Raw genomic sequence first — 144179 nt, 5'->3', positions numbered from 1 at the left:
ATATAATGCCCCATTGACACCATATAACTGTAGCATATTGAATAGCTTCTCTCTTGGCACCGTGTCGTATGCCTTTTCCAGATCTACAAAACTCAGAGGTCTTTGTTATATTCTCATGATTTCTTCACTATTTGTCGTAAAGTGAAAATCTGATCCTGACAGCCTCTATTTGACTGAATCCAGATTGTTCTTCACCAACTTTTCTTCTACAATTCTTCTCAACCATTTCTCAAGTATACTTGCATATATCTTACCAGGAACACTCAGTAGGGAAATACCTCTGTAATTCTCACATTCAGTTTTATTTCCCTTTTTATATATGGGTACTATGAGAGTGCTACTCCAATCACCAGGAACACATTTCTATGTTGGAACATGGTGTTAGTAATAACCAGTCCATGTCCTGAGCAGAAATCCAACAAATATTTGCCATAATTATTAGCTTTGCTCTTTTCTCCAAATTTTCCCAATATATTTTTGTATGTCTGACAATCATTTCCTACTCTGTTATTTAGATCCCCTTTTGTAAATTCGCCTTATGTAAATATATAAATGTTTTTTTTTTTTATTTACAATTTTAATACATGTATTATCCATTTACTAGATAAAAACAATTATTCTTAAAAAATCTAACATATAATAATATATATGTAATAAACAAAATTTTTATAAATTTCATTAATCTTTTTTTCAAATCTTTATCTTCACTCTCAAAATTTTAAGTGAGATCATAGCGCAGAATTCAGTTAAAGATAGGTATTGTGGAGGAAGTCTAACAAAAAAGCAACTTCAAATCAAAGTATGAAGGCATCACTTGGAATAATACAAACAATAAAGATAACATTTAATGTTTTGCGTAAAATCTAGAGAAAGAATGTGTTTTGAAACAATAGCATTTTACTGCCTCTTTTTCACTGTGAAGCTACTATAGATGTAACACAGACATGAAAGTAAGATCACTGTCATGGTCTCTTGAATTTTTGATTGTTCACATTGTGTGTTATAGTATATTGACAGAAATTCTTCAATTTTAGTCCTTAGTGACAATTTATGTTCCAGCAGAAGTTAACAAAGTTAAAGGCTTGAATAGCATGACATTGACACTGAGCACAGCATCCTTTGGAAAGAAAGATACATGCCCAGTTTACAGAAGTATTTTTAAACATAAACATCTCTTCAAAATGAGCTCGAACCATTGAAATGATGATGTGCCCACTCGTCAAAGTGTGGGAAATTCTCATCCTTAGCATATATAATATATATATATATAAAAGAATGCATACAGTTTTGTTTGTTTTAACAATTATTCCTATTTCCACTGTGTGATGTCCTCTTTCTTCTAGTGTGGCACTTGCTTTACCAGTTAACCAATTGTTGTATTCTGCTTAGTTTGAATTTATTTTTTATCTACACTGGTATATTATTTTCAATACAAAACATGTGTGTTTTGTATTGAAAAAAAAAAAAAAAAAAGATCTAACTCCTTTTTATTCCCGTATATGGGGAGTAGGCGAGGCCATTTAGCCCTATCTAACTTTTGGAGACTGAGTGGGCAGTTCAGTCTCCACTGGTACCAATCAGAGATAGATGGCCCAAGGCTATCACTAATTAAGCGGTGCGCAGTGAAGAGAGACGGCTCAAATGTGCCGTCATCTCGTGGTCCCTAATCCTAACACAATATATTTAATGTCTGAAATAATGTGGGTTCTACGGTCGATTTTCTTGAGTTTGCGGGACGAGAAACCCGAGTTTCCGGGAGGAAAAACCCGCTTGCCCGTGCCAGAGATCGACTAACTCGGGAACCGGTCGAAAAAAGGCTTAGAAAAATTTCCTCTAGTCGCCGACTAGACTCGAAACCAAGTCTTCCTTCGTGCGGCCAAGCGCTGTGGTGTGTAAACGCCACATCCACTGAGCTACACAGGCTCTTGTATTGAAAATAGTAGACACATATTCTATATGTGTCTACTACATGTTTTTAACCTTTATTTATAAAATCTTTTTTTCTGGCAATGTTGGCCATACGAGATTTGGCAGTATGAGCAACTTTTGTGCTGCTTGTGTTGCAGAATCCAAGAAAACGAAACACAATGGATTTTTACAAGGTGATCCGAATTTTGATAACTTTTTGAGAAGTATTAAGGTTTTACCAAACCTGTATTACATGGTCTTACAAATTGAAACTTGTCAAATTGGATTTACATTTGAATATCTTACTCTGCCTAAGAGTGTTATGATAATTTAAAAGATGTTTCTGAGTTGTGTAAGCATTTTTCACAAACCTGATGTATTTTTTGACAAATTTTGCTGCCTCTTTTTCCGTGACTGGGTCTGGCACAAGGGCCTATTAAGTAAGCTTCCATCATTTGGTCTCTCCCATAACTTCTGCAACTAGATCACCGGTTTTCTCACTGGGTGCACATTACCTGTGATGGTTGACAGTTCCCTATCTTCTAACTATCCAACTGATGCTGAGGTTCCACGAGGTCCCATCTTCTCATCCACTCTGTCAATGACCTGCTCCAGTTGATCACCAATCCAATACGCAGTTTTGCCAACAACGGTACACTACATTCATCCTTTTCACTTGATAAACCTTGCACCAAACAAACCATCATAACTCGCAGAGCAACAACCTCTACAAGCCTAAATTCTGATCTCCAAGTTGGTGGTGCTTGGATAACTTTGTCAATTTCAATTCCTGCAAAACACAGTTCTGCCTTATTTCCCACAAAAAAGAACCATATTATCCCAGGATTACCTGGGATAATATGGACAACACCAAAATCTCTAGACAAGAGAAGATCTCTCTTCTTCAGATTACCTTGTCATCACAACTCTCTTGGCATAAATACGTTACAACTTTTGCTGCCTCGACATCCAAAAAATTAGGATTCCTCTTTCGTTCAAAGCATTACTTTACCTCCAAACAGCTATTAATTCTATATAAATCACAAATCCACCCTTTTATCAAGTATTGCTCGCACATCTGGGAAGGTATCCCTAAGAGCTTCCTAAAAATATTTAACACAATACAGTATCTACTGCATGTATCCTCAATAAATATTTCCATGTTAAATGCTCATCAGAACTATCATCAATAATTTCCCCCTCTCTCTACCAAATTTATTGAAACATGCAGCTACCACCCATCATCCCTTCATAATCAAATTCAATATTTGTAGATCAAGTTGCTCTTCATCCCTACTACTGCTGCTGTATTCTAGAACAGTCTTCCATCCCAAGGAATACAAGGCATAGGGCTTCATATTCAATATGAACAAGCTTCTCGTTTCCCAGTTCTCTTCCCATATATGGTACAAACATACTATTAGGTTGACCGACCAACCAACCAACCTCTTGTGTATGGGTCCAACATTAAAAAAAAAAAAAATCCAATTTAAAAAAGGTACTTTCTAAAATCTGTGGAACTATTTTCAGTGATAGAGTGTCCCATTTTTATTTATCCAACTAGGTTACAGAGATGCTAAATAAAGGAGATTATATGAAATCAAGATTATTAATTTCACATTCCTATGTGCATTTTTTGAAGTTAAGGATACTGTAGTACTTTGGCCAAGACTCTTTAAGGCTGAACCCTAAAACACACCCCAACTCAATATCACCAGAGTTGAAAATCGGTACTATCAACATAAGAAGCCTGAATGGCAAAGAAATGGAGCTAGCTGAGGAATTAGATAAGTACCAGATCGACATAATAGGGGTGACTGAAATGAAAAAGACAAAAACTGGTGAGGTCTTTCTGAGCAATAAATACTAAATGTTATATTCAGGCAATGCCAATCAAGGAAAAGAAGGAGTAGCCATAGTATTCAACACAAAATATGAGGCTAATCTTGAATGGCAGGCAGTCTCAAGTAGAGTGATATGGGCAAATATCAGAATGGGAAACTGGACAATGAGATTTATTTGTGCCTATGATCCAACAGAAGGCTCTACTAAGGTAGAAGTGGAAGAATTTTTTGAGGCTCTAGAGAAAGCTACTGACACAATGAAAAAGGAAAAGTTGGTCCTTGTTGGGGATCTAAATAGCAGAGCAGGAAGTGATTGTCAGGCATACAAAAATATTTTGGAAAAATTTGGAGTAAAGAGCAAAACTAATAATAATGGCAAATACCTGTTGGATTTCTGATCAGGACATGGACTGGTTATTACTAACACCATGTTCCAACATAAAAATGTGCACAAATTCACATGGAGAGAAGAGGCTAGGAATAAGAAAAGTCTCATTGACTATGTTATTGTTGATAGTGATGTTTTCTCCCTGGTGCAGGACACCAGAGTGTACAGAGGATTTGAAATCGGAAGTGATCACTATTTAGTCTTGAGCAGGATAAAATTGAATTTCATATTGAAAAGAATAACATGTAAGAAAGTTTTAAAGCGAATAAAAGTTGAGCAGCTCTCAGATGTGAGCTGTAGACTAAAATACACAAAGATTATTGAAGAAAAAATGAAAGGGTTTGAGAACAGGAATCAAACCTTGGAGATTCGATGGCAAACTCTGAAGAAAACATTGATTGAGTCTGCCAGAGAGGCATGTGGTGAGGTTGTGTGCAAGGATAAAAAAAATCAGAACTCCCTTATGGACACAGGAAGTTAAAGAGGCAGTGAAGGAAAAGAAGAAAGCACATCAAAAGTTCCTGTCAAATAAGTCAGCTTGTGCTCTTGGAGAATACAGAGACAAATGCAAGATTGCTAAACACTGTGTAAAACTAGCTAAACAAAAGTCATGGGAGGACTTTGGCAAGAATATAGAAAATAAATATCAAGAAGGTGGCAAAATATTCTGGAGGTTGTTGAAGAAGCTTAGGAATGGAGGAAAGAGTGCTGTAAAAGGAGTTAGAGATGATAAAGGTGATATGAAAACGGGAGAAAAAGTTATCCTTGAAGTATGGAGTAATTACTTTGAAAAACTGCTAAATGAAACAAGCAGTGATGACAGCACAGTGGTAAAAAACACTGACCAGGCATGCAGTCAGGAATACATATCCATACTTGAAGTAGAAAAAGCCATCAAAGGCTTGAAATGTGGAAAGGCTGCATGAGTAGATGATATTGGACCAGAAATGCTGAAGTATGGTGGTATAAGAGTCTTACAGTGGCTGCATTGCATAGTTCAGAAAGCCTGGACAGAGGGACGAATTCTCGATGATTGGAGTAGAACTCTCATAGTACCCATATACAAAAAGGGAAATAAAACTGAAGGTGAGAATTACAGAGGTATTTCCCTACTTTGTGTTCCTGGTAAGATCTATGCAAGTATACTTGAGAAACGGTTGAGAAGAATTGTGGAAGAAAAGCTTGGTGAAGAACATGCTGGATTCAGACCAAATAGAAGCTGCCAGAATCAGATCTTCACCTTACGACAAATAGTTGAAAAATCATGGGAATATAACAAAGATCTCTATTTAAGTTTTGTCGATTCTGGAAAAGGCATATGACAAGGTGCCAAGAGAGAAGCTATTCAATACGCTACAGTTATATGGTGTCAATGGGGCATTATATCAAGCAATACTTAGTCTTTATTTGAGTTGTAAGTCAGCAGTTAGAATTGAAGGTATTACAGGAAGATCGTTTAATGTTAAATCTAGTGTGAGACAAGGCTGTACATTATCCCCTCTGTTATTCATTATCTATATGGATCACATTATGAAGGAAAGCGCTATTAAAAAAGATATCAAAATTGGAGATGTTAATGTCAGCTCTTTGCTTTATGCGGATGGTGTTATACTTCTAAATAAATCCGCTACAAGTCTGCAAGATTCTCTGACTAAATTGAATAGCTGTTGTAATAGATTTGGTATGAAGGTCAGCAATAAAAAGACAAAGACAATGAAAATAGGCAGAATCATTGAAAATGTCAACTGTGTTGTGAATGGAGAACCTGTGGAACAAGTGAAACATTTCAGCTACTTAGGCACGATTTTTACTGAAGATGGTAAATTAAATATAGAAATAAACAACAGAATCAGCAAAGCTGCTATGGTAGGAAGTCGATTGAATAAATTCATATGGAATAAGAGAGAAATTAGTTGGAACACTAAATTAGCTGTATACAAGGCAGCGTTCAAACCAGTTTTAACTTATGGATCTGAGAGCTGGGTCAGAAGTAAAACACTTGACAAAAGACTAGAGACCGCAGATATGAGAGTCCTGAGAAAGATTATAAGCATGAACAGATGGCATCAATGGCAATATCATATTAAAAATGAGGATATTAGGAAAGAACTTGACATTGTCAACATCCAGGAATGCGTTAGCAGAGCTAATCTCAGGTGGTATGGTCACTAAACAGAATGGGCGAAGAAAGATTAGCAAAAGAAGTGTTCTCTGCCAGGTTAGCAGCAAAATGACCCAGAGGAAGACCAAGATATAGGTGGATTGATACGGTACAAAGTGCCTTAGACAATAGAAATATAACACATGATAATGTTGGAGTCTTGACAAGTAACAGACTGATTTGGAGGAAAATTGTAGATAGAAAGTTAGTAATGATGTAATTTTTTTCATATAGTACTATCATATCCTGTACACCCCTTGAGGGCACATGGCAGGAATTGATGATGATGAAAAATCCATTTCCTTCCCTCTCTATTCCATGTGTTTACAGGTTGTTTGTTCTTGCAGATTATCATATTATGGTCAGACTGGGAGATCTGCCTAGAAGAACACAAAAAAATACATCCAATGCCACAATTATGATCAATCAGGTCTAGCAGACCATGTCTTGGATACCTTACACTGAATCATATGGAAGAAACCAATCGTGCTCCATTGCAACAAATACAAACTTGAAGGACGACTCCTTTAAAATCTGCAGCAGACTTAAAAAACCAGCCTAATCTTAATAAATACAATTCTATTAAACTTCCCAAAAGGGCTCCTGCTCTAACATCATCTAAGACTAGCCAAAAGCATCCATGGAGGGCACCCTCAAATAGGACTTTAGTCTTTATTTATTCTACTTTCTTCCATGTATTTTCTTGTACGTTATTACAATTTTAACATTGCATTTCTGATGATGTCTCTGTGACTGAGATGAAATATTGAAATCGATTAAACTTGTTGTTTAATTATTTTTATTTGTGCTGTAAATCATTCCATTAAAGTGCAACATGGAGAATAAACTGTTTTTTTTTTTTTTTCCTAAAAAAAAAAAGGAATGATTACTCTTTAGTTTTGAGCAGTATAAAAATGAAATTCTTATGGAGAAGAGAAATATGTTTAAAAAGAATTAAGCAGCTTTCAGAAGATGAACAGTTGACTCATACATACGAATATTTTTCAAGAAAACAAATGAAAGGGTTTGAAAACAAGAATCATACCTTGAAGACTCAGTGAAGACCCTGAAGAAAACACTGATTAAGTCTGAAAGGCATGGTGAAGTTATCTGCTAGGAGAAAAAAATTAGAACTCCTTAGTAGACTTAAGAAGTTAAAGAGACAGTCCTAGAAAAGAAGAAAACATATTGAAAGTTCTAGCAAATAATTTAGCATGTGCTATGAAAGAATACAGAAAAAAATGTAAGAAAGCAAAGTAATGTGTGAAAGTAGATAACAAAAGTGATGTTAAGGCTTTGGTAAAAATATAGAATATAAATATCAAGCAGGTGGCAATATGTTTTTGGAAGATATTGAAAAAACTCAGATATAGAGGGAAAAGTACTGAAAAAGAAAATAAAGTTGCATGAAAATGAAGATAAAGATATTCTGGATATCTGGACTTTGAAAGATTATTAAACGATACAAGAAAAATTGACTGAACAGTGGTCTCTTACTCTTGACATCTTTTTTCAAGTATCAAGTATGCTTGCATAATTCTTACCTGGAATATAGGGATATTCCGCTGTAATTCTTGCATTATTGAGTTTGATTTCCTTTTTAATATAGTTCGCCCACCGATTGGAAATCCTTCGACACTTCTGCGCATTTCAGAAAAAGGAGAATCCATTCCAATAATAGGGTAATCAATCTGTCTTCTGGGATGAGTTTGTTTATTATTACAGTTCGGAAAATTTAGCTTTTCTTTTACAAACATTGCTGTTTTAAAGTGTAACTATTTTGCTTGTATAACAGTTGGAAAAATGTATGTAGAGTATTAACAAAATTAAAAAAGGTATAGCATAAAACAAAAATTTAACTAAGTTTATTTTTAAGAAAGTTTTCTATAAAATAAAAATAATTATACAGAAAAATAGAAATTTTTTCAAATGAACTTGGATATTCTAAACTTACAGTTAAGAGAACTGAGAAAACCGATTAATTATTTATGACTTGTTGTGAGTCTTTTAACAAACCCATGCAAAATAAATGTTGGAAAAAAATACCATTATCAAATCCTTTTAATCTTCAGAGTCATCTGAATCGGTGTCCGAATTGCCATCACTTAAACTGATCACCAAAGGTTCGCATAATTCTTCGATAATTCTGTCTCTGTCCCAATACATATTTTCCAATGAGGTGACATGAGAGCAATATTTTCTCCAGTTTTGAACTGTAATACTTTCAATCGCCTGTTCTGAAAGCTTAAAAAGTTTCAACATGTCAATATTCCCAGTTACGTTGCGGTAGCGAATGAAACTTTTCACTTCTGCCCAAACATACTCAATAGCATTAATATCGCAATGATATGGTGGTAGCCTCAAAGCTAGAAATCCATGCCCTTTGAGCATCATGTCGGATTTAAATAGTTTAGTTGTTTCTTTTGACCAAATTAAGCAATTCAATTTTTTGCATATCTGGGGAATGAGAAATGTTATTTGCAGAGAGCCAATCCATAAGAACTTGCTTCTTATTAGACCAATTTGGAACTTTGTTTAATTGAATAGTGTGATATGAAGCGTTATCAATTATAACAACAGCATTTTTAGGAAGGTTTGGAATCAGTTTTTCTTCTGTCCACTTTTCGAAGATCTTAGAATTCATTTGCCCATGGTAATCTCCGGTAGTTGAATTGACTTTGTATAGTAAGTTTGAATTCGGTAAAAAAACCCATTTCTCCACCCGCACACAAAATTATTATGCGCTGCGAGGTATTTCCAGTTTGTAGCACTCGACATTGTTCTTTGGACTGCCAACATTTTCCATAAGTTAAATTACTATCAATCCAAGTTTCATCTAGACACACAATCGGTCTTTTCTCCTCCCTGAAACATCTTATTGCTCTCAAATACTGCATTCTAGATAAAACAGTGTCACTTCGCTCCATGATAAGTTTCCTTTTTTTCTGGTACTTTTTAAAACAAAACCCGATTTCATGAAGTATTTTCCTTAAAGTTTCTCTTTTCCGAGGAAAATTAATTTTTTCTTTAAGCACAGGAATCAGTTTCGGAACAGTTGGCACTCTTTTCTCGACCATGTAAAATTCGTGAATAGTTCTTAAAATCATTCAAAGCTACGGTTTCGATGGTTTTCTTTACTCTGGCACTTTTTTTTTTTTTAGGAGATTTAAATTTCGGCTTACCTTCACCTTTTGATTCCCTATGAATTCTTTTAACAGTCGACCCCGATATGCCTGCAATTGCACTTGCATGTTTTATGACTTGAGAAAGGGGAACAAGGAGACTGCCTTCTGACGATTCTTTTTCGCAGAATGTCAGCACATTATTCAATATTTTTTTGCAAGAGCTACTGAAACATTTAACAACAGAACTTGTTGACTGTACTGGATCCATCATACAAATTAATAATAAAAAAATAATGCAAAAAAGTGACAACAAAAATCAAGTTACTACTAGTACAGTGACAGACAAGAAAGCACGTGATTTCGCATGTTGGCAACCAATTTGTACATCCTTCATTTCTTTCTCCCCTTCAGCATGAATCGACTATTCTTGGCAAAATGCCAAGGAGAGACCTACAAACGGTGGGCATACAATAGATGGCTTTACTCCAGTCATCTGGAATTGACCTTCTCAGCGGGCCATCTGAATTATGCACTGCCACTGCTATAAAACATAGCATAGAGTATAGAGGTATAAAACTTTTATACTTCTATACGTTTTATAGAGGTATAAAACTTTTATACCTCTATACTTGAATATTTCTGTTTGAATATCAGCTACTCTAATTTTCCACATTTCAGGTTTTTAAGGCTTTTTTTTTTTAATCTCAGATATTGACATGTACTCCTAAATACATTAATGAGGAATGTACTTAGGAGAACTGGTTAAAAAGATGTGAAGAGTTAGGATTATCGTTCTTAAGTCAAACCTTGTTTCATTTGTCTTTCCAAGTCCAGATATTTAGAATATCTTCATTTTCATGTCAGCTTCATCATTTCTGATTGCTTTTTTCAGTATACTCTTTCCTCCATATCTGCTATCAAAGTCTTCCCATTACTTTTGTTTATCTACTTTTATATGGGGCTTTGCTTTCGTACATTTTCTCTTAATGAGTCTGAGAGTGATGAATTTTGATCAAAACCTCCAAACTTGTGGAAAAGACCTGTGCAACCTTACTATATTTGCTTCCAGTGACTTTATTCCAAAATCCTAATATGGTTGTGCCTTATAATAAAATTCATGCTATATCAACTGTTGCACAGAATAATCAGAGTCGCATTCAAGCTTAAGCAAAGGGTCCTGTTCAAGAACTATATTACAGTCTCCAACACAAGTTAGTGTTACTGTGAATGAGAAATACCGAAGACAAAGAATGAACCTAAAAGGTGAACTTTACATAGCTACATGAAATGCACAGGAGCCAGGTGGGCACTCTTGATACTGTCTATAAAGAGATGGAGAGGTATAGAATTGACATCCTGGGAATTACAGAGACGACAAAATGGAGAAGGTCATTTCAGAAGACCGGATGGTGAGCTAGTTATTTATTCAGGGGATGATTCAAAGCATCCCAGAGAAGCTGTGGCATTGGGGGAAATATCAGGCAAAAGCTCTTCTCAGTTATAATCTCAGTAATGACAGGATACTTTTTAGTAGACTTAAGGCTCACCCTACCAATGTGTCAATTGTGGTTGTTTATGCACCCCACATAGATAGGCCTGATAAAGAGAGTGTGGAATTCTGTGAATTCCACAGTTCAGAATGTTTTGGACTGCCTACCAAGAGAGATATATCATACTTTTCATCTTATGGGACTTCAGTGCAAAAGTGGGAAAGAGTGTGTCATTTAGGTCAGTGTGTGGTAGGTTTTGTCTCGGAGAATGCAACACTAGTGGTGAAAGTCTGTTGGAATTTGTCCATACTAACAGATTAGTCTATCAATATCTGCTTCCAGAAGCACTTGTGGTGCACCTATACTTGGATGTCTAACATTAATAGGTCAAGGCACCAGATTGATTACATCCAGGCACTACAGTGGTGGATGATGAGCATCTTTGATGTGTATACTTGTCTTAGAGCAGACTGTTGTACAGACCAGATAGTAAGAGCCAAAGTAAGACATGCTCTGAAACCTTCCAAGTGAGACCCATCCCACTAGGAATTACTTAATGTCAGAGTAATCTCTAGTGGGCTCACATAAGACACATCAACATGGCTGGATGCTCTTTTGGAGACTAGTGAAGAACACACCTGAAATGCTCTGGGAAGGAGTCAAGGTCATAATACAGGATGCAGATAAGAAGTATCTAGGCCCAATTAGAAGACCAAGAGACCTATGGATATCAAATTCGGTGTGGAATCTGATCAAAGGGAGGTATATGGAGAGACAAAGAGACATAGGGATTGAAGAATATAAGAGATTACATTTTAAAAAATAGAGCACTACAGAAATACAACATTAAGGCAACTTTCAAACCTCCTGCAAAATTAAAGTGTATACTCAGCTCATCCAAAGATCCTCTTCCTTACCTTGTACACCTGGGGGTTTACAAAATCCAGTGCACCTGGATTTTGTAAAATCCATCACCCTAATCTCAACAAGAATGATGGATTAGACATTCCATGTAGCCTTGAAAGAAAGGATTAACATGAGTTTGTTGAGCTATTTTATTCTCCTGTTCTCTGGATCCCAACTTTTTGTTAGTTTTCTCCAAATTTGGTATAATAGCTGGCACAGTATCCAGACTAATTCGGAATGTTGGATACAGGATAATGAAATGGTTACATACCAGGTCTTCCTTCTCCTTGCTCTGTCTATAACAGTCTGAAATGACTGTGCTTTCCTAATGCAGACTGCTAGAATTTATTGGCAATCTAGGAAAACTTTTGCACCAAGGAACACTGGTGTAGACAACTATAGACTGAGGAAGTTTTTTTTTTTTTTTCAAGACAGAAATTTGCAGGCTAATGAATGGTGAAGTTCTATTGTGGTTATTTTGAATTAACTATCATAATTCAAAGTCCAGTGGAGAACAGACCACAGAGATGTGTATACAATATATATATATATATATATATATATATATATATATATATATATTTTTTTTTTTTTTTTAATTAGATTTAAGATGCTTATGATATAAAATAATATGTACATTTAACAGACTGTTACTGAGTATTGATAAATGAACTAATTATATACCTAAACAGAAAAGTTACCTTATAAATTTTTTTAAATTAGATTTAAGATGCTTATGATATCAAATAATATGTACATTTTAACAGACTTTTACTGAGCCTATTAATAAATGAACTAATTATATACCTAAACAGAAAAGTTACCTTATAAAAATTAAATGCATAATTTTGAACTACTCTATTCCATGATACTAAAGTTTTATTGCATTTCATAGGCACTGTACCAACAGATGTGCAAAATGAGCTGAAACAGCTGTATGTAGCCCTTTCTGAAATATTACGTCACTTCTGGTCTTGTTTTCCTGCTACTACTCCACAGCTAGAAGATAAGGTGTGTGCATGTGTCTTTATACATTTCAATTTAAATAGCGTAACAATTCTGTGTTCTCTTGAATAAATTTTATGTGCTTGAAATTATTGCACACTAAAATGTATATTACAATTTTAAAACACCCATTTTTTACCTTTTTAAATTAATCTTTTGTTTCCTTTTTTAAAAAAAGTTTGAATATGTTAGTATTCATATAATGCTACTTACTTATTTCAGGTAATGAGAATGCAAAGTACGTTAGAAAGATTTCAGTGTGCAAAACTTCAGCCATTCCATGATAGGCTTCTCAGGGATCACCTAAGCACTGAGGTATATTATTTTCATCATTACTTTGCATTTTAAGAACTTGATTACATTTTATTGCAACATTTTTTGTATCATTAAATAATACTGGTCAACAAATTGAAATTAAAGTTTATTTTGAAAGTGAAATTAATTTAGATATTTCCAATGTATTTTGAGCTACTATAAACCTAGGGTTACTTAAGAGCCAAAACTAGATAACTGTGATGAGACTTGAATAAAACATGTAAGGAATGCAGAGAATCAATCAGGGCTTCTTATCTAATATCCAATCTTTATCTTTCTGTGGCATATCCCATTATTATGTACACTCTGGATAATGAACAAATGAGATTCTGCTGGCAGTTTGGATTTGGCTGACTAAATTATTATCTTCATTGGCTTAAGAAAAACACAAATATGATACTACAACATTATCAGATGTTGTGCTTGACTAGCTGGGATGTTGGCCACTTTAAAAAAAGAAAAAGGTCCCTTCCCCCAGCCCATTCTTTTCATCAGAGAACTCAGGTGAATAGTGAAAGGTCAGTTACTGGAACCATTTAGAACAACAAAATTGAAAATTTGGATAAGAAACTAGTAATAATAATGATTGGCAAGTAAAAAAAAAAATTGTCCTTTAGAATGTCTATGTTTACATGTTGCAAGTCTATGTTTGCAATTGCTCTTTCATAGGTTTTTGAAATTTTATCATGGTTTACTCAATAATGATAATAATAAAATGTTACATTATTATCACTTAATTGACCTCCAACAGTAGCTATTGTGACTATAAAGATACTGGTTTAAAAATGAATGGGACATGGTTTGCATATGTTGGAACACTTCTGAAGATAAACTCACTCAGAGTTCACTTGCACTCAGAAAAGTTAGAGGTTGTAAAACAGGTGCAAGCAGCTGCTTTTGTTGTATGTTTATTTGCAAGTGTTAAGCAGCAACATGTCATTGCTTGCACACTAGAATTGTACACATAAATTACTTTGAATTAAATAGAAGACAAGATGAAAAAAGGTTAGTCTGTATGGTCAACAGTTTTGAGATGCTGATGATCTAGCAGAGAGAAAAACAAAATCATGTAAAAATCCTTAATCTGAGAAACAAGCATTTGGTTATCTTAACTTGGAATTTGCAAGATATTGCAAGTGATGAATGTTCTTTTCCACTGTGGACAAGATTCTATCATCACATGAAAGCATTTATGAAATTAATGACAAACAGAAGGAACTAAATGATGTTATTAAAAATTTGCATTTATCTGAACAACAATCTTGATTGCATAAATCTTGTTTTCAAAATGGAACTTACTAGCTCCGAGAGCAGAAATGTGTTTTTTATAATAGGAACAGTATCCTAACTTCATATATTGAAATGAATAATATAATTTATTGTGGATTACATTTTTTTTTAAAGAAATAAATGATGTTTATGAATTGAACGTTGGTGCCTGTTTGTGGATTCCTCTAAAATGAGCTTAAAAGCAGTTTTGCTTCATAATCATAAAGTATGCTTTCCATAACTTTCCCACATGCACTTAGTATGAAAAGTTTTGAAATGTGTCCAGTTGCCTCTGGGGCAGTTTAATTTTGGCATCACATTGTATCTTATTAATTAATAATTAATATAATATGGAAAAATTTGAACTAATTTTACTCAATATCTGTTTGAAAGATAGCTGAATACTTATTTTATAAAATAGTATTCAGACATGCATTAATATACTATCTCAATATTTTTGTTTAAATAATTGTAAATAAAGACTTCAAAAAGAACATGTTAAGATCACTCCACCAGACTGTGGAGTCAAAGCTATATAACTGAGAGGAGACTTCTACATAGCCTTCAAAGCAATGGGGAGAACTGACTAGGGCTTCTGACCTAATGTCCATTCTTCATCTTCTCGTGGTGCACCCTGTTAGGTATCTACATGAACAACTGACCAAATTGTATTCTTATTGACTTAAACCTAAATTTCAAATGATGGTACAACATGACAGAATTTCATGCTGGCTGGGGCATCGCCTGGTTAATCAAGGCCCCTGTTGTTTTTGCCAGGGAACCAGGACAAACAGCAAAAAGTCAGCTATTGGAACAAATTGAAAACACATTCCAACTCAACATCACCAGAGTTAAAGATCGGCACTATCAACATAAGAAGTTTGAATGGCAAAGGAATGAAGCTAACTGAGGAATTGGATAAGTACCAGATCGACATAATAGGGATGACTGAAACAAAAAGACAAAAACTGGTGAGATCTTTCTGATCAATAAATACAAAGTGTTATATTCAGCCAATGAAAATCAAGAGTAGCCATAGTATTCAACACTAAATATGAGGCTAATCTTCTTGAATGGCAGGCAATATCAAGTAGAGTGATGTGGAAGTATTTAGTAGAAGGTTCTACTAAAGTAGAAGTGGAGGAATTTTTTGAGGCTTTAGAGAAAGCAACTGACACATTGAAAAAGGAAAAGTTGGTCCTTGTTGGGGATCTAAATAGCAGAGTAGGAAATGATTGTCAGACATACAAAAATATTTTGGGAAAATTTGGAGAAAACAGCAAAGCTAATAATGATGGCAAATACCTGTTGGATTTCTGCTCAGGACATGGACTGGTTATTACTAATGCAATGTTCCAACATAAAAATGTGCACAAATTCACATGGAGAGAAGAGGCAAGGAATAACAAAAGCTCATTGACTATGTTATTGGTGATAGTGATGTTTTCCCACTGGTGGAGGACACCAGCGTGTACAGAGGATTTGAAATTGGAAGTGATCACCATTTAATCTTGTGCAGGATAAAATTGAATTTCATATTGAAAAGAAGAACATGTAAGAAAGTTTTAAAGAGAATAAAAGTTGAGCAGCTCTCAGGTGTGAACTGTACACTAAAATACACAAATATTATTGAAGAAAAAATGAAAGAGTTTGAGAACAGGAACCGAACTTTAGAAATTCAGCCAGAGAGGCATGTGGTGAGGTTGGGTGCAAGGATAAAAAAATCAGAACTCCATGGTGGACACAGGAAGTTAAAGAAAAAGAAAGTGAAGGAAAAGAAGAAAGCATATCAAAAGTTCCTGGCAAATAAGTCAGCTTGTGCTCTTAGAGAATACAGAGACAAATGCAAGAAAACTAAACACTGTGTAAAACTAGCTAAACACAAAAGTCATGGGAGGACTTTGGCAAGAACATAGAAAATAAATATCAAGAAGGTGGCAAAATATTCTGGAGGTTGTTGAAGAAGCTCATAAATTGAAGAAAGAATGTTTTAAAAGGAATTAGAGATGATAAAGATGACATGAAAACAGGAGAAAAAGATATACTTTACGTATGGAGTAATTACTTTGAAAAACTGCTAAATGAAACAAGCAGTGATGACAGCACAGTGGTAAAAAACACTGACCAGGCATGCAGTCCAGAATACATATCCATACTTGAAGTAGAAAAAGCCATCAAAGGCTTGAAATATGGAAAGACAGCAGGAGTAGATGATATTTGACCAGAAATATTCACGTATGGAGTTATAAAAGCCATACAGTGGCTGCACTACATAGTTCAGAAGGCCTGGACAGAGGGACGATCCCAGATGATTGGGGTAGAGCTCTCATAGTTTCCATATATATATAAAGGGAAATAAAACTGAATGTGAGAATTACAGAGGTATTTCATTACTGTGTGTTTCTGGTAAGATATATGCAAGTATACTTGAGAAATGGTTCAGAAGGATTGCGGAAGAGAATCTTAGTGAAGAACAACTTGAATTCAGGCCAAATATAGAGGCTGTCAGGATCAGATTTTCACTTTACGACAGACAGTTGAGAAATCATGGGAATAACATAGATCTGTATTTAAGTTTTGTAGATCTGGAAAAGGCATATGTCAAGGTGCCAAGAGAGAAGCTATTACAAATGCTACAGTTATATGGTGTTAATGGGGCATTATATCAAGCAGTACTTAGTCTTTATTTGAATTGTAAGTCAGCAGTTAGAATTGATGGAAGTACAGGAAGATGGTTTAATGTTAAATGTGGTGTGAGACAAGGATGTACATTATCCCATCTGTTATTCATTATCTATATGGATCACATTATGAAGGAAAGTGGTTTTAAACATGATATCAAAACTGGAGATGTTAATCTCAGGTCTTTGCTTTATGCAGATGATGTTATACTTCTAAATAAATCTGCTACAAGTCTGCAAGATTCCCTGACTAAATTGAATAACTGTTGTAATAGACAATGAAAATAGGCAGAAACAGTTAAAATATCAACTGCATTGTGAATAGAGAACCTATAGAATACGTAAACAATTCAGCTACTTAGGCACGATTTTTAGTAAAGATGGTAAATTAAATATGAAAATAGACAACAGAATCAATAAAGCTGGTATGGTAGGAAGTGAATTGAATAAATTTATATGGAATAAGAGAGAAATTAGCCAAAACACTAAATTAGCTGTACAAGACAGTATTCAAGCCAATTTTAACTTATGGATCTGAGAGCTGGGTCAGAAGTAAAACGCTTAATAAGACTAGAGACCGCAGATATGAGAGTCCTGAGAAAGATTAGGGGCATGAACAGATGGCATCAATGGAAATATCATATTAAAAATGAGGATATTAGGAAAGAACTTGATATTGTCAGTATCAAGGAATGCTTAGTACAGCTAATCTCAGGTGGTATGGTCACTTAAGCATAATGGGAGAGAAAAGATTAGTAAAGCAAGTGTTCTCTGCCAGGTTGGCAGGAAAAAGACCCATAGGAAGACCAAGATATAGGTGGATTGATACAGTAAAAAGTGCCTTGAAGATAGGAATATAAGACTTGATAATATTGGAGTCTTGACATTTAACAGACTGATTTGGAGGAAAATTGTAGATTGGAAGTTTTTAATGATGTAAATTTTTCATGTATTACTATCGTATCCTGTACACCCATTGAGGATATATATCAGGAATTTGATGATGATGATATCATCCAGTATGAGACTACTATCCTGCTTATTAGTGGTCTTTTGTGACTTGAAAAAGTTCCTGTGTTAAGTTCTCAGTGCAGGGGTGATCAGATGATCTAATGTTTAGTTCATCCACAGTAGTAATGGACAAGAGGTTTACAACCTCTTGTAGGTTGATTACTCATTTTAAAAAAAAAATTCTTTGACTTTACGAATAAAAAATTATTATGAAGAAAACCTTTTGTATTGCAGAAGGCTTGCTTCATGTGGATACCGTTTATTCCTTGAAATATTTCTTGTTTGCTATTGATGGTTGGATACACTTGTAGATAATGTAGATTTATATAGGAAAGTACACAAGAATAGAGTAAAAATAAAAAAAGGGGGGGGGGGGGGAGAAACCTCACACAACATAAAACCCCAAGACAAAGGAACATGCTCAAATTTTTGCCCTAAAGAGATATCATTTGACACCTGAATAGGTTTCATCTTTTCCGTGAAACATTTCTACACGTTGAATTTAGTTTGCTTTCTTCACTCACTATATTTTTGTCATTTTTACCTTGTATTTGTATTCTTGTGTGCTTTTTTTTCTTCTATTTTCTTCGTCAGTGCATATCAATTCTCACTCTCTTGTAGTGCACCTTTTTAGTAAGTATCCAACTGTATGTTGATTACATAACGATGGATTGACAATTTCGGACTTAATTGATCAAATTATATTCTCAAGTGGCTTTTTTTTCTCCCCTTTTTTGTATAAATATATATACATTCCACACATAGTTGTAGAACGCATAACACAGTGGTGCTATGTGTAAGCAATAATTAAGCAAGAACAACATACTGTTTTTTTTTTTGTATTGAAAAGTTGTAAGTAGTAGGAAACACTTAAGAAAGGAAGAAAAAGAGAAGGAAGTTGAATAAGTTTGTTGAAGTTGACTGTAAAAGGATGTTGGGCTGTTGCTTTCATGTTTTAACAAGCTTTATGGTAAGAGGAGAAGTGATGGCTGCCAGTTTGGTGGAGCAAATGGGGAGGAGATGAAAAGGGAGTAGAGAAAAAATGTGATCAGAGCAAAAATGTGATCAGATGAGCCAATATTTAGCTCATCCATAGTAGTAGTGGATAAGAGATTTACAACCTCTCGTAGGTTGGTTGCCCATTTAAAAAAAATTCTTTGGCTTACCAGTAAAAAATTACGAAGAAAACTTTTTGTATTGCAGAAGTCTTCTTGTTTCATGTGGATACCGTTCATTTCTTAGAATATTTCTTGTTGCTATTGATGGTTGGATACACTTATAGATACTGTACATTTCTATTACCTGTATAAAAGGAGGAGGGGAAGAAACCTCAAACATCATAAAACCTCAAGACGAAGGAACAAGCTCAAATTTTTGCCCTAAATGTATTAGTATTTTGTGTCCTTATTTTTTTTTTACTTCATTTGTGCTTCATTGGTGCATATGAATTCTCACTTTCTTGTAGTGTACCTTGTTTTATATACATTTCTACAAAAAGGAAGGAGAAAAAGTCATGTTAGAATATAATTTGATCAGTTATGTCCCAAACTGACAATTCATCCTTACAGGTGGATACCTACTGTAAGGATGGATTGACAGTTTGGGATTTAACTGATCAAATTATATTCTAACATGGCTTTTTTCCCCTCCCTTTTTGTAGAAATGTATATAAATCCCACACATGGTTGTAGAATTTATAGCACAGTGGTGCTATGTGTAAGCAATAATTAAGAGAGAATGTACTGTTTTTTGTTGTTGTTGTTGAAAAGTTCGAGGTTGTAAGTAGTAGAAAACGCTTAAGAAAGGAAGAAAAGGAGAAGGAAGTGACTTTAAGTTTGAAGTTGGCTGTAAAAAGATGTTGGGCTGTTGCTGTTCATGTTTCAACAGGCTTTGGTGGGAATCTAAAGAGAGGAAGCTGTTCATCATGATGTACAGTAATCAACCAGAGAGAAAACTAGTTCTTCAGTTCTATGTAACATAGAATAGAAGGTAAATTAGAAAAGCTGTGATTCTTGACCTGATCAAATGCTGAGCATCTGTATAAGTGACTCCAAATGTTTCCATGATATGCATCAAGAGATGGTTGATTGTAGGCTAGCAGATTTAGATAGACAGAATCGATACTGGTGGACCTCTAGATACTGAACGAGCTCACTATTAATGACTTTCTCCATTTCAGAGAAGACTGAGATGAGGGTAATAGCTTATTCAATATAAGAGTGTAGAGATGATGTAGGATGTGTGTTAGTTCTGAGCATAACTTTCCAGAACACCAAGATGTTATCAGGACAGGCTTTTTTGGTCCCTGTGTTATTTAAGATTCTTTTGATGTCCTGGAAAAAGCTAAGCACCATGTATAAACAAAAGTCATGGGAAGACTTTGGCAAGAACATAGAAAATAAATATCAGGAAGGTGGCAAAATATTCTGGCGGCTGTTGAAAAAGTTCAGAAATGGAGGAAAGAGTTCTAAAGAATTGGAGATGATAAAGGGTAACATGCAAACCGGAGAAAAAGTTATCCTGATGTCCTTGATGTATGAAGTAATTTTTTTTTTTTTTTTTTTTTTTTTTTTTTTTTTTTTTTTTTTTTTTATGTTGGGCCTATATATGAGAGGTTGGCTGGTCAACCTATAGTACTTTAGTATTGTATATGGGTAGGAGGAACTTCTTAACATTCAATTTGAAAGCCTGTATATATTGTATTCTTTGGGAAATACCTCAGGGGGAAGACTGTTCCACAGTACAGCAGTAGCAGGGATGAAGGAGGAGGAAAAGAAACTTGTTCTGTGGGTTTCAAGGTGTATTGTGAAGGGATGTTGGGAGGTGGTTGTACGTGTTCCAATGAGTTTAGTACAGAGTGGGGGAATTATTGATGTTGTTTCAGATGAGCATTTTCCATGAAAATATTTGTAGAATATACAAATTGCAGAGTCTATGTGAAAGTGGGGGGAGTGAGTCAGTAAGAGATTTATCAGTCTAATTGCTCTACTCTGTATTGAGTCAAGCATTTTGATGGAGCTTTTAGGAGCCCCACTCCAAATGTAAGAAAAGTATTCGATAGTTGGGCGGATTTGCGATTTGTATAAGGTTAACAGCTGTTTTGAAGTGAAGTAATGTCTTGAGCAAAAGAGAAAGCCTAGTTTTTTTGGAAGCTGAGGATGCAATGGTTGTGATGTGTTTATGCCAGGAGAGGCCTGATGTCATGGTAATTCCAAGAAGAGAAATTTCATCTTGTCTGGGGATTTGAGTGTTATCAAAAATAATACTAAGGGAAAATTGTTCTTTTTTGTGGGAAATAAGACAGAACTGGGTTTTACTAGCATTGAAGTTGACAAGGTTATCTGAGCCCCATCGTAGGATGTTTTGGAGGTCTGTGTTAAGGGAAGTTGTCGTTTATGTTCTGTGGGTTGAAGTGAGTTGTGTAGAGTAAGGTTTATCAAATGAAAGGGAGAAGTGCAATGTGCTGTCATCTGCAAAACTGTATATTGGGTTGGAGGTCAACTGAAGTAGGTCATTGATGTATAGAAGGAAGAAGGTCAGTGAGAGAACTGAACCTTGTGGGACCCCAGCATTAGTTGGATAGTGAGAGGATAGGGAGCCATCTATCATTACACATAGTGTGCGTCCAGACAGGAAGCTGGTAATCCATCTGCAGAAGTCCTGAGACAGTTCAAATGATGGAAGTTTGCTTAGTAATCCTTTCTGTCAGACCCGGTCAAAGGCTTTAGAGATAGAGTACAACTACGTGGGATTCATCAAATTTTTCCATGGTATATGTGCAGAGATGGGTGATATATGAGAGCAGGTCACCTGTTGATCGGCATCAGCAGAATCCGTACTGGTGGTCGCTTAATAGCTGGGTACCTTCAAGGTAGAGTAGTAGTTGAGAATTGATGATTTTCTCCATCACTTTAGATAGGATTGAGGTGACTAAGATAGGGCTGTAGTTAGATGGCAGCGATTTGTCTCCCTTGTTGGAATGGGTTGAATATAGGTTTTTTCCTCATGGACTGCCTTTGCACACCTGTTGTTAAACCATTGCTTTGCTAATGGACAGGAATTTTGAGTACAGTGAAGAATAGTCTTTCATTCCAATGATATTAATTTTGCTAATCATGGAAAGAAAGTAGAAATCCAGGAAGCAATTCTATTTTGGAACACTTGTATTGCCAAAGAACACAATGTTGTGGATGTCTTACATTAGTGGAATTGAAAAAATGAAAAAACCAGTTAGAAATTGAGAATGTTGAAGTTGTCTGGGAAGATGACATCACTGTTTGAGTAGTTAGACTGAGAAAGGAGAAGAGAGCAGAATAATTTTCATAATTTGGAGAGTTCTAGAAACAGTGGATGAATGTAATAATGGAGAAAAGAAACCAGAGTAGGTCAAAAACAGGGAACTCTGTTTTTGACCTACTCTGGTTTCTTTTTTGGTTTCCTCAGGTCTACATTTGGTATTCTCTGGCACATGGCAGCATATCTCACAAAGGCACAAGTACCACTGTTATGGTGGAAGGAATCATACAGTGTGGAATTTGTTTTGTACAGTTCCTTAGACTAATATTTAAAATAGGAGTTCCTTTAGAAATAGGAAATTAGACATGTGTCTGTTTTTCAATGAATCACCAATATGAACATGAACATAATATCAAACAATTATGGTGTCCATATTGGTGATTCATTGAAAAACAGCAGAGATACGAAAGGTTTAATATATTCTTTGACATGCTATCCAATAAAGAGTAGCTAATCTCCTTGCCATAATGTATGCATTATGATGCTGCAGCATAATCAGATGTCATGCTCTGGAGAATTTCCTTGTTAAACGAGGATCCTGGCATTTTTGTTTGGAACAAGTCAACTTACTGGAAGAGCATCAACAGAGCTAAAAATCACTGTTGATGGAAGAGAGATAAACACTACTAGAAGAAGGAAGGGAATAGCTTTATCATTCATTTGTAAGTAATTATGATTGCTACACACAAAGATAAATTTCTTGAATGTGAGGCATTAAGTTGATAATAGGCATACTGTCCCTGAATGAAATAAAAAATAGAAATGATCTGAGAAACATAAAGTTGCATTTTGTGATTCTTCTGTGGTAATCATTCATTGCATCAGTTGATGATGAATCTAGAATCGTTTTTAGTTTATATGTGCCATAAACTGTTAATTTATGATCGTGTTCAACATTTTGTCATTTTGCATTATCTCAATTTTGGTTCCAAACTGAAATTGAGATAATTCAGCAAAGCTGAATAGCAATCATTAATGCCATTCAGTCAGATTTGAGTTATCACTTTATATCATTTCAGTTGTTTTGTTTGCCCTTAAAATCAGTCCAATTTAAATTAGTTCAAAAGGCCTGGACAGAGGGGTGAATTCCAGATGATTGGAGTAGAGCTCTCATAGTACCCATGTATAAAAGGAGAAATAAAACTTAATGTGTGAATTACAGAGGTATTTCATTCCTGAGTGTTCCTGGTAAGATATATGCAAGTATACTTGAGAAACGGTTGAGAAGGATTGTGGAAGAGAAGTTTGTGAAGAACAACTTGAATTCAGGCCAAATAGAGGTTGTCAGGATCAGATTTTCACTTTATGACAGACAGTTCAGAAATCATGGGAATATAACAAAGATCTGGAAAAGGCATATGACAAGGTGCCAAGAGAGAAGCTATTCAAAATGCTGCAGTTATATGGTGTTAATGGGGCATTATATCAAGCAATACTTAGTCTTTATTTGAAATTTTGTAAGTCAGCAGTTAGAATTGAAAGAAGTACAGGAAGATGGTTTAATGTTAAATCTGGTGTCAGACAAAGATGTGCATTATCCCCTGTCTTATTCATTATCTATATATGGATCACATTATGATGGAAAGTAGTATTAAACCTGATATCAAAATTTGAGGGGGGAGGGGTGCTTAAGGGTCAAAGCTGTATAACTGAGAGGAGACCTCCACATAACCTTTAAAGGAATGTGAAGAACTGACCAGGGCTTCTGACCTAATGTACAATCCTCACCTTCTCGTGGTGCACCCTGTTGGGTATCTACCTGAATACTGAACAAACGAGGATGGGCTGACAATTTGGGATTTAGCCGACCAAATTGTATTCCTATTGGCTTAAACCAATATAGAAAATGATGGTACAACATGACAAAATTTCCTGCCAGCTGGGGTGTCGCCCAGTTAAACAAAGCCCTCATTGTTTATGCCAGGGAAACAGGGCGAACAGCGAAAAGTCAGCTACTGGAACAAATCTGAAAACACACCCCAACTCAACATCACCAGAGTTAAAGATCGGTACTATCAACATAAGAAGCCTGAATGGCAAAGAAATGTAGCTAGCTGAGGAATTAGATAAGTACCGGATCGGTACTTATCTAATCCCTAATGAGACATAATAGGGGCGACTGAAACAAAAAAAAAACAAAAACTGATGAGATCTTTCTGAGCAATAAATACAAAATTTTATATTCAGGCAATGATAATCAAGGAAAAGAAGGAGTAGCCATAGTATTCAACACAAAATATGAGGCTAATCTTCTTGAATGGCAGGCAGTCTCAAGTAGAGTTATGTGGGCAAATATCAGAATGGGGAATTGAACAATGAGACTTATTTGTGCCTATGGTCCCACAGAAGGTTCTACTGAGGTAGAAGTAAAGGAATTTTTGATGCTATAGAAAAAGCAACTGACACAATGAAAAAGGAAAAGTTGGTCCTTGTTGGGGATCTAAATAGCAGAGTAGGAAATGATTGTCAGACAGATATCGTCTAAGTGACTTAGACGATAGAAATATAAGATCTGATAATGTTGATGTCTTGACAAGTAGCAGACTGATTTGGAGGAAAATTGTAGATAGGAAGTTAGTAATGATGTAAATTTTTCATGTAGTACTATCATATCCTGTACACCCCTTGAGGGTACATGTCAGGAATTTGATGAAGGTGATCAAAATTGGAGATGTTAATGTCTGCTCTTTGCTTTATGCTGATGATGTTATACTTCTAAATAAATCTGCTACAAGTCTGCAAGATTCCCTGACTATATTGAATTACTGTTGTAATAGATATGGTATGAAGGTCAGCATTAAAAAGAAAAAGGCAACGAAAATTGGCAGAAACAGTGAAAATATCAGCTGCATTGTGAATGGAGAACCTATAGAACAAGTAAAACATTTCAGTTACTTAGGCACGATTTTTAGTGAAGATGGCAAATTAAATGTGGAAATAGACAACAGAATCAACAAAGCTGGTACAGTAGGAAGTCAATTGAATAAATTTATATCGAATAAGAGAGAAATTAGTTGAAACACAGATTAGCTGTATACAAGACTGTTCAAACCAATTTTGACTTATGGATCTGAGAGCTGGGTGTTAGAAGTAATACACTTGACCAAAGACTAGAGACGCAGGTATGAGAGTCCTGAGGAAGATTAGTGGCATGAACAGATGGCATCAATGGCAATATCATATTAAAAACGAGGATATTAGGAAAGAACTTGATATATTGTCAGCATCCAGGAATGCATTAGCAGAGCTAATCTCAGGTGGTATGGTCACTTAAGCAGAATGGGAGAGGAAAGATTAGCAAAAAAAAGTGTTCTCTGCCAGGTTGGCAGGAAAAAGACCTAGAAGAAGACCAAAGATTTAGGTGGATTGATACAGTTGAGAGTGCCTTAGAGCAGTGCTTCCCAAACTTCTGGATGTCAGGGCCCCTTTTCAAAAATTAAAATATTTCCCGCCCCCCCCCCCCCCTCTAAAAAAAATCGTAATAGAGAGATCATCATCATCATCATCAAATTCCTGCCATGTACCCTCAAGGGGTGTACAGGATATGATAGTACTACATGAAAAAAATTACATCATTATTAATTTCCTGTCTACAATTTTCCTCCAAATCAGTCTGTTACTTGTCAACACTCCAATATTATCAGATCTTATATTTCTATCGTCTAAAGCACTTTGTACTGTATCAATCCACCTATATCTTGGTCTTCCTCTCGGTCGTTTTCCTGCCAACCTGGCAGAGAACACTTGTTTTACTAATCTTTCCTCGCCCATTCTGTTTAAGTGACCATACCACCTGAGATTAGCTCTGCTAACGCATTCCTGGATGCTGACAATGTCAAGTTCTTTCCTAATATCCTCGTTTTTAATATGATAATGCCATTGATGCCATCTGTTCACGCCTATAATTTTTCTCAGGACTCTCATATCTGCAGTCTCTAGTCTTTGGTCAAGTGTTTTACTTCTGACCCAGCTCTCAGATCCATAAGTTAAAACTGGTTTGAACACTGTCTTGTATACAGCTAATTTAGTGTTCCGACTAATTTCTCTCTTATTCCATATGAATTTATTCAATTGACTTCCCACCAGCTTTGCTGATTCTGTTGTCTATTTCTATATTTAATTTACCATCTTCAGTAAAAATCATGCCTAAATAGCTGAAATGTTTTACTTGTTCCACAGGTTCTCCATTCACAACACAGTTGACATTTTCAATGATTCTGCCTATTTTCATTGTCTTTGTCTTTTTATTGCTGACCTTCATACCATATCTATTACAAGAGCTATTCAATTTAGTCAGAGAATCTTGCAGACTTGTAGCGGATTTATTTAGAAGTATAACATCATCCGCATAAAGCAAAGAGCTGACATTAACATCTCCAATTTTGATATCATGTTTAATACCACTTTCCTTCATAATGTGATCCATATAGATAATGAATAACAGAGGGGATAATGTACATCCTTGTCTCACACCAGATTTAACATTAAACCATCTTCCTGTACTTCCTTCAATTCGAACTGCTGACTTACAACTCAAATAAAGACTAAGTATTGCTTGATATAATGTCCCATTGACACCATATAACTGCAGCGTATTGAATAGCTTCTCTCTTGGCACCTTGTCATATGCCTTTTCCAGATCGACAAAACTTAAATACAGATCTTTGTTATATTCCCATGCTTTCTCGACTATTTGTCGTAAAGTGAAGATCTGATCCTGACAGCCTCTATTTGGCCTGAATCCAACATGTTCTTCACCAAGCTTTTCTTCCACAATTCTTCTCAACCGTTTCTCGAGTATACTTGCATAGATCTTGCCAGGAACACTCAGTCGGGAAATACCTCTGTAATTCTCACATGCAGTTTTATTTCCCTTTTTATATATGGGTACTATGAGAGCTCTACTCCAATCATCGGGAATTCGTCCCTCTGTCCAGGCTTTCTGAACTATGCAGTGCAGCCACTGTAAGACTCTTATACCACCATACTTCAGCATTTCTGGTCGAATATCATCTACTCCTGCTGCCTTTCCACATTTCAATCAAGTATGGATATGTATTCCTGACTGCATGCCTGGTCAGTGTTTTTTACCACTGTGCTGTTATTACTGCTTGTTTCATTTAGCAGTTTTTCAAAGTAATTACTCCATACTTCAAGGATATATTTTTCTCCCGTTTTCATGTCACCTTTATCATCTCTAAATCCTTTTATAGCACTCTTTCCTCCATTCTTAAGCTTCTTCAACAACCTCCAGATTATTTTGCCACCTTCTTGATATTTATTTTCTATATTCTTGCCAAAGTCCTCCCATGACTTTTGTTTAGCTAGTTTTACAGTGTGTTTAGCATTCTTGCATTTATCTCTATATTCTCTAAGAGCACAAGCTGACTTATTTGGCAGGAACTTTTGGTATGCTTTCTTCTTTTCCTTCACTGCCTCTTTAACCTCCTGTGTCCACCAAGGAGTTCTGATTTTTTTATCCTTACAAACAACCTCACCACATGCCTCTCTGGCAGAATCAATCAATGTTTTCTTCAGAGTTTGCCACTGAATCTCCAAGGTTTGATTCCTGGTCTCAAACTCTTTCATTTTTCCTTCAATAATCTTTGTGTATTTTAGTCTACAGCTCACATCTGAGAGCTGCTCAACTTTTATTCGCTTTAAAACTTTCTTACATGTTATTCTTTTCAATATGAAATTCAATTTTATCCTGCTCAAGACTAAATAGTGATCACTTCCACTTTCAAATCCTCTGTACAATCTGGTGTCCTGCACTAGGGAGAAAACATCACTATCAACAATAACATAGTCAATGAGACTTTTCTTATTCCTAGCCTCTTCTCTCCATGTGAATTTGTGCACATTTTTATGTTGGAACATGGTGTTAGTAATAACTAGTCCATGTCCTGAGCAGAAATCCAACAGATATTTGCCATTATTATTAGGTTTGCTCTTTTCTCCAAATTTTCCCAAAATATTTTTGTATGTCTCACAATCATTTCCTACTCTGCTATTTAGATCCCCAACAAGGACCAACTTTTCATTTTTCATTGTGTCAGTTGCTTTTTCTAAAGCCTCAAAAAATTCCTCCACTTCTACCTTAGTAGAACCTTCTGTGGGACCATAGGCACAAATAAGTCTCATTGTCCAGTTCCCCATTCTCATATTTGCCCACATTACTCTACTTGAGACTGACTGCCATTCAAGAAGATTAGCCTCGTGTTTTGTGTTGAATACTATGGCTACTCCTTCTTTTCCTTGATTGTCATTGCCTGAATATAACATTTTGTATTTATTGCTCAGAAAGATCTCACCAGTTTTGGTCTTTTTTGTTTCAGTCACCCCTATTATGTCGATCTGGTACTTATCTAATTCCTCAGCTAGCTCCATTTCTTTGCCATTCAGGCTTCTTACGTTGATTGTACCGATCTTTAACTCTGGTGATGTTGAGTTGGGGTTTATTTTCAGATTTGTTCCAGTAGCTGACTTTTCGCTGTTCGCCCTGGTTCCCTGGCGAAAACAACGGGGGCCTTGTTTAACCGGGCGACGCCCCAGCCGGCATGAAATTTTGTCATGTTGTACCATCATTCTATATTTTGGTTTAACGAATAAGAATACAATTTGGTCGGCTAAATCCCAAATTGCCAGCCCATCCTCGTCCGTTCAGTATCCAAGTAGATACCCAACAGGGTGCACCACGAGAAGGTGAGGATTGGACATTAGGTCAGAAGCCCTGATCGGTTCTCTGCATTCCTTTAAAGGCTATGTGGAGGTCTCCTCTCAATTATACAGCTTTGACCCTTAAGCATCCCTAATAGAGAGATATATTATTATAATATTTATTGTATTTATATTCAATACAAAACATACACAGCAAATAATGCAAAAATCAAATGCATATATTACATTTTTTGCCTGTTACCGTTTGGTTCTGAAGACGGTGTGGCTGTTCTATTAAAATATGAAATACTCTCCTTTTTTATTAGTCTGTTTCTGATTGTTCGCGGGAATTTTTTTTATTTTTTATCAGCCACTTATCCATCTTAGGGTAAATTTTTTAACGTAGAATAGATCAAATAATATCACCATTACCGATACTGGCACACCACAGACTGATAACATGAAATTAGTGAATATTACCTGAATAAGGGAATCCCCGGACCAGGAACATTTTTCTCTTTTGTGACTTTTCTCCCTTTATATATATATATATATATATATATATATTAATTAGTTTTAACACTTTTTTGAATTTTAACACGTTCGGTTGAATTTTATTACTGCCTTGGGAAATCGAACTCACACACATCTAATTAATAGCAATAGTTTTTAGTTAGATACTGTGTTTGCCCATGCAACATATGGTTTTGTTTCAGTCTATACAGCATAGTTTCTGTATGAGGGGACATGTGATTCATTAATTAGTGTGTTTTTATCCCAGTTGTCTGTAATTGCACTGTTTGTTGAGAAATATATTACACAGACTCCTCATACCTTATTCACTGGCATAATAAAAGTACTTGTTTTTATTGCCTCTGCAGTCTAGTGGCTGTTAGGGAGGACGTGTTGTTTACCACTGCAAGCGAATTACTATCTCCCCACATGAACTTGTTTAAGCTTTTTTTCATGTGTGAAGTATATGCGAAACTTTTATTGGTAACAGAAAACTAGCTTGGATATAAAACGAGTTTTGATATGGATATAAAGTCAATATCAACAGTCCCTGATTACGAACGTGTGATGAAAGGGACAGGAAGATTTGGAGCTTCCCTGGAGAGCATTCGAAGTAAATACAATTAACCACTGCTTTGAAATGAAACTTATATGAATAAGCAATATTTACTAATATTCATTAAGCGCCGAAATATGCAGGAAGCAAAGTTTGTGAACCAACACCAATGTGTGAATTTTTCTATTAAAATATAAAAAATAACAAAAAAGAAATAATAAATAATAAAAGTTAAATACGTTTCTTTTAAAATAAAAAAAATCTATTTACTCTTAAAACATTTTAAATTTGTTTTCTTCATTATTTCACGGCCCCCCTCAACAAAACCTACGGCCCCAAGGGTGCCGCGGCTCACAGTTTGGGAAACGCTGCCTTAGAGGACAGAAATATAAGACCTGATAATATTGGAGTCTTGACAGGTAACAGACTCATTTGGAGAAAAATTGTAGATAAGAAGTTAGTAATGATGTAAATTTTTCATGTAATACTATCATATAAATATACATCCCTTGCGGGTATATATCAGGAATTTGATGATGATGATGATGCTCAACTCAACAAATTTTAATAAAGTTCTCAAATACCAAATTTAAATAAAATATGTCTAGCCATTGTAGTTATTATATTCATAGGGATAAATAGATGAACAAAATATGTTGTTGATAATGCACTTGAAAACTGATGATTTCTCAAGATCCAGGCAGCAGATTAAGAAATGAATCATGCACTGAAAGAATGTTTTGGGAGAATTTATAGAAAGAAAGCAGGGTTAATGATAAATATTCACTCACTTGATATTTTCTTAATCATTACCAGCATCAGTAGATGTATAGTCACTCTGCACCTTGGTAATGTGCCACAGAAATTCTCCAAGGGTTCTCTTGTAGGCTTTTTTACAGCTTTAAAGTTCTACTGATCCTTTCTAAGACCTGCAGAGTCGACATTCAATACGTTTTATATACATTGTTTCCATTTGTCTACCTTTCAGTGTATGTGTGATCTTCAACCGTCTCCTGTAACACCACATTTCAAAAGTAGATACTTTTCCTATCAATCTTCTTTAGGTTCAAGTTTCACATCCATAAGTAACTATTGAAAAAGGAGCTGCATTCAGGATCTTCAGCTTTGTTCTAGTAGTTATAGATTTGTCCTTACTTTAGATGAATCTCTATTGTTCTATCTATTCCTAATACCTTTCTAATGTCTTCTGAACAGCAATTCTTCTAATTGATAATGCATGCCAGGTATACAGATTTGTTGACTGACTTATTTCTCTATTAATGTACACTCGTTTCTCAGAGCCTTCCTTTGTCTATATTTCATTCTGAAACATCTGCCACCTATCCTAATTCTGTTTAAGCTTATCCAGTATTACACACATTATGCCTCAACATGATACTGAACAGGTGAGGAGAAAGTAGTCATTCTCACCTACCTTAATCTACTCAGTTAATCCAACACCTGTTCTTACTGTGGCTTCTTGTTCACTGTAAAAATCAACCATCAACCTGATAATCTGCTATGGAAAATCCATTACTTTCATTACCTCCCACAATTTCACCTGCTGTATGAAGTTAGACTCTGTACTTCTCAGTGATCTGCTTAAGACAAAGGAGCTGATCTCTGGTACCCTTGCCCTTCTTGAAACTTACCTGTTCCTCAAGTATCTCGGCCTCGACTTTGGCCGCAATCCTATATAGAATAATCTTTAGTAGTTCTTGTAGTTCTTCATATCTGCATTCTTGTATAATGATATGAATGCTGACTTCTTTCAATCTCACATTATACATAGTCCATGAAATACTCTTACTCCTCCATTGCCTGTAGCCTTAATTTATACTGCCTGGATTCAATTGCACCTAGGGCCTTATTGTTATTAAGCTTCTTACATGCTCTTTCAACAACATGCCTAATTGGAGGTAGTTCTAGCTCAAGATTTCCCCCTGGGAAGAGGGAATCTCCAAAATTTTCCTTCTCATCTCTCTCTCTCTCTCTCTCTCTCTTCCCCCCCCCCCCCCAGGTCTCTTGGTCTTCTAATTGGGCCTAGATGTTTCTTTGTTGCATCCTTTGTTTTTACCTTGACTCTTTCGCAGAGCATTTCATGTGTATTCTCCTCATCCTTCTCCAGGATGTAATCAGTCTAGCACTTTGACCTATCAGTGTTTGATGTTCAAGTATAGGTATGTTGCAGACACTTCTGAAAACAGGTTTTAGTAATAACTTATCTTTTAGCATGGGCAAATTCCAACAGTCTTTGCAACACAGGCATTGCATTATTCCAGACCAAACCTACTATACCCAGGCCTAACTGTCATACTCTTTCTCACTTTTGCATTGACGTCTCCTAGAATGAAGAGAATACATCTTGTCAGCAGGTACTCCAAAAATGAGGAGTTCTATGCAGGTTTCATAGAACTCCTCACTCTCTTCACCACCATGATTTATACATTGGTGGCAGGATGAGTCTTAAATCTATCTTGCCTGATCTTTCCTCCTTACTACAGTTACCCTGTGGTACTTTGAATCTCTCTCTCTCTGAATAAACAACTAGTTCACCATCCTGCCTTCTGAAAAGATTCTCTCCATTCTATCTGGTGTCTTTAACCCCCATCTCTCTACCTCTCCATCTCATTACAGGCAATGTTGAGTGCCTATCTGTAGTCCTCACCTCTAAGATTAATCCTGCCCAGTAACACTGACCTATATTGGAAAATGTAATAGACTTCTTAAACGGGATCTTCTGTCCAAGCCCAAACATGGCTTTGATTATTCTGTGCAACAATCAATACACCATCATATTAGGATTTTCTAGCATGATATTCCACTATAAAAATATGCAAGAATTTGGGATAGGAAAACGCGTATTTTGTAGAGATTTTTTTTTTAACTTGAATTCTAAGTTCTGTGTGCAGGTTTCATAGAACTCCTCACTCTCTTCACCACCATGATTTATACATTGGTGGCAGGATGAGTCTTAAATCTATCTTGCCTGATCTTTCCTCCTTACTACAGTTACCCTGTGGTACTTTGAATCTCTCTCTCTGAATAAACAACTAGCTCACCATCCTGCCTTCTGAAAAGATTCTCTCCATCCTATCTGGTGTCTTTAACCCCCAGGATGTCAATTCTCTACCTCTCCATCTCACCAGACCTACAAAGATACTAAGGTTGAATTGTAATACAGAAGTGTTATATTTCTCATATATAAATAGTAAAGAGATGTATCACTTTATTATTAATACTCTGGATCAAAGACAATTGTAGAAATATATGACTTCTGGGTCTGGTTCCCATTGATGAGACCTCAATATATGCATAGTATTATGCACTTTCAAAAGGAAATGTGCTTTGCATTATGGGATACTAAGACAATTGATGCAGAATCATGAACCCCTGTATACAAGTCGTGAAGATAATTCACTCACAAACTTTGTTTGCTTACACTTGTTTAATCCTTGGATAAAGGATTAAACAAGAATATAACTTCTTGCAAGCATAATTAAAAAAAGTCTTATTAAGTGTCTTATTAATTCCATAATTATAAAATTATAATTTTAGAATTATAAAATATTGCTGTACATATTTGTGCTTGTCTTCTGAATTTGAGACCATGTGCTATAATTGCAGCAAAAGATGGCTCAGCTCACCATTACTCTAATACTACGGTTGAATTATAAATTCAACCGTAGTATTAGAGTAATGAAATAATAACAAAATTTCAGTGATGCATTTGGTAGGTTTCGGTTTTTGTTGTATGCACTGTCTTTCTGTAAAGAACATATTTCCTTCACTTTTTTAATGCATATGATCATCTTTACAATTGACTCTCAGTATAGCAAACACTATTATAGCAAGCCCATAGGTACAATGTTGTGCTAAAAGAAAATTACTATAGCAAACTATCTGCTATAACAAACTATTCCTATGATCTCTACAAGTTTGTTATAACGTTTTTGTACAGTGTACTGTTTCATTATTTTTTCTTCTTTTAATGAATAAAAATGTGTGTGCGTGCATGTGTAGAATGGTAGAAGAAATATTTTATTTGGCTCAGTGACTGAATAATTACACTTTGTTTTTATATATAGATAATATCTTACCACTGAAATATGTTAATGTGTTTATTAAAGGCAATGATGTAATATTTATGGTTATCAGTAGTTACAGTAATCTTATTATTTGTTTATTACAGCTAATTCAGCATTTAAATAGCCTTCTTCAAGCAGCATATAACAAATATAGTATGTGGCATTCAAGAAGGATGTCTCAAGGAAAGAAATAAGAAAATATACCACCAGCTGTATATCAATTAAAGTTACACTAGACATTCCTTGTAAGCTCAAAAATGCTGCACTGGTAATGTCTTTTAAGTGGTGTGAATATCACTGCTCACCTGCCTTTCTTGTAAATATGAAAATTCATTGTTCTTCCTCATCCAATACTGCGAGAGTGTATGGATGAAACTGGAATCATTCTATATAGCTGCTGTGATGCGGTTCTCGAGTGATAGTCAATATCATGTCTTGTTCTCATGGATTCTATCTTAAATTTGTAGAACTACTCACCTTGCCTATGTATGGCATCAGCCTTGTTTTTACCACACTTTCAGTGCCTACAGTGAGGGAACAGCCTGTAAGGGAGCTTTATTCTCAACATTCTAAATGGTTTTAAGGCCACTGCCATCTTTTATCATCACTACTTTGATGCTCTGTTTTTGGAGGAAATCAAACTGTATTTTGAACTTGATAAAACACGGATGCCAGCATTGGGCACTGACCAATAGTTTCTTATGTGAACAGTTCATCTTGATTCGTATGTACAGTTACCTAAGGAAGAAGAACTGTTCTGTATTTTAACAATGTGCTTTCTGCATATGAATGACTGTGAGTCTCTTAGAATAGCGACAATCCTAATGTGATAGTGGTAATGCATTGCCACAGAAAGCCGATACTTATGATGTGATTGATACGTCGTTATATTTGTTCACTTCCCTAAATTCCCCAACAGGTAGTTAAGTATGACCTAAATATTTGCTACCCCCACTTTATATAAAGTCATAATCGTGTAAAAAGTGAAGAAAATAGAGAAAGAATAGTAAAATGTATTGTAAAGTATGTTTAGCCTTTTGCTATAGAAGATGTTTACACTGGCAACTACTTCGTACTGGTATGTATGTTATTGTACGAGGTTCACCTGATTGTTACTGCTGTGAATGTTGAAAGCAAAAAGCTAAATTTTCTTGTATAATAAATAGTATATATATAAGTTATTTTGTGTTCTTTCTTCCATTGTATATTTCTTCAGAGCAGAGAAAACTCAGTATTTTATCATACAGACACACAAAATAATTACAGATCAATCTAAAGTTTGAAATCTATGTCTATAATAAATCAGCTTATTTTTTTTCTTTTAATTAAGATACACATCACCGAATTATTCATATAACATTCTCTCTCTTTGCACTTATGTAAAGTTATGATCAGTGGGTTTGAACTGTATGGGTCCACTTATATGCAGATTTTTTATTTTTTTTTTGAATAAATATATTTATTGGAAAATTTTTTGGAGATTTGTGACAATTTAAAAATACTTACAGACAAACTGCGTATCCTAGAAATATCAAAAAATTAAGAAAAAGTTAAGTATGTCATGAATGCATAAGATATATGTAGATACTAGTCTTATTTTATCATTTACTACCAGAAAGTATACGCAAATCTATTATAAAAAGTTAAAATTTATCAAAACTTACGCACACAAACACTTACAGACCGTACATGAGCATTGGCAGTCATGAAAAATGTAAACAAACGTAAAGATTTAAAAGTATTAAATCATAATTCATAAAATTAATTGTTGTTAATTAGTTTAATTAGCATAAAATAAAAATTTTATAATGATTCGTTCATTAGTGTATAGGCTAGGCTACCATACAGTAAGAAATCAAATTGCTGCTGCTTTGTTATCAATGTATGAATTGTTATACCTGTAAATAAATATGAATTTCTTTTTCACATTATTACTAACACTAGACATTTTTGATGTCTAGTGTTAGTAATACATATAACATCTACAGTGTTTTATACCATATAAGACAGTATTGATGCAGGTAGACAGTATTTGATGCATTAGTGACAGACAGACGATTCATCTTGTAAACAGACAACGTAAACTTATGGTATCGATAAATACAGTACATTTACAGTAACTGTACAGTGAAAATACATTTACAGTACTGTAAATGTATTTTCACTTCCTTATGATTTCTTTAATGACATTTTCTTTTCTCTAGCTTACTTTATTGTAAGAATATAGTATATAATACATATATACATACCATTCATAATATGTGTTAATTGACTGTTTATGTTATCGGTAAGGCTTCTGGTCAACAGTAGGCTATTAGTTGTTTATTATTTTAACGGTATAATAGAACACAGAAACTAAGTAAATAATTGATTTATTAACTTGATGCTGATATTTCGCTGGTATTATAACCAGCATCTTCAGAGCACAAAAACACTGTTTGTCACAATACGCGAGACTAAAACAACATGGTGTACATTAACAAAATTGTAGCAGCAACACAAAGACTAGAGTCCTGATTTTGGCGCCCTCTATCTGAAAAAAAAAAAAAAAAAAAAAAAACTATCATATATTGCTAGAGTCCTAGAAAAGTGCTAGTTTTTCCTTAATATGACTGTCTCCCAGATCTTCGGCAAGTTAATACAGCCATATTTGTTGAGATTTGGAGTGTGTTTTAGGGCTTCTGTCGCCTCTAAGAACAATCTCTCTGATTTATATGGGTTTCTGTGTAGTGATAACATATACAGATTTCACAGTGTTGTTACATAGATATTTATGTAATCGTATGGTTATTTACTAAGCAGTTTATAATAAACTAATAATGTAGTTGAATTCTGCAAGATCTGTTTGGTTGAATCTGTATTAAACAACATGTTCGACGAACACATAAGTCTGTCCACACGTACAAGTAGGCTATTAGTAGTTGTTTTTGGGAAGTCAAGTTATATGCGGATTTTTGAACAATGCGAGAGGTCGGAGCCCCTAACTCCAACATTGTTCAAGGACCAACTGTATGTTGTCTAGTATGCAGCTACTCATCAGCTAAATCCACTCATGACAAGCAAGTGGGCAAGCATATTTGTTGAGCCTTGGTTATGATTTAAAGAACAGAAAAAGTGAATGTAGAATGAGATAGAGAAGTGTGAGGAGTTTGAAAAGAAATGTGAGGGTGATAACATATACAGATTTCACAGTGTTGTTACATAGATATTTATGTAATCGTATGGTTATTTACTAAGCAGTTTATAATAAACTAATAATGTAGTTGAATTCTGCAAGATCTGTTTGGTTGAATCTGTATTAAATGATTATTTCTTATCATAATGCACATGTTCCTCTTTTATGCTGTGTTTTATGGAGCAATCTTTAGTTGTGGAGTGTCTGTTTGAGTTAGTTTCTTCTTCTGAATAGTCATTCCTAGTTTTCTTTAACCACTTTAACTGAAAACTTGCATGCATAATCTCAAAAAATAATTAGTGGAAAATTATTTTATTTTTATATACAAAGAAATATATATATTTTTTATTTTTTATATACAGTAAACAAAATATTGCCTCACTGATTCTTACTGAACTCTGATTTGAGGGCACTCCACACTTATATATTTTCTGTTGTGAAAAGGCAGCTGAGGTTTATTTGTTGGATGTGCTGTGATTCAAGTTGGCAATGACTTTTAATTTTTTAATTTTATTATTTATTTATTTATTTTTTTTTTTTATAAGCAAAACCCATTTGAACTGTAAAAATTTAGAAGATAAATATTTGGAAAGTAGAAAGATGTTTGAGGCTATTGAAGAAGCTTAGAAATGAAGTAAAGAATACTCTAAAAGGAATCAGATGATAAAAATGACAAGAAAACCAAAGATGTTTGGAGTAATTACTTTGATAGATTACTAAATAAAGCAGGGAGAGACAGAACAGTGATAAAAAAATAGTCAAGAGAAATGCAATCACTACTAGAGGTAGAAAAAGCATCAAAAAATGGAAACACGGAAAGTCAGTTGCAGTAGATCGTATTCAACCAGAAATGCTCAGATATGGAGGTATAAAAGTTTTACAGTGGCTGTGCTGCATAATTCAGATGGCGTGGTCACAGGGTTAAATTCCAGATTATTGGAGCAGTTTTTATAGTGCCCAGTAAAAAGGGAAATAGTGTGAGAATTAGAGAGGAATTTCTTACCGTGTTTCAGGTAGAGGCTAAGAAAAATTGTGGAAGGAAACTTGGAAAACAACAAGGTAGGTTTTGGCCAAATAGAGGTTGTTAGGATCAGATTTTACTTTAAGACAAATAGTTGAGAAATCATGGTAATATAACAAGGATATGTATTTGAGTTCTGTAGATATGGGAAAGGCATATGATAAGGTACAAAGGTGTAAATGGTACATTATATTGATCACTACATAGTCTACATTTGAGTCAGAAGTAAGCAGTTAGAACTGAAGAAGGTATAGGAAGATGGTTTGGTGTTAAATCAGGCACGTAGAGACAATGACCTATGTTATTATCTCAATTGTTATTCATCATCTATATATGATATATATGCTGTCAGCTGAATAAATTTACATAGAATGGAGAGAAATTAGTCAAAACATTAACTATTTTCTCTCTCTTACTCTCAAGAAGACAGTGTTGAAACTGATTTCAGCTTATTGTATAAGATTGAAGTATAGGATGTGATATTTGATTCCTGATAGGTAAATTTGTAGGAAAATTGCTGATAGGAATTTGGTAATGATATAAACTTTTCATGTAGTACTGTCATAATATCCTGAACATCTCCTGATGGTACATGTCAGGAATTTGATGAAGATGGTTAAAATGGTCTTGTAGCTCATTCAGTACTGATTTCCTTTGGTTGGAAAGACTTTTGTGCAAATCCCATCTGGGATATAAAAGTCCTTTATAAGCACTTTTCAGCTGAAAGCCAGTTAGCTTCATATTGGTGACAGGGCTATTAGAGTATTAATTAGATTTCTGTGGTGCCAACTTTCTTGCTCATGACCACTTGAGCCCATCACATTGTGAAGATGAGATGGGATAAGAATTATTTAAACAACCTAGCATATACCTAATCAGGATGATGGTCTGAAGTGAAACAAAGATTTGTTCTTTGACCAAATCTTCTTGTTATAGCTAACCAATGTATTCTGTAACGGCTAGGATGTATCATATGCTAATGATAGCTATCATAATTTGTTCTGTATTATTATGCAGTTTTAATTATACAGAGCTACTGTTTTGTTAGTTATTTAGATAACCATACTACCTGAGATCTGTTCTGCTTACGCATTCATGAAAATATTAATAATTCTAAGTTCTCTTTGTCTTCATTTATTTCTGCTTTTAACATTTCAGATCATAGAGTTTTTATAATGTCTATATGACTATTTATGGTTACATATTCATTCTTAATTTGGTCAAAATTCTGACTTTATGTAGAATTGCAACAAAAATCAGCACTGCAATGAAACCTGCACTTGATATTCTTTCAGCATAGAACTGAAATCTTTAAGGAGAGGTGATCCAGTCCTATCCCCTTCTATGCATACTGCCAAGTTGTTATAATATTGTTTCAGGTGTCACCTGTTTTATAAGAGCAAGGTATCATTACAAAATGACTACAAAAGATTTAATATTTTTGCATGGTTATAAGCTAACCATAGATTCTTTCCTGTGTGCTTCTTTTTTAAAAGAATATTTTTGCTTTCTGTAATAAAACTATTCTCTGCCAGCTTGTCCTTAACAGACTTTCCACCATTCATTATAGGGATTTTCCATCACATATATTGGAAATCATTCAAGATTTTGATTGTACTTAACAGCCATAATCCAAGTAACTTACAAATCTATCCAAACTGTGAGTGGCCTCCCTAGACCTCCGAAGGCCATATCCCCCCCCCCCCCCACACACACGCATCCAGGTGTTTATAGAATTCCATATTCTTCTGGTCTACCTTATATAGATCGACAGAAGTTTCAAATAAGAAAGGAGGATTATCTCGGCTACATGACATACAAAAGGACAGAAAAATATGATCCTGTACATAATTTATCTTGCACATATCAATATGCCATCAATTGAGACAGCCACCATGTCCCATTTAGGACAACTTACTTTCATTTCAAATCAAATTTGAAATGAAATTAAATCCGATTAATGATATGTGGAATCGGATCTCTTCGTGTACTTGAATTCTTTTTGATGTTGAAAGTTTTTTTTACAAGATGGTCACACTATAAATTAAAGATGCTAAGAAATTATATTCTTGGTTTCATCCTTTATCCAAGTGTAAGCAAACAAGGATGAAGTAATGCAGAAGTCATATTTCCATATACAAGTGGTTCAAAAGTTATCACACCTCTTTACTAAAGATACTCTGGATTCGAGATAGATGTTGAAAGTTTTTTCACTTAGTTATACTATAAATTAAAGATGCCGAGAAATTATATTTCCCTTCCCATAATGCATAGCATTATACTTCTCCGTAAGGATATGCACGTTGCATATCCTTACGGAGAAGGATATGCACGTTGCATTATGAGATACTAAGGCAATTGATGCGAAGTCATTAGCATCTGTATATAAGTTGCCCAGTCATGCAAACTTTGTTTGCTTATGCTTGGATAATGGATGAAACCAGGAATATAATTTCTTGGCATCTTTAATTTATGTACTTGAAATCATATTTTCCCACACCAATCTCCAGACAATCCTAAAAGAGGCAGATGACACATGCCTCATTTCGATTGTTACTGTTGCAGTTTGAGTTTCATTTTTAATTTGTAAGACTTTCTTAATCCACCACCATAAAGAAGATACTGGTACTTGATGCATTAAACTAATCAGTGTGTAATCTAAGTGACTGTTAAACCCATTTTATTTTTGCATTTCACTTAAATACATGTTGAGGTTGTCTAATCTTCTCCCATTATTATTTCCTATTATGGTGCTGCTGCTAAATGCTAGCCAGCTATGATTCTTTAATGTTCTAGGAAAAATTATTCCCGTGGTTGAACTAATTTGACTCTCTTTTAGAATTAAAAACAGGTTTTAAATTTATGTAAGAATTCTCTGGCTCTCTTGTTTATTTACTCACTTTTACTAATTATTTGATAAATATATATAGAATCAGCACTGAAATGTTTAATTACATGCACGCTACTTAAAATGAAAACTGAATAGGTAGCCTTTGTCTAAAAGGCTAGGTTGGAAAACATAAACATATTTTCAGTATATCCCTGGTTTTGAAAAATCATCAGTAATATTGTAGATAAAACAAATCATTTCATGCAAACAGATATACTGTACATTGCTCCAACATAATCCTGAAAAGTTTTGGTAAATCTTGTCAAAAATATTATGCGGTACTATGCAAAATGAATGTATGCTCATTTATCTTCAAGAATTAGAGACCATTGGTAATCAGGAAAAATTTTGCCAACTGTTTCTCCATTTTGTATAGACCTCAAAAAATAGGGGAGGTACTGAATAAAATATATGAAACTATAATTATGATGTTTTACTAATTATAAAGCCTGTGTAGTCATTCAATCCACAGTGCCCTTTGGATTGAATGACTGAGTCCAAATTCTATCTGGGATGTGCCAAACCTATAAGTTCCATGTTTTATCTCTAGAACAGGGTTTCTGGACTATGTAAAAATAAGTAAATATATATATAAAATCAGTACAAAAAAATCCTTAGCCTATCCACAAGTACAAATGTACCATAGATGTGAACATTTTGTGGATGGAAGCCAACTGAAGAAAAGTTCCCTAAATACTGATCTCCACACCAACCTGCAATGGCGCAGCAACAAGCTAGTCACCTTCAATGTTTCAAAAAGAGTTTTGTTTTCTCACAAAGAAGACCCTAGTTCTTTTCTGCTTGCTTTTGATAATACTCAATGGACCAGAGATCTCTTTTTAGACTGATACCTATTTTTTTTCTTGGTATAATCACATTACTTTGACAGTATCTTAAGCTTCCAGAAAACCTGGCATCCTCTTTCATTCAAGGTGTTACTTCTTTTCTGTCCAGTTGCTTAATCTGTACAAATCTCAAATCCACCTGACCTTCGAATAATGGTCAGACATTTGGGGTGGTGTACATAAGCCTTCCCTTAAAATTTTGTGCCAGGAATTGATCGATGACTCCTCTATAACAGATTCTAAACCACTATCTTATAGATGATCAGTTTTTGCATTCTCTCTCTCTTCTATAGATATTTCTCTTGGCATTTCAGCAGAACTAGCATCCATTATGTGTCCCCCATCCTCCTCCTTTTTTTTTTTTTTTCTAATAAACCTACAGGAACATGAGAAGCTGCTCCGGCCTCTTTTACAGGTTGAACTGCAGACTCACTGAACATATTACTCTTAGTTATCATTTATTCCTTATACATCAGTGCTGTAAAACACCATCATCATCATCATCAAATTCCTGACATGTACCCTCAAGGGGTGTACAGGATATGATAGTACTATATGAAAAATTTATCATTACTAACTTACAATTTTCCTCCAAATCAGTCTGTTACTTGTCAAGACTCCAATATTATCAGGTCTTATATTTCTGTCCTCTAAGGCACTACTGTATCAATCCACCTAAATCTTGGTCTTCTTCTAGGTCTTTTTCCTGCCAACCTGGCAGAGAACACTTTTTTTTTGCTAATCTTTCCTCTCCCATTCTGCTTAAGTGACCATAAAACCTGAGATTAGCTCGCTAACGCATTCCTGGATGCTGACCATATCTGCGGTCTCTAGTCTGGTCAAGTGTTTTACTTCTGACCCAGCTCTCAGATCCATAAGTTAAAACTGGTTTGAACCCTGTCTTGTATACAGCTAATTTAGTGTTCTGACTAATTTCTCTCTTATTCCATATGAATTTATTCATTTGACTTCCTACCATACCAGCTTTTGTTGATTCTGTTGTCTATTTCCATATTTAATTTACCATCTTCACTGAAAATCGTGCCTAAGTAGCTGAAATGTTTTAGTTGTTCCACAGGTTCTCCATTCACAGCACAGTTGACATTTTCAATGATTCTGCCTATTTTCATTGTCTTTGTCTTTTTATTGCTGACTTTCATACCAAATCTATTACAACAGATATTCAATTTAGTCAGAGAATCTTGCAGACTTGTAGCAGATTTATTTAGAAGTATAACATCATCCGCATAAAGCAAAGAGCTGACATTAACATCTCCAATTTTGATATCATTTTTAATACCACTTTCCTTCATAATGTGATCCATATAGATAATGAATAACAGAGGGGATAATGTACATCCTTGTCTCACACCAGATTTAACATTAAACCATCTTCCTGTACTTCAATTCTAACTGCTGACTTATAACTCAAATAAAGACTAAGTATTGCTTGATAAAATGCTCCATTGACACCATATAACTGTAGCGTATTGAACAGCTTCTCTCTTGGTACCTTGTCATATGCCTTTTCCAGATCGACAAAACTTAAATACAGATCTTTGTTATACTTTCATGCTTTCTCAACTATTTGTCATAAAGTGAAGATCTAATCCTGACAGCCTCTATTTGGCCTGAATCCAACTTGTTCTTCACCAAGTTTTTCTTCCATAATTCTTCTCAACCGTTTCTCAAGTGTACTTGCATAGATCTTGCCAGGAACACTCAGTATGGAAATACCTCTGTAATTCTCACATTCAGTTTTATTTCCCTTTTTGTATATGGGTACTATTAGAGCTCTACTCCAATCATTAGGAATTCGTCCCTCTGTCCAGGCTTTCTGAACTATGCAGTGCAGCCACTGTAAGACTTTTATACCACCATACTTCAGCATTTCTGGTCGAATATCATCTACTCCTGCTGCCTTTCCACATTTCAAGCCTTTGATGGCTTTTTCTACTTCAAGTATGTATATATATTCCTGACTATATGCCTGTTGAGTGTTTTTACCACAGTGCTATCATTGCTTGTTTCATTTAGCAATTTTTTGAAGTAATTACTCCATACTTCAAGGACATCTTTTTCTCCCGTTTGCATGTCAGCTTTATCATCTCTAACACCTTTTACAGCACTCTTTCCTCCATTTCTAAGCTTCTTCAACAACCCCAGAATATTTTACTACCTTCTTGATATTTATTTTCTATGTTCTTGCCAAAGTCCTTCCATTTCTTTTGTTTAGCTTTCTTACATTTGTCTCTGTATTCTCTAAGAGCACAGCTGACTTATTTACCAAGAACTTTTGATATGCTTTCTTCTTTTCCTTCACTGCCGCTTTAACTTCCTGTGTCCACCATGGAGTGATTTTTGTCCTTACAGACAACCTCACCACATGCCTCTCTGGCTGAATCAATCCGGGTTTTCTTCAGGACTTGCCACTGAATCTCCGAGATTTGGTTCCTGTTCTCAAACTCTTTCATTGTTTCTTCAATAATCTTTGTGTATTTTAGTCTACAGTTCACATCTGAGAGCTGCTCAACTTTTATTCGCTTTAAAACTTTCTTACATGTTATTCTTTTAAATATGAAATTCAATTTTATCCTGCTCAAGACTAAATAGTGATCACTTCCAATTTCAAATCCTCTGTACACGCTGGTGTCCTCCACCAGTGGGAAAACATCACTATCACCAATAACATAGTCAATGAACTTTTGTTATTCCTTGCCTCTTCTCTCCATGTGAATTTGTGCACATTTTTATGTTATAACATGGTGTTAGTAATAACCAGTCAATGTCCTGGGCAGAAATCCAACAGATTTTTGCCGTTATTATTAGCTTTGCTCTTTTCTCCAAATTTTCCCAAAATATTTTTGTATGTCTGATAATCATTTCCTACTCTGCTATTTAGATCCCCAACAAGCACCAACTTTTCTTTTTTCATTGTGTCAGTTGCTTTCTCTAAAGCATCAAAAAATTCCTCCATTTCTACCTTAGTAGAACCTTCTGTGGAACCATAGGCACAAATAAGTCTCATTGTCCAATTCTCCATTCTGATATTTGCCCATATCACTCTACTTGAGACTGACTGCCATTCAAGAAGATTAGCCTCGTATTTCATGTTGAATACTATGGCTACTCCTTCTTTTCCTTGATTGTCATTGCCTGAATATAATATTTTGTATTTATTGCTCAGAAAGATCTCACCAGTTTTTGTCTTTTTTGTTTCAGTCACCACTATTATGTCAATCTGGTACTTATCTAATTCCTCAGCTAGCTCCATTTCTTTGCCATTGAGGCTTCTTATGTTGATAGTATTGATCTTTAACTCTGGTGATGTTGAGTTTGGGTGTGCTTTCAGGTTTGTTCCAGTAGCTGACTTTTCACTGTTTGCCCTGGTTACCTGGCGTAAACAACGGGGGCCTTGTTTAACCGGGCGACGCCCCAAAAGGCATGAAATTTTGTCATGTTGCACCATCATTTTGTATATTGGTTTAAGCCAGTAAGTATACAATTTGGTCGGCTAAATCCCACATTGCCAGCCCATCCTTGTTCGTTCATTATCCAGGTAGATACCCAACAGGGTGCACCACGAGAAAGTGAGGATTGGACATTAGGTCACAAGCCCTGGTCGGTTCTCCGCATTCCTTTAAATGCTATGTGGAGGTCTCCTCTCAGTTATACAGCTTTGACCCTTATGTACCTTCCTCCATGAATTATTACCCAATGACTACAACCTCCATCTCTTTTAAGAGGTATATATATATAAAAAGATTGCTTTGCTCTTGATTGCAGCCCATACATGGTTTTTACTTGCTTATAGGCATTGCAGCCTCTGTTGTGTTTTAATAAAAAAGTTAATAAAATAATTCATCAGTGCTACATTCTAACATTGAAATGGATAGGAATCCATCCTGTCATTTCAGTGGCCTCTCAAATATTCCCTAGTTGCACTCTCTTTCATTTTGCAAACTGGTTTACATAATTATTTCAATAAAAGGTGTGAGAATAAATTCATACTTTTACTGAAAGACATTTATTTTTAAAATAATTTAGTAAATTCCTCTCTCACTTACACAATGTTTACATGTCTTTATATGCACCAAAATTTTAATCAAGTTCATAAATACCAGATTTCATTAAATTTCATCTAAAAAGACCAAAATTGCCATGTTGTATTTTTCCAAAAAGATTGTATTACAACTGGTTCATTTTAAACCAAAATCAATATATATAAATTCTAAAGATCCCAAATTTCAATATAATTCTAGATAGAGTACATGTTATATTTGTACAGTTGCACTCGAGGACAGAACAGATTAATGGGTGTTGAGACATTTTGTAAAATATGTGTGTATATGTACTGTGTGTGTGTATATAGACACACACAAGGTGTTGCCTAAAAGCTCAGGGAATTTGAATAGCACATACAAAGTGGTTATACTGCCTTCTTGCTACTACTATAAGGAGTGAGCAAATACTAAATGGGTTACATGCATTTTTGATGTCATGTTTAGTGGCTTGGTGATTTTCTTCTCCAACTGAAATGGCAGATTTTAAAAAGGAAAGAATCTACATCAAATTTTGCTTCAGCATCTAAAAAAAACTGCTGCAGAAACAACCCATTGAATACTAATTGGAATTTTGGACCATTCATCCTGTAGGCATGTCATGGACACTGCTGTCTGGTGGACGTCCCTTGACCTCACCCAATGCTCCTGTTCATCCTACAGATGTTCAATAGCGTTGAAATCAGGGCTCTGTGGAGGCCAGTCAAATGTAGTTATAGTCATGTCCACAAACCATGCAGTTACAGCAGCAGCCTTATGACATGGTGCATTGTCTTGCTAAAAGAGACAATGGTCAGTTATGTAGAAATGCAACATACTATCATACTGCCCACTCCAAATTTCATAGTTTGGATTACACACACTGATAAGAGACGTTCTCCGTGTATCTGCCACAGCCGTCATTTGCTCAGTAGAGGGTAGCGTGATTCGTCGCTTCATAACACAGCTTTCCAAGCACCACTGCATATGACATGTACAATAATGGTACATGTTGATTTGGATAGTGCAGGGCTTGCATATTGCTGTCCTACCATATAGGACCACATGTTCTGAATGTTTTGGGGAAGTTTCATGTTCCAGTTGTTGCCCAGAATTCCGCTTTCAATGTATCGGCAGATGAATTGCTGTTTTTACATATTATCCTTAGTGGCATCCATGTTTGGTGATTGTGGTGGGTCGTACCCTGTGGGTAGCACTTGCAGTTGACTCCCTGTGCTTCCATCTCAGTATGCTTTCATAGATTGTTGACCTGGGATGACTCAATTTTTCAATAATTTGCCTGCAACATGACAAACTTCTGGCTTGCACTTTATATTGCTCATAAGCTGATGATCACATTTTCTTTAAATTTAAATTTCCTCCACAAAATTTTCTTTTTTGCGGTTCTTGCTTAATGATGCTACTCATTTATTTAATTTCTACCTGATTTATCCTCCTTAGTCTATGGAGTCTATTTTCTAATTTTTTTTATTTTTTTATTTATATTTATTCAGGTTTGTAGCCTCTCAAACACATTGTCATAGTTGGCTGTCAAAATATCTTCTTCTTATTCTGCAATTGAGCAGGTTCTTTTAGTAGCAGAAACTTTCCTTCCACTCTCTTCTGTTCTGAGCCTTCTCTTTCAAGGTCGTGTACCTGTCTCCATTGAGCATGTCATCTAGCATTGTTTTCCTTACTCTTCCTCTGGTTCTTTTTCCGTCTATTTTTCCTTCGATGGCCTCTCAGAATATGTCCGATCCAATTTCCCTTGCTTCTTTTTATCCTCCTTAACAGATTTCTTTCTTCTTCTACCTCTTTTTAAGACCTCTTCATTAGTTATTTTATCTGTTCATTTGATTTTTTCCATCCTTTTCCTTTCCAAAATCTTAATTTCTTCTTTCTTCAATGTCCAAGTTTCAGATGCATAGAGAGCAACACTCCACACATAACATTTTATTAGTCTTTTCTTTAGGTTTCTATCCATTTTACTTCTGAATAAATTCCATTTTCTATTAAAGGCATCTCTTCCCATCGCTATTCTTGCTTTTATGTCACTTTTACATCTTCCATCACTGCTAATAACACTTCCTAGATATTTAAATGTCTTTACGCATTCGGAATGCACAGTGATCTGAATGCATTTCAAAAATGCATTCGGATCACCGTGTAAGCTTAAAAAAAAGGATTTAAATGTCTTTACTTGATTCAATTTTTCCCCATTTATTCTGATAACCATATTTGCCTCTTTCCTTGCTATTTTCATCACCTTTGCTTTTCTGATGTTAATTTTCATTCCATAATTGATACAGTATTCCAGTAATCTGTTCAACAGATGTTGTAGTCCTGTTTCAGCGTTTGATAGTAATTCCTTGTCATCTGCATATCTTATTGCAAATATCTGTCTACCTCCAATCTTTATTCCTTCTTCCGAATTCTCCAGTGCTTCTTTTAACATTGCTTTGGAATACATGTTGAACAAAATTGGTGACAGAGAACAGCCTTGTCTTACTCCTCGTCCAATGATACCTGGTTCTGTTGTACCATATATGTCTCTCACCATGGCAGTTTGTTCCATATATAGTGAGATAATTAGTCTTCTGTCTTTCCAATCTATACTAATCTTTTCCATTACTTCCACCATCTTATCCCATTTTACATAGTCAAAAGCTTTCTCAAAATCTATATAACAGATGTTAACTTCTTTATTCACTTCCAGACTTCTTTCACTTACTATTCTTAACAGTCCAATTGCATCTCTTGTTCTCCTGCCTTCCTGAAACCAAACTGATCTTCTCCAAGAAATTCTTCCACTTTAGATGCAATTCTTTGTGTTAAGATTCTCATAAGTATTTTTGATATATGGGAAATGAGGATTATTGTTCTAAAATCCTTGCAGTTCACTGCATTACTTTTCTTTGGTATAGGTATAAATATTAAGGTCATAAAATCTTTTGGTAGTTCTCCTTTGTTATAAACTAAATTTATTATTTTGGTTATTTCTTCAGTTCCTTTCTTCTAAAGTTGTTTCAGAAATTCTTCTGGTATTTCATCTATTCCTTCTGCCTTTCCACATTTTAGTTCTTTAATGGCCATTTCTACTTCTGTCTTCAAAATCTCTGGGCCTAGATCATCTTCATTTACCTTATTTATATCTTCTAATGGCAACTCATTTGGTTTATTTTCCTTGTCACATAGATCTTCAATGTATTCCTTCCATCTCATTAGGATTTTATCTTCTTCAGTTATGAATTCTCCATTCTTATTTTCTATGCCTCTAGCTTGAATTCCATTTCTCTTCTGATTCATGCTTCTTGCTTTTTCATATAAAAGATCATACCTTCCCACTTTCTCATAATTTTCCATTTCTTCACATTGTTTTTTAGCCAATCTTCTCTACTTCTTTCTGCTTCCCTTCTCAATTTATCATTCAAGGTTCTATATTGTATTTTACCTTCTGGGGTGTCTTTATGTTTCCATTTTCTTCTTTCTTCCATTAGAGAAATCATCTCATTAGTTATCCAAGGTTTTTTTTTTTATTCTTTTAGCTCTTACATATCCAATTTCTTCTTCTGCAATCTTCTTTATTTTCTCTTTAGCTTGTTCCCATTTCTTTTCTGGATCTTCAGTTTGACAAAACTTGTTTCCTCTAATTCTTTCTCCAATCTATTTCCAAATTCCTTGGTATTTTTTAATTTCTCTAAGTTCCATTTTTTCCTTTTCATAGCTTCTTTTATTTTCTTTAGTTTCACATTTATTTCTATGAATAGTAGGTTGTGGTCAGAGTAAATATCAGCTCCAGGATATGTGCATGCATTTTTTACACTATTCTTGTATCTTTGCTTTACTATAATGTAATCAATTTGATACCTTTCTGTATCTCCTGGTTTTTTCCATGTGTATAGTCTTCTCTTAGATTTTTTAAACCAAGTATTTGTAACAATTAGCTTATTTTCTTTACAGAATTCCACTAACCTTTCCCCTCTCTCATTTCTATTATTTAGTCTCTATCTTCCTACTACACTCCCATCCTCTTCTTCTCCTACAACTCCATTCCAATCTCCCATTATAATCACAGTCTTTTTTCCTTCTTTAATTATTTCTTGTAACTGTTCGTACATTTCCTCTATTTCCTCATCTGAATGGTCACTTGTTAGCATATATATACCTGCATTATTGTTATGTCCACTGGTTCAGCCTTCAATTTTACCACCATTATCCTGTCATTCAGACAGTTTATGCTAATGATGCTCTTTACTGTTCTTTTATTAAAAACTAGTGCAACCCCTTTTTCCTTTTTATCTCCACCTGAGTAAATTACTCTTACTTCATCACTATAAAAATCACCTATTCCTTCCCATCTGACACAGCCCTAAATATCAAAATATCTACAAAATACGAAATTATCACAAAAATATGACAAAGGAGTGGGCGACTGTAGTTTTAATATTAATAAGTGCAAGCCGTTGCATTTTGCAGTGCACAAATATATGGCTTTGCACTATATTGGTGGTACTGTGCTGTGCTGCATGAATGGACAAGATTCGAGATTTTGAATGGATGGCTGACAGTATATTGAAGTTTAGAGGACTTATTGCAAGTGTTGCAAAGGCTGAACATCATAGTGCTGCTATGATAAGAAGTACTGTAACATGTAGGGATTAGGAAAATTGTGCCACTATAAAGCACTGGTCAGACCACACTTGGATTATTGTGCTCAGATTTGGTCACTTGGTTTTCATTGTGATGCAGAGACATTGGAGGGGGTAACAGAGATGAGTAACTAAGACAATATCAGGACTCTGGAATAGTGGCTATGGAGAGTGGCTGAAGTCATGTGGATTGCAGAGTTTGGTAGATAGGAGGAAAAGAGGGTGATATGAGTTAAGTTAGTGAGGGCATTTTATCGGAGTAATCCAGAGGGGATTATAAAAAGAGTAGAAGGCGAGAGAGGAAGAACCAGAGACCATTCCTGGAAGTTATGTAAGAGTGGTGAGGAGTAGATTTTTTATGTGGAGAATTGTCGATGAATGGAATGCAATGTATTGTTAATACAAGGAATGTAAAGGATTTTAAAATTCGGTACGATAAATATGTTGTCAGTTGAATGAACCTCCCACGATAGGTCTGCCAATTCCATGGAGGGTATTAATAATAAATAATACTTTTGGTTGCTAAAATGGCAGGAGCTCTGAAAATACATTGGTAGGGTACTGAGACATGTATTTGTTGACATGTATCTCACGAAACTTGTGTATTGTGTGTTGGATGTATTAATTTCTGGTTACGTGTTCCAAACCACTCTTCTCAAAAGCTGAGAAACTCGAGTAGAAAAAATATTTGGATAAGAATTTTTCACAAGAAATCTTTATATACAAAACTGAACCGAGTACTGAGAAAACGGGAAGTGGACTGCAATTTAGAATAGGCTGGATTACTGACATTTTTTTTTAATTAGTGGAACTCAGTAGCCTGTGTAGCGCAGTAAAAGTGGCGTTTGCACTCTACAGCACTTGATCTCATGACGAAAGATTAGTTCGAATCTAGTTGCTGACTAGAGGAACTTTTTCTAAGCCTTTTCTCGACCGGTTCCTGAGTTAGTCGATCTCTGGCACAGGCAAGCGGGTTTTTTTCTCCCAGAAACTCGGGTTTTTCGTCCCATAAACTCAAAAAATAAAAAAATAAAAATCGGTCGTCGAACCCACATTATTTTCCCACCTAATCCTAACGCAATAAATATATGGTGTTAGGGTTAGGGATCACGAGATGGCGACACTTGCTAGCCGTCTTCACTGCGTACCGATTAATTAGTGATAGCCTTGGGCCAGCTATCTCCGATTGGCTACCAATGAAGATTGAACTGCCCACTCAGTCTTCAAAAGTTAGATAGGGCTAAAACGGTCTCACCTACTTCCTATACAGGAACAAAAAGGCGTTAGCTGATTTTTTTTTTAGTGGAACTATTGTTACTGATGTTGGGATACTGCTCAAATTTCAGGGAGGAATTAACATTCTCTACAATTAATTTGATTCGGACCGGGTAGGTGCTTTTTTAGATGTTCCCGATATTGCTTTTGCTCTTCAACCAATAGTCTAGAGGTTCGAACATCACTGTGGGTGTAGAGATCTTTGAATGGTAAAGTCATTAATTTGTCCAGTGTGAGACCACCATTCTGCTTACTGGAATGGTGGGAAAAGTTTCATATTCGGTGTTTAGTGTAGACTGTCTGGATTAGCTAATTCTCAGCACATCCATGGTAATGATGAATATGTTTATGGGTAGGATATGCATAAATAAGAAGGTAGCCCCCCCACACACACACTCCAAACAATACTACCTTCCATTTCAGACAGATTGGACTGAATTTCTCAGGTGATCTAGAGCAAATTAAGAAACAATTTTCCAAATCGGCTAGAAAAAGATGACTAAATGATACGATTACCGTTGTCTGTGGAACGAGTCTATTTCGATTTCCCAGTACTACGGTTTTTTCATTATGCATTTAACACTTCAAATTCAGCTTGTTTTATTACTTTTATCGGATACAATGGGTAAAACCGATAATGTTCAACGTTAAGCAGAAGTTACATTCAGATCGAATTTTGGCTTTAGATTATTCGTAATAAAAGTAGTCATGGACTCGCTGTTGCTTTATTAAATTTTGATGTGGGTGTGTGTGTGCGAGCATTTTTTGTATATTATTTATATATTTTATGGTAATCGTATACACGAGGATTTATTATTTGTTTCAATTCTTTTTAGTAGCGTGCCTGGACAGAAAGTTGAGTACTTTCTACACAGGCTGTTTTGAAAGAACACTTTGAAAAAGACTTTTGATCATTTCTTGAAAATTCGAATGGGACAGCGAATGTTAGGTGTTTGTAATGGCAGGATGATATTCACCAAGATCATACATGCAAGAATTTGTAGAAAATTAAGAAGCCAGGAAAATAGATTTTCTGCTAATGAATGCAGTAGAACCATTCGGATGCAAAAGAGGTAGAAGCAGTGCTAGAAGTTACGAACGGACAGCTGTGTAAGCAAACCATTAAGCATGACTGCCATTTTGATGTGAAAGTTTCATGCTTTTTGCCCTTTCAAAATCAGTCTTAGAAGACCAGAAAAAAACGAAGAGAGAGAGAGAGAGATCGCAATGAAAGTCAGACTAGTTAAAAGAACTAATCATACACATCAATCTATGTCGGGAAGTCGCCGCTAGATGAATTCGTAATGTGTAGTGTTCGTGCAAGCTCCAGATAAGATAAGTATCATTTTCAGTTATCGATACAAATTACTTAATATTGTGTAGTTTTGTTTTGTTTGCCTTGCGTATTTTAGTGCGTCTATTTTTGGTGTGTTATAACGTATAATTTGACAAAACACGTTACAGATAAGTATGGCACCTGTGCGAAGGAAAATGGCGGACAGTAATGAAGGTTCGCCATCGTTATCAAAGAACGGTAGCATAAAAGAAATGAGTCAGTGTACTAGCTGTGAAATGTACGCTTTGCGGAGTGCGGTCGGAGTGTGGTTAGATGATAATAAAGGATTGAATGTGTGTAGAAAATGTAGGGAGAATGCGGAATTGAAGTGTATTTCGGATCGTGAGTGTGATATTTTTGTCAACCTTCAGAATGAAGGAAATAGGGATATGACAAGAAACGGCAAGGTTGTACATGAAACTTGTGAGAGTGTGAATGATAGTATAAATGGTTTCTCAGAGAACAAAAAAGATGAGATAGATGCATTGAGTGAGATCGCGTTGTTGAATAGTGCGATAGAAAGAGCAAAACAGCAGCTAGAGTGCATGAACAAAAGTAGACTGAATGAACCAACCAATAATAAAAGGTATGACAGGAAAAATAGACGTATGAATGTGAACATGAACAAAATGAAGGATAGAGTGCTGTATGGAGACTCGTTAGTACGAGGTGTGTTAGTAGAGGATTTGACAAAATCGTACCAACCTGGTGCGACCATAAAGGACGTAACTGCGTCTATTAGAGAGCAAAAGGAAAGGGTGAAAGAAATGATTGTTGTGGCAGGTACGAATGATTTGAAAGGAGATAAAATGGAAATGATAGAAGACCTGAATGAATTGTTTGAGGTAGCAAAAGAAAAGAGTGAGAGAGTTAGAATGATTAGTCTTTTGCCACGGTATGACAGTGAAATGTTTAAAAGGAGGGCTATAATTGCAAATGACTTTATGCGTGGGTTATGTATAACGAGTGGTGTGGAATTTGTGGATGTGTGGAGTGAGTTTGATGGGCGAAAGGATCTATATAAGATGGATGGCTTGCATTTGAATGGTTACGGTGTAAGAAGACTTGAGAAAGTGTTGCTGAATGTAGTGGATGTGCAAATTCAGGGAAACTAGATTTGTTAGGGGGGGGGAGTAGAGATACGGTCCTTATGGAGGCAGTTGAATGTAAGAATGAATATAATATGCCAGAGCAAATAAGGACAACAAATCTGAGTGGGATATTTAATATAAGGCATCAAGGTAGGGTTGGGGCTAATGGGGGTCTTAAATTCATGTACTCTAATACTAGGAGTATTAGGAACAAGAAGGAAGAGTTTTTGGCCATGGTTGGCACTTCCAGACCACAGGTTATAGGTATTAGTGAAACATGGCTGACTGTAGATGATATAACTAGTGGGATTGAATGTGATGGGTATAGTGTGTTCAGGAATGACAGAGAGAATAAAATGGGGGGAGGAGTATTGTTGATGATAGCTGATGAGCTCCAGCCAAGGAGAATAGAAGTTGAATTGCAGGATAGAGAAAAGAGCACATTTGAGGCCATTTGGTGTGAGATTGTGGCTAGCAGAACTAAATATACAATTGGGTGCTGCTATAGACCAGGTGATGGAAAAGATGGTGGTGACAGTATGCACAAGCAAATAGAAGAAATGGGTGGAAGGAGGGTGATTATTATGGGAGATTTCAACTATGGTCGCATTGATTGGAGTGAGGAGAGGACACACGGGAGGAAGGAACTGGATTTTATGCGGTTATTAAGGGATAACTATCTGCGACAGCATGTAATGGAAAATACTAGGGGTCAGAGAGTGCTTGACCTAGTAATTACATCTGAGGATTTAACAAATATGACCACATTGCCACCAATCGGTGAGAGTGATCATAGGGTCTTAACTTGGGAGGTGGCTAAAGGTGTAGAATTTTCAATTAAGACAGGGTACATGTGGAATTATCGGGCTGGAAAGTATGACAAGCTTAGGAGTTTGATTGGTTCAGTGCCATGGCATGTACAACTGCAAGGACTAGAAGTTGATAGTGCATGGGAGGTAGTTAAGAAGTGCTTGCATGAAGCAATGGCTGACTGTATACCTAGAGTCCGAATAATAAATCAAGTAGGGGTTAAACGGATGAATAACACCATTAAGCTTGAGTTACAAAAAAATAAACAACTATGGAGGGAATTTAAGGAGAAGGGTGACCGGCAGGCACATGAACGGTATAAAGCGCGGGCCAGAAGGGTGACGAGTGTGGTAAGAAAAGCAAAAAAGGATTACGAAAGAACATTGGCCATGCAGGCTAAAGAGAATCCTAAACAGTTTTTTAGATATGTAGCAAGTAAAAGGAAAAATGTACATGGCAGATTGATTTTAAAGAATGCCGATGGTAGGGAGGTAACTGAATCAGTTGAGATAGTTGAGTTACTGAGTGAGCACTTTGCAAAAGTATATCATCCAGGTGGTGACATTGCAGAAAAGAATAAACCAGTAGATTATACGGGAATTGTGGTGAATGAAGTGGAGGTGAGTAGTCTATTGCATAACCTCAATGTCAATACATCTGTGGGATTGGATGGTATACCAGCTCGTGTTGTACGAGAAGCAGCTAAAGAATTGTCAGTACCCTTGACCATTTTGTTTAATTTGAGTCTCGGGTCTGGGTTAGTCCCAAGGGGATGGAAAGAGGGGAAAATAGTTCCACTGCATACAGGTGGTTCCAAGACTGCTGTTGTAAATTACGGACCGATTAGCATATCAGGAATCATTGTCAAGGTCTTAGAGAAAATAGTCAAGAGGAAAATACAAGATTGGATAGAAGAAAATGGGATTCTGTATCGGGGACAGCATGGTTTTGTGAAGGGTAGGTCATGCCTCAGTAACTTGCTCACGTATTATAACACAGTGACGGCTGAACTGGATAAGGGTAATGGGTTTACGGTGATTCTACTGGACCTTGCCAAGGCCTTTGACAGGATCCACATGGAATTCTAATCAGTAAATTGCAGCATATGGGAATGGACATAGGGTTGGTGAGATGGATAGGAGGGTGGTTGACGGAGAGATATCAGAGAGTGGTTTACTCGGGAGTAGAGTCCACAAGACGGCCTGTGACTAGTGGTGTGCCACAAGGATCTGTTCTTGGACCACTGCTGTTTAATTTGTTCATAAATGATATAGGAAATGTCTGAGAGGAACAGTTCATTTGTTTGCAGATGATGCGAAGTTGGGTAGGGCAATAGTGAATGCAGATGACGTCAAAATTTTGCAGGATGATTTGGATAGATTGGAGGTCTGGGCTAAGGAGAATGGATGTCAGTTTAATGTGGCAAAATGTAAGGTTATGCATTTTGGGGTGAAAAGATTGGCGGCAGTTTACTGCATTGGTGGAACCGTGCTCCAGGAAATTGATGAGGCACGAGATTTAGGAGTGTTGGTAGATAAAGAATTGAAATTTAGGGGACACATTGCAAAAGTGACCAAAACAGCTCATGAAATCACTTGGTTGCTGAAGAATACTTTGACAAGCAGAGACAAGCAGGTTATTGTTCCTCTGTATCGAGCCTTGATAAGACCCCATCTAGACTACTGTGCTCAGATTTGGTCACCTGGGTTTCTTCTTGATGGGGAGGAGGTGGAGAGGATCCAGAGGCGAGTGACCAAGATGATAGCAGGTCTGTGGAATGAACCGTATGAGAACAGGTTGAGGATGTGTGGGTTGCAAAAATTGGTTGATAGGCGGAGGAGTGGAGATATGATTGAGACATTCAAATTACTGAAGGGTTTCTATAAAATTAATTCAGAAGATATTTTTGAGAACAGGGCTGGTTGTGGGAGGACTAGGGGACATCCATGGAAACTTGGCAAAAGTGTGGTTAGTAAAGGTGTTAGAGCTGGGTTCTTTACTTTTAGAGTAGTGAATGAGTGGAATGCGCTCCCTGAGTCTGTGGTGGATGCTGTGACAGTGAATGAGTTTAAGGCGAGGTATGATAGATACTGTATGAATGTCAAATAGTTGTGATGAATATGATTTGGGGCCTCCCTCGATGAGTCCAATGACTCCCTGGAGTTGCCCGTAATAATAGTAATAATAATAGTAATATCAATTCTCATAATTGAGCTATCTTATTCTTTTCAGCCATTTTCTGTCCACTGCTGGACGATGACCTCCTCCAGTTCCTTCCACCTTTCTCTGTTCTTGGCGATGGTTGACCAATTTTCCCCTACAAAATGTGACAGCTCATCACTCCACCTTCTTTTACGGCGTCCTCGGGCCACGTTTCCCTTCTTTTGGAATCGAGTTCGTTAGTATGGTGGTCCATCACTCATCTTCTCTTCTGGATAGATGTCTGACCCATTTCCATTTTAGTCGTTTATGGTGAAGAATGATCAGTGATGTGAGTTTGGTTTCTTATCCAGGTGTTTCGCTTCTTATCTTTTAATGTGATGCCTAGCATCAACCTCTCCATTTTTCTTTGAATTGTTGTTAGTTTATTTGCCAGTGATTTTGTTAGCGACCAAGTTTCACAACCATATGTGATGATGGGAAGTATACACTGGTTAAATATCTTCCTTTTTAAACAGAGTTGGACAGCATTGTTTTGAAAAATGCTTTTCAGTTTTCTGAATGCACTCCAGGCAAGTTGAACTCTCCTATTTATTTCTTTTTGGAGTCCACAGTTTAGATCAATGAGATGACCTAAGTATGTATTTGAACAGACTGTTCCAAAAAATTGTTTTCTATTATTATGTTTTTTGGTATTACATAATGTTTAAACACTATTTTAGTTTTTTCTCTGTTTATTTTTAGACCGACTTTTCAGCTTTCATGATATAGGTCTTCTATCATTATACTAAGGGCTTCTGGAGTGTTTGCAAAAATTATGATATCATCTGCATGTCTTAGGTGTGTTAAGTTTCTGTTATCAATTTTTATGCCAAGGTTTGTCCAGTTTATATTATTAAATATTTCTTGAAGGACTGCTGTAAAAATTTTGGGTGATTAGAGAGTCTCCTTGTCGGATACCTCTTTCAATTGGCATTTTATTGCTTCTGGTGTGAAGCTCGATTGTTGCTGTTGCAGTGTGATATATTTCCTGGAGAAGGTCCATATATTCTCCAGTAACTTCCTGATTGTGGAGTGCTTTGATTATTGCATTAGTTTTTTCTGCTTTTTCTATTATTTGTTTTACTGCATGAATATGATCAATTGTGTTAAAGCCTTTACGGAATCCTGCTTGTTCTGCTGGTTCTGCTGGGTCTAGATGAGTTAACCTGTTTGTTATTAATGTTGTGAGAATTTTGTACAGATTGGAGAGAATACTAATTGCTATATAGTTCTTTACTCCTTTGTCCCCTTTTTTAAATAACAGTATCAGAGTAGCATTTTTCCGGTTTTCTGGTATCCTCCCCTCTTCTAGGCATAGATTAGTAGGCTTGTGACATATAGTTTCCTCCCCATTTAATTAATTCTATTTGAATTTGGTCTTCACCAGGACATTTTTTACTTCTCATTTGTTTTAATGCTTGTTTTATTTCATCTGAAGTGAATGAGGGGATGAATTCTATATGCAGTGGAGAAGAGTTATTTATATTTGATTTATCTATTCACTATAGAGTTCTTTATAAAATTCTTCTAGCCTGCTTAGGATATGTTCTTGGTTCCTTATTGTAGTTCCATTCTTATCTTTTATTGCACTTATTTCACTTTTGCCAACTGCTAAATGTTTTGTTAGTATTTTCATATTTTTATTGTTTTCAATTGTTTCTTTTATTTATTTATTTTTAGTGTTATAAGATCTCATTTCATTTCTCATCTTTTTCTTTGTTGTTTTGCATAGTTCAGCGTATTCTATTTTAGAAATTAAGCTATATTGAGCTATTTTGCTATATACTTGCTTTGCTATACTAATTGAGCTATACTGATTTAGATTTTGGAAATGGTCTTCATTTGTTTCCTAAGCCCAGATTTTTCCAAAATATCATTTTGTTTTTGTTTTTTTTTATGCGAGTCGTTTTTAGGCACAATATCCAACATAATCAACCATCGGTCAACGTGATCAGTGGCTGATTATGGTAACGTTTCTCCATTTCCACGATGGGAAAATGGTCTCCCTGTTCTTTGTCAACACCCATACGATTTTCAGAGAAATACTCAAAATGTGAGTACTACGTTGAACAGATTTTATATATGGAAAACAACAACCACAAAAGCTTGTCGGATTCATCTTTTGATGAAATTTGATTAAAATAAATAAACAAATAAATAAATCCACTAAAGCTTTTTATTTCCCAAATTTTTGATGTACTGTTCTTATTAAATTCTCTTCACCTTTTTTTATATATATGTATAATTACAATCACAATATCACTATTACATAAAATAGTTGGTTTATACAAATCTGTGCTATCATTATTGTGTTCCTGCCTGCCTGTTGGCATACATCTAGAGTGAAAATAGGTACTACGTGGAGCATATTTCATATGCAATTATATATAGCATATGAAACAACTACATGAATTTTATTATTATGAAATGAATAACAGTTAACATATGTAAAATATATAGATTTACTTGCTCCTATACATTTCGTCCTTGTTACAAGGACATCGTTCAGGAAAGCATAAAAGAGATTTGTAAAATAACCTTCAAAATTGACGTCCACACAGCATGCGTTTACTACTTGAACCTCTAACAAAGACAAGTGAACAGTAGATTATTATTATTATTATTATTATTATTATTATTATTATTATTATTCGTGACACCTCCAAGGAGTCCGAAGACTCATCGCGGGAGGACACCCGATTTGCGTGCTTATTAGAATTCCAATGTGTGTGTGTGTGTGTGTGTGTGTGTGTGTGTGTGTGTGTGTGTGTGTGTGTGTGTGTGTGTGTGTGTGTGATTTATCGACAAATCACACACTCTTCCTTCGTCATAGGTTGTGAAAGAGTTTATGAACTACTGTAGAACTACTAGTTTCAAGATACCCTTGACCGACCCTTCCTTAATAGGCTTAACTTCTTTCTTGAATTTTTTTTTTTTTTTCATAATTAACGAAATTAATAGCATGGTTTGCCTCTGAATATCTCTGACATTATAACAAAGGCGATGGTGACTTAAATGGAAGATGATGCTATCCTTGCAGTTCGATACTGTTTTAGACAGTCTCCTACCCGCCACTGTTATTAAAAAATCTCTGAAAGCGTTTAAAGGTGAACCGTCGACCAAAGTCACTTGTGATTTAAGTTGCAAGATAGCGCATTGAGAGAAAAGGTGAAGAAAAAGGTACAGGAATATCAGAATTTATTCATATGGGATCAGTGGCATTATTGCTTTTTCAAGAAATGTAATCTGCTTTTTTTTTAATTTAATTTCATGATTAGCCGCCATATTGATTGGCTCTATATACGTCTGCTAAACAAGAGCCCGCCATATGAGCGAATTTCTCATCACTTAGAAATTCGATCTATACTTCAACAAGTGTGAGCCACTGAAGAATATTAAAACAAATCAGCTAACACATTTTATTCCCTTATAGGGAGTAGACGAGGCCTTTAAACTCTATCAAGCTTTTGGAGACTGCATGGGCAGTTCAATCTCCACCGGTAGCCAATCAGAGATAGCTGGCCCATGTCTATCATAGGTGGCACCGATGAAGAGAGGGGAAAACAAGTGCTGCCATCTCTTGGTACTCTCTGAAATAATGTGGGTTCTACAGTCGATTTTCTTGAGTTTACCGGACGAAAAACCTTACTTGTCAGAAATCGACTAACTCAGGAACAGATCGAAGAAAAGGTTAGAAAAAGTTCTTCTAGTGGTTGACTAGACTTGAACTTAAGTCTGCCTTTGGATAACCTAGTGCAGAGGACAAAAGTGCTGCTTCCACTGAGCTCATGTAAATTTCAAATTAGAGAAGCACTTTTTTGCAATGCTTACCACTGACAATAATTTCAAATATACAGGTTATTTCAAAAAGAATGTCCCGATTTGAAAATTGTATATCAATTGTAAATTGTACCATGTGAACGGCCTTGGCCCAGAGTTTGATATGATGACCGCTAGATGCCACTACTAGCGCCCAAATAGCCGCTACGCTTAGTTAACGAACCACATTTTCATTATTAAATATAATTATTTGAAATCGGGTCATTCTTTTTGAAACACCTTGTATTTCAGTTGCTAACATGCGATATTTTACTCCTAAAATCCACATATCACGTTTTGCGATGATGTCAACATGCTCGAATAAAATTATCAACAAATGGATGGGATCCATGTTTGTAGATCGTTGAATAATTTTTCCAATTAACTAAAAAAAAAGATGCCTACTATTAAAGCGGATGAATCAACAACAACAAAAAAAAAATCTCAAAATAATTATTTAGATTAGAAAAAGTATGTGGATTATTTAACAGTGCTTATAAAGATACGCTTCATCACTGGAAAGTGCAAGTTCGACATATTATGCAAAAACCACAGGTGTTTATATCTGACAACAGATTACAACTCTTCCGTATTGGAACTAAGAGTTGTGGTTGTTATTTATAAGGAATCTGAATAAATGTAGCGGTTTATTGAAAGATCTACTGTTACAGGAACGAAAGTTCACAGCCAGTCGATGTCATATAATCACGTGCGTGATTGTCATGCAATAACTTATTTTTCTTTGAGCACTACCTATACATACAAGCATTCAGTTTAATATCAAGCCACCTGCGGTTTATAGTGCTTCTGTAACTGGCTACTGTCGCTCGGAATTTGCTTAAATGGTAAATACAAGTGTCTTATTGTATGACTTGGAGCTGCTTTATGTAAGTATATGAACTTGTAAAACTATGTTGTAACGAAGAATAGTTCAACCATGCTACTAATATAGATATTAGTAGTTTAATCAATTAAACTAGATTAGTCTTAGTTCATGTAATAGGAACTACTCCGCAAAATATTATATAGTTGAATGGGATTTCCGTTTTTTAAAAAAGTGGGGGCGGCGATATTAACATCAATGTACATACCAATGGTTTTACATAACCGAATAGACTGAGAATGATCTTCCGTTGTGTAGGTAGAAATGCTTTGACATTTTAAACAAATTAGAAACATTTTAAACAAACGAACCTTTGGGACAATAGTGAAGCCTGTATTCTGTAACACATTGAAATTGAATGTACAAGAAGTGCGTGAATTAGCTGTCATTTAGACCATTTTATTTTTTAATCAGTTTGAGGCTGTACCACTATTAGTTTCCGATGAGTAAAAAAAATAAATAAAAAAAAAAAACCTGCTTCAATTTTTTTTCACGTAAATGCCCTTTATTTAGATTATTTGTACTTAACAAAAATAAAAATCCATTTTCTTTTACCAAGGGATTTTTCATAAATCAAATATATAATTAGAAAACAATGTCTATTATAGATCAAATACTCCGAAAATTATACATTCGCTTTGACGTTATTACTATCAGAAAAGAGATCAACCTAAGTTTTGTTTTTTATATTTTTTAAGTTATGATTGCTCCACTATCGCTCATGTTTGGGATACTTGTATTGTATTAATAAATGTACGGTTACATAAAAAAGAAATGTCGTAAGACGAAACAAATTACGTATTTTCATAAACATTGCAGTAATGATAATGTATCCTATCAAAAATAAAGCACAGTTAAGTCTCTTGTGTGTGCCTGACAGCTGCACCATTTTCGTGCGCCATCTGTAAAAATATAGTCACTGGGAGGGTGAAGGGGGCGTCATTAGTCGTTCTTCGTAAGAGTCAGCTGCTTTAGTTCACTTCATGTACATTGGAAATGCACTAAGTTATCTGCTAATGAGAAACAATAGCTGGAAGATCCCCAATAATACTGAAGATCATGAATAGCCATAAAGATTATTATCATAAGGTAATACAATACATCTTTGTGTGAACCGGTCACGACGTCCAGCTAAATCTGGATACGATTCTGTAACACCCATTGAATAACATGGATAAGAAGTGCAATTTGGTCTCACTATTTCATCCACATCGGCCGGTAGGGAGGCTTACAACAAAACATCAGTGTTTGAGTGGGACTTTTTGCTGGCTTTATCCTATACTAGTTAGTTCGCATAAATACAGTTTCTGGCTACTTTATTTAGGAACATTGCCTGGATGAATGTTGACTGCTTCATGATATTTCATTGCCACGCGGCTATCACAAAGTGATATGTAATGTTATGCATTCAAGTTGGTTTGAGTCGGATGAGTGGATTTGTTTCTTTCTTTGGACTTATAAGCTGAAGAAGCTAAGAACGCAATACAGTATGCTGTCAACTGCGTATGTTCTCAGGCTGGCTTGTCTGTTTCGCCGTGGAAAGATAAAAACTATTCTAGTCCCTTAAGACGTTAACTCACCTTCAGCTGAAAAGTCCTTACAAACGTTCAGGACGGGATTCGAATCTAGGCCTTTTCGCTATTCATAGACGCAAAACAAGTATCCGCAAATATCAGCTAATGTTTTTTTTTTTCGATGGGAAGCACATATTAGCCGATATTTGAGGCCAACAACTACAGTCGAACAGATGTCACAGAGTTCATATCCGATCTACAAGGCAACACCTGTGTATCGTATTCTCGTTTGTCTGAAGCACAGCAGCAGACAGTCCCGCTGTGCTCCATTTTCTCTAAACAGACGACTGCACCCTATGTAGAATAAAGAAAATTCGAAGCTGAATAGAAATCTTATGGAACCGTCCTGTGTAGTGGGGAAAGGGTATTGCTGGCCAGGAGAGATGATTGGTGTGCGATATTTTTATTCTGGAAATGGTAAAAAAAAAAAAAAAAAAAAAAAAAAGCACTGTAAAAATGCTTAAGATTTATCTCCAACTACACATCATAGAGAAAAATAAATCATTGACAGGGACAATGCCGTAGTTGTGAAAATAAAAACAAATGTTGTCATCTAATGGTAATAGTCACAAATGCGGTGGTAGCAATAAATTTTGAATTGTATCCATGACATCGTTTTCGTAAAAAGCAGTGTGGTCAATGAGAAAACCTACGACAACACTAACAGGTGAAAAATATGACGGTACAGTGGGGAACGGATCTCATACATATTTTTAATATAGATATTAACTACGCAAACCCAAGGTTACAAAACCTGTAACACTAATGCTACGCGTGGACACGTAATCAGGGAGAAAGGTTATGAGCGTCTTAAAGATGTGGAGGTTGTGGTCGTCATCGGGAGAAATGGTATTGGGGAAGGTTGCTCCAAAGAACAGAGGGTGATAGTATGAAAGAAAAGGATGAAAAGTTGCCACGATCAATTTAATAAATCCATTAAACGAATTGCTATTTTTTGCATAATAAGAGTATTAAGGACTCGGTATCCCCCCCCCCCTAACTTAAGAATGATGAAGAAATGCGACATTGGTTTTGGAGTTTTAATCAGCTTAATTTTAAATGCGGTTTTTTTTTTTTTTTTCCCAACTTAAATTCGGTCGGCAGTATCCTTTCTCAAAATATCGCAGGCTGTTGTCTCATTCCCTCTTTGAACTCCCCTTTGTTTCGCACAGTGCAGTGTAGAGTTTGTCACGTACGACAAACACGCACCTGCACGGCTTGCATCATCAAATAGAATCCATTGACACTGATGGACTTCGCTTTGTTAATTCAAGTGCATTGACTACTCACCGTTAGTGTAACAGCGACAAGAAGGGTAAACGATCTCTCAAAATTTTAATATTTTGAAATTGTCCTGTTTTTTAATATTACATCTGATTACCATGATAATATTTATATGATAATTAAAAAAACCTAATAAAATACTTCATTATAGGCTCTCATTAGTTTCTATTGATGTTTTGGTTTACATTCTATTTAAAAAATAATAATAATAAAGAAGATACCAAGGAAATTAAGCCAGATTATTTGAAATCCAAGTAGTGGATTTAAAAATAATAATAGGAATAAATTAGCGAGCTTGGGTGAAGATTCTTGGCTGTTATTTTCTTCTCCGCATATCGTCTGGTGTTTTGGAATAAGCATCCCCCCCCCCCCAGAATTTAATTTTGTTCTGTGAACGTAGTCGAAACTACATCCACACTATTTAATCGTTTTGATAACATACAATAACAACAATAACATACAATAAAATCATCCCTGTTGATTTCCCCACGTTTATAGAAACGCGTGATAATATTCAAAACAGCTTCCAGTTCTTAATTCATATTGTACACATACATGAAGTTTTATTATTATTTTGACGCTAAACACAATGAGGAAAGGCTGATCAATGCACATTCCATTGGAGATTCAATTGTTAGAACTCGTGATTCTTGGGTAACAACCACGTTAAGTTGTTGATTATTTAATGACGTCATCGTTGAATACTCGATATGGATTTGTGTTTCATTTTTAGAACAATGTTCGATGGAAACAGCCTTACTTCAACACCAAAGCTGTAAATCTAAAGTAAGAATTTGATTAATTTATTTATAGAATAAAGAATTAATTTATACACGATATTTGCACTAGTAGTTTATATTAACAATTGCCTCCCCCTCCAAAAATGCTAAACTGAGAATGAAAACGGTAATTAAATAATACCTAATCTGTAAATAAAGTACACTTAACGTGCACCTAATGCCTTTTAATAATTGTAATAAATTCTTTGTTTATTTTATTGCATTTTTGTTAGAAATTCCTATGCATATGATCTGTGAAATTTGAGACGCCCAATCATTATGAAGAATCAAACCTGCAGAAGTCCCGATCTGGATGATACGGTGGGTTACAATTAATAAGAAAACATGACTTTGATAACAGTAATACAGCAGTAAACGTCTTGGTGTTAGCTATCTATGATGGGAGCTATGTCTATAGGCATTCTAAATGGCACGGTATTTCACTAGTTACTTACATTCTATTTCATGCAGAAAGGGAAGCATGTTGTCTAGAACGGTCATCATCGAATGCAAGTTATGAGAGGGGGGGGGAGTTCCCCTTCCATGAACTACATTACGGGATAGTCATGCTTTTAATTTCGACATTGAGCTACATTCATAATATCTCGTAAAGCTGGAAATCTGCAAAATCATCCTTCATATCCATTTCATCATTGAGAGGTGGGGGGGGGGGAACTCAAACGCTTCATGAAATCAAGGATATCAAACTAAAATGAACTGTTCATAAACTGAACAGCCAGTTGCTGACACACACGTCTATATTATACAGAATAATATCGATACTAGTGGTTATATACAAGGGAGTCTTGTTTTGTGAGATACCATTTGGATCGTTGATCAAAGACGTATAATCATTCTTTATAGAAAGATCCCTGTTGTTTTGACATTGGTAAACATTTGATCAAATTACTGTACTATTTTTTTATTTTGATAACTGAGTAATGATTAATGGCATTTATAGCTCTTCATTTTTATACTACGTTATTCTATTTGATATTACCACTGATAGCATGGAACGTTGAAAACATTGTGATCATGCATTCAAAAGGCTGCAAATACTTGAACAATATTTGTACCAAATTCAATATATGGGGGGGGGGGATACGTTGTATAACCGAGGTTTACTGTATAAAAGAATGCAGCGTAAAATAATGTCAAATTTTGATAGTGGAAATATTAACCATCTATTGACTTTTTTTTTTTTTTCAAAATAAGACCTAATTTTAACTCTGTGAACATTTTTTTTTTTCAACCAATGGGTGGAAAACATCGAAGATGCCGACTATTAATGACAACTTTTACTGATTTTAAGTAGGGAGAAGAGCCAAATAATCTAATTGTTATCCAAACTAGCCAGTCTTCCTAAAGGGGCACGAACCATTAAGGGCAGTGCCGTGATCATTTAATGGTATTAAATGCGAATCACTTGCACTATCTTTGTGACCTTTATTCGTGAATGCCATTTTAAATGGAACATTTAAGTTATTTCTGTTTACGAATAAGAACTAAAACCTTCATTCCTAAAACATAAGCCTATAATTTAAGTATTAAAAATTGCGAGTTGCAAAATATCTTTCAGAATGTAGCTTTTATACAGTGACAGTGCACACTATCCGATAAATGTTAACTACCTTTACACTAAGATAATGTTTATAGTTGTGGATACATTATTATTATTCAGTTATTTCTCTTTAGCTAGTTAGATAAAGCTGTTTGTGTTATATTAAACTTTTGTCGATCCCTTTTAGGTGAATGTGGAGGTGTGTTCCAACGGTGGTGGTGGAATGTCCAAATATGAAAACCTCAAGGAGGAAAATGACATCGAGATGCCTTCCAAAAAAACTGAATCCATTTCTCAAGTAGCAGAGGATGCGCTGAATTTCAAGTAAGTATTTAGAAATGACCTGAAAGGTACATTCTCAGATGAATGTTGCCAAATATCATATTGGACCATATTTTGCGAGTACAGCTGTACCTGCCGTGCCACACGAGTTATTTAAAGTATGTTTGTTTGTGGGTAACCGTGATATCTGCAAGCATCCCACAGTTGCCGAAAAGGGTGTGCAGTATTTCCACTTTTCAGCACAAGAACATTCTACAAATGTACTGCGGTAATAAGATCCAGGATGATATCCTCCTTGTTTCTTTACCAATTCCTTACTGAGTTGAATCCCGTGATAGATGCGTTTTCGTCCTGATAGACTTTCTCTTCTTGTGAGAAGAGATGTCGCACTGCAGAGTAAACGTAGTTGGCTCTTATATATTAAATTATATCTTATATTAAATCCGCTGTTGGCCAATTATACATTAGTCAACAGCGGATTTAATTCTGACCAATAAGATGGGGGGGGGGGATACCACTTCCATTGGCCAAAACGAGCGATAGGAGCCATGCACGAGGAATCCATCCATACTGATTGTTTGACGCCGTATCTGTAGCTGTCCATCTACAGTTTTATAGGCGGGAAGAGGTTTTCTGCACCATGGCTTGTATCCCAGAGGAAAGCGATCATGCTATTTCTGATTGAAAAGATCAGAGTTCAGTCCAATCTAGGATGCAAGCAACCATTCTAAGGGTTTCTTATGTTAAGAGAAGTTAGCCGATCACATAAGGGCAGTAAAAATTTTACTTTCGGGAAGTTTAGGTGTCCATCTCCTCCAAGAAAGGTAAACTGCGGAACACACACCCTTACCAATGCTGACCTCCCGGTGTCGACCAATTCGACGCAATCCTCTGCCAGCTGAAACTTATTTAATACACGTAGAATGTCTGTATTTTTTTTTTTTTCGGCTGCCAAAGTTACAAGTTAGAAGGGAGACTTGAATCTTGTCCTGTATCTCCTTGCGTGTATAATCTTTTGAGTGTAATCTTTCCTGTTTTTTTTTTTTTACACACAACTCGTATGTATTCCTGTGTGTGCGCACGCTCCGTCGATTTATATCGAGTTGTGCGATTTAACTCTTCCTGGTGGAGACGCCCTACGCCTTCGCAATAAAATGACAAAGTCTGCATTTGGTTGTAAACTGATCTAGAAAAGAATTCCTCGGCTGGTGATAAAAATCGAACCTACAATGGTCTTTCTTTTGTAGACCTAGCGTTATGGAAGTTACCACGAGGATACGCAGGCCTTTTTTATCTTGAATATGATTATTACTGAAAATATTTTTAAATGGAGGCTGTAAGGATGTGAATTACTTTAAAAAGAAATAGAAATCACATTCACCAAAAGTTGACTTTATAACAAATCATGCTTATAATGGTGAGTCAGATCATCCCCAAGAATATTGCTCTTGAAACTAAATAACCTTTGAAGTCAGTTATCTCAGAAATGGTCACAAAACCATTTTTTCCCCATTCCATTGAAGTTATGGTAGTATAGTACGCCCACAGATACGAGACCCTTCGACACTTCTGGGGATGTCGAAAGATTGAGAATCCATTCAGATAATAGGGTAATCAATCCATATTGTGGGATGAGTTGTTTATTATTACACTTCGGAAAATTAACTTCTCTTTTGTGATCATTGTAGTTTTTAAAGTGGTAACTATTTTGTATAACAGTTGGAAATCACGTATAAAACACGTGATTTCGCGTGTTAGTGACTAATTCATACATCGTCTTATTCTTTCTCCCCTTCTCCCCTGCCAAGAAGAGTCAATATGAATTGACTCTTCTTGGCAGTCTGCCAACGAGAGCTCACCTCTGTGGTCGGACTATATCACAGTGGTTGATGAAAGAAACATTTGGAAACATCCGAGGATTGAAACCATCAGCTTTGTGACAAAATAGACTTAAGCCATTCGACAATAAGACCAGCTATTTTCTGTATCCACACACACAATTGCGGTAACAAAACCTACTGCTCACTTGTACCTTTGGAAAAATGATTACGAAGAGAAAGAACCTGTTAATGTTTCCTTATATGGAGTTTACAGTCCTTGGAGATTGTAGCAAACGAAATTTTCATTTTCCTTTAAGTCTAAGGGTGAACTATTAGTCTATTTGGATGTTGACCAGTAACTGCTCTTTTTACATGTTTAACAAAAGTGTGTGGTGGGGGATGAGACTGACACTTTCCTCTAAGCTATGCTCGTGAAAATACCTGTAGAAAAAATAAAAATCAGAAACCGTGATTGCATTAAGAATGAGTCGGTGAGTTTCCATCTATTGAGATGACCGCATTCGATATATATCAAGCCTTTTTGATACGCCACTCCAAATGCGAGAACAGAGTTCTAAGATTAGGTGAATTTTTAATTTATAATAATAGGAGCTGCTGTGAAGGTAGGAAGTGTCTTTTAAACGGAGGAGGATACCAAGGTTTATTAGAGGCTTAGTTGCCACGAATATTTTGTGTTAGTGAAGGATAGTGCATTCAATCCCAGGAAAAGAAATCTAATATTCACTGATCTGAGTATTATTAAAGTTAAAAGGAAATGGTGAAATCTTTCTTGCGACAAATAAGACCGGAACTACCGGTAACACTGTAGTTCACTAAGTTGTCTTCCCTCTATTGTAATATGGCAAGGAGATTTTGACAATATTGGAAGATGTTGAAACTGGAATTGTTTTGAATACTACGAAGTAATCTGCATACTAGGTAAATTCTTTATTTACATTTTATAAGTATTTATTTTTTATAAAATACAGTACATTGTTTAAAAAAATTCTCTTCACATTTAAGTAAACCAATCAGTGAATTGATATCTTTCGTTACGTCAGTAACAAAATATAAGCTGTGCGTGCTACGAATATCAACAGAAATCATGATTATTCAGATGGCCACAGTGGGAATCACAATTTGAAATCACAGTTCGAAGTTGGCTACAAATATCAACTACAAATTTTGCTTCCTATTCTTAGACAACATAAAATGACATTTCTGTCATTGATTAATATTTAAATTTATTAGCCTTATTTAAATTAACATTTAAATTTATTTGTTTAGAAGAGCACACATAATTAAGTCATGATATACCCGTCCTCATAGCCCCTTAATTGTTCGTTAATTATAAATCCTTTCCTCGAGATGCTTTGCGTTTCAATAATGTGGCTATCGAGAAGTTAATGTACACTGAGTAGTCATTTTATTAGGAACACCTCCATTTTCCTGAATGGAGAGATGTTACTAATCAAATGTCCACTCAGACGCTTTCTAGATTATTTCAATATACACTAAAACTCCCATCTATTATTTATATAGAGATGGCTTTTTGTGTGCGGGGGAGAAAACTTGCGTGTTCTTGACATCAGAATTTTTTTTCTTAGTCTGTGTTGTAAGTAAATACCAAGATGATTCGAAGAATATCAACGATAGGTCTAACAACCAGCATCTTTTTGCCTTAAAAAAAATATATGCATCCCGCCCAAGAAAGGCTGTTACTCTACTATACATATAACTTAGTAGTACCATGGACTAAGTTATATGCATTTTCCATATTAGTGGAAGAAATTATCTTGATCTAATAAGTTAATGTTAAACTTTCGCAGAAGCCTATTCTTTGCGTGAATTATTAAGAAAGGAGTATTATTTTGCGGTATTTGTATAAATATTTATTTATTCATGTGTATTTTGATGTCAGATTCGAGGATATTTTGGAAGATGACGATGATTTGTTCACTTCATACCGCTTTAGATATTGTGAAAGCCCAAGTAAATCGAAGCCATCTGGGTGGTTATCTTCAAAACTTCGTAAAGTTAAACAATTTTTTAAAATTGAAGAGATAGTGGAACTGGAAGAAAATGAAGAAAAGACTCATCCCACTTCTGCAACTCCCAGACTTGAATTTATGTAAGTTTTTTTTTCTATTGCATTGAAATTAAAAATAAGTCTTTATTCTTTAAAAAAAATGTCTCAAGTTATTTAATTTCGTCATTGTTTTGATGCTTTGTTTAAATGAATAGTATAATAGTGGAAAAAGTTAATTCTTTCTTAGGAATAATACAATGAAGAGGCATAACTTAATATTGTATAAAGCCAATAATACATGTTTTAAAAAAATTCTTTTTACGAAAATTTCACTATCAAAATTGATGAGAAAGAAAATATTGTCGGTTTTTGTAGTACAAAAGATAAAATATTCCAAATGATCTTATACAAAAAGATGATCTGTCCAAAAACAGTCCAGATACGCCACCTGTTGTAATTTTTGTTGTCAAAAGCCGCAACCTTCATTAGTGTTGTGTGAACTGTTTATGACATTTGTTTCATTAGAAGCCGAGTTATAGGGCCAAGAGTGACAGTGTGTTTTGACGGACGAACGGTCGGTCGTCACGATATTCATATAGTACGCGACGAATTCTCGCTATCAATTGCTTCAAAACTTCAAGATAAAACTCACCATTGACCGTTTGGCCAGGTGAAACGAATTCTTTGTGGATAATGCCCTTGGAATCGTAGAAACAAATCAGCATTGTTTTACTTTTGACTTCTCCAAGCAACGTTTCTTTCGTATGCCCCTCTTCTGGTGATCAGCACTCTGGCACTTTGTTTCGGGTTCATACTCAAAACACCACGTTTCGTCACCAGTAACGATAGTTTCAAGGAAGTTTGAGTCCTTACGAGCGGTTTTAATGAGGTCCTTGCAGTGTTCAATTCGAATACATTTTTGCTCATCGGTTAACTTGTGGAGAACAAATCGCGAATTCAATTTATGAAGGCCCAAACTCTCGGTCAAAATGTTATGCACAGTTGATTTTGGAATCCCCAATTCATCTTCAATCAATCTCACGGACGATTTCGTGTTTTCTTTGATGAAATCACGCACTTTTTGGGGTGTTAACATCGCTCAGTCCAGTTTTTGAACGGCTCGTATTTTCATCGTCCTCAAGCGTCTCACGACCACTTTGAAATCGCTTAAACCCCTCGTAAACTTGAGTACGGATAAGCATTCATCACCGTATGCTTTTTGAAGCATTTGATGCGTTTCGGTAAAACTTTTACCAAGTTTAACACAAAAGTCGATCGCAGCTCTCTGTTTGAAACTCATTTACCGAACGTTCGTCAAAACACACTGTCACTCTTGGCACTATAACTCGGCTTCTAATGAAACAAATGTCATAAACAGTTGGCACAACACTAATGAAGGTTGTCGCTTTCGACAACAAAAATACAACAGGTGGCGCCATTAGTTTCCTCTATTTTCGAAAAGTTCGGTTTCCTTTTGGACAGAGGGTGTAGATGGGTTTCCCAACAATAAAATTAAGAGCAGTCTTTCATATTTTTTTAAATCTATCATATCGTAAAGTTATGATTAGTAGGATTTTAATATTTTCAGTTAGCTCATATTCATGATTATGATTAAAATGGCATTCAATTGAATACGCAGATTATGACACGATTCTCCAATCTTTCTGAACATACACCATTTCTGTGCCTCATCCTGAATGGTTACTTTCTTAATTTAGATTCCAGATTATCAGTACTGTTTGAAATTACGACTGAAACAGCTAAAGTTAGAGATTACTATATCATGTCTCAACTTCGCGTGTCCCAGGTTTGTTTAAATATAAAGGTAGCAGGAAAATCCTTCTATCTCCATATGAGACCGATTAACTTGCCTTTAGCTGAAAAGCCTTTATAAAGTTCCTCGCATCCTAGGTCATTTACAGCCAATGCTAAATGACTCGTCTTCATGAATACACTACAGCGGCACCAGTCCCAGATGAGTGTGTGTTTTTTCTCTTAAATATAGACAAGTTTAATCGCTATAATATTTTTGATAATTTCCAATCCTTTTGTGATATTTAAATGTCAGTGTTTCCAAATGAATAAGTTCATAAATTTATATTTTACAATGGCCAACATGTTATGCAAAGCTTAAGTTCGCATCCTTCAAAATTTTAAGGTCTTTCGTGGGTTAGTCAGTAGCAGTATATTCCCTAATATTAAGTGGAAGAGTCCAGGCCGTTCTTCAGTAATTAGGATTATTTTACACCCACTTTAGTGGGTCTCGGTAGAGGTATTAGTTTCAAAAGAAGCAGTTCTTTGATAGGATGTGCAATTTGTAAACACAAGGGATGGTATTGTGGATTTAATTTCCTTTTTTTGCAGATATGAATGAGTCAGAAATTTCCCTAAATGGCACTCCTGTTTCAGTAGTACTATTAAGTTTCATATGAAGAAAAATAAACATTTTTCATTCTGTTTTTGGTCAGTTGTGTTTTATTAGATGCACTTTTCCAAATGCGCACTTGTTGTGTTTTGCCGTGTAGGAATAACAGCTTTGTTTCACTATAATAATTTGATTTTTATGAGATTATTTACTAAACAAACACACGCAATAATCACAATAATAAATATTTCATCCCAAGTATCTTGGGACATCCTCAGTAAAGTAATTCAAACAATACTAGGAATAACATACAGTTAGGGCGCGTGATTACAATGGAATCCCAATATGAGTGAGTGCAGTAGCGTGTTATAGAATTAAGTTAAAAATATATCCGGAGGGGGGAAAAAAGATTATTTTACATGAATTTTGTAAAATACGGTTTAGATTTGGTCTGTGAAGTAGAGCTTCAGCACTTTCTTTATATAAACATTCATGTTTATATAAAGATCTATGTAGAAGTTTGGTCTTTTCCCCAATGGATCCTATGGTTTGGGCTTTCAACTCCGTGTTGAGTGAGGCCAGATTTCTGCAGTTTGATAAGACGGATATGGTCTTGATGTTCCGAAATGCGTTTGCTAATGGATCTACCTGTCTGTCCATAGTAAGACAATTTACAGGAGCATGGGACCTCGTACACGCCAGGTAACATCAGAGGCGAGAGTTTGTCTTTAGGAGAAGGTAACAAGTTATAGATCTGGTTGATTGGTTTGTAGGTACTAGCAAAGTTGGTATTTCTTCATAATTTTTGAAAGACGTTCTGAGATGCCTTTTGACATAAGGTATGTGAATCCTATGGGCTTGTTCTTGTTAGGTTGATGTGTGGGGAAGTGACTGATTTTTTGAGTTGTTTTTAAGATTGTATCCATTTAGTATGGCTGTATTTTTATTATTTTCAATTCTTGGTTTGGAAATTCTTCAGAGGAGCAGAATTCATTGTATAATAAATTACTAAACTTTTGTCGAGCAATTTCAATTATGATTGTAATTATCGTATGTCGTTGCAAAATAAGAAACCTTCATAATGACAGCAAATTCTATATTAGAAAAGGGTAAGAACTCTGTGTGTGTGTGTGTGTGTGTGTGTGTGTGTGTGTGTGTGTGTGAGAGAGAGAGAGAAATGGTTTCATCATACAAGAATGTGAGTGCCAAACAACTTTATGGTTTCCTCGGATTATTTCCATATTTGTTTTAACATTTAGGTTTGAAGATGAAGAAAATGACAAGAAAAAAACAGAAAAGGTGGAAGAAGGCAGTGCACCTTGTTCTTCTTCAGAAAGTCCAGGTGATTTAAACGTCAGTACCTTGTCTCCTGTTCCGAAATCCTTGGATGATGATGAAACGCTTAATGAAAAGTTGCGTGAGCGAACCTTCAGTATGCGAACAAAATTAACCCTTGGAACACATACAAAGTGACGAATTTTGTTAACTCATTTTCTGTACAGAAACTGTGTAAATTTATTGTCTTTATATATATATAATCCGTAAATTGTGCAAATAGTGACACTACCCATTTTTTCTTGGCATGTTTAAAGGTTAAAACGAATAAAATTAATGAATATACTGTTGTATTATTTATGTATGTGAAAAGCAATACATATCCACCAATACGAACTAACGCTTTCGGAGCAACAGGTGCCCTTTGATTGGAAATACCTGGATCCAGATGCTATCAAGGAAAGAAAGAAAAAAAAAAGATGAATTTATTAATCCCACAAAATCAAGAAGCTCCAAAAAACTGATAAAGCTGCCTTTGAACATCTGTAACTAAGATATTTGCCTCACGGATTTACTTACTTTATGTTAATCCTAAAACCCAGCATGATCAATGTCTAGGTTTTCGGTGGATCAAATGATAGGGTTCGATATCCTACCGCTTCTTTTTTTTTTTTTCTGTTTTGTTTTACGATCGTATGCTGTTATACCAAATACTATGTACTTCTCCGTTGCGCGGTCGATCTAAATTTAACTAAAATTTAGATCGACTATAATTCAATGCATAGAATATTCATTGAAATTTGACACGCTGTAAAAATGCAATAAAAATATATTAACCACTTGTAAATCCGATTTTAAAAATAGTATCGAATCAAAGCAGTGTAAACAAAGGCTTGCACTTCAGTTACATGCAACACAAGAATGTCCGAGCTACATACATCACAATAGTAATAGTGATTTTTGCTTCATTGACTTTGTCAGTATCCACTGTCACATTCGGCGAATAGACAGGAACTACATGTACTTCTGTACAAGATGCTGTCAAGTGAAAATATAACCACCGTCTTAATAGTTCATATGGGTCCCAGTACGAGATGGAAGTGGTCTGTCATGTTCAAAAGTGTGTAAGAGACCGTTGAAAGACGTACTGAGTATTCTGAAAGTTGCTGTTTGCAAAAATACCTTCGAAAGGCAACGTGGTATGGCAGCGTATTTTCCTGCTCGATCATATCTATCCCGTCTGCAAAGATTCACTAAGAACGAGGCATATCTGATCAACCATAATGGATAGGTATATCTTGATAACGTTCCGGTTTTCGCCCAATCCTCCACCTTTTTCTGGATACTACCACTCTTCAAATGATCCCCTAATCATGAATTTAAAAAAAAAAGACAAGTTTTTCAGATCACGTCCCTTGCTCATGTCGATCATTAACATTGACTGGACCTTACGTCACTTACCTCCAATATCAGACATCCTAACTTTCCCTGTGATACAACGGATATGTGTGATTGTTGTTAGCTGGGAAATGACTGTATAATTAATTAATAATTATATTAATTAATAAAAACGAAATGATCCTTAGCCCACCTACTTTACTGCCCTATACGTGACTGCGTGGTTTGTCGACTTGAACACCACACTTGATTGACCTCCACAGAGCCTTTTATCTTATCGTATTGACAGCTGTGGGATGATCTGGAGCATCTGGTGAGGTGAAGGGACGTCCGCCCCACAACAGTCCAGGACCGTATTACATGGCCACAGGAAGAATGGTACAAAATTCCCATTGATTCATTTTAAGGTCAATCTTCAACTGAAAAGCCATGATAAAGTTTCTACGCCCAGACCTTTTGTAACCTAAAGGTTTCGTCGAAGTCGACTGATCTACCGAGACTAATCTTAAAAACAATTGTTGTCACGACCCTTACCTGATAAATAATCACAAGATTGCTTCGAGAACTCTTTACAGTTAAATACCGATATTGGTCTTCGACCAGTTCTATATATATATATATGACCTTTGTTCCAATGTTTGCTCTTGATTGGCGAACATCATCCATTTATTGTATTGCAATTGGAACACATTACTATGACCTATAAAATATTTACTTTTATGTAAATATCTGGAGTTTAGGTCTCCACGGTGTGGAAACATTAGGCGAGATATCTGCCGTCAGTCTCGAGATACCATAGGTTCGGTTATTTGCTATGTCAGTAGATGTGCGTTTTCCGGTGGTTTATGTTCTGCTCGATGAAACGCCGGTTTCCGGGGGGGGGGGAATGTCTGCCACCTTTGAGATCGACTAATTCGTGTTCAACTGAAAAGCTTCAAAAAATTCCTGGCAACATCGAAGTCTTACCTATTATTATTATTTTATAATAAGTAAAAATTTTTTACTTATAAAACATTTTGAACTTTTTGTTATACTTGTCACCATCTTCACGTTGATTAGAATAGGACTGGCACGCATGTACAAAACTGAGTAGGTAAACAAGTATCTTACCTTAGGCAACTATAAATAATTTGAATTGAAAAAAAAAGGTTGAATTTAAATTAATGACAAACGTCTTGAAGTGATGGATGCTCAGTTCACCGGAAGAGCGTCCTTGCACTACTCATTATCAGGGTATTCGGTAGAAGAAATGTTTTGTGAACTGGAAGTTGGAGTAATTCCCCGAGTGGGTGGAAACCTCGATTAAGTGGGCTGTCCCCTTATTGGTCAACGAGCTGCCGCACGCAGTTTGCAAAAAGAAGAAATCAAAGGGTCTGTGGCGCAGTCTCTAAAAATGCAGAGCAGGGCCTGGATAAAAATAGGTGTGTGAGGATAACTGGTTAACCAAATCATTTTAAAAACAGAGCCGTGGAATTTCAAGGATATATATATATATATATATATATATATATATATATATATATATATATATAGAACTGCAAGTTTAAGTCAATAAAAAAGAATTTCACTCCAATTTTATTATAATAAGATTTTATTGCTTTTTCTGAGATTTCTGTCCACAAATATTACACAAGTTGGGTTATACACAGAAGCATTAACAAAAAAACATTAACAGACTTAAAGTTCGCCAAATTGCAGCTGCTCGCTTTATTCCTCTTCGTCTTTCTTTTTACCTCCTTCTTTTCCTAGAGCCCATTCTGGTCTCTATTATTAAGGAGATAAAGTTAATGATGTTTAATATAATAAAAATATTGACATGAAAAGTCAAAAATGGCTTCTCAAAAACAAAGTTTCTCAAAAAATTGCTTTCACATATATTCAGCAAAGGGTTTTATTAAGTAGTTAATGGAATGCCAAATGGAAGTGATTACAATACTTAGATTAATAAAACGAGAACTCTGTATAGGGAGAATTATTAATAACCAGTTTTATTTCATAATTACGTAAGATATTTAAATATATTGATTTTAGCGATTGTAGAATTCAGAATGGTTCAAAATGACAATGCTACTTTTTATAACTGTCCCAATACTTTATAACTGTTAAGATCTGTGTATTAATATTATGCACTAAAGGCTATGGACAGTTCCTGATTGCGCATTGAATTACGGCTTTCCAGTTCGGAGCTCTCAACTGTCATAATATGATATTATATATTCTGAAGAGCCTTTATAGCTCAGTCAGTTTAGATGAAGCTCTATGGCTGAAAATCCCTGGGTTCAAACCCCGTCTGGGATGATAAGAACCTTTCTCTGGAAACTTTTCAATGAAAGGTGATTTAGCCAGTTCTCGTACGGACTTGGAAACATTTCTTAACTCCCAAAATTTGGGTTTTTTCTTTCGCAGGCAGGCAAACTGTCCAGGTGAACACACAAAAATATATATCTGGGCATACGACTAACTACCTTATCATGAAATTATGACTTCGGTATTTAGGTCAAGGGATTTAAAAGTTTGTATGTATAGTTGATTATTAATACGTCCTAATGTTATTAAAAATGTAATAACTTTTTAAATTTTAAAAATTGTAATTTGGTCATTCCTATTTTTAAGCGACGATTGAATCTTTCATGTTAATCGTCGACATTTGAATTAATATTTGAATTCTCAAATTCAAATACTTCAATTGGTAAAATACAATGGCAAAATGATTTTAAAATATTCAATTTAATAATTAATTACAAGAAATCTGAGGGGAAAAAGCATTTTATAATACTCAAGATGAAGTAATTTTTTTAAGTTCTTGTCTTCACTTTCGATGGATCAACCATGTTTTATTTATTTAAAACATTGGTTACAAACCATTGAATTCGCATTTTTGACCTTAAAACGGAGTGTTATATATCTCTCATTGGAACATTTTCCTTGTAAAGTTATTAATTTATCGCTTTTTATTGCAATAAACGTTTTGGTCATTCCTATTAGATCATTCTGTTGTACTTAATAAAACCATCTGATGAATAAGGAAAGGATTGAAAAATAATCTCGATCAGGACAAAAAAAAAAATTCAAAATATACAAAAATTACAAAAAATCTAATTGACAAAAAAAAAAAAAAAAAATCTTATTTTCTTCCGGGATCATTTACCACTTCAAATATGTGAAACTGTGTGAATGTGAAGTTTTTTACGTCTGTTCAGTGTCAAACTAGTTACTAAGGTGAGTTATCTGATTCAGTGTTCAGAGACATACATGTAACAAGAGCGATCCCATAAGTATATATATGCCCCACATTATGATTCTAAGAAAAATCAATCTACAAATCCCATAACCTAAAAATTCCTACATTCTAATATTTGTTAAAATAGATTACTCTGTTACTTTAACATTTGTCTCTTCGCTATACCACCGACGCCAATCTTATCTCGATTAGTTTGGATGAAATGTTTTAATTTTTGATGTGGATCGTTTTTCTGGATGCAAATTGAATTGGGTTATTATGGGCAACGCCGAAATTATTCTGTGATGAGAGAAAAATACTCTCCTAAGCAGTAAAACGTATTAAATATGATTATGTAGCGTTAGTGATTCTATATAGTGATCTTTTTGTATACAAAAGAAGAACTCATCTTGACCACCATCCCGTGCAGCATAGTTGCCGTCAGTGTTTGTCGTTTTAAGGGTTATTAACATTAATTATCTGTAAATAAACACTGTTTATGTAGCCACTGCATGTGCGAGGTCTTCTGAAGGTGGGTTCTATTTGTGAATATCAGTTAAAAAGCGGTCAAAATTTGGTCAGGCCACAGCAAGAAACTTCTACCCAGAAAGTGGTGATGGGGGCAACTCCCCTACATCTCTTAATAATAACTAATTCTCGTGTATTAATTTCTGTTTTGAATCTTTCATAGTCTGCTAGTAAAGTGAAGGTTTAAGTAATTTGATTACTTAAACCTTCACGAATTTTGAATGGCTAATTTTATCCGTAAACATGCCGATTTTTATATGCTAGATATAAAAAGAATGCTAGATTTTTATATGCATATAATCTTAATATAAAGTCTTATTTTTTTCCTATAGATGGCGCTGTATGTTAGGTCTACCTTCCTCTTGAATTTTACGATTTTTTTTATCTGTTTTGACGTGACGATGAACATGAACGATATAAACTAATTTCATCACAACGAAATCAAAGGAATTATTTGTTTATTGTTCAGTTATAATTTTCTGTAGAAAAATGGATATTTAAACTGTGTTCTATTATTTAAATTCGAAGGGCTCATACTGAATAATTGAATTTAAAAAAAGGTAAGAATAAATAATATTGCAAAATATTCTTAGATTCAACTCTGCCTTTCTGTCTTTTTAATTAAAAAGGGATATATTTTAAATTAGTATTCATTATGCTAAATATCATGGATTGCGTGTGAGAGCGTGTGTTTTTCTATCGGCGAATATTTAAAAATATTACATATTGACCCATTCAAACAATGTGGTTTCATATCCATCGCATGAGTGTATGCCATTAAGATATTTATTCCAAGAAATTGGACATAGAAGCAAAAGCCTTTAATAAATGTCACTGCTCTAATTGCAGTCTGTTACATAATAAATTCAAATAAACCATTTACTTTTTTTTTTTTTGTTACAAATCCCTGTTTCGGGCATATTCCATTTAAGGGGTAAGAACTGTCGACAGATTTCCTCCACGTAACATTCACGATAGGAAAGGGGACAAAAGTAAGAGGGGGGAAAAAACACAATCATAGAAGTTAAAGTCCACAACACATATGGAAGGACATCACAAAACGAAGGTGGTACCAGCTTGAAAGCTCACTTGTTCGCCCATTCTGGTGCCTGCTTTTTGGTCTGCAGATAACGAAGAGAATAACACATTAAAACAATTGATTCCTTTTATTAACAGTTTCATTTTAAAATTTTAAGAAAGAAAGACACGTATAAAGGGAAGAAAGGAAAGAACACGTGAATATGTTATTAAGATAGATAACAACAAAAAAGATTTGAGGGATAGGGTAAATCAGAACGTAACAGAAGTCTAGAAAGTCGCTGAGATTACGAAGACTAACACTACTGAATAATTAAGACTGTAGACAGATTTCTGGGATAGTTTAGTATCATCTTACTTATAACTTATATTAATCATGCATTTATTTCATTCGTTTGTATTTTTTTTTATTTGTATCACCTTCTGAAAGTTATAAACTTAACGAACCCATATATTTGTTTTGTAGAATATTCTAGAAATCCTCGTATTGGGTGTACGATAAATTTCTTGTTATAATTAAAGCTATAGAAATATAACACTCCATAGGACACAAGAAAGAAAATGATCTGGGAATCATAAAATATTGATTGAAAAACCGTTTTGTTTTCACTTGAACTAGTTCGACAACTGAGATAGCAAATACCATCGTCGTGTGTTTATATACTTAGAACGTATACACGAATAAATTTTTTATGAGCCTACAAGTGTCCAGAATGGTGACTTTCAGTTGTGGAGGCTGGTGTAAATTTTGTTCTAATATTTGTGTTAAAAAGAAATATCTTGCAATTGATATCACTGTTTTTTTGCGGGAATAAAGAAAATAGTCCAAATTAACCAAAAAGAACATTTCTTGGAATCAGAAAATTTACGATAATGAATACTTCAAATTTATATTAACGATCGCTTGACTCTTAAGAGTATATTTATTATAAGAACCGGTATGAAAATTAAATGTCGTTTGTCCCTCTGTGACAGTTCATCCTGAGTCACTTTTGACTCTATTAGAAGGCTAAATTTCTAGTTTTTATAGAAAGTGTTCTCATTGACGAAAGGAGGTTAAAGAGCGCAAGTATCAAAGTCTTGGAATAAGGCCCATTGCTCGCGAAATACTCCATCAATGCTTACGATGACCCTTTTGGAATTACTTTTTGGCATCAGTCCATTATTTCTTTTGCGATGTTCCAGGTGGACTTCAGGGGTAGTCTGGAGAGAAACCAGAATAGTGGGACAGCGTCAAATTCATAAACTTCGGCTGTCACCTCGATCCCTTTATTTGACCTTATTAACGCCTATTGGTGAATAGCGTTTATATAAACACGTAAATGGTCCTCTGCTAACCTTACAAGTGTGCGTTTAGATTCTCTACAAATATTGAGAGCTGCATGCAAGTTACACAGTATACAGAATAATGTTTAATGAAAATATTTCTTTTGAATCTTTGAGTTTCTTATTCGGTTTTAAAACAATGTGGATTTTATATCCCCTTAATTTAAAATATTGTTTATATCGCCGAAATGAAGCTTATTAGCTCTTTATATTTAAGTATCTTAATGGTTGCACCTCTTTGGAAACTCGTATAGTAGAGTATATAAGTTCTTTTCGCTATACACTTTGGTATTATTGGTCTAGCTACTCACTGATGAAGCCTCAAAAAAAGGCTGAAACCGGTCTGGGTAGTGACCTCCCTCCATAATGTAATAACAGCATACATTTCCTAGGAAATGTGTTTTTACATTATGGAAAATACCTAAGAATAGCTATCTGAACTTTCCCCACCTTTGCAACGAGTTGTCCGGTATTGTACTACGTACTAGGGTCACTTGCATCAGCTCACGCTAGTGATCGCCGATACTTTATAGTTTACTATATTCGGCATGAAACTCTCTGATTCCAATCTTTGAGTTTCTTATTCGGTTTTAAAACAATGTGGATTTTATATCCCCTTAATTTAAAATATTTCTTTTGAAGTTTAAGAAGCGGAGATAAGAAGCGAAGTTGTGTATGAAGGTTATCATCGAGAGAAATAAATGCCCACTTTGGTAGAATTGTGATGATGTATAAACAAAAATAAGCCAATTTTTACAAATACTGGAGATTTTAAGAGATTTCGAAATTTAATTTAGTTGCAGATTCTTTGGGGTGAAAGTTTATGAAAGGCGACCCCTTGGTACGAGGAAAAAACATCCCAATTTCAGATCTGTCACACCAATAATAAAAATAAGTAAAGGGGACAGAAATGAAAGACGCACGATAGGATCCACTCGATTGAACGATAAAATTGCAGAAATATGTAAAAACTTGTGTTTCTGCAATGCAACAAACAACTGGGAAATGATCACGTGAATAAAAAGTCCAAAACAACAAACTTATCAGGAAGGAAAATAGATATGTCTAATAGATATATATCGAATCCAGAAACTAAGAATTTTTCCTAAACCGATCATCTTTTAAGCTATATCTATAGAACATTCGTTTATTTACTTGAATTCACTTAAGTTAGCATGCTAACTCGTGGACGCGAAGGTGATACTAACACAAACGTTAAATAAATGCAAACAATAAAATATCAGAATGATTCTACAAAGTGAAGATAGTAAAATTATCTAACGCAGTAGTTGTAAAATTATATCAACCTAAAAAACACGGGGTTTAATTTAAAGCATTTGCATTTACTGAATTAATTGGTGAGCTTTTGAAAAGAAAAATGTCATCTTGATGAAAAGCTTTTTTTTTTAAATTCATAAATTGCATTTTTTGAAAGCTTAAAGAAAATTAACTTTTAAATTTTTATTCAAAACACAATTATTTCATTGTATTTTGAATAAAAATTATTCGCTTCAATATATTTTGCACCACTAATATGAGAAAAGAAAACATTTAATAAAGACAGTTAAAAAAAAAAAAAACGCGGGAAAAAAAACCGTATCCCCGTTTAACACGACATTCACTTTACGTTGATTTTTTGGAACGCATCTCCCGCGTAAAATGGGGTTATCTGTGTGCAGCAATACAAAATGCGCGGGATGAAATTCTGTCGCTAAATAGGAATTAGACTGAAACTGAGGCTAGTGTGGGATCCTTAAAGAGAACCAGATCAATCGAGATGGAATATATTTGGAGTGTGCATAATCGGAGACATATGAAAGGTGATATGCAAATAATGGTTGCACATTGCTCTTGGTTAAAACATTTCAAGACTTCTACAACTAACGCTCATAAATTTAAATATGGTAGACCAGGTATTGATTAATGCTTTCGAAATGGACCTCCCGTGATGAGCTGTGCATGGACTCCATGGAGTACGTACACAACACTATTATGTATTGCGTGAGTGAACTGGAGAATTTTTTTTCTTTGAAATCTTGTCCATCACGACGTAGATATAAAAGGTCCGATTTCAGTATTCAAGACTAACTAAATGAATTTAGGAAACCAATTTAGCCGTTTTCTATACGATAAACATCAACATGGTTGAACTATAATATTTATAATTCCATGTCATCCCATACGATATTCCCCTTGGAACTAAGTTTTAGTTTGACAATGGCTGCCATAGTTCCATTATTTTTTCCTCCAAATATTTTCATTTTCTGATTTTTCTTGTGACGTTTAAGGATCCAGGCGAAACATCAGTTTAGTTCGTACACTCCGGATTGCGAATACGGAAAAACGAAGAATAGGAAATTGAATAAGAAAGCGAAAGAAGTAAACATATGAAAATAATCAATACAATTTAAATAAATTACATTTGTTCGCAATTTTAAGCGTAAGCAACTTACAATAGACATGCTATTCTAACCTCAATAAGTAGTATAGTATAGAATCATCTGAAAAAAAAAAGAGGGGGGGAATTATTGGAAATCTTTCTCTCTTTACACACACAAACTTACCTCCTTTTCTTCTTCCTCTAACTTGAACTTATTAGTTTTTACAGATTTAAGATTGGCTCTAAAATCTAACTCGGTATTCTTGGCTATCATTTTTAGCTTCTCGAATCTGCAAAAGGCATAACAGAAGAGTTGACGTTATTTTGAAAACATTGATTTATTATTGAGTTGACGTTGAGCGGGGAACATAAATGACAAAGCAATATGCAGATCTCTCATGCAAATTAAGGAATGGGACCATACTATTAGGATAACTCAATTTCTTTTCTGATTTTTTTGTTTTATGACTGACACATGGAAAATTTTTAAATCCATTATTGGCATTTGTTGGAGCAGTAGGCCTAGCAAATCTGCTATCGAACAACTATGCAAATAAAACATGTTGAAACAGGTTTAACAGTAGTGATTAGTATTAAAAATGATATTGGAAAGGCGGGGTATATTAAATTCATGACTCCATTAAAGATTGTGAAAAGCTGTGGTATTAAATGGCTTGTGTATCAGCTATATTCAAAATTAGTACTCACCTTCCTTCATATTTCGATACTTTCTTGAGAGTTGGTTTAACACTGCAATAAACAGAAAAAATATATATACAATATAGCCTTTTTTTAAATTATTTCTAATAACTTTGTTAAATTTATGAAAATACTAATTAGCGACTTTTATAATGGCATGTACGAACATTTCTAATATCTGGAATATTCAATCACATTCAGTTTTTGCCTACGTCACTACTATTTTTATGGACATCCATCTGCCGAGCTTTTTTTCCATTCTTTCACTTTTCTCTGTTCTGTTTAAATGTTTTCTGTTTTTTAATGTTCATTTAAATACCTTTGGTATCACTGGCTAATAACATTAATTAGTAACTTCGATATTTTTAATTATTTTTTCTTAATTTTGTTACTTTGCGAAATGTTCTTGAAAAAATGCAACTGAATTAACTCTGGTGTGGTCGGATAAGAATTCCCCATTTTTGTGTGCTGCAGTAAATACTAATAAGGAAATACTTATATTGGATAACTGCATGTATCATTGACTGATTTGTTTGTCACACTGCGAGAGTGATCTGAGTTTCGTGGAAAGAACTCTGACACTTTGCATGAAAGTGACTCGCCCATCTTCAAATGAAAAGCCCTCACGAAGGTTCCTTCACGTCTTGAACAGGATTGAAATTCAAATCATCCTAAACATATTTCACCGTCATGAAAACGACTTGAAACGGGATTGAGTCTGTCAGAAACAGTAGAAGCAATTAAGCCTATCAGCCAATGTATTAGGTCAGTTAGCTGAGTGCGTTCTCTGTCCGATTTTTCCAAGGGGAACTCGACTACCATCTTATGAGACCTTGGGCTCAGCCAAAGATCCTTCATAAATGTTTCTCGCTTGCTTAAAAGGATTAGAACCTAGATGCTTCCAAACGTGGTTCTTATTGTCGCCATATCCCTAATTAACCTGTCAGAATTCTAGTTCTTAACAGATGTAATACACCCATTTCATAACTTAGTTACTTTGGCGAAATGCGAAATCTAAAATAATTCGCAAAACACATTTATGTTAACTATCATAAGAAATCGCAAAAATTAAGAAAAAAAAAACAATGGAATTCGATACTTACAACTTTCCTCGAAGATCATTCACCTGGATGGTAAGTTCGTTAATCTGTAAAGAAATTAAGTATGCAAACGTTATCTACTTATTCCTTACTCTACAGCCAAACCACCTTTTTTATACCTATTAAGATACTTAAATTCTTCATAATTTGTTTAAATGTTTCGCGTTGTTTCTTTAAAAATTACAATAGAGTAATCTATAATTCAAAACTAAAGTCTTATGGCTCCAAAAGAGGTGAAAATGGAAGAAGGATTAAATCTTGACACTAAATTACAGTACATATATTAAAAATGTTTTCTTTCATTTCATATGAATATATATATTTTTTCTAAAACCCCTTATCTATCTTAGCTTTCTATAAAATACGGCTAATCAGTTCTAGTTTTAGACCAGTTCAGAATCTCTAGGTAAGGGGTGAATTTGGCCTGAATTATAATACTAAAAAAAATTTAATAAAAAAATATTAAATAAATTGGATTATCAGCATATTATGAAGCTATTTTTAGGACACCTAAACTAATGACAGGTTATTACAACGTAAGGACTTTTATTCTTCAGGAAGAGTGGAAGAGGATCTAGACTAGTTTTTTGTGGGTGAATTAAGATTTTAGAAGATTGACATCTTCTTAGCACTCTTTTATTAATGTAGTTTACTACAATTTTTTTCGATTAATATTTATTTTATATTTCAATGTTATAAGTGACAATATGTGCAGTATATTTGCTTCTTTTTTTTTAATAAAAATTCAGAATATTTCTTTGCTGTTATGATTTTTAGAGGGAATCCTTCGCTACTAGTTTATCACTGCAGTAAAATCCGGGAAGATAATGTAGGGTTTAGATTTTAAGATGATTAGGTAATGTAGGGTTTTAATTGAAAATGTTCCACATTTTCAACTCGGTTCGGTAATCCTCGGGATGATAGTTTTTAATTGAAAATGGAACACTTACTGTAATATAACAACATTTTGTTGTTCTGTTGAGATCAAGCTAGCACTAAGTATTAGCTCTGACATGTGTATTCATTTAAAATACGTCCTCTGGTATTCAAATATGTATCTTAGATTTTTTTTTTTTTTTTTAAATCGCGATTGAGCTGAAAAGAGTTCTAACAAACAATTGGCATTTTCAATTGAATTAAAATATGGACTTTATTACTTTTGATAAGCTAACTTTATACTTTCGACTTAATATTTGCATTTTACGTTTAAATTTTAATTGTTTCTTTTTCTCCCGTAGTCCTCAATGGACCGTTGGGTCACTCATGGCTGGTAGGTGATATTCTTTGTTAGCCTCCGCCAATCATCTCGGTCTCTTGTTCTTGATGTCAGTTGAGAAAGAGAGAATTTGTCCATTTTTTTATGTTATCAGTCCATTTTAATCGAGGTCGGCCCTAACCCTTGATCCCGGAACAATTACTTCTAGGGTTTGCTTTGGAATGCCATTAGCCCTCTCCACATGTCCGAACCATTTCATCTGTCTTCTTCTGATGACTGTCAGAATAGTTTCGCTTTTTCTCCCATCTATTGAGTCAATCAGTTTTTGGACATTTTCATTAGTTTTATTATTATTATTATTATTATTATTCCTGATACCTCCAAGGAGTCCGAAGACTCATCGCGGGAGGACATCTTCAACTGTCTCTACATCTTACCTCTACTACGAATCAACGCCATCTACCGCCCACCTCCAACACCACCACAACTAGTAATTTTTGTCTGTAAATTGCGTGTGTTCTGAAGGGCCGATTTGTATGTATGCGGGATGAAAAACCCGAGCTTCCGGGAGAAAAAACCCTGCTACCTCCGTATGAGATCGGCTAACTCACCATCGATTGAAATCGACCAGATAAAGATCCCTCCCGTCGCGACGAGAATCGAACTTAGGCCTATTCCAATCGAAGGGCGCAATGTACCGTCGTTCTTCCAATTGCGCTACGGAGGCGCTATTGGAAGAACGCTTTTGTGAGCGGTATAGGGAATTCTCAAAAGTCTTCTGTAAGTTTTCATTTCTAAAGACAGGAGGCTCCTCTCATCTTCCCTCAATAAAGTGCAGGCCTCATAACCATACAAGTGGATAGAATTCACCAAGGTGTCAACTAGTCTTAATCTAGTTGTGATTACTATTCTGCTATCTCCCCACAATGGTTTTAACTTCTGTAGGGCCACAGTTGCCTTAGCAATTCGGTATTTAATGTCGGTTTTTGAGCGGCCATCTTGACTCAACGTGCTTCCTAGATAAGTGAACTTGTTTACATTCTCAATTTGTTTATTGCCAATTTGTATCTTTAAGAGTTAAATGTCTGATTTTGAGATTATCATTGTTTTTGTTTTTTGTAGGTTTATGTATAATCCATTTTTTTTAATGTTCCGAAAACGCGACTGGTTATCTCTTGTAATTCTTCACGTTCTGACAGAAGATCGATATCGTCTGCAAAATGTAAGTTATTTATTCTCAGTCCACCAACTACTATTCCAGTGTCATATTCATGAAGAGCTTCATCTATGACATATTCCAGAAAACAATTAAAAAGAAGAGGGGACAAGATGCATCCCTGTCTTACCCCCCCCCGTTCTTCCCGGAATGGTTCACTGCTGTAATTTTTAATTTCAATTCTCATATCAGATGAGGAATAAAGTGATTTAATAATCCTAATGATTTTGTGGTCAATACTATAATGGTCTAGAATCTTCCACAATGCCTCGTGCCATATTGAGTCAAAAGCTTTTTGAAGGTCTAAAAAGTTGTGACAGATTATTTTGCTATGTTCTATGTATTTTTCGCCTTGTTCTATGTATTTTTACAATACACATACTATTTTTACAATAGTATGTGTATTGTAAAAATATGGTTGATTGTACTTCTGGACTTCCGGAAATCTGCTTGTTCATCTGATAGTCTGCTTTCTCTTTTCTTTTCGATTCTTGGCAATAGTATTTTTAACAGGATTTTGCTTGGATGACTAATAAGGCTTATTGTTCTGTAGTTGCTACATTTATTGCTGTTTCCCTTTTTAGGGATAGGTACAAGGACAGAAGTCCGCCAATCAGAAGGCCAAGTCTCTGTGTTCCATACATCCTGGAATAAATTTAGAAAGGTGTCTGTGATGATGTCACCTCCTTCACGTATCAGTTCCATTGTAACACCATCAATTCCCGGTGATTTTCCTATTTTTGAGGAGCTAACTGTTGCAATGACTTCTTCTTTTAATATCGGGTAATCTCTTTCCTCCGAACCTCCTGGCAAAATTCCATCCAAAACATCGTCAGTCAGTTGAGGGTCCTTTTTGAAAAAGCTTGGTTGCGTAACATTTCCATCTATCAATTATTTTTTGGTTATCCGTGATAGGAGTTCCATCTTCATCTTCTATGCTCCAATTAATTGCAGTAAAAGGTTTAGTTAACTTATTGATAATTTGAAAATCACTTTTAGGATTATTTTTATTAAGTCTTCTATATTTTTGCATTCATCTAATATCCATAAGTTTCTAACATGTTTGATTGCTTTTTTAATAATCTTAGTAATATTTTTATATTGTTCTGCATTATCACCGTTATTGGTTTTAATTACATTGAATAAATGAATGTATCGCATATTTTGAATGCGGTAATTGAAAATTGTACAATGATTAGTGTGTAGAAGACAGAATTTGAAATTAAAGACGAACAGCAACATAAATGAAAATATATGTATATTTACTGACATCTTTCGGACGAGAATTCAAACATCAATTATGGTATGACGTCACACCAGCCTTAAACGACAACTAACAAATGACTGTATCTTATTATACAGGGAAATTGTAATACTGTTTACTTAAAAATAAGCATGAAATTTGTAATCAAAAACATCACACAAAAAATCTAGGTTTGTTCGTTGGGTAAAGTAAAATATTTATTTTTAAATAACAAAATATTCAAATTAGTAGCTGTTTTCACTTAACACGAAGATACATCAGGATCATGCAAGCAAATTTGTATCGTTTCAAGATCTTATAGGATTATTATTATCTAAGATTGGTCATCGTTTACTTGTTATTGACCACTGGTTATATATATATATATATATATATATATATATATATATATATTACTAAAATATGCATGTACTAAACTGAAAACTTAACATGCTTAAGCCTCGTGCGCTAATTTGGATTAAAAAGCTATGAATAACTGAAGGAAATGCGAGTTGCTGTACTGACCTCATAATCCTTATGCCTCACTTCATATTCCATATCATATTTGACGCTCTCCAGGCAAACTATACGTTCGTGCAGCTCTTTGCAGATGGCCTGCAGGGTAGCTAAAAATATCGGCGGGTTAAAGCGATAAAACGAAAGGCAGCCATACACACAGCCCACCAACTGTGGTTAATCAATCTAAAAAGCAGCAAAACTACATTAGTAATAAATAATTCAATATAATGCAGTTAATCTAGTGTTGTTTCTATATTATCTCAGCGGCTATCACCCAACATGCTTGTTATAAAAGAATGAAAGCACGTAACCCAATCCATTGCCATACCAAGAAGTCCTTCTGTCTGACTTCGTATTCCAGATCGTACTTGGCGTCTTCTAGACTTGATATCCGGTTTTGGTATTCTTTACAGATTGCTTGCAGTGTTGCTGTGAAAAATGGGATTTGTTAACATAGAAAAAAAAAAATCCTTACTGTGTATTTCATCAAGAATATCTTTTAAAAAAATCCAAATAGATATCTGTGGCGCACTGTATAAAATAGGCGAGACTTGTTATAAAATTTACACTTAACACAAGCAATTTGATCAGTATTTGTTTTAAAAAATGTAAAAAAAAATCCAAACATTTATCTCCTTATTTTCTGATTATAGGCGTATTGCAACTTGTAGTTACAATAAGAGTGGATGATCAAAAAATATGCATAGAATTTTTGTAGGGAAATTAAATGGGCGCGCGCCCACGCCCACTTACTTTCTTCAAAGCGCAACCTCTTGATTATATGTAGCGATCCAACTATTATTAAGTCGTAAATCATAATCAGTAGCATATTTTGAAACTTTCGTTTTGATGGAGGAACACTCAATCTGGTAAGAATAAATGCCATGTGATATCAAAGTGTTGAAGAATTCCTGAACATTAAGGTTATATGGCCCTTCTGAATGCTGTGGTATAGAAGTCAACAATCTGAGGAACAATTTGTGGAACATTTTCTATATAAACGGCATCTCGAAAGTGTCGGAGAATGAATTCTTGGCTTTCTTTGACCACTTGAATGTCTTTTTAAGAATTGAGGGAGAGTAGACATCTTGGGGGAACTAGTTCAGGAGATTGTATACATGAGTCAACCCTACGATGTGAAATCTGATCAAAATCTTTATTGGTGAATCATTCGCGATGATCTAGCACGTTATTCATCGTTCAAACTTGCTTTTTAAAATCCATTAAATCGTTTTCTGTAGTACGTATGTTCAGAAACATTTTCCATCAAGTTGGTACTCACTCTGTCTACTTAAAGAGATATTTTCACTGAATATTTTCATGCTATAAAATATTTCAGCTAAATGGGTCATCATTGTGTACGTCTTTTCAACCTTCTTTTTTTAATCTCCGAAATTGTTCAAAGGTTTAGACATGATCTACACATCATCTCTATACCATAAGCTGTATTAGTACTAATGTTTACAATCTCAGTAAAAAAAAATAGACATGAAAAATATACGTAGTTTATATGAGTGCTGAAATTGCTTAATTTCTACGCACTCGTGAAAATGAAAATTTTTACATGGGTTTGTAAGCTTTTCCCTACCAAAAGAGACCGAATTATAATATTATTTAACATATGAACATTAAATGAGAGTGAATATAAATTCGTTTCCAACATTTTTATTTAAAAAAACACATGGCTTATTATTAGAACCATTCAGAGTATTCAAACGAAAAAGAAATTCTTAATATTTTTCAACATAATCTATAAAGTTTCCATCATAACGTATCCATCTTTTAAAGACATATCCTAACGTATCTATCTTAACGTATCCTTTCTTTTAAGGCAATTCTATGTTTTATTCACCCGCTAGAGCAGTATATTGTCCAAAATCAAAGAAATAACACGAAGTATATTCAAAGGCAGGTTTTACTTAAGTCAAAATTTACCTTCATTAGCCGAATCTACTGGTTTTGGTGGACCACAGCGTTGTGCAATAATCTTCTTTCTCTCCCCTGCCTTCCTTTCCTGTTCCCTCTTCAGTTCTTCGGCGGCCTTCTTCCTTAGCAGTGACTGTAAACAAAAGAAAAAAAATCATTTTGAAAAGAAAATTGTATCGAATTTGCTTTTTTTTCATTCTTTCGTCTTTAAGTTAAGTTTATATTACAAAAAAAATGCTCAGACTGCCGAAGGGAAGTAGAATTATTTAAATTTATTTTAAATTATTTACTTCTATCGTGATTAACTAAACAAAGGAATTGTATTGAATGTTATATATTTGCTACCAACCACTTGGAAGGCGCGAGTGAAAAAATCTATCCTTTTATCGATGTTGATATTTTAACTTAAGATTCTTAATTAGTACAATAACAATCCAAAACAAAAAAAAAACAAACGAACAAATCAGAAGTAAGCCAAAATCGTCAAGTTAAGCCGAATCTGTACAATTATGCTTTGTTCAGTTATTTTTTTATTTGTGGTATAATGCTAGGGAGTGAAGTGTTAACATTTTCTACTCACATTATAAGTGAATTATTTTCGACTGAAGTGTGTAGCATGAATGAATAATGCGTTTCCATTATTAAATAAGCCATTGTGGATCAACGTGACCAGCAGGAAATCAAGTATGGAGTCGGTGACTCGCTTATTGTTCTTAATAGATTAAAAGCCCTAAAGGTTATGACATTAATTCAAACTAGGAGAGGTTTAAAGACTTGTAATTGGCGATTTCTGGCTAATAAATTACACGGATTTATCCATAACTTATTTTGGCTGAACTGGCAAACCAGAACACATGAGTTAACACAGTAACATTGGCTCATGGCTTTTTTTTTTTTTTTTTTTTGGCCATAATTCCCGAACAACTCGAACCCATTCTTGACTTATGCCAATTTGAATTAATGCGATTTGTATAAAAAATGAACAAATGAGATAATTTCGCTAACACATTAGAATTACTAAACGATAAATGGGTCCGAAGTGTAGTCGGAAGAACGATGGTGTCTTCTAGATGGAAAATTTGAATTCCGGCTAGACGGTGACCTCAACTGAACACGAGTTAGTTGGTCTCACGTGGAATTGGCACAGTTTTTTTTCTTGAAACTCTGGTTCTACTCCTGCAAAACATACAACGGGCCAGATAATAAATGTTTAATACGTGGAATATACTAGTGTCATAAAAATTTTAGTTGCTTTGACGTAATCAGAAATCGTCCAAGGAGCATTAGACCCTGTAATTTTCTTGCAATGTAGCAAGAAAATTGCAGACCATCTTGTATGCTAATAAGCAAGCAGTTTTTAGAAACATTTTGTAAGCATAGGACAAAGTTCCATCTGGTGAAGATGATTAAAAGCTGTCACCAGCAGCTAGAATCACAATTTAAATAATTGCTTCGGTTTTATTTAAATGTAGGATTTTTTAAAAGTAAAATAGGCATTATAGCAAGAATATTTAAAAAATAATGAGACACAAATAAATTAATATTTTGATGATCTATTTGTCTAATTAACTATTGTTAAATTCGAGTTATGTTATTTTTTGACAACACATCTATCGTGAAGTAAGTAATTGCTTGTACAAAGAAACTTGAGTGCTAAAAATAAATTTATTTTCATAACCAACTGAGTGCCCGCTTCTAATTGAAACGATTGACTAATTTCAATTCAACATAAAAGCTAATTACATATCCAAAGGTTGGTACACTATATCCTTATGAAATGCATATGCCACATTTGATCGTAGCAGTACGGTCCCATTAGATGAGTGGATGCATCTTTTTTTCTACAAGCATCTCATTAGTAATTAATTATAGAATGTTTTACAAATTAAAAAAAAAAATTAAATTAAGACTCAGATTTCAACTTACGTGTTCCCCCATAATTATCCACTAGGCTGTGAGGAACTGTCCTGCTGTGGTTGAATGCAAAGTGAATAGCCTAAGGCAGATAGTGGATGCAACTGGCCACCATTACTAAGCTTTACACATCTATCAAGCATGAAGAGAGGGCCTTCGACAACGAAACTGTTCAGGAAGTGAATACCTGGTGGCATATTGAGACCACGTTAGGTCATCGCCAATGAACAGGGTCGCGTGAAGTGGGTTTGCATTAATCCAGAGTTGTAATAAGTCCAGTTATGTGTACGCACCATAGATAGCAAGAGGAACTAATTGCCCAAAGTAGATATGGAAACGTCGCATTACAAGGTATACTGTTGGTGCTCCCACTCCTTTGACCAAATGCAGCATACCTCAAAATATTGCCAAGGTTGCACGTTTACACCTAATTTCACTCTTAATTATGGCCAAATACGGAAAAACTATATTTAGCGGTTATTACGTCATCCGTGACGCTTGAATCTTTGCATAGAAAAATTTGGATTTAATATTAAATGTCAGAACTTCTTATATGTAACGAAAAGGCAGGAAAGAAGTAAAAATAAAATTATTTTAAAATTCTTAACATCACCAAAACGAAATTTTGATTCTATATAATTCCAGTATCAAAATAATGTATTGTTGAGATAGCTTACGGTTTAAATTTACAAGATATTATCGATTTTAAAAATCTGACAAATTATTCCAAATTATACAAAATTGTATGTTTCAAATTCTGATGATTAAAACCGTCCTCAATACTTAAGTTAGAAATGACTATAAATTCAATTGATAATGACGTCAGTTATACGAAAATACTGCTGTTCAACATATGCATTCTTTGTTCATTTTAAACAGAAATGCTTCTATAATGTGACACAAGCTTTCTGAAATCTTAAAAATAAATCGAAAAATTTAATTTGATAAAAAGAAATTGTTTCCAGAGTAAATTACTGGCATAATTGCGACACGATGGAATATTTGAATGAAAATAATTTGAATATTCGGATTACTAAAATATGATGTCATCCAAACATAAGTTCGAATGCATAGGTGTCACTAGCTGCAATTATTTAAATATTGGACATCCATATAAATGGTTATTTTATGAGAAATAGCAATTTATAATTCTAAATTTATGGTTAATTTTAAGATGTAAACTTGAAATGATAATATGAAAAATAGCAAAGAGAGAAGGTCTTTAATTGAAATATCTTTAGGTACGCTTTTAATACAAGTGACTTTTCATAGATATGTTGATCTTCGATTTTCTTTACAAAAATTCTCAAAATTTCGTTAGATTAAACAAAAACGAATACGCGATACCTTCTATGAGTATCTCCTTGTTTACAGGTGGGGAAGTTGCGTTTACTAAAATAATTAATAATAATAAAAAATACAAAAGGTTGCTCACACACAGAACGTTATTTTTGGAAAAACAAAAGTGCAAACCAATATCGTATAAGCCGCACGTACATTCTAAGAACAGTAATTTATAAAAACTGGCATCTTTATAAAGAGATTGTATTATTAAACATATATTTACATAAACAGTATAATTTTACGAAAACTAAAATATTATATTTGCCTATGAAATTGAATTATCAATGAAAATAATTAAAAGATAAAAATAATTATTTAAATACTTGCTTACTCTTAGTTTCTTCTTTCTTTCTGGTGTCATGAACCCTTTCTTCCCCTTTTTCGCCTTTGCTGCCTCCTCTAGGCGTTTCCGTACTTCTGCCTTCTTCCTCTCCTTGTCTTCCCTCTTCCTCCTTTCCTCCTGAAATAAGAGTGAGTAGTAAAAACCACAACAAAAAACGTAATTTTAAAATGCTTCTCGAAATATGTATCATCGACACGTTCGGTATGTTTATTATCGGTTACTTCCTTTAGCTTGCGTATGTATTGTAATAGAACCGTTCAGATGAAGTTGAGTTGACGTCTGATTAAAATCTATCAAAAAGAGTCATTTATTGGTTAAAGTGAACAGTTTAAATCTCCGAGTTGTTACGAAGTGACTCGTTTTTGTAATTTTTGCATTATTTATGTGATATGTTTAAGCCTGTTTGTGATACATGCAGATCTCCACTCGTTCCTGGCCTATTCTTATGCTTACTATTACCCATGACGTGATATACCTGATGGGTGTAACCAACGCTTCTTCTTCTTACCCTTTTGAAGAAAGACGCGAGCCTTAAGATGGATGAATAGGGGAATTAGTAATTTCGCGTACTTTTGAGTGCATATAAAAGATTTTGATTATATGTACAGTATACCAACTACACAACAGCTTTTTGTTCTTTGAAGGAAATACGACGCATTTTTTTAAGAAGTTAATAACCCGCCTTGTCCCCATCCTTCGTTATAGTAGCTGTTGAGTGGATTCCCGCCATCATGCCAGACAGAAAGTGAACGAAAATACAACTTTTGCCATATCGTGTTCCTAATTCCAACTAGTATTTGTGTATATATACCGAATCCGTTCTAAGATCGATTTTTCTATGTTACAGGATTAAAAAATTCAACTTTCTTCCTGGAGGAGAAGAGAAATCTTCCAAATGACTTGCGATCAAAGATTAACTAATCTACAACAGGCTACAGACTATAACAAAAAAAATATATAATTATATAAACATTTTTTTTTGTTATTAACTAGAAACTTCTCTTCCTCTGCCGATTTAGCAAGCAGAATAGAAGTTGCTATGTATGCTCAGTGCACGCCACACAAAACTATTGAGGTGATGGTCATTTGAATAACTACTAACATTTACGACACAGGAACGTTTTCTTCTATAATTCTGCAGAAAATCTTTTATCATATTTCAGAACAGAAGTGAAATATGAGTTATATCTGAGCTGAAGGTCATATCACTTGGTTTTGTTTTTAGATATTCACATTTTAAAAAAAACTGTGTAAATACGAATCTCTCTCTCTCTCTCTTTGTGTGTGTGTTCGCACGCGTTCGAAATACACCCTCTGTCCAAAAAGAAACCGAACTTTTCGAAAATAGAAGAAACTAGTGGCGCCACCTGTTGTATCTTTTTGTTGTCGAAAGCGGCAACCTTCATTAGTGTTCTGTCAACTGTTTATGACATTTGTTTCATTAGAAGCCGAGTTATAGTGCCATGAGTGGCAGTGTGTTTTGACGAACGGTCAGTCGTCACGATATTCATGCCGTACGTGACGAATTCTCGCTATCAATCGCTTCAAAACTTCGAAATAAACTCACCATTGACCTTTGGCCAGGCGGAACGAATTATTTGTGGATAATGTCCTTTTAATTCGTAGAAACAAATCCGCATTGTCTTCACTTTTGACTTATCCAAGCGACTTTTTTTCGGATGTCCCTTTTCTGGTGGTCTCCACTCAGCACTCTGACGCTGTTTCGGGCTCATACTCACCACGTTTCGTCACCAATAACGATCGTTTCAAGGAGGTTTGAGTCCTTACGAGCGGTTTTAATGAGGTCCTTGCATTGTTCAATTCGATACATTTTTTGGTCGTCGGTCAACTTGTGGAGAACAAATCGCGCATTCGATTTACGAAGGCCCAAACTCTCGGTCAAAATGTTGTGCACAGTTGATTTTGGAATCCCCAATTCATCTTCAATCAATCTCACGGACGATTTCGGGTTTTCTTTGATGAAATCACGCACTTTTTGGATGTTAACTTAGCTCAGTCCAGTTTTTGGACAGCCCGGTTTTTCGTCGTCCTCAAGCGTCTCACGACCACTTTGAAATCGCTTAAACCCTTCATAAACTTGACTACAGGATAGGGATTCATCACCGTATGCTCTTTGAAGCATTTGATGTGTTTAAGTAAAATTTTACGAAGTTGAACACAAAAGTCAATCGCAGCTCTCTGTTTGAAACTCATTTACCGACCGTTCGTCAAAACACACTGTCACTCTTGGCACTATAACTCGGCTTCTAATGAAACAAATGTCATAAACAGTTGACACAACGCTAATGAAGATTGCCACTTTCGACAACCAAAAGATACAACAGGTAGCGCCACTAGTGTCTTATATTTTCGAAAAGTTAGGTTTCTTTTTGTACACAGATCTATAAAATATTTTGACAAGTTAATGAATTATTTACAAAAAAAAAAAAAAAAAAGACGCTGAAGAAATTGCTGAAATTCATAAAAAAATTCTACACAGCACATCAACATAATATAACTATTTTATCAACAGCAGTACGTGCAGTTAGTAACTTGATAAGCCATGCACTTTGTATTCTGGCTTGTTTTCCTTATATTCCTGGATTTATTAAATCTTGTTTTATTTTGCCAGTAATGTATATGTAATAAGAATATGCATCTTAGTGTTCCTACTCAAAACATCTAATTAGGAGCCTTAAGAATTTATTGAGTAGCTACAAAACTGTGGAACGAAGTGTGTCGTTTCACTATTATTCCCTTTTAATATATAATGTGATATTTCTTTCATTTAGGAGAAATAAGAATCATTAATATCGGCATAAATATCAATGATTCCTACCATGCAAATCAAGCTGGGAAAAAAAAGAAAGGTTTATTTAGACCGATATGAATTCAAATGAAGTATCGGCTACTCAAAGTTCCTAAATTAGGTGGTATGGATGACACTGTTTGTTCTGAAAACCAAAAATTCAGTTTCCATTGGGGGAACTGCCAACTGAAACCAGCTACTTCATCGTTTGAAAAAAAGACACAAATTTGCGTTAATTTAAGAATTAAATGGGATTGATTTAAATCCAAGTGTTTCGATGTATGAAATGGGAGTCTGACTTCCTACGCTATGAAAGTGTCAAAATAAAACATTCCGTATTAAAATTAACTTGTTATTGTTACAGAATGTAGATTTTAATGATATAACTTGAGTTGACAGCCTGTTTACATTTTTGAACGATTTCCAGTTGAAGATCATGCCAAAAAAAAAAAAAAATCTGGAATTTCAAAACGGAAAACGCTTCAACAGGTCAACTGGTTTGAAATACTTCTCTTACTAAAAATAGTCATATTTAAGAAAATCTATATATCATATATCTAAACTCTGCCAAAATAACGCAGCTTTTTTTTTATTCAGTTTGTGGGGATGCTACAAATTTAGAAGGTAAATAACCTACTATTCCTTGTCAAATAACTTCGTTGTAGGTGGCCAAAATAACTGATAATTTTAATCTAGTGGTGGGAGTCGAAAACTTCCGAAACTTGTTTAGTTTCAGTATTTTTAAAGAAAATAAAATAAATGGATGTGATAGACTTTAGCAAACAGATTTTCACTACACGAAATACTTTCTTTTTGCGCTGATTCGCAAATGATTGCAAGGAACATTAATCTTATTGCAGCTGCACAACCACAAGGAAGGAAAACATGCCAGAAAGGGATCTCATCCAATATATTAAAGTAGTAAGCGTAATAAATCATGAAATAGAAAAAAAATAAAGTCCACCTACTTCTAGCAACCTCATTCGAGCCTCCTCCGCTTCACGCCTTCGTCTTTCAGCTTCCGACTATGGAGAGACACAAATAGTCCAGGAGATAACAGGATGGAGTGGTAATAATTTACACTGAAATGCGAAACTTACTTATCATGTAGATATGTATTCATTTATGTTCCTGCTAGACACTATAATCTGCTGTGTCCATATAAAGAACACTGTTAGAGTATATATTTAAAGTATGGTGCTAAAGTAGGCTATAATTCTAAAAAAAATACTTGGAAACGCCTTCTCACTAATGAAGTAGTATGCAAATTAACACTACTATAAAAGTAAAATCTCCAGCATCGAGCCTAGAAGAATGTTAGATGCGACATGCCGGTTTGAGTTATATTACAATTTTAGGACTACATTACAATCTCTTAGAAATTTAATTTATTAGAAGCTAGGGGGAAACACTATTGGGTTTTACATTAAAATGATTCGCTACAATTGAGGATAACAATTTTCTGAATTTTTGGAGTAGCCATTACGATTTAAGTTGGGTCGATGGAGAAAAGTTTTAGCACTTTCTTTGAATAGATGTTCAGATTTACAAGGCAGAAGTTTGGTATTATCCCATTGGATCCCATGGCATGTGTTTTCAATTCCATGTTGAGCTAGACCAGATTAATGAGGTTTTAAAGCCAGATATAGATGATGCTCTGATACGTTTTTAACTGATCTTCCGGTTTGACCACAATAAGACAAGTTGCAGGAACATGAAGCTTGGTAAACATTAGGTGGCAGAGTTTTGGAGAACGTATGGAGGTTTCGGATTTGGATGATGAGTTGGGAATTCTTTGAAATTTTAGCCACGCGTTTACAAATGCCTTTAAGGAATAGTTCTGATGACGTCTTCTTCTCCAAGAAGATGTTGAGCGCCGAGATGCTGAATAATTGTACTTGTAAATTTGAATATTGTTTCAAAGAAAGTGATGTAGCCTTACTTCATCAGCTAACTTAAATCATAATGAGTGCTCTTATAAGTTTGAGAAATTGCTACCCTCAATTGTATTAAATAATTTATATATCGTAATAGTGTTTTATATCCGCTATAATGTGATTGCTTGTCTATAAGAATTGCAATGAAATGCACGCGTTTCTCTATTCTTTTGCAATATTATTCCTATTATTGTTCTTCCAACCATATGTTTTGCGATATTTGTTTTATGATACTTAAAACGAAATATTTGCGAATGTTTAATAATTATTTCACTGTAATAGATTAATATTTTATAAAAATGCTGACAATAATATAAAGAATCTTGATGCCAGGACCTTTCAAGAATAATTCTTTGAAATTATTTCAAAAAATTTAGAAAAGAATAATTTCTAAATAATTCTTCGGGAAAAAAAATGCATTTGTGTCCAAGTACTTTTGAGAATAATTTCCATTATCTTTGTTGATAGGCAGTGTATCTCAATAGGTATATCTTATAACACTGCGCTTTTCAGTATAAAATAATAATTATTAACATTATTTTATTAAATATTGTTTATATAATTATTTTATGCTTAATTTATTAAATTTATATCATACTTTTAATTTTTAAATTAATATTCAATAAGTTAATTTATTACCAATTAGAATAAATTATAAACATATTATATTTAAGAAGGCATGTCGTAGACTGCGATTTGTGATTATATTTGGTAATTTCATCATAATATTTATTTCTATTGGTAATATAATATGCTTTTTTTTAAATATAAAGTCAATTTTGAGGATGCTTGTAGTTACAAGTACATATTAAGAAACGTATATAATAAAAATATATTAACATCAGTTGATGGATAACATATTGAGATGTGCAGCAATATTTGCATTAATAGTATTTTATCATTTGTATTGGAAACTGTATAATTAATATAACTGACAACACTGACCTCTTTAACTACTTTAGAATTTTCACGTTACACTAATAATAACAATTAGTGATATTATTAATATATATACTAATAATAATCTATGAGCTTACTTAGATATAGTGATATTAATAAGTTACCAGGCGCTTAAGAATTTTCATATTGCATTGCTCCTGACTTTTCTTAAATAGAATGGTGAGTCCGTAACACCATGGTGTAGCGAAAACTACTGTTTTTTTTTTTTTTTTTTACAAACATATCATTCTTTGAATTAGCAGACAAGGCAGAGAGTTGAACAGTTTTGAAGTAACTTGAAACTTTTTAGATATTTGGATTCTTGTATTTACGCCGGTCATGATCACAACCCGGGAGATACAAAAAATATCGATTTGTTTTGGTAACGCTCCTTAGAATTTCTGCTAAGGAGCCTTCATAGCTCAGATGGTATCGATGCTATTTGTGAATGGCAAGACCTCAGTTCAAATCCTACCCCAGTATGCAGAATCCGGACCATTTTTAAAGAAAGCTTTTCCAATGCAGCTGGTTGATTTTCCATCTGAAAAAGTCTTTTTTTTTTATTATTCCACAAAGCAGGTAGATCGGCCGGATAACACACGCAATTTACAAGCATAACACGCTAGTCTCATAGTGTTAGTTGCGTCTGCCAAAATTCTCAACACAACATGAAAAATTATGCCTATACTCTCTCTCTCTCTCTCTCTCTCTCTTGCCTATGTGTACGAAAGAACGAATCCTCAGGAACGCTCTGACCAGAAAGGTGGGGGAGGGGGGGGAGATGAAATAATGAATAGTCCTTTAGCAGAAAAAGAATAGTAAGCAAAGTTATTTTACATTCTGAAAACTATTAACTTTAGCGTATCTCTCAGTAAGTTTCCTATAAATAGTCATCGCCCGAAGGAAACTATAGTACGCCCACAGATTCGAGATCCTTCGATACTTCTGCGCATCTTAGAAAAAGGAGAATCCATTCCGATAATAGTATTGTGGGATGAGTTGTGGGATCAATCCGTATTGTGGGATGAGTTGCTTATTATTACACGTCGGAAAATTAACTTCTCTTTTATGATTATTGTAGTTAATTATGTTGCTTGTATAACAGTTGGGAAATTTTACCTATAAAGCACGTGATTTCGCGTGTTGGCGACCAATTCTTACGTCCTTCATTTCTTTCTCTCATTCAGCATGAATCGACTATTCTTGGCAAGTCTCCAAGCGAAGCTCTCTAAAGTGTGGGCGTACTATAGTTCTAAACGTCAAATATAAACTGAGATATTTTGCTGTTGGAGAAAAATCTCATGTTCTTATGTTACTAACTATTTGGTCCCATGATAACAATTTATAGTAATAAATGTAAATTGTTATCATGTGATCAATGCAAAGAGATAAAGTTCATAAAACGCACGTAAAGCAATATAAATAAAAATCTGAAAAAACATGAATGAATAAATCAATTTTTGCTATATTTATTGGTTTTGTGTTTTACAATTATATCCCGCATTTGTACATATTAAGCGAGTATTGTTTATTGTTTTGTTTTACGATACTCCGATTTATATAATTAGGTGTTACTTTGTGCATTATTAGGTGTTACTTTGTGCATACATCACATATATCACCTATGTAAGTGTAAATCGTTTAGCGACCCCCCCACACACATACATTTCTCAGTTGCATTAATCGAAAACAAATATTTAGTCTGCTTTATTCAATGTATTGACGGTTTGAGTCGTTGCTGATTATCAATTTTTAGCACTGTTCCGATGCTAAAAAAACTGATAACTAGTTTCTCTTTGAATAACTCCAAACTTATAAAAAATAAGAAAGAGATATAATTTCAATATAATATTATATAAAAAGGGAAAATATACAATATTTCAGAAAAAAATTATAAATAGTTTAAAATATTTAAAAAAATAAGAAGAGGAAGAATAAAGACACCAACAAATAATTCACTTCAAAGAAATATAAGAAGCAGGATATGGATAAAATGTGTTTCTATCAGGATAAATTAAATATGATTTATTATTTATTTCTTATTTCTTATGGCTCCCTGGAATTTTTCGTTAAGCATTTAGTAGGACAATAAAAAGTGTGGTCACAATAGGGCTGTACATGCTGGGTGGGTATTAAGTTGGATTCCATGTACTGATAGATTTCAGCTGTTGCTCACTATTTTTAGGAATCTTTGGAAAAAATCGGTAGTCACATATCGGTGCATATATTTCTTTTCTAATAAATCCTGATGAATCAGTTTTGATGAAGCTCTTGTGTGTGTGTGTGCGCGCACACACACACATCTATTCAGTGTCAATTTACCCGTTCTATTTCGTGATATTCTCTCTTCATCATGACTAACATCGCAACCAAACGTAGGAATATTTCAGCATGATATTTTATGAAAATTAATCAAAATCTTATATATAACCTTGTAGCATTCTAAAATGATTTATAAATATTTTAAATATACTTCGAATTTTTTTTAATTTTAAGAAAAATTTGAATAAAATTTAAAACACCAATAAATTCTTTTTAAGAATTAAATAGGAAAATGGAAACAGGCATTATATAGAATCGATTGTCATTGTCATATGAGCGATTTTGAGAAGTTTTAGAGGATTAGTCATGATTATGAACTGGATTGCTCCTACATGTGTAATATATAGAATCGATTGTCATTGTCATATGAGCGATTTTGAGAAGTTTTAGAGGATTAGTCATGATTATGAACTGGATTGCTCCTACATGTGTAAAAGAAAGTGGGGAGGAATGATAGTGGTCAGCTCGGAGGTGCTACGTTTAATAAAATACCTATAGAAAAGTCATTATGGAGAAACAGAGTACTTATGAGAAAGTAATCGAATAAAGAGCGTCATCTGTTAAGTTGACTGCCTTCCTTTCGAAAACATTAAATTCCAAGTTTGGACAGATTTGGGCTTTGCATGGTGCAGGTGATACGCAGTATTTTGAAGGAAAGAGAACAAATTATTTGGAGGATGGGCGAAGAATAAGATAACATGTTTGCTAGGATTAGCACAAACACATTACATCATTTTTTATTACTTTTTTTTTCTTCTACATGTGATCATCACTTTTGACATTTCTAGACCTTATCGAATGTCCTGGAAATATCATTCTTGACATTTGCTCGACCTGTCGTTTGTTCACCAAACCAATATCTTATGGTCGGCTTTCCATCTTTTGCAACTAGGTCACCAGCTTCATTTCTCTGGTCGTTCATTGCGTGTTGTGGTAGATCAGATTTTCCCACCAATGCTGGAATATCCCACGCTCTTTTCCTTCACTCACTCTCTTCTTCCTGCATATAAATTACTTCGAATCCTATTAATAGCTTTACTGGTGACAGCACCAGCTTTACAGTGCGCAATCATTAGAAGTTTTCTGATCTTCTATCGTTCCTTGAAAGAGACGGGAGTAAAATAGACAGAAAGAGAGCATTATTTCATTGGATTGCCTTCTATGGATAATCAATGTTTTTAGTGCACTGTCCTAAATGCGTGAACTGTGTTCCAAGGTTGGGCAGATTCGAGATTTACTAAAATGCAAACTATGTTCCCTAAGAAAGATCACACTTCCCTCCCTGTAAAACCCAGATATCAAAATAAGCACGAATTCCCCTTCTATGATGATTTACACTCACATCTATTTTCTGATCCAAACACATCATACTGATCTTCTTCACCCTCAAAAATAAAGGGGTATTGCTTTGATGCACAAGACTATTTCTCAGAAGTATAACTGCTAACGCTGTAGATCCCGAAGCTGTCCAATCTCGGAATATAGTTCACACATCAAGGAAGATGCATCAAAACGTCCATGAGAATACTTCGTACTGTCCACAATCCTATTAAATGATGTTCTCTCTCTCTCTCTCTCTCTCTCTCCCTCCCCGTGTGTGTGTGTGTAATATACTCCAATGTCTTTCATATATTCTGCTTTATACCTTTCTTTACGTATTTTCATAAAGTGGCCCATAGCAGTCCACTTTTCTCTAACCATCTCCGATTTTTTATCCCAGAAAACAGGCAAATCGGCCAGAAGAACACGCGCCCGCAATTTATAAACATAACACGCTGATCTCATAGCCTAAGTTGCTTCGGTCGTAAATCCAAAACAATCATCAAATCCCTTAAAGTTATAAAAATGCAATGTAGCTGTTCAACCTCCGTTTACTGCTCAGTGGGAAACCTTCGAAACCAAATTGCCTTCATTCTATCATCTTTAGTTGTTTTCTTTATACAGTTTCCGTAACTGTGTTTTCCTCAAAGGCTACAACCTCTAGCTATTTGAAAAACACATAATATTACACTAATAATAATTGAATCATATTCTACAGCTATATAAAATATTAACGACCATATTAATTAACGATTATATACTATGGTTATATAAAGTATTAATAACAGTATTAATAATTAATTATCGTAACCATATACGAAACTAATATGGGCTGCAATCGCATGAATAACTGACATATCGATACAATTATTCGATTTACTTATAATAGCTTTTTATATAATAAAATTCAGATAAAAATAGCAGTATAGTACAACCAGATGACTGCCTCATTCTATTTGTTTTGCTTTCAGTAGAAGTTACTTACCTCATAGTGGGACTGTGAAGTCTGTACAGGGAAATCCGATGGAAAGAACGAAGCATAAAAAATAGGAATTAGTTACAAAATATATATTATGATAAATAAAATATAACATCTAATCAGATTATTTTGATTACTTGATTATAATAACTGTTTAGGAATATTGATATCTTTATTATGTGCATACAAATATCATTAACATGAAATAGTTATTAGTCCTAATACGCTCGTATTTAGTTGTTTCATCATCAGGTGTCTGTGTGGCCATGAAATTAATCTAAGTCGCGTAATGTATTGAAATATAATGCGATTCTTTCATTACTTTGTCTTGCTTTAATTGGTCGTTTTTTATTTGTATTATTTTAATTTTAATTATTTAATTTTAATATTATCGATCATTCATGTTTAAAATGTTAAGTAGACTTATAGCCCAGATTCATCCTTAAGTAGTGCATTTATGGGAAAATAAATTGGGGAAATGCCTCTTTTTATATATAAACAAGAGATCTTCGACACCGGAATAGCTATCAGCTAATTAGTGACTACCAGTATGGATTTCGTCAATGTTGATCCACAGGAGATCTTCTGGCCATATACATCATGTACTTCTGGACTCGTGTCAGGGAAAGGTTTGGAGAAATGCCGTTACACTTGACACCTCCAAGGTAATTGTAGCCTGGCATTGAGGGCTTTTCAACAAATTACCATCATCTGAACTGCTTTCATTCTTGTACAATTGGATTGCCGATTTTCTCTTAGATCGATCTCTTGGTTCCGTGTAATAGTGGAATGAGTTCTCTTCAGATTTTTCTGTTAATACAAATGTCCCTCAGGGATCTGTTATTTCACCCACCATCTTCCTGATTTATATAAAAGAACCGCTCTCATTGACTGCAAATTGTGTTCATAGTTTTGCTGATGATAGCACTCTCCACTCATTGCACAAACATCTCATGCTTCAAAATCATCTATAATAAGTGCCATGAACACAAATTTCTGCAGTGTCATTTGAGTGAAACCTAGTCACCTTCAAAACACAATTTTGCTTGTTTTCTGAACAACAACACACAAAAAAAACAGAACTTCTTCACTTATTTTTGGTAATGCTCAGCTTTATTTTCGCTCAAGACTATACTTCCTATGCTGAACAGTTCTTATCTGTATAAATTCCAAATCACGCCAACATTTGAATACTGTTCCCATATTTGGAGTGGTGCACCTAATACTTTCCTAAAAATTCTTCATATTGCTCAGAAAAGGGATTCGGCTGATTAATAACACATCTTTTAGAGACTATTTTCAGCTACTTTCCCATAGAAGATCAGTTGCTGCATAATCACCGAACCTGCTACTTCCAGTCATCTTTCATGCATTTATTTCTAATTCTTATTGAAACTATAGCAATAAATACGTGAAAACCTCTTACATAAACAAAAAAATTAATAAAAATAGGACCTTTGTGTCATTTTTCCAACGAACCTTTTTGTTGGAAAGTATGATAATTTGTGACAAAGCGAACCCAAAACCTGAATTAAAATTTAAGACCTAATGTAAGTAGTTTTCCTCCTCCCCTCACACACACATCCTTGTCATAAATTTTAATAAACCAGATTTCCTTTATTTTTTTACAGTCCTGATAGTTTAAGGAAGCACGAAACAGAGTTTCCTATTATGTAAATACTGGAATTTCCCATAAGAGATCAAAATACTTATTAGGGAGGAGAAAGTACACCTAGTGACAAAATGTACTTAGATTCATAATATCTGAGTGTGTAAAGATCTATTAGGTGTATCAGGCCTAATGTTTACATCTATTCGTTTTCCCAAACCTGACTGACTTTAAAAGCATAATAATAATTGCTTCAGTTTGATTTGTATGACTTAATTATTCAATAAATAGAACATATTTAATTTTTTAAAGTTTAGGTTTAAATAATTTTACTTAAAAATAAAAATATAATTAAATAGTTCAAAGGTATTTTGAATTAACTGAATGAAATGGGGGAAAAAACTTGTTTCCTCAAAATGTACTTGTGATTTTGATGCTAAATACTTGATTCAGCATAAAAAATAATTCAATGTTTATTATTTGTAATCCGTTACATTTATAATAAATTTAGTACAGAACAGCCAAACAAATAAAATAATATTGACATTTGATTGAACAAAAATTATGAATATTCTCACCTGTTCCTCTTCAGACTCTTCTGTCTCGGTGTCGCTTTAAAGCACCAGAACAAAAACAGTGTTATACAAATAAACAAAAAACATTAATTCACGCAAATTATGTAAATATTAATTTACTACATTCTATCTACATGTTAACTCTCTACTAAGTTGATTCAAGCATAGTTTAGTTTCTATAGATCTAAAAAAAATACCAGTCAGTTCAAAAAATATCTATATATATACAATAGATATGTATATATATATAAAAAACTAAAAGTATAAGACAAAAATGAAAAATACTTCATAAAAATTTAAAAACGTCTATATTAAAAATCTACCAAACTTTTTTTTTCAATAAAAGGTTTCTTATAACATGCTGTGGAAGGTGATGATTAGTTGTTAGAAATGTGTGACTTTCAAAAACATCGGAAGTAATTTTTGAAATTTGAGGTTTATTATTGGCAAAAATCATGCATGAGATGGGCGCAAAACAAACCCGAATCTAACCCAAGTCAAATATATATCCCTTTTTCTAAGAAAATAAACAAACGTGTAAATTTTAGAATTAGAAATTGCATAGAAAGAGTTGCAAGCATAAGAGTTGAATATATCTCACCTGATATAAATATTCAGAAAGTTTGAAATTACAATGTGAGGTCCCAACAGGTGACAATACAAAAGTTTCAAAAAAATAAAGCTTAAAGATGAAGCTTACCATTAGTTATTTCTTCGAGATTTAGGCTGGCAGATGATTATTACCATCCATCCACAATTTCTATCCTTTGTGACTATTTGTGTCATTTTTATAATATTTTAATTAATTGCCCACATAAGGTGTAAGTGAGTCAGACGTTTTACAGGACCTCACTACTGAAAATGCCTGACTGCCTACACCTCATTTGATACGTGAATATAAAAACATGCAGAGAAATGTTTAACGCAATCATGCAAGCCAAAAGAGATAGGGAAAAGAAAAGAAAAAAAAGCTTGATGCAAAACAGAACAGCTTGTGCTCGGAGATGTTCTCCCTCACCTCACTGGACGGTATAGTCGTGGATGGTGGTAACATGGGAAAAGGAAGAAAGAGAAAAGAGAAAGCAACACACAATTAGTGCAGTATTCAGAAGCAAATGATATACATACAGATTATGAAACTAGAAAGAACATATAAAATACAGAAATATATAATGCTATATTAAGGACTTATGGGTAAATAATATAACAATGATTATTAGATATTTTTTTCAGGTATAGCTTTATAAAATTGTAATATACTGTATTCTATTTTATTTACAGATTGCTTCTTATAGTCAATTGCATTTTGTATTTATATATTATAAATATTGTATGTAAGATACGCATATAAAAGGGATGAATGTTTCGATGTCATCATGACTTGGGACAGTAATCATTTATTTATATACGTATTTGCCGTACAATATTTTAATATTTCGATAATAAATTGCACATTAAACTGACAGTATATTTAAGTTTTTCGGTGTATTTGCATTTACAGTACAAAAACAAAATGCTTTATTCTATATTGAATATTTTCATTCAATATATTTTATAGTTTCAATGGGTGCATTGTCTTGTCTATTTCTGAAGTTGAGACAAACCAATAGAAAAATTGATCTTAGACGTAAAATAAACGATATTCTATTAATTAAATAATAGTAAGATAAATATGTTTTTACAATTTAAATTATTTTCTATATTATTCTATAAAACTTTCTTTAAAATAGGAGTTTATTTCTCATACCTATTTTTTTTATTATTATTCTTATTTTTAAAGTAAATAATGCTCTCCTTTTGTTCACTGGAATTGGGCGGGAGATTGAATCAATCGACCGTAAGATGCGGTGATTGATTCATTAATGCCCTTGGGGGTGATGGATAGCAACGCAAAGCTGTACCAATGAAGTTTAACTGAGGTTCGGCTGTTGCTCTTACCCACTTGGGCGATGAGTTTTTGAGTTCGCTCTCTTAAGGTTTTTGCCTTAAGGGAGCACTTTGAGTCTACGGGGAGAGTGTTCTCCGGCACGGCCCGCTGAGGGGCTTTGTCGGTGAATTATTTTCCTCGGAATTTGAGCGGTTCTGCTCAGTGGTCGGAGAGCCCGTCACTGAGTGGAACCAACGCTGAGATTAGGACGGTCTTTCGCCCACTATGGAGTGGCCTAGAGATCGTCCGTATATATATTTTTGAGATTTCACCTTTACTTACATAGTCGGTGATTGATTCATTCAATCCAATACCCTTGGAGGGTAATGGATGCAATGCTGTAGCTAATGAAGTTCTAACTGAGGCTCGGCTATTGCTGTTACCCTCCTGCCATGATCAGAGCTTTAATAGCTCAATAACACCTTATTACTACACTGTCCTCTACAGATAACGGGGAAGATGAAAAGCATTCTTGCTTCGCCCCTTTAAGCCAGTCCTTATAAGGACTATAAGGACCTTTTGTTCACTGATGGATAAAGAATAGAGTCAATCGACCGTGAGATGCGGTGGTTGATTTTATATGAGATGCCCATACATATAGGGTAATGGATGGCAATGCTGAACCAATGAAGTTTAACTGAGGTTCGGCTGTTACTGTTATCCTGGGTTAATGAGTTCGCTCTCTTAGGTTTTGCCCTAAGGGAGCACTTTGAGTCTCCGGGGAAAGTGTTCTCCTGCACGGCCCGCTGAGGGGTACTTGCCGGTGAATTATTTTCCTCGGAATATGAGCGGTTCTGCTCAGTGGTCGGGGAGCCCGTCGCTGAGTGGAACCAACGCTGAGATTAGGACGGTCTTTCGCCCACTATGGAGTGGCCTAGAGATCGTCCGTATTTTTGAGATTTCACCTTTACTTACATAGTCGGTGGTTGATTCATTCAATCAATACCCTTGGAAGGTAATGGATGTCAATGCTGTAGCCAATGAAGTTCTAACTGAGGCTCGGCTATTGCTGTTACCCTCCTGCCACGATCAGAGCTTTAATTGCTCAATAACACCTTATCCATACACTGCTCTCTACAGATAACGGGGAAGATGAAAAGCATTCTTGCTTCGCCCCTTTAAGCCAGTCCTTATAAGGACTTTTGTTCACTGCTTGAGGGCAAGCTTTCTATTATAGAGTCCTTCGGATAGCAAATGTAGCGAATGAAGCTTTAACAGAAGCTCGGTTATTGCCGTAACCCAGCCATAACTAAAGCTTTTAGCTCAATGACACCCCATGCACACAGATTTTCTTCATTCAGATGGTGGGATAAAGAGTCAAGGACTCAGTCCATCATCTCCCAGTTCTTTCAAGAACTTTCCTTCGCTGAGCGATGGAGCTTGATGATGATTTCATTTAATATTAATATTTAGAATTGGTTTGATGATTTTCGCATCCCATTTCCATTCTTTTGAACAGATACCATTTCTTTTATTTATATGTATTTAATGAAAATCACAATCTACAGATATTGGAAATTCACTGTAATGTTTTCTCTCAGAGTTTTATATAGCTAAGAAATGGTCTAATTTAGCAAGTAAACTAGTTTTGATGATAAAACCCTTTTGCATCCAACAAGTTATTGGTAAGAGGTATCCTTCTTAGTTCATAAGAAGCGATCTCATCTCATCGATTGTTGATTCAGACGTCAAGATTTTCCAGAAAACGCAGAACCAAATTGTTCATTAACTTGCACAAATTAAAAATGTACGTATAAATAAACTGCCATTCGAGTTTATTTTTTTAATTCTCTACTTTCCTAATGTTTTTCTTACTGATGGTGGTAAAACTTTGTTTTTACTCTTGAATATTCTATTTTACTTCTAAATACTTAGATTTCGATTATATGAAATTCTTTTGTGTTCAGTCTTACACCATCCAAAAGAAGAGTTTTTCTTAGAAAATAATTGATTTTTTCCCTGCTTTCTATTAAGTGAAAAGCTGTCATTACTCATTAATACTTTTCCCACCTTTGAATTTCTCAAGTATAGCATAGTAGATTCTCCGAAGCACAATTAGGTAAAAGGACTAAAAATAGAGTCCTCCTTTCTTTACAGCTAAATTCTAAAAGAATCTTCCACAGAAGTCTTTATTACTATTATTCATCGATCCTAATTGAAACGTAAATAATTTTAACAGGAACTTCGCGTTGTTGTTTTTTTAATCCAACACAAACACGCTCCTCAATGTATCCATTTTATGGTCTATGTTATCTTTTCTCTCGCTGAAATCCAGACCAATTCTAGTTTGTTTGTTTTTTTACATTATTTAATCAACATGGTGAATCATTCGATGGACTACTGATAGTATGAAAGCACCTTTATCTTGAGGGTCCATATCGATGCCCAAATGTTATCAGAAGAATAACATTTAGGCAGAAGACTCGTCTGATATAATTATTCTAACCGTATCTAAACAGATTAAAGTTAACCATGATTGTTATGAATTCCTTTATGTTGAATATCTGAACTGCGAGAAAGACATTACACCAAACTGATACCATTTTCTGTTGACACGATGTTTATTCCGTATGCTTTGTCATCAATTGGCAGTGAATTTCTTCATAGTGCTGTATCTTTAACGCGTAGAAATCCACGCTTTTCACCATTATGGTGTTCCAGTCGTCTTCAGCCATCTTGCAGTATGAAGCCAATGTGAAGTCATCTGGCGGTGGCATAAGGAAACATATGACGCAGTTGCTTTTTTTATTATATTCAATTTTTTCATGTTCAAGGGTTGAACATGAAAATACACGTTTCACATGCGATGTGTAGTTATACTTTTTTTTCAATATTCTCCTGTATGTGGCTGGGTGGATGCGTAAACACATATATGCCATAGAGAAAACTAAACGGTCTAGGAATAAAAGAGATTGGCTATATTTTTTTATTTATATATTTTAATATATCTAGCTTTTTTTTTCACTCGGGATAAATTTTAAAAATATGAATACATTAATAAATTCTTTTATGTCATAACAGTGGAAGTCAACAACAAACTTCTTGGTGTATTGGTAATAATAATATTTCTGCAAAAAATCAATAATGAAAACATATAATTAATGATCATTTATTTTAAAATCATTTGCTATAAAATCACTTTAAAGGTTTAATATGAAAAGAGCTGAATATCTCTACAAATAAAATTTAAAATAGCAAACTCTAATTAAGAACTTTTTGACAGAAAAAGATCCGATGTTATTTTTAGGAATATTATCGCTTTTCTCCGACGTGTATTAGGAAGCTTTTAATTCAACATAAATTATGCAAGAAGTGTAGGACTTATAAATGGTCTGCCGAAAGGGTATTACAGGTTGAGCAATAGCGTGTTTTCTCTCCTAATTTCAAAAGTGACAGTTAAAAATAAATAATGATCGAAAAGTGAGTTTCTGTTGTCGATTTTGAAAAGTATTATATGGATTGTTATAATGCAACATAAGTGACAAATACGAGATTAGTTTTTAGAAACTGTATTGTAATAAATGATACACTTTTCATCAGAATGCATGAATTTCAAATTACTTTCTTCGAATTTCTTGATCTTATATAGAAAACGTATCAACAATAAACCCCGTAGACACTGGAATTATGTGCCCGTGTGTGCTGCGAAATAGATACGCACAGATAGATGACGTAATCAGTTTCAGAGTTACTTAAAAAAAAAAAAAAAAAGAAAGAAGAAAAAAAAATGCATTTAGTGAATACATCGAGTACTCACCTTAAATCTGCCATTTTAAGCCTGTTGGTAGAAATCGCCTGAAATAAATGAACCACATTTAAATCTTTTTATGAACATAAAAAGAAATACATCTTTTGTATTTCATAATCTTTTAAATGATGTGTATTAATGATATGATATCATTTTAAACAGATTATAATTTATAAAATAAGGATGTAATTAAAAATAATCTCGTATTATGAAGGTTCTATTTTAGACAATATGTTATTATTGAAGTTTTATATATATATATAATCGAACCCAGGTCTTTCCGACCAAAGGGCTTCGTCTATACCGACTTAGGCTTCCTCTTGCGAGCATCACGTGTAAAAAAATATACAAAACACTCTTCTGAATAGGACAGGAGTATGAAGCGTCAGGTCCTGATGGAAATATTGCAGACAAAAAAAAGATAATTATTTCAAAAGCACACTCTGTATTCCAGTTGTAAAATCAAACCTTTATTTAGCAAAACACATTAGCAAGCCTTTAATATCTTCATTCTACGTCATCATGTTTCAGTAAGTTTAGTATTCCTTCTAATGGTTGGTAAAAGTGTTTGATAAATCGATCACTTGGGCAGAACCCTCGTTAACGTAGTGAAGTATTTCCCATGGAATGATTCTTTTAACTTAGGGGTAAACAGATCGAAGTTTGAAAGGCTCATGACGAGACTGTATGGCAAAGAGGAGCGAGAAAGCACTTACCATCCATATAAGATCAAATACGAACGCTGGTCATTGTGCAATATCCAACACGAGTCTTATTGTTCCTTCATTCTGAAGTTTTCACAAAACAAAAACATCAGGAACAGAAGCACTCAATATTTTTCTGTAGCTTATAACTGACGTGGAGGTGGAAACTATTATATTATACTACTGGCCACGCATGCGCAGTGTGCAAAACCTGAAAACCGTTTTAAAACCTCAGTAACAATAATTCTGATAGATTTATGAAGTAAAACTTGCATTGGATATTTCAAATACTCAATAATAATTGGTTTACAATGAAGTCTATTTAAATTGTGTGTAGGTGGCGCCTGTTGTTTTCATTAAGAATTCAGCTTTCTAAATTTCTTCAAAAACAAGAAGAAAGTTCTTTTAATTTTCTTGAAGTCTGGTAGTGAAGTGTTCGAGTACTAATATACAGAAGAAAAATTGTTTAAGAGAATATAGTGAGGCCAAAAAAATATTTTTCTAACTTAAACATTCATTTTTATTTGTTTCACTTTATATTAATAAATACACACAAAGTAAATAATTATTATCTTAGCATTGCAATACAACTTTCTCTCTCTCGGTACTTTTTCAATAAAACTTATAAGCATAGAATTCCTTTGTTAAAAGAAAAAAAAAATGAATAAATCCAAAATAATCTGCCCTGTATATCAGTAAAATGCAGAGGATCTATACAGCCAGCCATAAGGATGTGCGAAATTTTTATTCATTTTGAAAGAACCAGATTCGAATCCTATCTAGACTGCCAGGAATCTTTATAAGGGATTTCGATTGAAAAATGAGTTATGCCCCCATCATATGGAAGTAAGTTTTCCATTACTGAAAGTCTGATCGCGTAAAGCGAGACCAAAACTACCAATCGGATAGTATATGTAATTATATAATGACCTTGACATAGCTTTAGAAGCTTCGGCCAATCCAACTTTGCTGATCGAGTAGATGGTGGCCTGCTTTTCCAGCTACAGTCTGTAGGGTTCAAATCTCACTGTTACATGAGTGTTTGTGAATGTCTTTAGGTGGTGGATAATTTTCGTTACTCGGTGTGAGACCACCATGTTACTTATTGGAGATATTCCTCGATTTGATTATCTAGCCTTTAACTTACAGTGACAGATCGATTTTTTGAGGATATTTTCATTTGAAGATGATTTGGATGACTTCATACCGAGGACACTGTATTTTCTCTCGAGGAAAATGCTCTGGAACTCCATCCTGTGGAACAAGTTCTGGAGATCACGCAGTTATCAACAACAACAACAACTTTGCTGGGTGAAGCATAAAATGCTTTTTATTTTCCCCTTTATCTGTGATGCTCGCACTTTGTGAACTATGGGAGTTAGTTCTGTTCTGCTGAAAGCAGGATTGTCTTGGGTCTTTTATGTTTGTGATAGTCATGTTCACTATAACTGGAAGCTTGTCTGATTAGTGGGTTGGGATGAGAGTGTGCCTTGCTGAAGAACTTTTCTGCATGGTCATGAAGGAGAGAATTGATGTCAGGGGTTTCGGTCACGCAGTTATCGCAGGACGCAGGACATATATGGCGCAGAGGGTGAAGCTTGACGCTTTTCATATTCCCTGTTGTCTGTTTCGGGAGCAGTGATGGGAGAGATTTGTGAGCTATTTTAGCTCGCCCTGAGTGGGCAGAAGTGGTTAATCGTCGTTGGGTGTTAGGATGGCTTTCGGTCTTTTATGTTTCCAGTAGTCATTACCGTCATAGTTTCCGGCTTGTTGTATCAGTTGGTTTGGATGGATAGATGTCTTCATAAAGAATTTTTCTGCTAAGGAGCGTAGTAGTGGAGAGATGTAGGGGATATTTATGTCCCGGTGGATCTGGGCGTTCCTGATGAACCACGGGGCGTCCAGAATCATTCGCAGGCATTTGTTCTGTAGTCTTTGTAGCTTGAGGATGTTTGTCTTGTAGGTATGGCTCTAGGCTGGGGAGGCGTATATGACTGTGCGACGGATCACTGTCTTGTATAGTAGTATTTTATTTGTTGAGCTTAGTTTGCTGTGTCTGTTGATCAAGGGGTATAGCTGGGCGATAACTTTTGAAGCTTTGGTGCATATGCTCTTAATGTGGCTGTTGAAGCATAATCGCTTATCGAGAAGTATTCCTAGGTATTTTGCTTCAGTTTTCCAGGGAATTTTAGAGTTGAACAGGGTGATGTCTCCTTTGGAGGATGCTCGTCTTCTTGTGAAGAGTATCGTTGTACTTTGCTGGGGGTTTAATTGTAGTCGCCAGTCTTTAAACCATTTTTCTAGATTCAGGATGGTGTCTTGTAGTTTTTTGGTGACGAGAAGTGGTTGACGAGATCTGGATAGAATAGCCGTGTCATCAGCATAAAGGGCGATGGTGGATGTGAGAGGATTTTGAGGCATGTCTGCCATGTAGATGTTGAACAGAATCGGGGCTAGCAGTGATCCTTGAGGAACTCCAGCGAGGATTTTCCGTTGGGTTGAGACCGTTTCATTGATTTTGACTTGCATCCTCCTGTTGGAGAGGTATGATTTGATCAGGTGTATCATGTTTAGTGGAAGGTTAGCGATGATAAGTTTGTAGAGGAGACCTTGGTGCCAGATCTTATCGAAGGCCTTTAAGATGTCTAGGAAGACAGCTCCAGTGTGTTGATTCCAATTGAATCCTGTGGTGATGTATTCTACCGGTCTATGGATTTGATGGGTGGTGCTGTGATTTTGACGGAATCCGAATTGTTCTTCTGGAATGATATTTAATTGGTTGGCATGATCTTGGAGTCTGATATGGATGATTTTCTCAGCTATTTTCCCTAAATTGGATAGCAGGCTGATGGGACGGTAATTTTCAGGTACGTGTGAGTCTTTGCCTGGTTTGTGAATTGGGATGATGTCAGCTATTTTCCATGACTGGGGGAAGTGCTGCCATTTGAGGATGGAGTTTATGATGTTTGCCAGATGTGCTATGGCTTTGCGTGGTAGTGCCTTGATGACTTGGTTAGTGATGCCATCCGGACCTGGGGCTTTTTTGATCTTGAGATGGTTGATGATACCGATTATTTCGGTAGGTGAGGTAGGCATTATAGGACTTGGATTGACATCGGGACGATTTACTGTGAACCTGACTTTACGATGGATCTTGTATACGTGGCTGATGTTTAGGTTATCATATGCAGGACTGCATTGTTTCTCTAGGTTTCTTGCTATGGCTTCGGCTTTGTCAGCATCTGTGTATGCAAGGTGCTGTTCTGCTTGCAGAGGGGAGAGGGATTTGCACTTGATCCTGAGGTTGTTTAGGAATTTCCATATAGAATGATCTGCTGTGGAGATGAAGGTGAGCTTGTTGTCCCATTGTTGGTTCCTGTGGTTCTGAAGAGCTTCTCGGACAGATTTGTTTAATCTGTTGAGGGCTGTTTTGTCCTTGGGAGCACGAGTGTTGTGATATCTTTTTCTTTGTCTGTTTTTTTCCCTTATTAAGTCCATGATTTCTTCCGGGAGACGATTTTGTTTGTGGGTAATCGTGGATACTGTGGCTGCTGTTATGGCTTTATTGATTTGATTGGTGAGGTTCTTTATTGCCGTGTCTATTTCTTCCTTGGCTTTTATATGGGGAACCGGACCAATGTGTTCTGGTAGCACATTCTTGAGTTTCTCCCAGATGATGGAGGTTTGGGGGGGGGGGGTGACTGATCTTTGTTCCCTAAGTGAAGTAGGATTGGGTTGTGGTCTGATGATAATTCGTTCAGTGCTTGAATGCTGTGCTGGTATTTGATGTTGTGTAGAATGGCGATGTCTAGGATGTCGGCTGTGCCAGTTGGGCTGTGGTGGGTTGGTTCACTGGGTCCTGTTATGACAGCGTTGTTTAATCCTGTGTAGCTGAAGAGGATACGGCCATTTTTATTTGTGGTTCTGCTGTTCCAGGAGGGATGTTTGGAGTTTAAGTCCCCAGCGACGATGATGGATTCATTTGTGCCTAGTACAGCATCCAAGTCAGAAAATAGCAGGGTCTTAGTAGGGGAGTTGTAGGCGGCGTAGATTTTAAGTCTTCCAATTGAATTTGTGTGGACTTCGACACCGGTGAGGTGTCGAAGTCCACACAACCTAGAAGGTTGGAGGTTGGGGGGGGGTGAGTATTCCATTGTGCCTGATGCAGTTCCTGATAAATATGGCTGTACCACCACCTCTGTAGTCCAGTCGGTCGTTTCTGTATAGTGTGTAGCCTCTCAGTTTTGTATTGTCTGCAGGTCTTAGATGAGTTTCATTAATTAGGATGACCTCAGGGTTGTATCTGTGAGAGAATTCTTGAAGTTCCAGAGTCTTGTTTTTTAGGCCATTGGCGTTCCAAGCGGCGATCTGTAGGGAGTCTGGCATTAATCTAGTTTTATTCATTAACAAGCATTGATAATATGGTTTGGGTTTCTTTTAGAAATCTTTTTGTGGAGTTTGGTGAAGGGTTTGACTTACTGAAGTCTTGAAGCATGTTTGCCAATGAGGCTGTGATGACTGTTGTCATGTTTGGAAGAATTTGGTCATGCTGGATATATTTGGATGAGCGTGCAACTTCGGCATATGTCCTGCTTCGACGGTGGCTTTCCAGACTGTTGGTATTTTCCACTTGTGAGAGCTGGTATTTTGTTGTCTTTTGTTGCGTGTCAGGCAACTGGGGAGCAGTCAACTCAGGTGCCTGTGGGCAGGGTTCAGAGATCTGTTTCCTTTTGTTGTCTGTTTTATTCTTAGGGTAATGACTACAGCCTCTGTAGTTTGCCGGGTGGGGGGCCCCCGCAGTTCGCGCATTTGGCTGGTGAGGTCCTGGGTTTTGAGCAGGTTGCTGTGGGGTGGTTTTGCCCACATTTGAGGCATTTGTAGTCTGCTCTGCAGAGTTTCTGTGCGTGTCCGTACTTCTGACATCTGTAGCACTGGTCTGACGAGGCTCTTTTTCTTAGTGGTTCTATTGTGATTTTCAGGCCACAGATCGTTGTTAAGTTGTATATGTTCTTGTGTGTGTTAGGTATCTCAACGAGTACCAGGGGCATTGGACTCTTGTCAGCCCGTAGCATTCTGCTAACTTTGACAGGTGGGAGATCGTGGAGGCAGAGGTCTTCAGTAATTTCATCTGTGCAGATGTTTTCTGTTACTCCCCTGAGTACAACTTTTAGGTTTTTCTCCGACTTCAGTGAGTAAGTATGATATTTAATATTTGACTCGTCCATGGTTTTTGTGAGGAGTCTGTAGTCGCTTACTGTGGTAGGCTGGATTTTAACTCCGTCGTCTACGTTTTTTGCCCATGAATAGGCAATTTGGTGGTTTTGCATAATAGGCCTAAGGGCCGTCCAACGTTCTTTTTTCCGTAGAACAATTGGGGGAACTTTTTCATTGTTGGGCGTGGGGAGGTCAGTGTTGGGGGCATCTTCTTCCATCCCCTCGTTTATCTGAGACTCCGCTGATTTACGTTTTTTCCGTGCATGGGTTTCTGTATCATGTTTTGGAGTGGGAGCAGAGATTATCAGGTTCATCTTCCCTTCTTCCCCTGATGTTGAGTTGTCCCCTTCTGTGGAGTCGTCTGTCGCTGAATATAGGTTTAGAAACCCTGGCCACTCTACCTCGAATTTCTTCAACAGTTTTTTGAGGAGGTCGAGCGCTAGCTTCTTATCCAACGATTGGATAAAGTCATCGGGACTTAAACTGGTCATGTTTGAAATATTCAAATATATGCTTATATGCTTACCTGAGCTGGATCTCAAGGATTTCCGTATAGCGTATAAACACAAAATATAACACACTAAAGGACTATCGCGAAACCGCAATCACTAATTAACAACACAATCATCAGCTACTTGATTACCTTCGCTTTCCGCTTATATCAAAAATCTGAATCAACACTCCGAATTATTCATAACAACTATTTAAATCACTGATCACATATATAAACACTTGGAAACCGCCATTACGCACCAGCGCCCTCCACGCAGTTATCCTTATAAGGACTGGCTTAAAGGGGCGAAGCAAGAATGCTTTTCATCTTCCCCGTTATCTGTAGAGGACAGTGTAGGGATAAGGTGTTATTGAGCAATTAAAGCTCTGATCATGGCAGGAGGGTAACAGCAATGGCCGAGCCTCAGTTAGAACTTCATTGGCTACAGCATTACCATCCATTACCCTCCAAGGGTATTGGATTGAATGAATCAATCCTAAATACCACGCAGTTATTGAACTTGAACTTAATTGGTTGATGGACTGAGTCCTTGACTCTTTATCCCTTCATCTGGATTTTAGATTGTGGGTGACGAGATTATTGTGGGTAATTTACCCGCTCATTGTGAGCATTGAGGCTGTATCAGCTTTCTCTTGCGATGGAGGATTTCGGTTTTTTATGTTTGAAACGATCTGAGGGCTTGTAGTCCGCTGCCTGTCGAACTAGCTGATTTGGGTGATTATCCGTGATTGTGAAGAATTTCTCTGCAATGCTTGTCATGTAGGTCTTAATATCTGGAAGATTGGCTTCTTGATGTAACTGGATGTTTCTGATGAACCATGGGGCATTAAATGCCATTCTTAGGCATTTATTCTGTATTATCTGAAGTCTGTTGATGTTGCTTTTAGTCGTGTGACCCCAGGTTGGAGAGGCATAAGTTAGTTGCGGTCTGATTACCGATTTGAAAAGTAGGATTTTGTTGCTTATGCTTAGGAAGCTGTTCCTGTTCAAAAGTGGATATAGCTGTGCTATAGTCTGACTTGCCTTAGTGGCAACACTATCCATATGTGACTTGAAGTTTAGACGTCTATCAAGATGAATTCCCAGATATTTGGTAGAATTGCGCCAAGGGATGATTTTACCAAACATTTGTATGCTTGTATTCGGTTCTGCTTTACGTCTGGTGAAAAGTACTGCAGAGCTTTTGTTTGGATTAATTGCGATACGCCACTTGGTGTACCAATCCTCCAATTCATTGACTGCTCTCTGCAGCTTGATTGTGGCCAGGTGTGGACGGAGGGATCTGGCTATAATGATTGTATCGTCGGCATACAGAGCGGTGATAGCTGGAGACAGTTTGGGGAGATCTGCCATGTATATGGAGAAGAGTAGGGGAGATAGTAGAGAGCCTTGAGGTACTCCGGCCGTGATTCTCCTCTCTGTGGATCTGATACCGTTGAGTTTTATTTTAAATTTTCTGTTGTGTAGATATGATTTGATAAGTAGCACTAGTGGCAATGGAATACCAACTTCGTGTAGTTTAAAAATTAGTCCATGATGCCATACTCTATCAAATGCCTGAGTGATGTCTAGAAAAACTGCGCCAGTGTGTTGGTGCCATTCATACCCTTGGGTTATATGTTCGATAACTCTGTAAATTTGTAGCGTTGTGGAGTGATATTTCCTAAAGCCGAATTGTTCATCTTGAATTATATGGTTGATATCTGTTGCCTCTTGAAGCCGTGTGAGAATAGCACGTTCGGCTATCTTACCTATGCATGAAAGAAGGCTGATTGGTCTGTAATTTTCAGGAAACTGTGTATTTTTCCCAGGTTTGGGAATTAGGAAAACGTCGGCAATTTTCCATCGTTGTGGGAAATAATTTAGCCGGAGGATGGCATTAATGATGGCTACTAGATGCATAACCCCTTTGCGAGGAAGTAACTTGAGTACCTTATTTGTTATTCCATCTGGACCTGGAGCCTTTTTGTTATTTAGTTTTCTTAAAATCTCATATACTTCTGTTGGTGACACGGATTTGTTATTGGATTGGAATGAGGCATTTTGAGTTATTTTACGCACTTGGGTGTGAATTTTACTTATGAAATTTATATCTGTATTGATATAATTGGGGCTGCATTGTTTTTCTAAACTGTCAGCAAATGCTTCAGCTTTTTCCTCGTCGTTGTAGACAACATTAGATTCACCTTGGATTGGAGGAAATGTAAAACGCTTTGAACGGAGTGATTTCATCATTTTCCATATTGATTGATCCTCTGTGTTTAATTGGAGAATTTTGTTATTCCAGAGTTGGTTACGGTGGTCCTTTAGGGCATATCGAACCTGGTTTGTTGCTCTATTGACTGCTTGTTTATCCGCTGGGTCCATTGTTCTCTGATATTGTCTTCTTAATCTGTTTTTCTCTTGGATAAGACGTTTTATATCCTGTGGAAGTTTATTTGATGGTGTACATTTGGTTATATTTGTTACCTGCGTTATAGCTGTCAGCAGTTGTTTTTCAAGAGTCTTCACTGCTTTTTCTACATCTTCAGCAGATGTTATATGCGGTATTGGACCAAGGTTTTCCTGGAAGGCTGAGGGAAGTTGTTTCCAATTTATAAATGTGGTGGTGTTTTCTGTTATATCTTGTATGGTGCCTAGTTGTAATATGATGGGGTTATGATCAGAACTTAAGTCGTTGATTGCTTGTATCTGATAGCTGTGCGCTATGTTTTTTAATATAGCTATATCTAGTACATCAGGACGACCGGTAGCTCCATAATGTGTGGGTTCAGTGGGTCCTATTACTGTTATATTTCTTGAAGTGGTGTAAGAGTTGAGTATTCTTCCATTAATATTTGAGTTTCTGCTGTTCCAGACTGAGTGTTTGGCATTAAGATCTCCGGCTATAATCACTGCTCTGCCTGTATTTAGTATCACCTCTAAGTCAGATTCAAGGAGTTTTTTATTTGGGGGGTTGTAGGCTGCATATATCGTAATGCTGCTTGTGTTTTCCATATGTATTTCTATTCCTGTAGTTTCCATGTGTTCTGTTTGGGGTTCTGCTATTGAATTATGTTTTATGTTACTTTTCACAAAGATGGCAGTGCCTCCACCTCTAGCAAAGCATCTGTCTGTACGGTAAGTGCTATAACTATTGATTCTGATTTTGTCACTTGGACGAAGATGTGTTTCATTTATGAGGATGATGTCTGCTTGAGTTTCTGCTGCAAACTCCTGCAGCTCCTGTAATTTGATAGATAAACCATTTGCATTCCATGAAACAATTTGTAATGATTTCGGTTTTCTTTTAGATTTATCCATTAAGAATTTCCATAAAGAGTGATTGTGTATGCCTTAAGATGATATCTTTGGCTTCTTGAGTTGGGTTGGTTTGTTGGAGTTCAGCAAGCATTTCACCTAAGTGGCTTGTTATGTTCAGTAGGATAGGTTTGTTGGTTTGCTGTGACTGCTTTGGTTTTGGGTCTTTTTGGAAGGTTGATCTTGTAACTTCAGCATACGATCTTCCATCCGTTGTGGAGACTATGGTTTGATGGGAAGACGCTTGTTCTTGAAGAGGTTTACTGGTTTTGAGTTGTAATTTTTGGTTTTGAGGAAATGCTATACAGCCCCTATAGTTTGCAGGGTGTGGTCCTCCGCAGTTTGCACACTTTGCTGGAAGTGTACGAGGTTTATGGCATTCATTTGATGCATGTTTGCCACCACATTTAACGCAACGAAATTCAGCCTTGCAGCATCGTTGGGCATGCCCAATCTTCTGGGTTGTAGTTGATTTATGTTTCAATGCCTCAACTTTTATGACTAGATCACAGATGGTTTGGAGATTGTATATATGTTTTTGGTCTTTGCTTATTTCCACTAGAATTAGGGGATAGGGTGTTTTATCAGCTCTCCGCATTCGGCTGACTTTAATTGGGCTAAATCCCTTAAGTTGGAGGTCTGCAGTGAGGTCTTCTATTTGTAATGTTTCAGTTACTCCCCTTAACACTACTTTTAAATTTTTTTCACTGTTGAGTGCAAAAGTGTAATATGGCAAATTGTTGTTGTCTAGAAGTTTGGTCATTTTTCTGTAATCTGATGATGTTTTAGGTTGTATGCGAATCCCGTCTTCTGTGTTTGTGGCTTTAATGAAGGTGATATCTGAAGATTTCAGTGTGGATGCAACGGACGTCCAGTGCTCCTTGGCCCTTAGGACGACTGGGGGTACCCTTTCTTTAATTACATTATCTGGTTCTATCTCCACTGTTTTGGGTGTATCTGCAGTAGAGGAGATTTTCCTTTTCTTTTTGACTGTTTGAAATTCTGTGTTGGTTTCCAAAAACTGCGGAGTATTATCCTGAGATGCAGCATTCTCTGTATTCGTGGAGTGACTTGATTCTGGTTCAGTCAACATACTTCCTTCATTAGAATCATCCATCCTATCTTCTGTGACTGCTGTAAGGGGGGGGGGGAATGTATCTAACAGCTTTACTTTCCCTGGCCAGTTGTCGCTCAAAAGTTTTCCTAATCTTAGGAATTCTCTGTAAACTTCTTCAAATATGCCTTCATTGAGAGGTTTTGTCATGATTGATAGAAGGCAACAACTCTATTAGAATAAAGTTTGAGAAGTGGGACCTAGAGCCCAATGTAAATATCCCGTAGATCAAATCGATCTACCAGCAAAGGTAGTAAATGTTTCACAGAATGAAGAACACTTACCTCTATATATAAATATCCCGTAGATCAAATCGATCTACCAGCATCAGTAGCAAATATTTTACAAAATAAATTTTTCTTCAGAAAATCATAACAACTATTTAAATCACTGATCACATATATAAACACTTGGCAACCGCCATTACGCCTGCATTATTCCAATCGCAAAATCCAACATGCAGACGACTTTGTCTCCCACGCAGTTATCGCTTGCATCGTAATATTTTATATAAATATGATATTAAACAAAAAATGGTGTCTTTCTAAAGTTAGTTTTTCTAATAAAAACTTAATGATTTTAGAAAAAAATACTAAAAATCATGTTTAAAAATAAAATAAACTTTTTTTTTAAAATATAAAATTTAATGCTCCAAGTATAAGAATAACTGAAGTCATGTGGTGTCGATCTGTCATCTAAACCTATATTTTCGTGTTTTTTTTTTTTTTTTTTTTTTTTTTTTTTTTTTTTTTCTGGAGGGAAAGCCAGAGTTTCCGGAGAAATAACTTCACATCGGTTGTCTGTTAACATTAGACAATTTCTGAAAAACTTTAAATTTCATAATAGTGATTCACCCTATGTGATTATAAACTACTAGGTAATTCTATTTCAATTTATTGTACTAAAGAAAAAAAATCTGAGGTAAGAAAACGTATTCAAGACATGCGCAAGACTCTGCCACGATGTTAAATGTTTACATTGTGACGTCACCAACTCAGACGCTTCCAAACTGTTCATTTTAAAAGGCAGATCATTAAAAAATCACATGATGTGAAAATTATGCATTTTCCCCACGAGACTTTTTAATAAGCTTAAGGTGAAAAGGGGGATACCGCCTTTTATATACGCACTCTTAGAGAGCAACTCGTTTTCTAAAAATAGCATCTTCCGTCTTCTTCTGCAAATGTCTAAATAAGGAAACGATGCATTCCGCTGATGAAAGTTGGGCACGTTACCCACTAGAATAGATAAGGTTTCATCGGCATATTTCCCTTTACCAGGGAAAAGTTTGAAAATATATATATAAGGTGCGGAAATTTCCCAAACCACTAAAGCCTACATCTAGATAAATCTGAACAATTTCATAATACTTTTTACCGCCTTTGCATATTTCTAGGAGTATGATGTTAAACAAAAAATGGTGTCTTTCTAAAGTTAGTTTTTCTAATAAAAAGTTTATTGATTTTGGAGAAACATGACTAAAATCATGTTTAAAAATAAAATAAACTTTTTTTATTAAAAATATAAAAACCAAATTTGAGTTTATTTTATTTTATTTTTATGTACTCTAAGACACTGTACGGTAGAACCATATCTTATATCTTAAAATCATGTATTTTAAAAATATCCTTGACATTATTATCATCTAAAAATGGCCTTCAGAGTCGTCATAAATTCTTGGTGAGCCCTAACAGCATTCAAGAAGTCCTCGGTTGCAAATCGTATGTGGGAAAATACCTCTGTTCTACTTTCATTTATATTCAATGTTGCGCATGCTCGGCCATCTATTTCAAGAGTTATACCTTAACGGATATGAATTTGGCTTTGTTATGGAAAAAATATCAAATCAGTGGTTTATTTGCAACTTTGTTCAATACAATAGAAACAATCTAACAGATAATGTTTAACGAAATAATTATTGTACTCTCGTATATTAACAACGGCTAAAGTATAGTTACTAAATTTCAATATACAATTACCTCATATAAAGATTCTTTTCTTTTCAAAATGTGTATTTTATGTTATATTTGCCATATAAGACGACCACAAATTTTACACGCAAAAGCTTATTAGAATACAGTACATGCGTAATATATATATATATATATATATTTTAATAAAAAAATCTTAATCGGTACACTATGTTTACAACCTTCGTGGTCGGGAGTCAAATGAAATTAATTTGATTTTCCTATAAACCTGATCAATATTATAATAGTATATTAAACCTCGTTAGCCTCATAACCTGCGTTATGAGACTAGCGAGGTCTTTGAACCAAAGGGCATCTTGAATGAGCTACTCAATTCCTTGCGCGTTCTCCGGTTGGTTCGTTTTGGGTGAAGAAATATCTGATTATGAAGAGAAAACATCTTCTGTCATCCTCTTATCATTTTGGTTAACTCGCCTTTATTTGAATAAAAAAAAACTGACTCGCTAAGGAAGAAGAGCGTCAGTGCTCGTAATTTGCTAACTAACCATTTAGTAGGACAACAAATGATGGTCGTCGAAGTAGGTTAAAATATAGTGCAGGCTTGAATCATTGCTGATTACTCTTTTAACAATCTTTCGATGATAAAAATCAGATAACCACATCTGTTTGCTTATGTTTTTCTTCTATTATTTTCTGATGAAGCAATTTTGATAAAGTTATTTTAAAATAAATATGACGTGCTAATGTGAAAGTTCCATATCTCTGTCACTGACTAACACGGAAAACAGAAAATTATAAAAACGCTTTGGGTGTGACATCATATAATTTAAAGAGAAAAAAATAATATAAAATCTTGTACAACCTAAATTATTTTTGAGAATAATTTTTTTGGATAATTTAAAATATTTGATATAAAAGTAAAGACACCAATCATAATTCTCATTAATTATATTATAGGGAATCTAGAATTGAGAAATAAGGCGTTTTTGGAGAGCTAATCCCTGCACTTTACCTCAATTTTCCTAATAAAAGGATGGTTAAGAGATTAAGGCATATATTTCTATTTCAATCCTGTTGGAGGTAGTAAATATCCATTAGCATCGGGAGTGCAATATGTTGAGGCAAGTGATTGGAAAACAAACGGGATCTGCTGTATAGTTGGAGGTGGTGGTGCTTGGAATGAAAAAGAAGGTTCAAATTAAGATGAAATCTTTTTCTGAAGGCTTTGGGGAAGGAGATAGTGCTTTAACGTTTCTGTGCTATGATAAGTTGGATGTGAATTTATTATCTTTTGTGTTATCTCCTAGACGCGATCAATCTTGACAATTTCTAGACATTGTGTAATGTCCTGGAATACATTCATGATATTTAACTGGGTCGGGCATGGAGACTTGCTCACCAAAGTATCATCTCATGGTCTGCCTTTTCCAACTGGTCTTCTCTCCTCACATTTTGCTGCCAATGCTGGAATATATCGAGGTTCTGTTCTGTCACCCCTCTCTTCCTCGTGTAAATATGAGCAACAGATTCACACCCTTTTCGTAGGTGAGGGGGTGACATAAAAATGTTTTCCCTTGGAATCTCTTAGAAATCTTATACCTGCAGATCGTACTATATTCCAGATGCTATCATTGCTACGAAATTCATTGGATTTTGAATCCCACTTCTCGATTACGTAGATCGAGAGATTCGTCGTTTGAATCCTCCGCCACCAACACTCACAGATTTCCTGGAAACAAACCTAAGGACGTGGAACATTCAGTATACCTTCTGCAACGTCCATGGAGCTAAGAATCCATGCTTAGGAGCAAGAGGGGGCTTGCGAACTATTAAGACGATGGCCATAACGTTTTGATTGGACAGTGCATATATATAATATTCTCGTTGGTTATTATATATGCACAATCGATTAGTTGTTATGGATATATCGATTAAAGATCTCTTAAGTATTTGATTTCTCGATCTAGACCATTTGAGAATGTTGAAAGTTCATAAGCTGTGTTTATTTATGGAATAGAGACAATGAGATTCATAATGTAAACAGTGTCCTATATCAGTGGTAATATAGTCGCCTGAACTACAAGGTTCATGGAATGTATTGGGGTAATATATCAGACTCTAAATGTACTGAGAATATTTCAGCAAGTTAAGTGCCGATAGTCTGCTAATCTGAAACCCAAAGATTTGGATATGGGTATCGTTTTAAGATGTAAAAAAACTAGCTGAGATAAACTAATCAAAAAAAAATATTCAAGTTCAATTGGTGCAGGAACTTGGAAGCTGGGGATTTTAAAGTGTGGACAATGTCGAGTGTTTTGAGAACGTCAACGCTATTATGTAGGAAGATTCCATTAAGATAGCTTAAGATGTGATCTGATAAATAATGTTAGATTTCTTACATATCTAAATAGAGCGTGTATATTTTTTTATCACGAACTTTGAGTTCGTGATAAAAGTTTTTTTTTTTTTGTTAAATTAGATTCATGAAATGTATTATTTGTTTGACAAATTTGAGGATTAGATCAATGGCTATTTTTTGTATATGTATTTTGGCCAATACCTAGTATTTTGTTCTGATAATAAGATTTGTTAATAATCACTGTCTCGTTGCCCTTATTATGTCTTATAATAATATTTTAATTTTATTTAATGTATAATTTAATATATTTTAATTATAATTTAATATATTTTAATTATAATTATTATCATTTGCATTATAATAATTTACATTTTAATAGGAAGAATACATAATTATTTGGCTAATAATAATAATAATCGGTTTCTCATTTTTCTGGGTTCGAGGGATATTTCTTAGGGTAATTGTGAAATTCAGTTCTTCATTTAGAACTGTTATTTCATCCAGTGTGAGGTTGCAATTTGGTTTATTACTGAACCAAACAGAATTACATTGGTTTGAGCAGTGGAAGAAAACCGAGGAAAGATGGAGGTGGGCGATAATTTTATGTCGATTAGCTGATGTCTTATTTTATATTATGTCGTGCTTCTAATACGTAAGTTTGTCACTCATTCTGGTTTAGAAGAGATTTAAGCCGATTTTTTGTTTTATGGATATGGTTTTTTTTAATCAATTTTAGTCCACGCGGTTAGCCTAGTGGCTTTGCGCTTCGCAACCATATGCCTGGGGAAGGAGAGTCCTAGGTTCGATACCCGTCGGAGACGTGAGGAGCTGAAGGATCTTCCTCAGCCATAGCCAAGTTAGCCGGTCTTGGGCGTGGACAGCAGGGTTTTTCCCCAGTTTATCCTGAGGTTTTTCATCCCGCAAAGCAGGCAAACCGGCCTTGAGAACTCAACACTACAGAACATAGGATACACCGGGGCGTAATGCTGACCACTTTATCCTGTGAACGGTTTGAGGTCCGATGATTAATAAACCCTCGACACCGCAAGGTAAAAGAGGGAAAAGGAAGATGAGATGAGATCAATTTTTAGGCTTGCTTAAAAGTTCTATTCCACGGAAGAGATATGTTACTATGGGGATATGAAAATTTAAGTATAACATGTAAGGCATTTGTTTATAAACTGCATATGCAGCTTTTCGATGAAATATTTCAAAAGCATTGAGATATGCTATTTCAATACTTGTAAGTATTGAGCTGTCTATCTTGAAATTTGTAAATTTTTGTATCCAATAGGGAGACCAGTATGATAGTGAAAGATAGTTAAAAAGGTATCCAGTCAAAAATGTTACTCCTGTTGTATACTTGTACAGAATGAAATAGGAACAAACGTACACCTCATGTTCGGAAAATTCTAAATATTCATGTATTGTTTATGTATACTATTTTACAATATTCTAATTTATGTAACTTAACCCGGCGCTGGTGAGGTGGGAAAATGTAACAAAAGTGGTAAGGTGGGGGCCCACAGACCCACCCAAATAATGTAGTGTATTATAGAAATCCATATCTTTTTAATCAATATTAGATTACGTATTGTTTAAGATTCTTCCTCACACTTTTGTTCTGTATCACACTCATGGTTACTAATTCTAAATCAATTTCACTATCGTCATCTCCGCTAAAAGGCTCCTCGTCTGTCAAAGCGTCATCTATAAGTTGACGTAACCTCTGTTCTTCCTGCTCGTAACTCATCTGATAAAAAAAGATATTATTCTCAAAATACCCTCTAAATATTGACGAAAACGTATTTGCTTATAATTGGCATGTAAAAATATAGAAGACAGCAGTAACGATAATATTTTAGTAGAATATACATGAAAACAACTTTCGTTTTGGAATTAAATATAGTCACACTTTTGGTAAGGGCACACTTCACACCTCTGCACACTAAACTTGCTTAGGCGCAACAGCCTGTCATCTATGGCAGGGGTCGGCAACCAGCGGCCCATAAAAGGTTGACCATATTTACATGGCATGTGGCCCGTAAAATTTTGTCATCAAGAAAAGACGTTATGGATATTTCAAGAGGACGTTATCTACTACTCAACTGTTGGATGATTAAGTAGAGGTGCTGTGCTAAAAATATTTTTTAATTTACGTGAAGAAATAGATATTTTCATGACGGAACACGAAAATACTGTCCCACAACTATCGGATAAAAATGGATTATGTCTCTTGCATTTATGGTTGACATTACAACTACCTTAATGAACTTGATTTGAACCTGTAGGGCCAAAGTAAATTACTATCAGAACTGTTTTCTGACATAAAAGCTTTTGAAGGCAAACTATGTCTGTTGAAGAAAGATATGATGGAAGAAAATCTACATGATTATATATGTTGCAAATCGGCATCTACAGTTGGATGGCAAACACAAAAGGAAACTTTAGTTGGTATTATTGAAGATTTACAAAACGGAATTTTCAATAAGATTTGTGGATATCGAACCCTTTTAATGTCGAAATTGATGACCTACCAAACCGACTACTGATGGAAGTTTTGGAATTGCAACGCAATGAAATATTAAAGAACGCATTTTCGTTAGGAAATATCCAAAAAATGTATCGATGCTTACAAAAAAAATTGAAGGATTAATCAGTTTCGCAAAGAAGATGATAGTCGCATTTGGAAGCACATACATTTGCGAACAAGCATTTTCTGCCATGAGTTTCAGAAAAAATAAATTTTTTTTCTCGACTAACTGATGAACATTTGCATGCTTCGATTCGAATTTGCACCTCAGGTTATAAAGTGGATCTAGATAATTTGGCTAAGGGGAAAACAATCCCAAAAGCCACAAATAGCAGGGAGACACACATATTGTGATGCATAAAACTATATTACTTTGTTTTTACGTGATAATAATTTTTTGTTGAGTTTTATTTTCACGCTTGTTTCATATCTCGTACTTGAAATATTTTTTTAATATTTATATAATAAATATTGATACTTTGAGTATTTTTTCACTCACTATTTTCTATTAAATAAACGCTTGCGGCCCGATTATTAAAAATAAAAGTTGAATGTGGCCCGCGAGTCTAAAAAGGTTGCCGACTCCTGATCTATGGCGTCGAGTAGCGGGTTTCGGGCATGGGAAGCTATACTGAGACATGACTCACTGCCACGCGTTGTTAAAAAGATATAATCAATTTAAAATCCTTGGGGTCTGTGACACCCCACCTTACTAACGCCGGGTTAAGTGTTACACTGGATGTACATTGGTAAGAATTACATATTCTGTCCCATTTATCGCCTCGTAAATCAAAGTCAACGTAGATGCACAAGGGTGGGGGGATATGAACATATTCATAATTAGAATTATAGCTTGGTTAGTATTATGCCCCGATCATCATGACAGAGGAGTTTCCCTCCAAATTCGAACTTTTCTGAACGTAGGGTCTCTTAATTCTTTGTATGATCTCCAGTTATTGTTTTCGGTGAAGAAAAATTAATATTCTGGGTTTGGAGGATTAGACTCCACTGTCATCTTCTCATTATCTGAGCTAAATCGCCTTCATTAGAATACATCTAGCAGAGAAAGTATTTCCTGTGACAGAATTTTTTTTTTCTCCACAGAATAAACAGGTGACTGACAGATGTAATACTTAGAGGGCGCTTTGCTGCTTGAAATTCGCTAATTTAGTATGACAACAAATAATGGTCACAATGGAGTAAATATTCTGAAAAAAAAGGATTCAGTTGTTTGTTATTGAGAGTTTGAGTCCGTGTGATTACTAATTTTTAGTAAGCTTTCCCTGGAGAAAAATTAGATGGTCATATCTAGTTGCATGACTCTTCGGATAAATCAATTTTTCATAATTTTCTAATATATATATGCTTTTATTATTATATATGAATTTTTTACATTGGCAATGTAAAAAATTCCATTTTACAACTTAAATTCTTTTTATTAATGCATGTGTTTATAAAATATTTTAGCAACTTAAAATAGTTTTTAAAATTTTACAAATTAATTATCAGTGTTTTATAATCTTTAAAATAATTTATGTATAAATATAGAAACCAATAAGAATTTATTTTTTGAAACTAATAAGAAATGAACGAGGAGTAATGATAATAATACAGCTGTAGAAACGGAATGAAGAAGTTTATGTGGATGTACTATAGAACAGGAAATGCGTGATACTGAGAGAGTTGTCACTTCGATGTGTTGTGCAAGACATGACTATAATTATCGGGGGAGTGAACAAGAACCTTTGCACAACAGAACATCAGAGAGGGTATATTTGAATGTAATATTTAAAGTTAGTGCTAATCAAAATAGCAGGGAAGAATTCATGGGTCTCGTAATCTCTTTAACAGCACCATATTTATGTAAACTGGTCCTAAATCTGTATGAAATAACATTATCGTCTATAACGAAAAAAATTTCCTAATGGTGCTACCATTTTGATCTTTAAGGATCAGAATATGCAGTGACCACTCTGAGTCTTAAAATATTATTAAAAATACTTAAACATCGTTCTTATTTAGCCAGGAAATCATTAATAATATATCCCGATTCATAACAAATGATAGCAATCCAAAAATATTATAATTTAATCAATGAATATTATCCTTAATTACCGACTGAATGCTTTAAAGATTTATCTGAATGACATTAGTCTTTTGTAGATAATCTAAGTTTAGGTGGTTCTTTAAGATACCTGGATTCTCGTAGCTAGACCGATCTTAGTTGAAGGGATGTCAGTTTCCTATTGCAGTATACTGCAAATGGTGCTGGCTTGAGCTGAAAATGTATCTTTTTGGACTTTTCTAACTTAAATCCCATATTTAGAAAGTTAAACCTATTATACGATAGTACTCTGGGTGGAGTAAAGGTTAGGATTTTCTGGAAACCAAACAGAGAACTTTTTTCCAAGCCACTTCAGGTCTCCAATAAGCTAGGCTCATCCAGAATGATGAAATTAATCATCCACCTAAATGGATTGTCCCCTAGAAGATCAAAATCTAGTAGCTTGAGCGATAGTAATTAGTTTCTTATTGGAGTATTAGTAGCAGTTTCATTTGAACTTGACATTAGTGATTCATTGCATCTTTTGAGCACTGCCAGGTCACGAGTCAGTGAAATTTGACGAAAGATGAAGATATTAGTAATACTTTGTAGATAGTTGACTCTGAGTTAAATGATCTGAATGCATTTCGAAGCTCTACTTTCTACTCTGATATTATTTTGTGTATGCCTTGACTGATGAGAGTGCAACCGTTACGGTAGCCTAACGAGAGCAGCCAGGTCAACTAAGCGTGTTTGTGTTAATTAGTCTCATTTTTTATGTGGCTTCCACTCACGAAAGGTTGTAACCGTATAGGACAGCAGTACTGTGACCATGGAATTCAGTCTCCCATCTACGATGAAATTTATCTCCCACCTAAAGACAATCACAAACATCCATGTCTCCCTCATAGTGAGGTGAGGGATCTCCTCACTAAAATCAGTCAACTGACCGGAGAAATAATATGTAGAAAGGTTAATATTTCAACTGTGAACATATACAAGTGTTGTAAACGAGAGGAACTATAAAAATTTATAAATTTCTTTGCGTTATATGTTAAAAGCCTCTGATCGTTATCTTCCCCCCCCCCATAACACGTATTATGTGATGTGCGAAAGGAAATACTCAGATTCGTATGCATGAAGTAGAAATTGGTTTGTGTTAAGTAATGTGTGTGTGTTAAATTGATGACTTAATCCCCTCCATGATCCTTCCGAGAAAACCCCCACGTACACTCCACCAAAATAAACACGACGCCAAATGTCACGTGAAATCTGCTTCTTCTTAAGTTACATATGCTCGGAGAGTCGGTTTTCTTAATGATTTTTAACGCCGTGAACGCTGCATGCGCAAAAGTAGCCAGCTGTTAGCGATCGTATTACCAATGACGTAGCTTACGGTATCGAATTAACATGACGCTCTTGGAGCATTTGAAGAAATATGCGATGCGGAAGGAGAAAACTACCGCTTCCTGTATGAGGTGTATATAATGCTTTAAACACTGATTTTTTTTTTTTTTTTTTTTTTAGCTTAGCAAAAATTGACAAGCAAAATTTGAAGCTCTCCTTAAGGTTGAGATGTGACAATGTTATTTCATTATTCTGTCTTTCTGATTGAGTTGAATTACTGCCAAAGCAACCAAGGTTAAGCTAGGGTTCTTGTATCATCTTAATGATTGTATTATTCTCGTTGGTTTGCCTATTTTGCTGGAAAAACAAAATTCAAATTTCGGGAAGGAAACTTCTGTTTTTGACATCTCCTTTATGAGAAACTCATCTTCATTTGAAAAGCACTTATAGGTCTTTGCATCCTGGACAAGCTTCGAATTCAAATCCTTCCACTCCAAGGACATTGGCAATGGAGTTACCGATGGAGCTACAAAATCTCGGAACAAAATAATAATATGAGTAATATATGTGCGGATGTCTCTAACAAGAAGTGAACTGCGATATTTTGATTCCTTATGAAAACATTGATTAGATTTATTTCCTTCATTTAAGGAATAAGTCCTTCAGTTCTTCCATGACAGGAGTTGTTGTACTTCATAAAATTCACACGCTCTTTAATAAGGATGTTGTATAAATAAATGCACTTTCTTGTTTCTATATTTCAAAGGAAGATTAACTTTCCTCTTCCCTAGACTTCGGTATTATTGTAATTACGTATAAGAGACTAAAGCATCACCCGATTGATAATACAGCGATGTCCATCTGCTATCTATTGGGTGATATATGATAAGAAACTGTAGAAGGAAAAGGCGCACTGTATTTGGATATTCGTGCTTTTGCTGCACTTGTTGAAAAAAAAAAATAAAGAATAAAACTTATTAGCGATCCAGTTCAAAAGTGAATTAATTGAGAATTTGTATGCATAATTTATTATTATTAGGTGAATGCTCTCTACCGTTCAGATTTACAGACTACTGCAAACAATCTCAACTAGAAATTTTGTTGCACAACAAAAATATGAAGATAGAATTTAGAGACTATTTTTTGTAATATTTATACGATCTACTGTTTTTTGGACAATAAAAAGCTCTCTTGGAGAGGTGAAAAGTTGAAATTCGCATAAAACGTGTGTGAGAAAGGAAAAACAGTTTTTTTTTCTAAAGAAACTTCGCTCGCTGTTCACGAATATTAATAAATATATTGTAATTAAACTTCATAAAAGCTCTTATTTCAACCAAATAAAGCTAGAACAACATTTCGTAAAACATTAAAAAAAAGGTTTTCTTTAAATTAGTTCATGTAGCAGTTAGGCTTAACTTTACTAAAAAAAATGCCGCGGCATTGGAGGCTTTTCATTTAACTTATCTAAATGTTCTTGCGTTGCGATCATGAATAGAACTACTTTACTTCTAGATTTAAATAATTAAATTCAGACGAACAATTTTCAACTGTTTTCTGAGCGAGCTAGGAAAACTTTGCAAGATGTTAAGAGTAGTTCATTAGCTTCATTACCTGGGCCTCAGTAATTTTACGTGAATATTTTAAAAGTACCGGTACCCACTTCGGTTTCTACGTTAACTCATCTCAGTAATTAAAAAAATAAATTTAAAAAAAATCGTGCATGCGCATAAATGACAAAAATTTCCAAACTATACAGAAATGGACTGATTACATGGAAAGGACAAAAATATTTTTCGAAATAAGAATTAAGCCTGAATAACAAAGGTATGGAAATGAAATTGTGAGATATTAAAATATTTTTGGAATTCCGGCTGAAGCAACTAAGGCTGTAAAGACAACACGTGTTGTTATGGTCGGTGTGTCACTTTAGCGGGATGAAAAACCTACGTTCAGAAGGGAAAAAACCTTTCCGACCAGAAATGAAAACTCTGCTTTCCTGGAGAGATCGAAATGAGACCAGGATAACTCTCCTTCAACTGAACAAGCCCCTATAAAAGTTCTTCCTGTTCTAGTTGGGTTGAGTCGATATCGACCGAGCTACAGATGCTCCAATCGTTTATCAAAATTTCTTCCAAATTACTATAAACTATAATTAATTTCGTGTAATACCTACTTCTTTAATCAGTGCATGCACCAAATCCTAACGTGCTCCAACTTAATATGGCAAGGTTCTGTGCATCTCACTCACTATTATACTAAATCTTCAGAGTCAAAACTAATTCATAAAACGAATGAGTTATAATATAAACCTCTTACACATGCATGTAAGAAACTTCCATGAATGTACACAATGAGATGATTATTCCAAAAACGAAAAACTGTACTTCTAGAAAACAGTTCTTGTATTTGAATAAAGAAAGTATTGTCGTTAAGGAGAAGGAAGTAAACGCATACAAGCTCTTTAGTGGAATTTGGGTCAAGGTTGAATGAAATCATAGCTACTTCACACATACACATACACCAAAATTCGATGAATATTCGGAAATAAAGCTTCAAAATCATCAGCTGATTTTTTATAGTTGGATGTTTGATGAATTTCCTTATTGAAATAAGTTTTAATAATGTGGCCCATCGGAAATAAACAAAATACGAAACAAAAGATAAAATAAACTTTATATGAAATTGAATTAGCATTATTCCTCATCACATTGATCGCGTGACAATATTTGAGACATTGTTGAATGATTAATGATCATCGGATATTTATAAGTCACCTGTTGCTCAAGACTGGGTCAATGCTTTCAAGTCCAAATCCATTTCTCTTCCTTTGTTTAATGGAAATTAATAGAATGGTTGTAAAGATTAAAAATACACTACGGACTATATCTTTACCTCTTTCAGATGATGTCACCATCCAATTTTAGAAGGTGCGTGCTAATTATAACCGAGACCCGTTGGTAGGGCATTGTTGGCATAAGTCCTAATGGCCCATTGTCACTGTCATTTACTCTTCAGCTAGATTAAACGCTTAGTTGCGCATCAAACGTCAATCACAGATCTAACTGTCGTTACTATTTATAGAGCAGTGAAAGCCTAAGTTGTGTCTTCGTTTTTGACAGTGAAATCGGAGTAAGAATGCATCTTTCAGATCTTTATCGATTGAGAATATTCCACATCTAAAAGTGGTTGACTATGGTTTGTTAAAATAAGATATTGAGGGACGGACCGTTCCTATTGTGCACTAATTATAAGAAGATGGAACATTCAGTGAAATGTTTTAAAAATATATTTTACATATTTCCTATGGTCTGCTATAAAATACATTCGCTCTCTCTTTCTCTCTAAAAGCTAATAGCACGAAATTAGTTTAACAAGGCACACGAAATGTGTTCAACAAATCCTTCAAAAGGATTTAAAAATATCAAGGGTCTTTTAGCAATTATAAATGCACATAAGGAGTTAACATTAATAAATGAGTCCAGAACTCGAAGAGTCAATACAAAGTTGCTTTGGGCTTTCCAGCTGAGGTTGAGTTATTTGGCCCAGAACTCACGAAAACATTTCTCACAGCTGCTTCGCTGTAAATAAAGAATAAAAAGTCCTCACTTGCAAATTGCAACTCGGATTAAGACAGATATAAATTCTTTAACAAGAAATGTGACGAAGCACTTGTAGATAAATTCAGCATATCTCAAATAGCTCATTTGAAAATTCCAGCTTCACACTAAGTCTACGCTCCGACTCACTACGTCTGTTATAAAAATTCAACAAATCCAAATGCCAAAAATTTGTCTGTGTACAAGACGAAGTCGAGTCTTCCAGTCCACGCTAAGGTTATTGCACTCAGGTTCTGTCCCTCGATAACTCCACGTCAGTAACATCCCGATGTCACTGTAACATTAACCAAAGAGAAGACTGATATCTTAAGTCTGCTCTTCCAACTCTTGCACAAACAAAAAAGAAAATCGCTTCCTGCTCTATCACGAACAGCCTAATGCATTTGTCTTCTGAGATTTCTACAAACATGCACCAGAAAACCTTCTCCTCAAGCTACCGGCTTTTGGCTTGCCTTCGACCCTTTGCGAGTGAATTTCCAGTTAACTTACTGATCGTTCACCGTGTGTCGCAGTAGACGACTTCTCTATCAATTCCGAGATATCTAAGTGTTCTGTTTTTCGCTCTTTCTCGTATACATGAATGCCCTTTCTCACTAACATTCAGAACATATTCATGGTATTGCTGATAACAGTGAACTCCATTTCTGTTCTTTATTCGCCTAATTTTGAAATGCACAAGGATTCAAAGGTTTTAAACATTTATTTCCTTACCCTTTTCCAGTAGGGTAAGAATAATTTGAAGATTTCAAGGTTAGAAAACACATTATAGTCTTATGTAAGAAATATCTCACTTCTTCTTCTTACTTTTGATAATATTAACTTTCGGTAAAAATCACAGTCCTCTTGGGCTACTTACCTTTTATCCTTTCTTTGGATAAACACATCATCATAACCTAAAAAAAAAAAAAAGGCCTCCTCCTCAAACTCTCATTGGTGTTTCTACGTAATGATAAGCAAAAAAGCTGTCCCCAGGCTGAACCGCTCTGCTAATGTTATAAGAATCTCTGAATGCAATTATCTGGTCAACTCTTTTGCATGCTATCCAAGATAAGAAAATTGAAAGAGTGCTGTCACATCGTCGGCCAATTAGTGAATTAAAGAGGATAAGCGAGCCCGTTGATAGTAAAAGAAAGGGGGGAAAAATAGTGGATAGAGAAGTAGGCAAAGACCTCAGCTCATAATTCGCATCTTATTAACTAAAAGCTATCTGTCACACTGTTTCATTATGCGCCCAGTGTAAAACGCGTAGATCCTTGCTAGGATCTATGCGTCTTACATGGAACCCGAGAGTGATCGGCACCCGGAGGATTTTCCCCTTCCGAGCGGATCGCCTAAAGTTGATCAGCGCTGTCTGGGGTTGTCCTCCAGTCAGTTTCAAATATATTTTTAATAACCGTTGACCAAAATGCCCAAGTGGAAGCCTTGTTTCGGTCGCTATCGTAACAAGGCTTCCACTTGGGCATTTTGGTGCAAAAAAAAAAAGTGAATAGAAGCTTTCATGGTTACAAAAAAAGCACCCGATGATAGTGAGGATGTTTTCTATAAACTCTGTCGTTGCACTGTGAAAAGCAAATTGTATAATTTTACTCAACGCGAAGCTCCTTCTAAGCGTAGATCTAAAAACTATTAGTTTGAACCAAAGTCATCGCGCGTTTATTGTGTTTTAAAAAAAAACTTTGAATCTCGAGAAAACATTAATTGATGGTTGTTGATTAATATAATAAAATATCATTGAAAAGGTAGTGTGGTTGAAGGTATAAAATTGCACCGGATTAAGGTGCAATTTCAAATCTGCATTACAGGCAGATTTGAAAGATGTTCAAGTATTGCTCATTGATGAATCAACTGATATTGATATACAAAAGCACACGTGAATAAGGCTTTATGATAACATGAATCTCTTCTATTTTGTGGTTTGGTACACTAATTCCAAAATATACAGCAAAATTTTGACTGAGTGTCAATCGACACTGGAATTGGCAGCATGTTTCGTCACACCAGCTAGTAATTCAGTATAAAAATTTAGAAATCCTCATATGGCATCACTGAAATTTGCTCCCTGTTGTAATACTTATCTTGTTATAACCTGGATCTGATCTTATATTTTCCTAAAATATAATTTTGTATTGGTGTTTTTAAATTTACGAAAACAGTTTTAAATTTTCTAAATCTTTCAGAACAAAAATGCTTTTTAAGTTTATACTTAATTTTATATAAACTTTTTATTTATTTATAAAATACCATATTTAACTCTTCTTCTTACAAGTTCTTTCGCGAGATCGTAGTAATTTATTGAAAAAATAATGAAGTGGGACATTGCTCATGGACGGTATAATATTTATACAGGTTTCATCGATGTTGATTCATCAGGAATTATTAGAAAAGAAAACACATACAAGGCTATGTGTTATTCAGTTTTCCTTGAAAAGATGGCTAAAAACTAAAAATCAAGAATAACTTTCATCTTCACTACATCGAATCCAGCCAAATATTTTTTCCGTGATATTTTTCCAGATGATTAGCTAACGAATTTCTAACTGAAAGTGTTTCCTGGTCACGAATTTTAAATCGGAATCTAAGCCAGTGAATCCTCTCATTCTGAGGAGGAGAAAACAACGGTATTTTCCCGGAGTAAATACCTTCCCACTTCTGTATAGAGTGAATGTGAGTTAACCTATCAGCTAAAGAAACCGAAGAGCTTGCTTTCAAAACACTTTTCTTCCTGTAAAACCCATTAGGATAAATATGGCTTTGATTGTTTCGGTAATATAAACCAAGCAGTTTTAACAGTGAATGTAATTTTTTTGCTTCAGATTGTGCAAATACATTGATCATCAACTCTATCCTTTATTTCTCTAATTAGTAAAAAAAAAAAAGCGGCTCTACTCTTGTATTACATGGGTTAAAACGCTAATTTTCGAAGAAATATTCTGCATTTAATCATACTATTTCTATGATTTCTATGTAGTGATGAATTTGTAAACTCCTTTCTATGATATTTCTTATTTAAGAATACATATCGATATAAAAAAATGAACAACGTTAATTTTTTATATCACAGATCGCATGTGTGGAAGATGATGCTACTAAGAATAAGGAACTCAAAACAAACATATATTATACTCGCCTTTAGAGTCTTAGTAATAAATCTAAATAATCCATCTCTAATTCATTTTAAATATCCAAAAGAAAGTTCTTTAGATTGAATTAATATAAAAATTAACACTAATTATGATTTTTTTGCCGCTTTGATAACCATTTGCATGTTTTCAAAATTATTTTTATATAACAAAGTTTCTGCATAGTGTCTCTCGTTCTGTCTGAAAGCCAATATTATAAAAGTGTCTCACAAGCTGCCCGAAATGTATTAGTTTCCATGAGAAATGCTAGGAAACTTCCGAGGAAATACAGTAAACCAATAGTTTTCAAACTTTGACCACTTCGAAACTTAGTGACCTTAAACATTTTACGGCATTTTTCTAGCGTATGATGCTAAAATAATATAATATCCCACCATTGGAAATAACAGTAAAAACACAGAGAAAAATTGGTAACAGTGGGATAGTGCTATGTATATTTCTGGCAAAACTCACTTTTTATCTTTTACACTATAATTTTTAATAAAATGTCCAGGCATATCTATATCTATATTCGGTATTAAAAAAAAATAATACGAGCATGCATGGTTATAAACTACTGCTGAGATGAGGAAAAAAATTTTCAATCATTTCTTCAAAAAATAATAATGCGATTAATACTATTTTCAATAATCTCACAGTCGATTGTTCATTATCTTTATCAACCTCAATAATGCTTTTAGATTTTTATTATATATACTTAAATATTAAAAAATAATAAAAGGTGTTTAAAATAATGTACTTATTTTTAATTATTCTTCTAGAAGCCTGTAAATATATCAAATTTTTCGTCATCTGTTTTCATATACATGCTAATTTTTAAAAAAATTAATGAATGAAACATATATCAAAGATGTACTAAGAAAAAAAAACCTGAACAAACCTAGTACACAAGAAATTGAAGATAAAAAACAAACTTTTTCCATAGGTTTATCATTCTATATAAGACGTAATGAATAAATAGTCAAAAGTGTCTTACCTGTACAGAGGAGTGGGTGTTCTTCTATGCCCGGCAGCAAGACTGATGGCTCACACACAGCAGAAGCGAGACTATACTTCTCTGCTACCACGTCTCTTCACCATCCACTAGAAGGTCACTGCTATGTTCCGATTGGTCATATATGGCCACTTCCGTTCTCTATTGGGCCAATGGTGCTTTGGAAAATATGAAATTTCTCTTCCCTACAAGCGTCTGGTGACGTCATCTGATACGAATGTAAACAGAAGTTGGGGAATACGTCATTCATCTTGTATAATGCATTCGGAGCATGCGTAGAATTTTTCTGGCAGATGAGCGAGTTCATGTGTTCTACTTGTCTCAGATATGATCTTGTGTGTGTGTGTGTGTTGGTGGGGGTGGGGGGGGGAACAGATGCAAGAGTGAAGAACTTTGCCGGTTAACGACTGTCAATATATGTCTTGTTAAATACATGGATCCATTGGATCCATGTATATAATAAACGATGTATGCGAGACATCATTTAGACATTCTATTCATACATAATATTTAATCTTTTTATTCCATTTATGAGTAAAAAGCTGTGGGTTGGATGTAAATTGGTTTAGTGA

At 35.0% G+C, this 144179-nt stretch overlaps 3 protein-coding genes across 9 annotated transcripts in view; 2 read left to right on the top strand and 1 right to left on the bottom strand.

Annotated features, from left to right (window-relative positions):
• The window catches only part of Tfb1 (transcription factor B1), a 165134-nt gene extending 129772 nt beyond the window's left edge, over positions 1-35362 (top strand). For both annotated transcript variants that reach the window (XM_090414441.1, XM_090414442.1), the window contains exons 12-14: positions 12718-12833; positions 13050-13142; positions 34321-35362. In XM_090414441.1, coding sequence (XP_090270567.1) covers positions 12718-12833; positions 13050-13142; positions 34321-34410 — 299 coding nt within the window. In that variant the 3' untranslated portion in view covers positions 34411-35362. The remainder of the gene's footprint in view (positions 1-12717; positions 12834-13049; positions 13143-34320) is intronic.
• Positions 35363-62168: 26806 nt separating this feature from the next.
• LOC150092767 (uncharacterized) lies at positions 62169-75563 on the top strand. Of its 5 annotated transcripts, XM_090414484.1 has the most exons (5): positions 65855-65896; positions 66123-66210; positions 67638-67774; positions 71474-71683; positions 75206-75563. In XM_090414484.1, exons 2-5 carry the CDS (start codon positions 66169-66171, stop codon positions 75417-75419), a joined length of 603 nt encoding a protein of 200 aa, XP_090270610.1. In that variant the 5' UTR covers positions 65855-65896; positions 66123-66168; the 3' UTR covers positions 75420-75563. The 5 variants fall into 5 exon arrangements, with proteins under 5 accessions (XP_090270612.1, XP_090270607.1, XP_090270608.1 ...); XM_090414486.1 differs by lacking the exons at positions 65855-65896; positions 66123-66210 and adding an exon at positions 62169-62256 and having other exon boundaries at positions 71528-71683; XM_090414481.1 differs by lacking the exons at positions 65855-65896; positions 66123-66210 and adding an exon at positions 62197-62256.
• Positions 75564-78192: 2629 nt separating this feature from the next.
• Positions 78193-143708, bottom strand: LOC150092766 (troponin I 4-like). 2 transcript variants are annotated; one of them, XM_090414377.1, is made up of 12 exons: positions 143590-143707; positions 114806-114843; positions 109125-109158; positions 106944-106964; positions 100409-100465; positions 96620-96748; positions 93040-93163; positions 91433-91533; positions 86914-86957; positions 85820-85861; positions 85296-85401; positions 78193-78383 (listed from the first exon to the last, which is right to left on the bottom strand). In XM_090414377.1, the coding sequence occupies exons 2-12, from the start codon at positions 114817-114819 to the stop codon at positions 78327-78329; spliced, it is 729 nt and encodes a 242-aa protein (XP_090270503.1). In that variant the 5' UTR covers positions 114820-114843; positions 143590-143707; the 3' UTR covers positions 78193-78326. The 2 variants fall into 2 exon arrangements, with proteins under 2 accessions (XP_090270503.1, XP_090270504.1); XM_090414378.1 differs by lacking the exon at positions 78193-78383 and adding an exon at positions 81167-81488 and having other exon boundaries at positions 143590-143708.
• Positions 143709-144179: the final 471 nt, after the last annotated feature.

Source organism: Typopeltis vanoorti, chromosome 25, assembly GCF_054136105.1.
Source record: "Typopeltis vanoorti isolate ZY-2024b chromosome 25, IOZ_Tvanoo_1.0, whole genome shotgun sequence".
NCBI lineage: Eukaryota > Metazoa > Arthropoda > Arachnida > Uropygi > Thelyphonidae > Typopeltis > Typopeltis vanoorti.
Note: the sequence above shows the minus strand (reverse complement) of the source record. Positions and strands in the feature narration are given on the sequence as shown.

Bases quoted from the DNA above. Each gene is read 5' to 3' on its own strand.
- LOC150092767 (XM_090414481.1), top strand. From the start codon at position 62,212: ATGGTAAATACAAGTGTCTTATTGTATGACTTGGAGCTGCTTTAT. The intron at 67,775-71,473 runs GTAAGTATTTAG...TTTTGATGTCAG, and splicing joins GAGGATGCGCTGAATTTCAA to ATTCGAGGATATTTTGGAAG. The intron at 71,684-75,205 runs GTAAGTTTTTTT...TTTAACATTTAG, and splicing joins ACTCCCAGACTTGAATTTAT to GTTTGAAGATGAAGAAAATG.
- LOC150092766 (XM_090414377.1), bottom strand. The intron at 86,958-91,432 runs GTATGGCAATGG...ATTTCTTTACAG, and splicing joins TCAGACAGAAGGACTTCTTG to ATTAACGAACTTACCATCCA. The intron at 78,384-85,295 runs GTAAGTTTGTGT...CCTTAATAATAG, and splicing joins TAGAGGAAGAAGAAAAGGAG to AGACCAGAATGGGCTCTAGG.